The 143,321-nt window shown below is 40.9% G+C and overlaps 4 protein-coding genes across 6 annotated transcripts; all 4 read left to right on the plus strand.

The window, feature by feature from the left end:
* The first annotated feature begins 681 nt into the window (after positions 1-681).
* Positions 682-18,316, plus strand: LAPTM4A (lysosomal protein transmembrane 4 alpha). The gene is made up of 7 exons (XM_059132574.1): positions 682-967; positions 9,540-9,660; positions 13,260-13,336; positions 13,443-13,565; positions 15,999-16,094; positions 16,628-16,726; positions 17,688-18,316. Exons 1-7 carry the CDS (start codon positions 857-859, stop codon positions 17,760-17,762), a joined length of 702 nt encoding a protein of 233 aa, XP_058988557.1. The 5' UTR covers positions 682-856; the 3' UTR covers positions 17,763-18,316.
* A 10,840-nt stretch (positions 18,317-29,156) lies between these two features.
* MATN3 (matrilin 3) lies at positions 29,157-50,948 on the plus strand. The gene is made up of 8 exons (XM_059132575.1): positions 29,157-29,428; positions 34,479-35,045; positions 37,948-38,073; positions 38,831-38,956; positions 40,268-40,393; positions 43,927-44,052; positions 47,650-47,758; positions 50,000-50,948. Exons 1-8 carry the CDS (start codon positions 29,245-29,247, stop codon positions 50,055-50,057), a joined length of 1,422 nt encoding a protein of 473 aa, XP_058988558.1. The 5' UTR covers positions 29,157-29,244; the 3' UTR covers positions 50,058-50,948.
* Positions 50,949-52,886: 1,938 nt separating this feature from the next.
* On the plus strand, positions 52,887-116,218 carry WDR35 (WD repeat domain 35). Of its 3 annotated transcripts, none has more exons than XM_059132579.1 (28): positions 52,887-53,047; positions 53,732-53,849; positions 55,462-55,533; positions 57,152-57,244; positions 58,740-58,868; positions 60,869-61,002; positions 61,879-62,044; positions 62,337-62,482; positions 66,436-66,561; positions 69,543-69,728; positions 74,410-74,442; positions 74,799-74,859; positions 90,322-90,466; positions 93,324-93,393; positions 94,432-94,485; positions 96,492-96,601; positions 97,078-97,288; positions 102,382-102,462; positions 104,670-104,806; positions 105,116-105,319; positions 106,258-106,359; positions 106,990-107,122; positions 109,397-109,507; positions 110,606-110,770; positions 111,856-111,996; positions 112,884-113,040; positions 114,653-114,893; positions 115,196-116,218. In XM_059132579.1, exons 1-28 carry the CDS (start codon positions 53,024-53,026, stop codon positions 115,344-115,346), a joined length of 3,501 nt encoding a protein of 1,166 aa, XP_058988562.1. In that variant the 5' UTR covers positions 52,887-53,023; the 3' UTR covers positions 115,347-116,218. The 3 variants fall into 3 exon arrangements, with proteins under 3 accessions (XP_058988562.1, XP_058988560.1, XP_058988561.1); XM_059132577.1 differs by having other exon boundaries at positions 52,888-53,047; positions 106,213-106,359; XM_059132578.1 differs by lacking the exon at positions 74,410-74,442 and having other exon boundaries at positions 52,888-53,047; positions 106,213-106,359.
* A 7,418-nt stretch (positions 116,219-123,636) lies between these two features.
* Positions 123,637-129,046, plus strand: TTC32 (tetratricopeptide repeat domain 32). The gene is made up of 3 exons (XM_059132580.1): positions 123,637-124,023; positions 127,957-128,123; positions 128,865-129,046. The coding sequence occupies exons 1-3, from the start codon at positions 123,872-123,874 to the stop codon at positions 128,990-128,992; spliced, it is 447 nt and encodes a 148-aa protein (XP_058988563.1). The 5' UTR covers positions 123,637-123,871; the 3' UTR covers positions 128,993-129,046.
* Positions 129,047-143,321: the final 14,275 nt, after the last annotated feature.

Here is a 143,321-nt window from a genome sequence, read left to right on the forward strand (position 1 = left end):
TAAAACTCACTCTTACCGGTATAAACCCAGCAACTAAGCAGTTCTTCCACTTTATTTTGCTTTTCTTTTCCTCAATCCTCTTGCCTCCTAGTTGCCTGAGTTAGGTGGTATTTCTTTGCTCCCACCAAGAAGCCTTCAAAGTGAGGGAGTAGCGTTAAACTAAACCTAATTCCTCGGACCAGCCCCCAACCTCCACTCTCCGGCGAGGAAGGCCCCCAGCCGGGATTAGCCCCGCCCCTTTCTACTGGCACCGCCCCCGGTCCGCCAAATAATCGAGCTGCGCGCAAAGGTCACGTGAGCGGTCTCGGTCCCGTGACGCCTGCGAGGCAGTACGTGGCCCACATCACTCAACAAATCCGTTCGTGCCCGTTTCTACCACCAACCCATCTCGTCTATTCCTCTACCAATTAAATGCCTCTTTTCTTGCCGCTCTCGTCCTAGGGATGGTAAACTACCAGGTTACCCCGAACCTTTTTAGGCCTTCGAGCCAGCCCCTGCCCTCACATAAGAGGCGGGGATCGTTTAGCCCTGAGGCGAGTCGCGCTTCTGATTGGGCGTGACGTTTTGTCAATCTCCAAGTTTTTCCAATCAGGGGCCGAGTTCACCCAGCTTTCCTCTCTTCCATTGGCCTGTGCGCGAGGAGGGTGGAGGAAGAGGGGTAAACCGAGGTCGCGCGAGAGCGCCGCTCGGCACTCAGTGCGCAGGTGCGAAGGAGCTGGCTGGGGCCCGGGCCGGGGGCGGGCTTGAAGACGCGTCGTTTGGTGTTGGAAACTGTGGCACAGCTATCTGGGTTCGACCTTTGGGCGGAGAGCGTTTGTCAGGGGCCCATCCGAGAACGAAGCTTGTGAGATTCCCGATGGTGTCCATGACTTTCAAACGGAGCCGCAGCGACCGGTTCTACAGCACCCGGTGCTGCGGCTGTTGCCATGTCCGCACCGGGACGATCATTCTGGGGACCTGGTACATGGTAAGGGCGGGCGGGGCTGGAGGGTTGGGGCTCAGGGGAATGCGCATGAGCGGGAGGTGGGGGAGCCGGGTCTGAAAGGAAGGGAGTGTTTATCGGGAGGGGTGGGACTGAAAACGGGGTGTTGGGTGGGGCGAGAAGGCATAAGGGAGTCTCTTTTTAGGGTGCTGTAACTTCGAGAGAAGGGACTGCGGCCGGGAATCGGAGTGGGGGTGGGTGGGGCTGGGGAGGTTGTTCCTTAGCTCCAGTTAGAGGAGAAGATCGGAGTGGGGAGAAGCAGAGGCTCTGTGGGCGGGCGGGGGAGGGGATGGAGAGTAGGGGGTAGGTGGGAGGGATGAGGATACTGGAATTTGGTGGGGAGTTCTGGAAACTACCTGATTTCGGTCCTCTTTGTACTGATCACGGGATCAGAACACTCTTCCACCTATGCTCCCTGGAATTTTTTTCTTTTCCCCGTACCAAACAATTAGAAATGGACCTTGAGAAGTGCAGCCTGGTTTCGACGTTGTCTTGCCTGGAAGGAAATCGAAAGATCCAGCTGTAACGCAGTTGTCTGTGCTTCCTGGTCTTGACTTGTTCCGTGGTGTTTGTGATGGAGGCAGAAACGTCTCTGTTGTAAATCTGGAGATTCTCCTTGGAGGCAGTGCCTTTTGCCAGGATTTACGCTCGATCTGCCTTTTCCTGGTGCAACTAACTCCTGCCCATTAGACGCTTTTTATTCCGTTCTTTAAGAGACCTTTATTGAATGAAGCCTTCTCTGTTCTGGCCACATACACTAGCATTTCCTGGGTTCCAAGATCTATGTAATTCTATGTCATGACCAAATGGACAGTGTTATTGGTTGCGTTTTTGAGATTTCTTACACCATCTCCAGTTTCCCTACACTTTGAAGCTAATTTGTGACTGGTGGGATAGCTTTAGGCTATAATGACTTCACTGAAGCTTTGACAAACTTCTCATACTATTGACTTCATTGTCTGCTTTCACAGTGACTTTGCTGTTTTTGTAGGGGTTTTTTGCTGTTTTGTTTTGGCATGAAGGATTGTGTCATTAATGGTAGTGTGTGGTTTCTGTTAACTTCTGTGAACTAGAAAAAAAGAAGGAAAGGCTTTATCACATTCTTTTTGCGTTTCTCCGTTATCATTACTTCCCTACCCAGTGCCTTGAAGTCATTACCATTTGAACAAACATTTGATGAGAATAAACTTAAGCAGATACTGTTTCCTGGCTGACCCCCAGGGGACTACTTCCGACCAGGGGATTATTTCTGACCACTCTGTTTTGTTTTATAGTTTTGATTTATTGTTCTATATTCTTTGTTTTACATTAAAAACAACAAAACTTGGGGCGCCTGAGTGGCTCAGTGGGTTAAAGCCTCTGCCTTCAGCTCAGGTCATGATCTCAGGGTCCTGGGATTGAGCCCCACATCAGGCTCTCTGCTCAGCAGGAGCGTGCTTCCTCCTCTCTCTCTGTCTGCCTGCCTCTCTGCCTACTTGTGATCTCTGTCAAATAAATAAATAAAATCTTAAAAAAAAAAAAACCAAAAAACAAAACTTGAATGTGTAGGCTTATTTGCTTGTTTCTAGGTTTAATAGCTCTTAGTTTATATTAATAAATTTAATATTCAGAAGCATCATCTTATTGGTATAATTGCATCAGATTTCTCCTCAAAAATTCCCTTTTTAATATTTTAACTGATTTGTAATATTGGACATTAAGCAGTTAATGGCAGTAACAGCATTGTATTTCTAACTTCGGTTTCTCTCCATTTTGCTCAGGATTTGGGTCCTTAGTTTCTTTTGTTAGTCCTTAGTTTTGCCTTCCATTCCCATAGATGAATCATTCAAATCTTTAGGGTCCTCAGTCCTCTTCCTCAACCACCCCTACCTCATCTGTAGAAGATGACCTCCCTCCTACTGAACTGAGAAATTGTGTCCACCAGCTGGGACTCTTGCCTGCAAACCTAATCTTCCTGTTTCTTCTCAGATTCTTCTTTCCATTCACAGAACAAAGGATTTCTAACTCCTCCTCAAGAAGGAAATAACCACTATCCCAATTTCAACCATCTGAATATAATTGGCTGTATTTCTTCCCAGTTTTTTCTAGGCAGATTTTTTTTTTTCTTAATGCTGTGGGCTCAGCTCATAAAAATGGAAAGGAATAGCAGGGAAAAATACGAATTATATACAGCAAAACCCAAAATGCGGGAGAAAAACTTCAGTAAGGGCATTTATTCTCCACTGGAAGCACTTGATGTGAAAACGTTTTACACCTCCCCCTTTTTCCTTGCTTTAGTTTTCACAGTTTTAGTAGGAGGCCGTTCTTCTGTTGCATAGAGTTTGGGGTTAGCAGAACATTGTAAGCTTCTAAAATCAGTCTGTCCCTACATAAGGAATTTACTGATATTTGCAGTGTAAAAGTCTTTAGTGGACATATAAAAAGAATGAATTACAGGGATCATTTGTTATCTTTTATATTTCTATTAACCTGCCACACAAAGGATCTCAGATGTTCTTGTCTTGAAAATATCTGCCGTTAAGATACAGTATTAGAGCGATTTTTGGAGCACATACACAAAAATGAAACTTAGGAGAAGGTGATCGTAACATCAGATTCTAATTGGATGAAGGACTGGGAAAAAGCCATTGGTTTTGCTGGTGACTTTAAAAAGTGTGGCTTCAGTACCACAGCAATATAAAAAAAACAATTTCGGCTGATTGGGAAGGCATGTAACCTTTCAGAGAACAAGACCACCTACACAAAAAGTGTAGTATAATACCTCTAAACAAAGAGGACTTTTCCAAACAGTGTATTTTGTTGCTGGAAGCTTCTTTATAAGACAGAAGTAATAAGAGCTTGAGTGAGATAGAATGCCACTTCCTCCTCCATTACCTTGTCAAGGATCCTTGCTTCCTCGGTTTCAGGTAGGAGGATATTTATGATCCTCTTTTTTTTTTTTTTTTTTTTAAGATTTTATTTATTTATTTGACAGAGATCACAAGTAGGCAGAGAGGCAGAGAGAGAGAGAGAGGGGAGGAAGCTGGCTCCCCGCCGAGCAGAGACCCCGACATGGGGCTTGATCCCAGGACTCCGGGACCACGACCGGAACTGATGGCAGAGGTTTCAACCCACTTAGCCACCCAGGCACCCCACTCTTTTTTTTTTTTTTTTTAAAGATTTTTATTTATTTATTTGAGAGAGAGAGAGATCACAAGTAGCCAGAGAGAGAGGGGAAGCAGGCTCCCCGCCGAGCAGAGCGCCCCATGTGGGACTCAGTCCCAGGGCACTGAGATCATGACCTGAGCCAAAGGCAGAGGCTTAAACCACTGAGCCACCCAGGCACCTCTCTGCTGTTTGAAACCTGGGTTGAGGGGGGCAGCCCTCCCTCCTGCTGGGCCCAAGACACTGTATCAGTGAAGGTATCTGATACAGTGTCGCTGCTTTCCGGCAGCTGGTCTAGTGTTAAGGCCATTCTAACACTGGACACGGTGAACTAAAATATTCTGTGATATTAAGTAGTGCAGCCAGTTTTATGCACCAGAGAGGTACCAGCCCGGAAGTGTTAGCTTTGGCATTTCAGATTGGAAAGAGCATAATCCCTGGTTAAGGAATACAACATTTCAGAATGAACTCTAGTGTAAATGCTGGCTTTCCTCAAATTGTTTTCTCTGTTGTTCAGCCAAATGATTTTAGGCAAGTTTGTTACGTAGTATAAGTTCAGATGTTCATTGAGTAATTGAAAGTAGGCTTATAAGTGGGCTGTAGGACTGTCCTCCTTGGTTGATGTCCTGTTACAAGAATACATTGTGAACATTTGTAATAATTTTAGGTCTTGAAAAGACTTAATATATGGCTATTTTTTCATGAATGTCTCAGACATAGTCTGAAGTTTATAACTGGGAGAGAAGTGAAGACAGCTCTTCTCAAGCTTGGTTCCTTACCTCCCTTGTTCCTGTTACTGTAAATAAGAGTAAAGCCGGTTTATATTTCAAAGTTAGTATTTTTCCTCAAACACACTTTTTTGTGCCTCAGTAGTTTCGCATGTACTATCTCTTCTTCCTCCCCCCCCAAGTCATTTTTAAAATTTTTTTTTGTTAAAGATTTTATTTGAGAGAATGAGAGAGAGGGAGAGAGAGCATGAGAAGGTGGGGGGGATGGGTCAGAGGGAGAAGCAGACTCCCTGCTGAGCACGGAGCCCTATCCTGGATTTGATCCCAGAACTCCAGGATCCTGACCTGAGCCAAAGGCCGTTGCTTAACCAACTGAGCTACCCAGGCGCCCGCCCCCTCAAGTCACTTTTTAAAAAATTTTATTAAAGATCATGGCATATATAAAGAACAGTGAGATAGTATTAACATCTCCCATTTCCTCATCACCTAACTGTGACTGCTAACAACAGTTTGCCAATTCTGTTTAATTTTTTAGTGGTTAGCTCAGATGTTCTGTTGAAGCTTTTCTTGTTTCCCAGCTGGAGAGATTGGATTTCCTCACTGTATACCTGGAAAAGTTTTACATACCACTTGTATGAGCTTATTAAATAGTACTTATTACACAATTACTATTTTATTTTTCTCCCCCCACAAGATGTTCTCCTTGAGGGAAAAGGATGATAGATCTTACTCTATAAAATGTGTATAGTAGCTAGCTTGTTAATTAGAACATGTGAAGTATTCATTAGACTTTTGTAAGATAATAATTGTCTCCTTCCCAGAGTAGTAGGAATAACTAATTTGAAACTACACCTACCAGTAAACAACAGGAGGTTTATATGTGTGTGAAACATTTAACAATTTATAGAGATCGCCTTTTTGATCTTTATCTGCTGAAAATGCTTCAGTGACTAGCAGTAAAGATTCTTCCTGCCTGTGAGACCCTTATCAGGATGCCCTGAAGCACGTACGTTGTTTTAATTACAGTCTCAGCAGATACTGGGCTGTGGCAAAACATACTGTGGGAACTTAAAGAATAATGATTTAAAACAAAAACCAGCTCCTGGGGAATCTTCTGGGATGGGTGTGGCAGTGAGATGAGAAAGCAAAGAGGAATTCCTTTCTGGAGGCGGAGTACTTCCTGGGTCTGATAACTGTTCCTTTGTGACAAGTAAAATCTAGGCAACTGGTTTTTGTAATTGTTTACTTATACAAGGTGTATGGGAGGCTTGCAAAAATAATGCAAATCAAATAATTTGACCCAGTTTAACAGGACTGCTTCCACATTGAATGGTATGTCCATAGCCCATGCCATTGACATATTTGCTGTGTTCTGTATCTCGGTATTATGAGGTTTAGAAGTTAATCATTATTTTAATTACATTGTTGTTTTCTTTCCTGAATAAATAAAAGGAAAAAAAAATCAACTGGGAATAAAGATTCTGAAGTTGTACAGAATGCTATTTGCAGAGAAATAAATCTTTTATCAGGAATTTTACATTGTAAGACCATAAAATTGATTTTTTGAAAAATGCTCTGTGGAACTTAGAAATAGCGACTGTGATCAAAAGTAGGTAGCACAGGGCCTAAATACGAGCACAGGATGGGTGCTCAGTTTCAGATCACAAGGAGGATTTTCCAGGCTAATGCTTTAAAATGTAAGTTGAAGTTCTAATGATTATAGTGATCTAATGGTATATAATTAACTCAGTGAAGATTCAAATTGTGTGAGCTTATAAAGAAGTAACACTGCAGTTTATTTTATCATTTCTTGGTCTTTTTGATTAGAGCTGTGATTTCATACTCAGGGTTGTGACAGTGAAATGAAGTTTGAATTGTCACTAATACTACAAGAAGATAATAGTGGATGAATCTGTGGCTTATCCATGTAAGAGAAAATAGATTTTGTAAGTCCTACATGCAATTAAAGTATTTAGGAGTTGGATTTTCCTTTCCTAAATATTTTATTTATGGAATTTATATTTAGGAAGGGAAAATTAAACTCAAATATTTTCGGTTGTGTCATTTCCTTCATTTAGTCATTGAGTTTGTGTTTTTCTTGAAATGAGAATTTTTTTTTCTGTACTGTGCAGAGCTTTTTAACTATAACCATATTATTGTTAGCACAGAATAATTTGCTGAATTGATTTCACACTGATTTTCATATACAGAATCTATAAGGTTTCAGTAGATATATCTAATTGCTCAGTAACTAATTCACCTAGTTGGATGAACTCCTGTTCATACACCACATGGTAGCCAAAACCCATCGCAATGAATTTGGAAAAAATCAGCCTTCAACCAGGGAGCCTCCTTGCAGTTTTGATTGTCCTTGGTAAGACCTTTCAGGAATTGAAGGATAAAGTACCTTGCTTTTGAGCATTTACTGAACATAATTTATTTGGACAATAAAGTTTATGAACATTTTATAACTTTCTAGTTTCTTTTGGAGAGACCTCGAAACAGGAGTTGCTTAGGAAAATGGGTATAAGTGATCATGTGGCGCTCCAAAGCAGGTTGTCTTAAAAAGGACCAGGTTTGTATCCTAGCTCTGTCCTCTACTGTCTCAGTGAATTTATCACAAGTTATTTTCACTTGCTGAAACTTCGTTTTCTTACCTGCAAATGGGCTTTAGTAGAGGTTGTGAAGAATGAGTGAAGTGATACATGTGACTATCTATGCCTGCTGTACTGCTGTATAGTATATCCTCAGTAAATGTCAGTTGATTCTGAGTTCAATATTGCGACACTGGATAGATCTCCTAATCTTATTGAATGATAGACATTGGGTTGCTTGTCCTAGAGAATGTAAAGTGCCTTCAACTGAGAAACTGTTATTTCCCATTCAGGACAACAGAAGAGAGCTGCGTAACAGAGTTTGTTTAAAGCACTGTTGATGATAAGGCTCTAATGTTCTTCAAAGTCTCATATTCAGATTTCACAACGGGAAGAGGATGGGTTTGTGGACTTCGAGTCAGGGAAGCCCAACTGCAGTCCGCAGTGGTTTTCTGTATTGGACCATTAACGGTACTGTTTTTGAGCACCTCGGGGTCAGGGTGCCTCCTGGGATACTGCCCCGATTCACTGACCTCTAGAGGCATAAATAATTTCTTCTTTAAATAGAGTTAGACCATGGTAGATTGGGAAAATTCACCAGATACTATGATGGAATTTCAGCAAGAAGCTTGACAAAAACTCAAGATGTTTCTCTGAAAGTGGTAAAGAATTTTATTCAGAAATTGCTAGTTAATGCGAAGAGGACAGCCTCTGGCCCCTCCTGTGCTTGGCCCTCTTCTCTTTTACTAGTGACTGAGATGGAGATACTGATACACACTGATCATATTTTGAAATGCTGGAAGCTAAGAGATAGGAAATCTGTAGGGTGTCCAAATCTAGGTCCGGAACCTCTTGACAGGCAAGAACACAGTACAGTGGAATTCACTGCAAATGTATAAGGGCTTATGCTTGGGCCTCTGAATCTACCTGTACAGGTTCCAGTGGTAGCTTAGCAGGATCAAGTGTGAAAAGGAATTAAGGGTTTGGGGGGGGTTAACTCTCATGACGTTCAACAAATTGATGGAGCCAGTGAGATTTCAGGCTGTGCTAGTTGAAATTTGTTAACTTCGGCTGTAGGAACTGAGATCTCTGTGCTCTGACCAGCTGATCTTACCTCATTTTCGTGGCATGTCCAACAAACTGGTGCATGTGTGCAGGAGAGCAGAAAGGAGGTAGTGAGGTAGCTGGACAGTGCTTAAACCATTGGAGAAATGCTTGAAATACCTGAATGTTTATTCCAGCAAAGATTGTTTGGAGTCCTGCATCAGCTCCCCTTAAGTATTAGGGGAGCATGTTGTTTTAAAGGATAGAATTAAGGCCAGTAGGTGAAAGTGAAAATGACCTAGTTAAAATCTCAGAAAGGTTTTTAAGCATTTGAGTCAGGCCTAAGAGGAAATTAGTTTTCTCTAGTTAGATAGGACGCACTGTAGAGGAGTGTGAGGGTTATCTGATGGATCACTGTTTACTTAACTGATGGGTATTATATTTATCTGATGGATAAGGATGTTGGGTGAACTGTAGTTTCTTCCAGACTGAAAATTCTGAGACTGGTGTGTGAATAAATACATGACTGAATACGAACAGTTTGTAATGATTCCTTTTAAATGTTTTGCCATTTTGTTTTGCTGTTTATTAATACAGGTTCAGTGAAGACATTTATTCTCTGAAATATTTAAGTTTATACTTTAAGATAAATACTTATTTTTAGAGTGATATTGCATATTTTATCTGTAGGTAGTCTACTATTTTTCTTTTCTTTTCTTTCTTTTTTTTTTTTTTTTTAAAGATTTTATTCATTCATTTGAGAGAGACTGAGCACAAGCAGGGGGGAGAGGCAGAGGGAGAGGGAGAAGCAGGCTCCCCACTGAGCTGGGAGCCCGAGGTGGGGCTGGGATCCCAGGATATGGAGATCATAGCCTGAGCCAAAGGCATATGCTTAGCCATTTGAGCCACCCAGGTGCACCAGTCCGCTACTATTTTCTTTCTTTGTTACTGCAACTAGAACAGTTTAAACATGGGAAGGCATCTAAAGATTGTGGTGAAGACTGTTCCCTGATTAATAATATAATTGATAATATCTTATCTTTCCAGGTGATAAACCTATTGATGGCAATTTTGCTGACTGTGGAAGTAACTCATCCAAACTCAATGCCAGCTGTCAACATTCAGTATGAAGTCATTGGCAATTACTATTCATCTGAGAGAATGGCTGGTACGTTTTTAGTTGAAAACATCTCCTGCTAATTACATACACACACAAAAGTATTTAGAGGATGGATTAAATTGTATTTAAGTTATTCTGCTTGCTGAGGCATAACAGTATTTTTTGTGGGGTTTTCAAAGATACTCAGTGAGAATTATAATTGAGCACTTCTGGCCAGAAAATGTTACGGACTACTAGAAGATTTTTTGAGAAATATACATTGTATACCTTGATTCTTGTCAGTGCTGTGGACGTATGAAGAAATTACAAAAAGACTTGTAAGCCTTTAAGGTCAGCTGGCAAGTATAGTAGAAAATGGGAACAAATAGGCTTACAGGAAAATAGGAAATACGAATTATTGGAAAATTTGCTGATTATCTTTTGCTCGGGGTCACAATTCTAAATAATATTTCAATCATTTGGATGAAGGAAGACAGTGTTGAAGTTAAAAATAGAAGATGTTCGTGGAAATTACCTTTTTAAACATTTTAATTCTGTGATAGCATTTTCATTGTTTATCTTTCTCTGAAATACACATGCAGAAAAATTCTAGTTAAGATTTTATATTGGGTGCCTGAGTGGCTCAGCAGCTTGGGGTTTGATCCCAGGGTCCTGGGATTGAGTACTGCCTTTGGCTTCCTGCTCAGCAAGGAGTCTGCTGCTGCTTCTGCCCCCCCCCCCCCCCCCCCCCCGCTCATGATCTCTCTCTCTCTCTCTCAAATACTAAAAAATAAAAAAGATTTCATATAATAAATGTTAGAAATTTAATATTTGAACAGAAAATTTTGCTTCAAGCTTTTCAGTGCAAAGTTTTTCATGTTTAAAATTTCACTTCAGAAAAATTTTCTGAGTACTCATGTCTGTAATGTTACAGGATCCAAGTTATATTTTTAGGTTTATTGGTTTTTATTATAAATTCTTGATTTTCATTACATTTGTGATCCTCTCGGATAAATGTATCAAGTTGTTTTTAAAACAAATTTGGTGGTTAATTCACTCACTGTCCAGAGGGCTAACTGCTGTTTCTAGGATTCAGGTAGAGTTTTGTGGCCATCTGTTGACATTGTAGTATGAAAACACTAAAATTTGTTCACACTGTTTAAATGCTATTTTAACGAGTCTTCTGATTGTCTCTTCAGATACATAATCCTTTACTTCTGTTGTTAAATGTCATAAAAGAGGTACTGAGTACTTACTAGAAACATCCTTCCTGGCATTTGTTTTTTCTTCCTGAGTTAGTCTATTTCTATTTAAAAACCAAAATAACTGGGGCACCTGAGAGGCTCATTGGGTTGTGCCTCTGCCTTTGGCTTAGGTCATGATCTGATCTCAGGGTGCTGGGATCAAGCCTCACATTGGCCTCTCTGCTCAGCAGGGAGCCTGCCTTCCCCTCTCTCTTTGCCTGCCTCTCTGCCTCCTTATATCTCTGTCTGTTAAATACATAAATAAAATCTTTTAAAAAACCCCAAAATAACAACAATGTATAAAATGTTAGTTTTTAATGGCTGTTATTTTGTACTTTAGGCTGTAAAATTACGCACAACCTGCTATTATCAACATTTTTTCCAGCATGCAGTGTCAGTGTGTGTTTCTCTTAAAATCAAGGTGTAGAAAAAGATTCATGGCTATTGACATTTTTGGAGGTCTGTACAACCGACCGCCTTGGCTTGAGCTGCCGGGATGGGGTCACAGGTTTCCTGCATGTTGTGTGAGTGCTGTGCCTGCTGTAGAGAGAATCAGACACATTCGTTATTGTACTGGTGTTGATTACGGTTCTGCCAGAGCCTCTATTCTTGACAGTATAAAAATGCGTAATACTTAGTCATACGGTAGTTTGTGTCTCTTTGGAAGTGGAAAGTTGACTTTCCCATGACCCAGTGTTATAATGGCAAGTTAAGTTCTGATCATTGGCCTGCCAGCTGATTTTATTTTTATTTTCATTTTTATTTATTTGAGAGAGAGACAGTGAGCACGAGAGGGAGGTCAGAGGGAGAAGCAGTCTGCCCGTGGAGCTGGGAGCCCGATGCGGGGCTTGATCCCGGGACTCCTGAGCTGAAGGCAGTTGCTTAACCAACTGAGCCACCCAGGAGCCCCTGTTTTTATTTTCAAGATGATTCTTTTTAAGAGAGGAAGAGAGAGAGAGCATGCATTGCACAAGCTGAGAGAGCGGCGGAGGGAGAAGGAGAAGCATACTCACTGCCAAGCAGGGCGCCGGTGCAGGGCCTTATCCCGTGACCCTGAGATCATACCCAATCCAAAGGCTGACACTTAACCTCCTGAGCCACCCAGATGCCCTGACCTGCTGGCTGATTTTAAATAAAAAGGTTCATGGTTAGTTATTTTTAATCAGCTGAACAGTATGGGATGAGATGCTTCTGCAACATACGCAATCTGTTTTTCAAATAAGAATTTAACTTCATATTCACGTTGTTATTGGGTGAACACTTGACGGCCCCCTGGAGGAGCTTCTTAAATGTGGTGGTGGCTGGAAACTTGAGGTTCATATCTGGGTCCTTAGCCCTCATATTTTGTTTGCTTTATTGAGCGGAGCGTCTCTTGTTCTCAGTATCTTACATGTATTTTTCGCCTGTCCTCCCATTTCTCCCCTATTTTGCTATAGGGCATCTGGAGGATACTCTGTATCCTCTTAGAAAAATGTGAAGAGGGCTGTTCTTAACCTAATTTAGTGCCGGGTATCAGTGATGCTTGTACTACTGACAAGGGACAAGGTGATCTATGACAGTTATCTAATAGTGGGAATATTCAGCAGTTACTCAGTTATCCATCATTATTAGTACCCTTCTGGTTCTTAATCTCTATCCAGAGGCAAAGAATTAACTTCAGATCTGTGCTAAGAAACTCAGGTCGTGTGTGACTTGGTATTGTTGAGCTTACTCTGGTGGTTTGTGAGGCAGTTAATGAACTTGGATAATGCGGAGGAAGCAGACAACTTGAGAGGGAGGTGGGGAACAAAGAAAAGGCCTGTAAAGTAGTAGAGAAATCATGAGGAGGAAATGAGAAGCAGCGAGTTCACATGTTGGGATGGGGGAGAGGAGGTTAATGGAGAACCTTGAATTTTTGATTGTGCATTTTCTCTGGGGCCGGAGGTGGCAGGTGTAATGCTCTGTATTTAATACATGTGTGTCTTTCAAGCAAGTACCAACCTTTCCCTCCTGTGGAACCCTGCTTAGCTCACAAGGCCCAGCTTGTGTCATTTCTTTGTATTATTTTCCTGATTCCCCAGGGAAAGCCAATTGTTCCTGGTGTAGCACTTGCCACTTTGGATTTTAATTCTCAATTCGCATGCCTTCAGACTCTTAGACCCTGGGCAGAAATCTGTCTCCTTAGCTGAGTGGTGGATGATAAGAGTCAGTGAGTTATAGCCAATTTAATAAACAGGAAAAACAAAGTCATGAATTCTTCAAGCATCATTACTTAATGCCGAGACATTTTTTTTCTTAACATGCCTTGGTCTTAAATATTTTCATAGCTCATCCTAAAAATACTAATTTTTTAAGCTAGCTTTAAAACGTTATTTTGTCATGAAGAGTCTTGTTCTTTTTGTTATGTAAGTAGCTTAATTAGATTTTCTGTTTCTGTTTTCTTAGATAATGCCTGTGTTCTTTTTGCCGTCTCTGTTCTTATGTTTATAATCAGTTCAATGCTGGTATATGGAGCAATTTCTGTAAGTATCCTATATTTTTGACTTCTAGAGTTTGACCTTTACTGAGTAGTACTTAATAATTTCATATTTGTGTTGTGATGTTGTGGTTGTTCTCTTTTGTCTTCAGTATCAAGTGGGTTGGCTGATTCCATTCTTCTGTTACCGGCTTTTTGACTTCGTTCTCAGTTGCCTGGTTGCTATCAGTTCTCTTACTTACTTGCCAAGAATCAAGGAGTATCTGGATCAATTAGTAAGTGTGTATGCTAGTCTAGTGTTTTTTCTTTAAGTAAAATACTTAAATAGAAATTTTGAGTTCCCTTTAGGTACTATTCTTATTTTAATTGCCCTACTTTTAAAAACTGCTTTAAAATAATTACTACTATTCTTAATTACCATGTTGAAACCAGTAAGATACAGGTAGAATACCCTCTTACTATACCATTTGGATATTGCAGCATTAAAAGTCTCTAAAGACGGATGTCATGGAGTCTAAGGAGTAGGTCAACTTCAGTTTTGAGTATACTGGTATCATAATTTGGCTCTAGAGGTTTCTCGCTCTGTTCAGAGGTGGAGCAGTCCCGTGAACCCCTTAGTAAGCTGAAGTGTTGTAAATGTTTTCTCAGACCCCCCAGATACTCTTCTCAGTCTGCTCCGATATCCGAGGGCACGCCTTGCTAACAGAGGCACAGAGTAAATTGAGGTAAAGCACAGATGCCCACCGACAAAGTTCACTGCTCCGGCGGCTGGATGCTGAGATGCTGGGTGGAGCTCTCGCTGCCTGGAGTCCAGATAAATGAAAGTTCTTGTCAAAAGTGCTGTGTTGTATGAATTTTCTCCCTGCTTCCAGATTTCCTGCCTAGTCCATTTTGCATACCACCAAATTTATCATTCATTCATTAGATGTTTATGTTAATGTATGAGGCACTTTGCTGCATTCTTGGGATACATCGGTAGAACCAGTGAAGGAATTGGAAAATTGGCAGTTACTGCATTAAAACAGTGGTAAAAGGCTGTGAAGGAGAAGGGTGAGCTGCGTGAGTGGGTGTCACAGGGTGTCAGACGTGGGCTGGGAAGCCAGACTTGAATTGCACTCATGAGTCTGAGTGGGAATGAAGACAGGGAAGATACAGAAGCAGATGTTCCAGGTCACAGAGACCCCTCGAGGTGGGAAGGAACATTCTGTGTGTAGTCAGCGGACTATAAGGTGACCATGGTGATCGTGACCATGGTGATCGTGACCATGGTGGCTGGCACATAGATTAAGGGGGGGAAGCAAAGCAGCATGTGATGAACTGGAGAGAAGCAGCTGGGGACAGGGCCTAGTGTCCTGGTTGGCCATGGTCAGAAGGTTCCTCATTCTAGATCTCTCTTGCCATGTCTGACTAAAAAATTGGAAACCACCTGAATGAAAGCCGTTGCATTCCCCCATGAGCTAGTCCCATTTAGTTTTTGTCTCTTTATAAATGAAGTCTTAAAGCAGAGTTTTGTCCCAAGGAGACATTTAGCTAGGGTTTGGAGTTGGTGTGTGGGTACTTTGTTATTTTTTTGGTCCTTTGGGATTTTTGCATGCTGCTTTTTTATAAAAATTATTTGGGCCTTTGTGTTGACATTTCCATTAAAAAATGTGTTTTCAAAAATTAGATGAGCTTTAACGGAGAACATAGATTGAATTTATTTTACTATTCTTTTACAGACCCCAATGGTTTCTCCTTCTGTTATAGTTATTTGGTCTCTCAGACTGGCAAGTTCCTTCTCTGTTGGCCGGCTTTTAAATCTTTAATTATTATTTCATAATGCCCTTCTGAAACCCAGCTCACTGACTTGTATGTACACAATAAATGCTAAGTAACTATTTGAGTAAATGAAGTTGACCCTTCACAGTAGAGTGCATTATGTCTGCAGTGAATCACAGAAGTCTGCGTGCTTTTGTAACCGGCGGCATGCCTTCTTTTTGCCCCTTTCTGAGGAGTATTGAGACTGATGATTGGCTTTTAGAAAAATTAATTTCCCGAGGTAGGATTAAATGACCCCATGAAACTTAGGTAAGTCTTAGCACCTCCTGACCTGGTGACTCGGACTAATCTGTAGTTGTATACAGGAGATAGTGCATTTCCAAAGGCCAGAAAGATGTAGAATAGTGAGAAGTAAAGAGAAGATGAGCTCAGTATGCTGGACAGCAGTATTCAGATGTGGGTGGCATTTCAGTGGCGTGCATTAGTGAGGATGACGCTTAAAGGTACCACGAGTTAAGTTCTGTTCTTAAGTTTTTATTGGAAGTCAGTTCTGACTTTGGTGCCTTTTCTTTGTATTTCTAAGATGCTCTCTAGGCTCTGGTGAAGTGCAAGTTGTGTGTATGTGTTTAATTAATAAACTTCATGGTTTAGAGCAGTTTTAGGTTATTGGCAAAACTGAATGGAAAGTGCCCGCCTCCCACTCCCCCACTGTCCACATCCTAAACCATAGTGGTCCATCTGTCACAAGTGATGGGCCTGCACGGACATGTCATCATCACCCAGAGCTCATAGCTTACTCGAGGGTTTACTTGTGCTGTACATTGTGTAGGTTTGGGCAAGTGTGTAGTGACGTAAAGTAGTCACTGTGGTGTCAAACAATAGTTTCACTGCCCTAAAAATCCTTTCCAGTCTGCTTGTTCACCTCTCCTCTCCCCGGCTTTGTTTTATAGCCTGATTTTCCCTACAAAGATGACCTCCTGGCATTGGACTCCAGCTGCCTTCTCTTCATTGTTCTTGTGTTCTTCGCCTTATTCATCATTTTTAAGGTGAGTTGCTGACTAAATGTTTGGGCAGCCAGTTAGACTGAGACACTGTCTAAGCCTTTTCGTTGCCTTTTCTCCTTAGAGTTCACAGTTAGGGGACAGTGTTGACTCTGACATAGTAGTAAAGGTAGCATCTGAGGGATGTCCTCCCTTTTGTTTCCAGAGTGTTTGGAAATGCCAGGATCCTTCCTAGTGTAAGGCACATCATGTTTTTGGAAGTAGTTCATGATTTCATTAAAAATCTATTAAAATTCCAAAGGTTCAGAGATGGAATTTCTTTTGCAGCACAGTGGTTACCAGACCTGAAGTAAAACCCCCGTTCTGGTTTGTCTAGAAAATCCTATCAGTGAAACTTGTAATAGTTAAGTGTGAGCAGGTCGGGAAAAGGCCTGGCCTGTGCTAGGTTCAGATGGATGTCTGTTCCCTTCTCCACGGAGCATGCGTCGGGGGGAAAGCATACGTCAGCTTACTAACTTTTTAGAGCAGGTGGTCTGTTGAGTTTCTAGCAGATGGAAATTTTGTTTGCATTATTTCAGGCATATCTAATCAACTGCGTTTGGAACTGCTACAAGTATATCAACAACAGAAACCTGCCAGAGATCGCCGTGTACCCTGCCTTTGAAGCACCTCCGCAGGTGAGTGACCTTTTAGTATAGTCCGTCTTACAGTATAGTCAGTAGCCATTATTGATGATTCTCAGAGCCTAGATCTTGACTTGCTCTTCAGTGCCATAGGTATGGTTTCGGGCATGGAGAGCTTTCATCTGCAGGACTGAGCATTTCCCTTTGCAAACCTGGGTGCGTGGGGGAGGGGCCGCCTGCGCTGCTCATTCCATTTCATTCCCTGGAGTCTCCCGGAGGGTTGCATTTTGCAGGGGAGATAAGACAGGAGGCAGCCCTGTGAGCCGTGCCAGGCTCGTGGCTTCTGGAACTTCTGAGGATGGGGTACCATCGTCTGCAGCTTGTGTTGCTTTCAGAAAACATCCCCACGGTTGGAAGGGGAAGCTGATTTTTCTGTGGGGAGATGAATGTCATGGGTTCTGTGAGTCTGTGGGGAGGCCTACTTCTAGGGGCTCTTTAGTTGCTGCTGTATTAGCTCTTCCTGGTTTTCAACATGTAGAATGTATGTGGCGAGTGTAGGGCCAGCTTGTCACACTTGGAGTCACTTGGCTGGAATGCCCCTCCTACACAGATGTGGCCTTTACCCCGGAAGAAGTGGTAGAAGCGCCTGATCCAGATTATGGTTGATGAAGTCCAGGATCCAGCATCTTACCAGAGGCTTCCTTTCCTGTAGTTTCGAAGCCCCTGAAGCACTGGTACTTTGTCAGTCACACTGTGGTACCAAAGGACCCTGCCTTTCCTGTCAAGGTGTCCTGGTAGCCTCAGGGTGTGTTCAGAAGCAAAATTCGGCCTCTCTCCCCTCCATCCCTCTGTCTTTAGCGGTCTTGGATCAGATGCTCACCTCCAGTTACCAGTCCTCTCTACGCTCAGGAACTTTTTAGCTCACAAATTCTTCAGCTAAAATCTGAAAGCTGAATTATTCCATGTAGGATTGTAAAGGCGCTTTAAGTCCAATATAATTTTTTTCTCTCTTCAGTATGTTTTGCCAACCTATGAAATGGCCGTGAAGATGCCTGAGAAAGAGCCACCGCCTCCTTACATACCTGCCTGAAGAAATTCTGCCTTTGTCAATAAACCCTATACCAGCTTTTTGTCTTGTTTATTTTACAGAATGCTGCAATACAGGGCTCTTCAAACTTGTTTGATATAAAATACATTTTCCTTTGTTTAAGCATTTATTTTCAAACACTAACAAGCCTTTTGGACATCTATTCAAAGTCTTTTTTTTTTTTGTTTTGTTAAGTCTATACATTTTAATAGTATTTGGAGACAATCTAGGTTAAGCAAGAGCAAAGTGCCATTGTTTGCCTTTAATGGGGGGGTGGGGAGGGGGTATTCTCTACACATTCTCTTTTTTAACTTTGCACTTTCTTTATATAATAGTTTGCATTTTGGCTCTTTGCTGCCCTGGATACTTTCAGGAAGAATGACTTAAGTATTCAGGGTGAATGAGTTGGTTATAAGATCTGAAGTTCTCAGCTATGAGAACAGGAACAATACATAACATTTTAACTTTTGACTGTGGAAGATGACGGTTGCATGTTTCTAATTTGTATGTGTTTTCCATCTTTGTGATAAGATGCTTTAATAAATCTCTTAAATATTTACTGTTGTCATTTTTTAAAAAGTCCATTATCCTCTGTTAGATAGAATTTAACATTTTCCATTACAATAAACTCAGACTGTCACGGTCTTCTGGTACTTTGAGAATATAATGCAGGCTTAACTAGAAAGCATTTATTTAGTCCAGTTACTCAAATATTATTTAAAGTTATGGTGAAGATATTACTTGCATCACAGGCCAGAAATTATTAATGGTTTGTTAGAAAAATTATATGATAAGGTTAGCAAGCTGTGTTTTTATGTAGAATCATTTAATATTTAGTTAACGAGTTCGTCAAGAATAATTCAGTAGGGGCACCTGGGTGGCTCAGTCATTTAAGCACCTGCCTTCAGCTCAGGTCATGATCCGGGCTTCCTGAGATGGAGCCCTTCATGGGGCTCAGTGGGGAGTCTGCTTCTCCCTCTCCCTGCTGCTCCTCCTGTTTGTGCGCTCTGTCAGTTGAACAAATATCTTAAAGAATTCAGTAATTAAAGAATAATTTAAAAATGCCTCAGGTTAGCTTCATAGAGGAGCCAAAGAGAAAGCAAGCCAACTGCGACTTACAGACCGCACAACTAAAACATTTCTCCTAAAAATACTCCAGCCTGCATCTTGTTAAGAGTGTAGCAATAGTGGCCTCACACACATCGACCATATAGACACATGAACGTATTTGACACATTCTTTAAGGGTTAATGACATTGTTTGACGCAAGGTCACTTTTACAAACACCTGCCACCACCAAAACAAAGAGTAAACTTTATATTTAGGAGGTACAGTTTTGTCTGGGAGTAGACCCATTTTTGGGTAGTATAAGATATTTTACTGGGCTTATGATTTTAGGACATTTGAAAATTAAGGATGATTTTTCTGGGCTAGGTCTCAACTTCATTTCTTTATAAAGAAATCTTGGAGGTCCATGAAGTTTCCTTAGTTACTGTTGGTTTATTTGAGTTCTCTGATGATATTAACCAAACTCTTCCTAGCTTTTTAGTAGTGGTGGGATTACATCCAAATATGAATACATCAGGACCCTGATTTGGTGGGGGCACCTTTTAGGACCGGGGTAGGCGTGGCTTTTGCCTGCAATCCATGGCCGAACCCAGTGGGCCCAGCTGGGTATCGTTCCTCCTGGAGGAGAAGTGGTGGGCCTTCATGACCTTTAATCACGACTTCATTTGAAACCGGTTTATCTTCTGGAAAATGACACAGGCCGTAGACTTTATGAAGAACAGTCCCAATGTGTTAAACCTAATCATTTTCCCTAAGGCAGGGGAAAAACTTGCACGATTGTTAAGGGGTCATGTTCCCAGTAAAGGGAAATTTGTTGTCATGTAACAGTTAAATATCCTCAATATGCCAAAATTGTTTGCCTTAAAAAGAATTTTTTTTTCTTCAGCTAGTTTTGGAGAAAAAATGTTAGTAGATTAGTCTATCTGACTCTGAAATTCAGGTGGAGACAACACAAAGATAAACGTTTAGATGTTTGGTCTTTTTATTTTCATTTTTTTTTTAAGGTTTTATTTATTTAACAGAGAGAAATCACAAATAGGCAGAGAAGCAGGCAGAGGGTGGGGGTGGGGGTCAGATCATGACCTGAGCGGAATGCAGAGGCTTAACCCACTGAGCCACCCAGGCGCCCCTTGTTTGTTTGTTTGTTTGTTTTAAATAATTATTTTTATTAACATATAATATACTATTTGCCCCAAGGGTACAGGTCTGTGAATCATCAGTCTTACACATCTCACAGCACTCACCATTATCACATACCCTCCCCAGTGCCCATAACCCAACCAACCTCTCCCTTTCAGCAACCCTCAGTTTGTTTTATGAGATTAAGAGTCTCTTACGGGTTTATCTCCCTCATGATGCCATCTTGTTTCAGTTTTTGGTTTTGTTTTTTAAAATAGGAAGCAACTCCAGCTTTAGCAAGGAGATCATAAATCTCACTGTTCTGACTTCTGAGGTTGGCACTGCCTCTGAAATTCCCATAAAAAAGTCTCATGAGATCCTGATGGCTTCCTAAATCACAAAGTTCTGTTAGGCTTGCTTGCTGGTTTTTTTGTTTTGTTTTGTTTTGTTTTGTTTTAAGATTTATTAGTCAACAGACAAGAGTGCAAGCTGGGGGAGAGGCAAAGGGAGAAGGGCAGAGAGAATCCCAAGCAGACTCCCCGCTCAGTGCAGAGCCCAGTGTGGGACTTCATCTCAGGACCCTGAGATCATAACCTGAGCTGAAATCAAGAGCCAGATGCTCAACTAAGCCACCCAGGTACCCCGCTGTTACACTTTCTAACCTGTTTCTGCTTTTATCATCCAACATCGTTGCCTGTGCAACCTCTTGGTTTTCACAACTTTTCACTGAGCTTTGCCATTCTTTGTCATCTGTTCAGTTTCCTTTTGTAGCTTTTTCATCTCCATCTGCTTTTGTCCACTCTGTGCTCCGGTTTTGGCCTTCTTGCTTCACTTTCTCAACATTTACTTATATGAATGTGGCTAGCTATAAAAGCTCCATAAAGTTCCAGGTGTTTCTGAGGCCTATCAAACAAAACTTGAGCCCTGTGAAGCCCTTGTTTCCAGAATTGAGCTCTCCGGAGCATGCCTTTTCTCTGGCATCATTAGCACATTTGATGTGATAGAAAAAGGATGATCTTAGGGATTATCTGATTGGGTTCAGAATCCAGTTCACACTCTAATCCTGGGCAAAAGCTTAACCCGTATTTATATTTTGAGCCTGTACTTTGTTCCAAGTGCAAGAGACATAGTGATGGGCAAAACAGTAAAAAACAAAACAAAACAAAAACCCACAAAGTTACCCGGTCTCCTCTTAGTGGGGAGAGACAGATGATTTAAAACAACATAGTGAATTAGTAATAGCGCTATGGGGAAAAGGAAACAAGAAAGGGGGATGGGTGGATAAAATTTCAAAAGATGTCAGGAAAGGCCGCTCTTGGAATAGGTGACATGTGAGTGAAACCTGAAGGAGGAAGGTGGTCTTGGGCAGAAGGACCTGCAGGAGTGCACTTGGTGTGTTCAAAGAATAGCCAGCTTGAATGAGGGGAGTGGAAAGGAGAGCCAAGGGCAGTGGGCCATGAACTTGGGGAGGCATTGGGTTGGCCACTGTAGGTCATTATGATGATTGTCTCAGTAGAAGGGAAACCTACTGGAGAATTCCAAACAGATGAGTCTTAAAAGGACTCGAATAACTTCTCTGAATCTGTTTTCTCATGTAGAGAAAGACCGCTAACTCACAGAACTGTAAATAATAAATGATATAATTCATGGGCAAAATCTAGAGCAGTGCCTAGCACATACAAAAAATCAGTAGGTTTTATAAAGCAGTTGTATAGAGGATTTGTTAGATACTGGATTCAGACAAGCTTGGTTTTAAACTTGAGTTCTGCCACGGATTTGCTGTGAGTCTGGGCAACTTTATTAACCTCCGTGAGCTTTAGTGAACACCATATGACTTCCTAAGAGAAGGCAGTGTGTACAGTGCTTAGCACAACTGCAGACTGACAGCTTGTCCTCAAAGAATACATCTACATATGTTGTTGGGAGATTTTAAAATATTACTTAAAAAGTTTTGGCAAATTAAGTAAACTCTTTTAAATTGGCCTTTTTTCCCTTTTCTTATTTAGCAAATGGGCTACCAAGGAATTTGAAGAATGATTTGTTGAGTCGGCCTGCTTCCTTTCCTCTCCTTCTGGCACCTGGGACATCCCTCCATTACAGCTCATGTGTTGTTGTGTCTGTGTCTCTGTTAGTGAACAACTTAGAGAGGAGACCTTACTCTTTTTTCCATCTACTACACTTGGCACAGTGGCCCACACAAAGTTGGGAGGGAAAAAAAGGGTGTAAGTGTTTACTGAATGAAAAACTTTGTCTCCACAAACTTTACACAGCTAATAGACTTTTTTTTTTTTTTTTTTTTTTTTTTTTTGCTTATAGACTATTTTCAATATGAATTGGATATGATCTAAATGTTGGGTATACCAGTCTACATTTAAAGGTACTTGCAATACAAAACCAAGAGAATTTCCATTGATAAACTGCACATTTTCTTCTGTTTGGTGATGGACTAATCCCTGTTTTCTAGCCTGTGACTAATTTGTTCACAGTCATCGTGAACTTTATTCTAATTGTTCCGATGTCCCTGGCGGCAGGTAATTTGTACCTTAAGTACAAAAAGCAAATGTGCCCTTTTCAGGACTTTTACTCTCAGAGAAGGAACATGTTTCAAATAAGCCCAAGCCAAGTAATACCTTTGCTTTTCTGAGGTTGCTTTTTGTTCCTATAAAAGTCATGACGTCAGGTATAAGAAGATAAATTAGAAATAAGACATGTGCCAGACAACATGGAATTCAGGCCCATGAGAGAGGCAGTATGGGGAATGAGCATGCAGTCTAGTCAGAAGATGGAAATTTCAGTCCTCACTTCATACTATTAACCCCTCCTGCTGGGGAGTTTAACTCCAGTCTGAGGTTGAGTTTCTGCATTTGCGAAATCATGAAGATGCAAACCCCTTACCCACACACATCTGGGAGTTGTTTTTAGGATCAAGTGAGGTAACAGACATGGGAGAGTTGGCAACTACCAACCACTGTAAATATTATCGCAGGGTGTGTGAGCAAGGAATGGGGAGAGGAGGGACTGGAAAGGGAAAGAGTGTTTGACCTGGAAACCAGAAAAAGACTAATGGTTTCTGGTCTGTTAGAAAGAGGTGTTTACCTGTCATTCAGTGAGGTAGCTTAAAATCTGGACCACGCATCAGGAAACCTGATTAATATTCCTTTGCCCTCCTACCAGTAGAATGACAATAAATAATTCGTTTGCAAATGAATGGCTGACTAGGTTACTTCTTGTGTTGACTTTCTGATAACTTAATTTTCCTTAAACAGTTAATTACCATCTAAAGAGGAGGCTAATTTTTTAAATTACATATATTATCCATTTAGTTACTATTTCGGGTGTTTTTTATTCTTTGTAGATCCACATTTCCACCTGGTATTATTTTTCTTCTGCCAGAGAACTCCGTTTAACTTTCTATTTTTCTTTGTAGTGTGGTTTTGCTACCCATGAATTCCTTTGTATGTCTGACAGTGTCTTTATTTTACCTTTGTTACCAAACGGTTCATCCCTGGGTATAGAATTCTAGGTAGTCAGGGTTTTGTTTATTTGTTTTGTTTCTCTCAGTTTTTATTCAGTACTTTGAAGATACTGCTCCACCATTTTCTCGTACACATTGTTTCAAAGGAGAAATTTTCCATCATCATTAACTTCATTTTTTTTTAACTTTCAGTGATGAAAAGTTTGGCTCTGTCCCTGCACTGCTCTGTCACAACATATTTTAATATATTCCTTGGTTTCTTTTTTTTTTTTTTTTTTTGAGGTATAATGACACAAATATTGTAAGGTTTTGTGCGTGTGTTTCTCGTGCTAGAGGTTCATTGGGTTGATCCGTTTCAAGTTTCAAATGTTTTTCAGCCATTATTTCTTCACATAGTTCTGGCTTCCCCTCCCTCTCCTTCGGGAATTGCATGGAGCCGGAAAGATCAGGATAAGCTTCTGGTAGTGAAGAGATTTGAGATACACTTTGAGGATTTGACAGAACTGGAGATGCGGGTAGAAGGCTTGATAACCTTAATACAAGGGGACCGAGAGCGGAAAAAGGACAGCAAGATTCCTGCCCGTGTGGCTGGGAGAGCGCTAGAAATGCGTGAAAGGGAGTTCGTTACAGGGGAAGATGTGGAGGGGCACTTGGCTGGCTCAGTGGAGCGTGCAAACTCTTCGTCTCAGGGTTGAGCGTCTGAGTTCCTCTTTGGGTGTAGAGATGACTTAAAATATTAGAAAAACAAAAAGAAGAAGAGGAAGATGTTGAGTTCATTCTTGGATATGGTTGAACCTGAGGGGGTTTTGGTCACCTTTGAAGAGCGAGTACAACAGCCAGAGTTACCAGTGTAAGTGTGTTGCCCAGGAGTGCGACTCGGACAAGAGGCTCTGACGGACTAGGGAATTAGCACTAGAGAGGTGGCGGCTGAAACCACACTCAGTGGAATTCCTTATATGATGGTACGCAGGGGCTCAAGAAGGCCTAGACCCCGAGACATTCCACTTCTAGCAAGAAAGAATAATAGTTCATAATCATTCACAAAAGCAGATTCATTGAAGCACAGTTTATCATTAAAAACAAGTAGAAACTAAATGTCCCACAATGGAGAATTGTATCAATGAATAGAATATATGATGGAATACAATATAACCATTAAAAATGATGTATTAGGGGGCGCCTGGGTGGCTCAGTGGGTTAAGCCTCTGCCTTCGGCTCAGGTCATGATCCCAGGGTACTGGGATCGAGCCCCACATCGGGCTCTCCGCTCAGTGGGGAGCCTGCTTCCTCCTCTCTCTCTGCCTGCCTCTCTGTCTGCTTGTGATCTCTCTCTCTCTGTGTCAAATAAATAAATAAAAATTAAAAAAAAAGATGTATTAGAAGACTATAAAAAATGTTCACTATACATTAAGTACAAAAAGCAAGTAATAAGGTCATAATATACAGTGTGATCTCATTTTTAATAGAAATATATGAATATACAAGCAGAGAAAAAGAGATAATACCACATAGCTCATCTTTGGATGGTAGTGTTACAGATGGTCTTTATTTTCTTATTTTTGCTGGTCTACATTTTCTGAACTCCACAGGAAGTTGCATTACTTATACGGTTAAGAAAAAAAAAATCGATTACAATTTTTTAAAAGCTGACCTAGAGAAAATCTTACGGGTTTCTAGACTGTGTGGAATATGGGAAGCAGGGAAACAAGTGTAAAGGAAATAGACAATTCGGGTATAATCAGGATTGCACCCCAGCCCTTCCAACAGGGGAGCTGCCCGAACTCTCTGAGGAAGCCTTTGGATTTGATGATCTGAGTGTTAGTGACTGCTCTTGAGAAGTGTGACGGAGGAGAGAGAGTCGTCCCCGGCCCAAGTTGTCTTCTGACCACACAGGCAGTCCCTCAAAGGCCTTCTGTGTTGGGTGACCACTTCCTTGCAGCTGCCCTTGCATTGGATCCTGCCCCGGGGCCTGTTGTCGAGACCATCAGAACCCAGACATTGCAAATGCCCTCAAGTGTCAGCTGCCTAGAGAGATTGCTGAGTGCAGGTTCCTAGGCCCAGTCCCAAAGCATCTGCATGAGAGTATCTGGGTACCTGCCTTTTAATTCCCGAGTATCAGGCAGCTGCCTTGTAATAAGCCCCCTGAATGATTCTCAGACTCAGGTGGCAGAACCTTGGCATTCAGATCTGTGCAATAGGCAGATCTGGCATGAGGAGTCAGAACTGAATCTGGGAGTTTCTATAAATTAGCACAACTAGGTGTTTTGGTTATGAATCAGTAAGTCCAGGATGTGAGAAAATAGCTCTTGGAATCCAACCGACACCATGGCCTTGCATGTGTCCTGGGAGACTTTTGGAGCTGGGCAGCACCCCACAACCAGGAGGTAAGAGTGGGCATGGCTTTGGGGGGTGACTACCAGCCGGAAGGGGCTTCCACGGACACTTCCTAGTGGGTCTGCGCTGAAGGCTAGTGCAGCTCCTCTATCACGGGACGCCAAGCAGCAGGAACAAAAAACAGTGCACTGAGGCTCTCCCACCTGTGCAGCTGGAAAGCTGTTAGTGGTCAGGATTAAAGGCGCCTAGCTGGATCAGTCTGGGGAACATATGGCTCTTGATCTCGGGGCTGTGGTTTTGAGGCCCACCTTGAGGGTAGCAAGTACTTAAAAATAAATTCTAAAAAAGGAAAGAAAAAAAAAAAGTTGGAATTGCATGGCCCAGAGGGAGGGGTCTCTGAAAAGCCGATCAGGATTCAGAGACCAAAGATTCTTACTGAATCTAGAGAGGAGACCTCAGAGCGCACCCATTCATCCCATTATAAAAGGTGTATAAATAAATTGTGCTAAGTTGTATTATGGTTTGCAGCAATTTGCTGTAAAAGCCTTCTACGCCCCGCCCTCGGACCTGGCTTGCTTCGGCCAATCACATGTGAGTGGTTTTGAGGAAGGCCGCTTCCTTGCAGAAATGGTAAGATCTGTCATGTGGATCTTTCATCTTTCATTTACTTCCTTTGGCACAAGACCACCATGTCTCAGATTGGGTCTTCCCCTTGTCTAGGTTCCAGAATGAAGATGAGGTGGGGAAGAATTGTAGCCACCCTAGGAAGGACACAGAACAGAGCAAGAAATACATTTTTCTTGTTAGGAGCCCCTGAGATTTTAGGATCATTATTACCACAGCCCAACCTAGCCAGAGCTGACCAGTAAAGATGTACTTTTTGTTTGTTTGTTTGTTTGTTTTTAAGAATTATAAAAACAGGGGCGCCTGGGTGGCTCAGTGGGTTAAGCCGCTGCCTTCGGCTCGGGTCATGATCTCAGGGTCCTGGGATCGAGTCCCGCATCAGGCTCTCTGCTCGGCAGGGAGCCTGCTTCCTCCTCTCCTTCTCTCTGCCTGCCTCTCTGCCTACTTGTGATCTCTCTCTGTCAAATAAATAAATAAAATCTTTAAAAAAAAAAAAAAAAGAATTATAAAAACAGGGTCGCCTGGGTGGCTCAGTTGGTTAAGCAGCTACCTTCGGCTCAGGTCATGATCCCAGCGTCCTGGGATCGAGTCTCACATCGGGCTCCTTGCTCGGCAGGGAGCCTGCTTCTCCCTCTGCCTCTGCCTGCCATTCTGTCTGCCTGTGCTCGCTCTCTCCCCCCCCTCTCTCTCTCTGATAAATAAATAAAATCTTTAAAAAAAAAGAATTATAAAAACAAAGTAGTATAATGAATTTTTAGGGAAAACGACCTACAATTATTTCCTTAGCCTAAACAGTTTTACTCTTTACATATGCCTACATGCAAATGTGCTGAAACAGACTATTACACTTTCTGTTGCTTGCCCCCTGGAATTTTCTTCAGAGAAGGAGCCGGATGGTAGAGAAGGACCAACTCCCCACTAGAGGAGGCCAGTGGAAAGGACTGTCTCTTGAGCCAGGGTCCAGCCTAGCGCCATCTGTTGTCAGGCAGTGAAGTGAAACTGAGCAAAGCCATTTCCTCAGCATCCTTGGGGTCTTGGAGAAAGTGATGCCAGGTCATTTCTTTTCTCACAGTCTCTTTGCCTGTTACTGTCCTGCCAAGACAGAGTTAAATTCCAGCCCTGCTCTATGATCTTTCCTTTCCTAAATTTTCAGTCCCACTGCAGACCTGCATGCGTACAGACGCATGCCGTGCAGGCACTAGCTCTGCCCTTCTGGAGCCTGCAGTCTGGTGGGAGGGATATAAACATAAATAAATGGAATATAAATGGAATAATTACAAACTAAGGAAGTCCCCCAAATGAAACACACAGGATTCTATAATAGATCAGAAGGCAGAGACAGTAGGAAAGAATCTATTTAAAACCCAATTTTTAAAACTGCTCACTGGGAAACATTAGTGAACCACAAACTCATGTGCTCGTGATCACATTAAAAACAAATGAAACAGAAAATGGGGGTGAATAGAAGAGCATCAAATGCGGTTAAGTGTTAGTATTGTTTTGTGGGTATATGTGTTACCTATTTATGTAGCTGCTGGCTCATAATGTAAAATGTAGTTGTTATCATGGGTCGTGGTAAAAATAAGCTTGAAAAACTGATTAAGATCTGGCCTCCCGGAAGGCTGCTCTGAGGAAGACATGAAACTGATGACAAGCTCGGTGTCCTCCAGGACACGGAGAAGGCAAGGCTGGCATGGTTGAGGCATGGAGAGCAGGAATACAGGTCTGGATGTTGGTCAGTGCTGCAGAGGGAGGTGGGATGGAATCTCCAGGAGCCTTGTTGGCCCTGAAAAGGAATGTGGACTTTACTGGAAGCAAAGTTGCAAGGAAGTGATTTTTAAGGTTACTGCGTGGAGTGTGGGTTTTAGAGGACTCCCAGTCCGGAAGCAGGGAGACCAGGTTCGATCTGTTGGAACTCGCCTGCGTTGTCAGGTTTTAGGACCCAGCTCAAACCTCACCTGTTTCTAGAAGCCTTCCTGCTTTGCTCAGGAGGAGACAGTCTGTTCCCTGAGACCATTTATGCTTTTCTCCCAGTAGACAGTTCTCCGAGGGTCCCCTCAGGGGCCCCAGCCCGGTTGCTGCCTCCATCCCTCTTCCGGAGAGGACCTGGGGTCTCGGGCGCGCCTTCGAAGCCTCTGTTGGTACAGGCGGGCCTCCCAGCTGCCAGGGGGTTCTCTGGGGAATGTATGTTTGACTTTCTATTCCTGGTAATATAAGTTCAAATGTTTACGGATGTTTGAAGCTGGGATGAAAGCGTTCCTATTCATGCTGCTAGAATCTGTGAGGCTTCTTTCTCTTTTACTGAGAGCCCACAGCAAAACTGGGGTGACTTGGCTGGGGAAAGGAATGCAGTGTGAGGAGCGAGATGAAACCTCGCCGCAGGCACCGCTGCCGGGAGCGGGAAGACAGAGCCCGGGGCCCCCTCGGCTGGGGCCGGGGGTCAGGCCTGCTGGGGCAGCGGGAGAGCGCAGGGCGGGCGGACTGGGCCGCGGGTTCGCAGGCCTGAGCGCAAGTCCCGGGAGAGGCGGAGCGCGGCCAGGAGGCGCCCGGCCTTGCCCACCCAGACGAGACCCGGCGGGGGCCTCCGCGCGCCGGACTTCGGGCACCGCGCCGCCGCCGGCCTGCCCCAGACATTCCGTTTCTGCCGCCGGAATGCGCGGACAGGATCCCGCGGGTCCCGGGCGCGGAGCCCGGCGGCTCCACCCGCGCTCCAGCGGTGGGCGGGGCGCGGGGCGGGGCCACGGGTGGGCGGGGCGCGGGGCGGCGGGACCTTTAAATTGGCCGCCTCGGCGCAGGGCCCAGGCTCTTGGCTGCTGGAGCGAGCGAACCTTCGACGACGACACCTGCAGAAGCGCGGAGCCCGCCATGCCGCGCCACCTCTCGGGACTGCTCCTGCTGCTCTGGCCGCTGCTGCTGCTGCTGCCGCCGACCCCCGCCGCCCCCGGCCCCCTGGCCCGCCCGGGTTTGCGGAGGCTGGGCACGCGGGGCCCAGGGGGCAGTCCCGGGCGCCGCCCTGTCTCTGGCCAGCCCGGCGGGGCCCGAGGCGCAGGTACGCGGGGGGAGTGGGACCCCCGCCTGGGAGGGACGCGAGCGGGCACCGGGGAGGGACAGCCGGCAGGAGGGAGGTGGGGAGGACCGGGCGGGAGGGATGGGTGGCAGGGGAAGCGGGGCATCCAACAGGAGAAGCCCCGTGCAGCCGCCAAGTGTTCCCTGCGTCCCAGCCTGAGCCAGACTGCGGTGCAGGAGAAAGAATCTCCTCCCCGATGAGACCTGTGGGGAGACGGGTCCAGGCAAGGGAGTGGGATGTCCAAAGTCACTCATAGTCGGGACTCGAATTTGGGTCGCCTGAAGCTCAAACTCCAGCCTCTTCCCTCTGCAATTTGGGCCTGGAGGTTGGGGCGGCCGGGGACACAGACGACCTCCCCGCCTCTGTGCCAACCCCTACCTCTGTGCTGCTGAACGAACCCTTCCTGAGATTCTGCCTTTAGTGTCTGGAAATCACTTCACCTATAGCCCCAGATCAGGGTGACCCTCCCTCTCCTGGATACACCCTTCAAGCTGTCTCAGTCCAGTCTAGGATGTGGACCAGAATTTGGACTGGAATTCACACCAGGGAGTGGGGGTGGGAAGCCAAAAAGGAGACCAGAGGGGGCAGCTGGATGGCCAACGACCTCTCTTGTAACCATCCTGGTCTCCACGTCTTCTGCCGCTGACCACGTGTTCTGCTTGAACTGACTGGGTCCCAGTCCCAACCTGTACTCTCTTAGATCCTCAAACACCCAAGACACTGAGTCTTTGGCAAACAATTTTCCATTGCCCTTTTGGTCAGTAGTTAGTTCCGGGGGCAGAGGTTCCTAGAGTAGCAGAGCTGGAAGACCACCCGTCACAATCCCTGAAAGCATGTAAATTGAGGCTTACCAAATGACCCAGCAAATCTGTCAGGGCTCAGAACAGAACTCAGGGCTCCAAAATCCCACACAAGGATCTTTCTGCAGCTATATCCTACCAAGCTCTTAAAATGGGTTTACATAAAATTTTATCTTCATTACGAAAATGTCCAGTTTCAGTCTTGCTGAAGAGGAGAGGCTGCACCAAACCATTTTCTGGGTCTCCAGTCTCATTCATGCCTCAGGTTGATTTGCTTTGTCTATCCCCTTCTGCATCTTTCTGGATAATGTTGAGAAAGAGTACAAAGGTTTCCTTCCTGTGTCAGGCCCAAGGGGCTGGATTTGAAATGGTGAAAGCATTGTCTTTGAGCCAGGGAGTACCAGGATTCACAAGGGTTAAATTTAGGGGGTAGCCTGCTTTGCTCCGGGCTGGGGTGGTGGTGCCTTTCTTCTAAAAGGTAACCTTGCCTCTGGTCTTGACCCATCTCCCTTGGGGATGAGACTGGGAGAGGGAGGAGGGATTCCTTAAGGGGTGTTCGAGTTCCCCCGCATTACTTGGATCCAAGCTGATCTTGAATGATAATCCTTCAATAAACATTACGTTTCACCCTTTCCCAAACGCCCTCCCTTTTCTGCAACCAGAAATGGCTATGCTTTCCTATAGGCTTTTATTTCTAGCAGAACTATAAAAAAATCAGCATAATTTTAAGTTTGGAAATCTTTAAGGAAGTTTAGATTCTCACTTTCTTGCTTTCTGAGAATCAAAGCGCTGCTTTCTAGTATAGGGGAGTGAGATTCCAAAACAGTGACGTTGCAGAGGGAGTCCAAATCAAGAAGTAAGCAGATGCTCAAGGAATTTCCCGTCATCTGAGTTGAGCCCCTGTATTAGTTTTCTATTGCTGCAGTAACAAATTACCACAAACTCAGTGACTTAAAAATAATACACATATATTATCTAAGAGTGCTATAGACCAGAAGTCCAACACTAGTCTCAGATGTCTAAAATTGTGTCAGTAGGGCTGTGTTCCTTTGGGAAGGATCTAGGGGAAACTATCTTTGCCTAGTTCAGCATGAAGAGGTTACCTTCACTCCTTGACTCATGGCTTTTTCCCCATTTTCAAAGTCACTGAAAGAAGTTTGGGTCCTTCTCACATCTCATCACGGTGATCTCCTCTCCTGCCTCTCTCTTTTTTTACTTTTAGGGGCCTCTGTAATTAAAATTTAGGACCCACCCCTAAAATTCAGGATAAAATCCCCATCTCAGGGTCATTAACTTAATCCATCTGCCAAGTCTTCTCCTCCTCCTCCTCCTTCTTCTTGCCATGTAGAGTAACATACGTCCAGGTTCCAGGAATTAGGAGATGGATATTTTGGGGGGCAAGGGAGCTTTATTCTGCCCATGACACCCCCTGTAGCCTCCATAAAGGATTCCATGTGAGAAGGAAGGAATCATGCACATATACTGTAAGAACATAACCTTGACATGAGTCAGGACAAGATTTGGGTATTTGGGTTGTCAAATCTAGGTCTCATATCGACACGTATTTTTCCTTTTATTCTAATTATGTACAAGTACCTACATCCATGTCCAGGAAGGATTTTCAATAGGATTCTTCTTCCTTGCTCCTGATACATGGTAATCAAGGGATGAAATGAGATTTGGGAGGGTTTTTTTTTTTTTTTTTTTAAGATTTAATTCCTTTTGACTTAACTAAATACATGACATATAGCATACTTCAGGGCAGTAGCTCAAAATCAACAAGCAGGATGTTTACTAGGTACATGATATAATGTTGATTTTGTGTATCTGTGTGTGTGTGTGTGGTGGAAAATATGATTTCAGAGAGAGGCAGCCATTCAGTGAAAAGCCCCTTTAGGTTGGGAGTCAGGAAACCTGGAGTCCTATCCATGACCTGCTGTTTTCTGGCTCACCCACCTTCCAAACCTCAGGCTTCTCACCTGTAAAATGGGTATAAAAGCAACTTCTGCACCTCTGACTTCACAGGATTGTTTCTTTTGTGCCCTAAGATCTCTATAACATTATTGAAAGTAAAGTATGATTTATTTTCTTAATTGAATACGTCCAGGAAGCAGGATAAAACCAGAGGATAGTTTTCTGTTTTTAGAAGAAAACTCTCTAGAGGCATCATTCCTGTTCCAGATAGGGCTTTTTTGGTCACAAACTGTCTCGTGTAGGAGTTTGTTTTGAAACCATCTTTTTCCCTTAGTCACCGAGTAAATTGCCTTCTTACACTAGTGTTACCTTCCAGCCCCCTGTCAGGAAAAGAAAGAACCCTGGTTGATGCTTCATGCCCAAGCATCAGTTACATTTCCATTTAGGACTTGGTGTGTATGACGAGTTGTGTGTGCGTGTGTGTGTAGAGGAGGAAGAATGACTTGAAAAAGATGTTTAGTAACTGGCTTTCCTCTCTTTTGGACTTGATTTTGGTGGCTAGGAGAGAGAGTTTAGGACAAGATTGGGGGAAAAGGAAGAAAGAACAAATGAAAATGAAGATGTGTGTGATTTTTTTTTTTTTTTAAAGATTTTATTTAGGGGCATCTGGGTGGCTCAGTTGGTTAAGCATCTGCCGTTGGCTCAGGTCATGATCCTGGGGTCCTAGGATGGAGCCTCATGTTGGGCCCCCTGCTCAGTGGGGAGTCTGCTTTTCCTCCTTCTGCCCCTCCCCCTTGCTCACACTCTTGCTCTTTCCCTCTGAAATAAATCAGTAAAATCTTAAAAAAAATTTTTTTATTTTTCTTTGAGTGTGAGAGAGAGGGCGTGAGCTGGGAGTAGGGACAGAGGGAGAGGGAAAAATCAGGCTCCACCCAGCAGGGAGCCTGATGCAGAGCTCCATCCCAGGACCCCAGGATCATGAAGGTAGACCCTTAACCGACTGAGTCACCCAGGTGCTCCAAAGATGTGTGGTGGTGTTACAAGGAGCTTGTTTTTTTTTTTTTTTTTTTTTTTTTTTTTTTTTTTTTTAAGATTCACTTATTTATTTTAGAGAGAGAGAGAGAAAGAAAGAGAGGGAGGGACAGAGGGAAAGGGAGAGAGAATCTCAAGCAGACTATGCGGTGGGCAGGGAGCCAGCATGGGGCTTGATCTTACCCCTGATACCATAAACTGAGCCGAAACCAAGAGTCAGAGCCTAACCTACAGCGCCTTCCAGGGGTCCTGATGCTTGGAACTTTAGAGGAGGAAAGATACAAGCTTCTTTGCTTTTGTAGCCCTGGGGCTAAAACATGGTAGGTCCCCCAAAAGAATTTGGTGAATGAAAAAATGAAAGGGGTGACTACAAGAGTTTGGTGGGGGCAGAGGGGAGACACAAGTGGACATCTCTGCTCCTGAAAACCAGACACGCAGAATTGGAAGCACAACCGACATGGATCAGATTGTCATTCCTCTTTTCACGGTTAAGTATCTCAGGCTCACGGGGCCCCAGAGTTCACTAAACCTGATGAATGATGGGAAGGAGGGGGCACTTAGGGCTACTCTGGGGGCAGTTTTTGTCTCATTGGTGGGGGAGTAGAAGAAGGAAGCTTCCAGAAAAGCACCAGTGTGTTTGCCTTGAAGTCTGCCATTGCTTGAGGTGTATGAGGATTGGACAGGGCAGCGAGGCTATTCAAGGCCACTGTCCCATTGTGCCATGGCTGAGGTGCCCAAGAAAGGTCTGGAAACCATTCATTCCTGGGAGGCCAGCAGAACCTTGGGAGCAATGCTGAAGCAGAGGAATGAGGTTCTAGGGGGAAGTTTGGGGTTCAGCCAGCCTTAGCCAGCCTATTGGAGAAACTTCTCCCCTCTGTGTGAATCCTCATTAGGGAATTTGAAGGACCTTGGTGCTTTTAGCATCTTTTTTTTTTTTTTTTTTTTAAGATTTATTTATTTATTTGACAGAGATCACAAGTAGACAGAGAGGCAAGCAGAGAGAGGAGAGGAGGAAGCAGGCTCCCCGCTGAGCAGAGAGCCCGATGCGGGCCTCGATCCCAGGATCCTGGGATCATGACCTGAGCCAAAGGCAGAGGCTTTAACCTACTGAGCCACCCAGGCACCTGGTGCTTTTAGCATCTTAAGGGAGGATGATGGTCTTGGCGAAAGGTAGCAGACAGTAGGGCCTCCAACCGCAGGGCTCTTCGGGTATGAGGACCGCCCCATTTCCGGCTGGGATGACGTCATTGCTCAGCTGTACCCGTCCTCCACACCCTTCTTCGCAGGTGTTTGCAGGAGCAGGCCCTTGGATTTGGTGTTCATCATCGATAGTTCCCGCAGTGTGCGGCCCCTGGAGTTCACCAAGGTGAAGACCTTTGTCTCCCAGATAATTGACACTCTGGACATTGGGGCGGCAGATACACGGGTGGCAGTGGTGAACTATGCTAGCACCGTGAAGATTGAGTTCCATCTCCAGACCCACTCAGATAAACAGTCCTTGAAACAGGCTGTGGCCCGGATCACACCCCTGTCTACAGGCACCATGTCCGGCCTGGCTATCCAGACAGCAATGGATGAGGCCTTCACGGTGGAGTCAGGAGCTCGGGGGCCCACTTCCAACATCCCTAAGGTGGCCATCATCGTGACAGATGGGAGGCCCCAGGACCAGGTGAATGAGGTGGCGGCTCGGGCCCGGGCATCTGGTATTGAGCTCTACGCCGTGGGCGTGGACCGGGCAGACATGGAGTCCCTCAAGATGATTGCCAGCGAGCCCCTGGACGAGCACGTTTTCTATGTGGAGACCTACGGGGTCATTGAGAAACTCTCCTCTAGATTCCAGGAAACCTTTTGCGGTAAGTCTTGCTCCCAACTAGAATATTCAGATATTGTGTCTCCCAAGAAAGAGATTTATTCTTTTTTTTTTTTTTTTTAATTTTTTTGGTAGAAACTTTATGGAAAACTAAAATATAAGCAGTGCTTTTCTTCAGTTTTTTACCAGCTTAAACACACCTTGTTGGTTTAGGAATATAGAGTTGCTTTATATATAACTTGGTTTGCTCATAAAAATCTTCGTGTTTGCATTAGAAATGTGAAGGTCTAGAAATATCCAGGATAAATGATCCTGCTGTTCCCTGATGGGGTCAGAAAAAAATACAAATAAAAAAACTCAAGACTCCTCTTTTCTCCCCTCTGCCCACAACTCCATCTTCTCCCGATATTTTCTTTAGCTTTACCACCTCCGGCTTTAACAGAACTCTGCCTGTTTTCCTGCCGAAGACGGCGAGCAGCATCTGTCCGCCCGTGGAAGGATCCTCCGGCTTTCCGGCGTAACTGGCAGTTAGGGTTTTGCTTATTTTCTGCATCCTCTAGTTTTCAGATTCTGTTCTTCCTCTGATTATTCTTTGTGGAGGGACAGGATTAGGAGCGGGGGTTGGGGGAAGGGTTGAGATTTCAGTTCACTTGGGAGATAGCGAGAAGCAGATTTTTTAAAAAAATCTTGGATTTTTTGTTACAGTCCTTTCTTTTTTCCTTTAGGATGCAGTTTGAATATGAGCATGCTAATTTTTTTTGTAAGATTTTATTTATTTATTTGAGAGAGAATGAGTGAGAGAGAGCACGAGAGAGGAGAAGGTATACAAGAGGGAGAAGCAGACTCCCCAAGGAGCTGGGAGCCCGATGCGGGACTTGATCCTCAAAGTCCGGGATCACGACCTGAGCCTAAGGCAGTCGCTCAACCAACTGAGCCACCCAGGCGCCTGAGCATGCTAATTTAATTGGAATTTTTAGCACGAATCAGTCAAATCCATGAATATGAATCCAGTTAAGGCGGGGCTTTAATCTTAGCGACTGATCAGAATTATGAATGTGTGAGACGCATACTTTATTTTTAGGTTTGTTTTTTCTTTTTAAAAAAGATTTTATTTATTTATTTGAGAGAGAGAGAGAGAGCGAGTGAGCACAAGCAGTGGGGAGGAGCAGAGGGAGAAGCAGACTCCCTGCTAGGCAGAGAGCCTGATGTAGAACTCGATCCCAGGACCCTGGATCATGACCTGAGCTGAAGGCAGACACTTAACTGACTGAGCCACCCAGGCACCCAAGTTCCTTTTTTCCTTTGTATCCATCTATGTTTTGTCTTTGTATCTACCCATATTCATGCTTTATTATTACTATTATTTTTTATTTATCATTTAGAGATACAGTCTTTCAAAGCCTTCTGTGGAATTACCCAAACAGGTGTGGGCAAATTTCTAGTTCAGGTGAATTTTAAAATGTAGATACCTACACTGTGTAACCTATGCCGCATCTCTTTACTTGATATGCATTAATTAATCTGATGCACTGATGATGCATGGATAAAATATTCCCTCCATATTATTAAGCAGTAGTCTGGAGATGGTGACGAGACATGAATTAGTAATTACAGTTGCAAATTTCAAGGAGGCTTTATATTGAAATTAATGTGGAACTCAGCAATCACCCCAGTTTGTCAGGAAATGGGAGATGAAGTCTTGGTCTAGAGCCAAGTTTGGCCTCAACTCGGCCAGACCTGGCTGGTGGCCCTTCGTCTTTCCTGTCCCAGGATACTGGGCCTTCACAAGCTGTTCTTGGCATTCCTTGGTTTCTCAAAAGAACATGGCTTTCTTTCTCCCAGGAAAACCCCCTGTGCTTGTGGGTGAGAGCTTTTCCATAAAGACGCTGGTCTGTGGCAGAGTTGGGTCTCAAAGCTAGCACCTGGGGTTGGGCTTGAAGGCCATAAAGTAGCAAGTGGTGAGTGGCAATCTTTTCCTTCTGGTACAAAAGAACTGCTTGTTCTGGGGAAAAAACGTCCTCTCTATGAAAAGGGACTGAGGGGTAGCTTGTTGTAGTCAACGGGTTGGAAAGATCATTCCATGAAAAGGCTCTTCTTGGGAAAATATTAACCTTGACCTGTTGCCAAAGCAGTCGAGGCTGGGTTACCTGCCCAGGGGTGCCAGCCTCCTCCAACAGGCCTCCTGGGTTTTCTCAGAAATGACTAAATTCATTGATTCTTCTTTCAAAACATGTTACTAGGAAAAAAAAAATCCAACGAGATACAAACACCTTCAGGAGTGAAAAGGTGAGGCTGCGGCTTCGCTGACGTAATCTTCCTTTTCTTTTTACCTGCTTGCATGGAGCTTGTGAGTCCACGCTCCTTGCAGATACTTGAGGCCCTGAAGTTTCACACCTGTATGTTTAGGCTCCCACACCCCTGCTGCTCATTCGGAAGGCGGTTACCTGCCTTGCCCTCCACTGTTTGCATGTTCAAGTACGTACTGCCGCCCCACTGAGTTCCAGGCAGAGGGACATGCCTGTGTGTGAATTCGTTTTGACAGACACTGTAGAGCCCTTGGAAAGCAGATTCTGGCTCCAGCAGGACAATGATCTCATAGATTTTCCAGAAGTGCACTGAAGTAAATTCTTTTTCCTGGGCTAGGTGGAGACATTGAATAAAACATCAAGTTGTGTGACCACGTGAGTGTTTGCCTTCGGCTCCAAATTCAGAATTTCCTTTCTCTTTAAGAAAGCTGAAACAAAATCTGTAATTTTAAATTAGCAGCATCATTCATGTAAGAGTGGTGCTTCCAAGAAGCCAGAGGCAGAAGACAGAGGGCCAGTTTTTTATGATGAGCTCTCATTGAAAAGGAACCAGAGGGTGATGTCTTTTTGGCAGGGAAGGAAGTATCTGGAACATTTTTTATGTGTTGATACTGATGATTGTCTACTTCCGGTGGGCAGCTCTGGACCCGTGTTTGCTTGGCACACACCAGTGCCAGCATGTGTGTGTCAGTGATGGGGAAGGCAAGCACCACTGTGAGTGCAGCCAAGGCTACTCCTTGAACGCCGATCAGAAGACATGTTCAGGTGAGGCCTGCTTCGGGGAGCTTGCCTGACTGGGGCTCAGCTAGACACCTGCCCTCCAGGTTTGGGACTGGCCTTATGCTTTTCTCTTAACTGCCTTTTGGTTGGTTCATGGTTGCTTATCAATGTTTTTCCTCTAAAATTGTTGGAGAAAAGTGAGGTAATACATGAATCAGCATCTTTATAGTACTTATAATTAGTTTTCAAGAAAAGGGTTAGTAGGGAAATGGGTTAGTCAGGAAGGGAGCCAGAACTCTCAGTCTTTTTGAGGATTTTGGAACTATTCCTGGATTTTACTTAATTAAGTACAAGCTGCTCCTTTGTCTCTGAGACCAGAGCTGCTTGCTGAATTTAGACACAGAAGAAAGTTTAGAGAGGTTCTTACTCATCTGGTATATGACTACTCACATAAAGTAAGTAAAGATGGGATCTAGGTCCATTTTTTTTTTTAAATCCTCAAAAAAAGTCTTGAGAGGAAGGAAACTTAGAGATCATTTAATTCAACCTACTCATTTTATAGATGATGAACTTGAGACCCAGGGAAGGAAGATGACTTACCCATGTCATGGGGTCTGTGAGTGAAAGAGCCAGCACAGAAATCAGTTCCCAACCTCCTGTCCTGTGGCCTTTCTGTTGCGCTAGGCCACCTCCCATTTTAATACCTGTATGTGTGTGTGTGTGTGTGTACCTGTGGTGGTGACCTGTAATTAATTTACCACGTTTTCCTGTGTTTCCATTTGTCCTGATGGTCTTTTGGCAGCTATCGATAAGTGTGCTCTGAACACTCACGGTTGTGAACACATCTGTGTGAACGACAGAACTGGCTCTTACCACTGTGAGTGCTACGAAGGTTACACCCTGAACCAAGACAGGAAGACTTGTTCGGGTAAGTGGAGGGGGGCTTTCTTTTTGCTACCTCCCCGTCTGCATTCCCCCCCCAGCTGGTGTTGAAGGGGTAAGGCACACTGACCCGGCACTTGGTTGGTTTTTCTCTCTTGGGCATTGTAGCCAGCCCTGGCAGTGCTTTCCAAATGCTAAACACAGTGTAGTAAGTTAAAATCGAAGAATGCTCCACAAGACACTTATTAACTACAACGGTATAAACAGTTCCTTCCTAGTAGAGAGACCTGGCAGACACCCCTTCAACCAGGTGACCAGAGGGAACCCCACTAGTCGTGACCTACAGTGACATCATGCCTCTCCTCACACGATGTCCTGAGGGCACAGTAGCGCTTCTGTTGTCTTCTTTAAATATTTAGCCTCAGGAGGAAACTTCAAACAAACCCAAACTGAGAGATATTCTACAAAGTAATTTTCCAGTGATTTTCAAAGCTGTCAAGGTCATGAAAGGCAAAGATGGAGGAAGTGTCCCAGAGAAGAAAGGACTAAGGACATGTTACAGTGAAGTACAATGTGGACCCTGGATTGGGTCCTGGACCGGAAAAAGGGCGTTAGTGCTAGAACAAATGGCAACATTTTACTAAGATCTGTGGATTAGTTAATAGCGTTGTGTTAGCGCTAATTTCCTGGTTTTGATAATTGTGCTATGGTTATATGGGACGTTAACGCTCAGGAAAATAAGGAGAAGTACAGAACTTTCTGTGCTGTTTCTGGAACTCTTCCGTATGCCTGCAGTGATTTCAAAATGAAAAGTTTAAAGACAAAAAAAATTACCACGTCCATGTATAAGAAAAGTGCATTGAGTGACAGTTTGGGTCCTGAGTTCTGATGCTGCTCTGAGTCGGCTGGTCTCCTCTAGATTCAGCTTCTTCACTTAGAACAGGGAGGGCTGAATTACAGTTCCTTCCCACTCAAATTTGGCGTCTTTCTGAATCTAGTGGAATTAGCCACACAATCGTTGGTACACCCCTGATGCAGTGTAAATACAATAAACCTAAGAGGAATGCTTTAGGAATTATTTATTTATTTAGTATTTATGAGATACTTAGGTCCTAAAAACTCAGTCTGGATGATTTTGAAAAAGCAGCTGGGAAAAAGGAAGAATAAGGACTGTGTGTAGGATTTCGCTAAACACCGCTAACTTCTGGTATCAGCCCATAGTTCGGATGGCTGTGGAAGGTTTCCAATAGGTTTGCCTCTTATATATTTCTAGCCACAGGTAAGAAGATTTCTATATATGGGTAATAAAAGACTTTTCCACTTTTAATTGCTTTTCTCCTGGAATTTTCTTTGGTAGCTCAAGACCAATGTGCCTTTGGTACACATGGCTGCCAGCACATTTGTGTAAATGACAGAGATCGGTCCCATCACTGTGAATGCTACGAGGGTTATACTCTGAATGCTGACAACAAAACGTGTTCAGGTAAGGTCCACTCAACAAATTCTTTCCCAGCTGGCTCTATCTATGGCAGTGAAACCAACTTGCAATGGACACAGCAAGAGACTCTTAAAGATACTTGATGAATCAGACTCTACACCTTCTATCCTGCTTATAGACCAAGGCACGCATTGCTCAGACGGCAGTGAGCTCACTTGATTTTGCAAATATATCTCACTTCAGAAATGGGTAGGGCGTGAGGGATATGAGAAAAGCTAACTGAATGTAGGATCCGTATCCAGGAAAATGTTATAGCTCTGTACACTGGGGACTTGTGAAGCAAATGGGAACTTCAGAGGAAGTCAGTTGAAAACAGTAACTATTTGGTGTGATAGGCTGAACTGATCTTTTTCCAATTAAAACTTGCCCTGGAACTTTTCTGTAGCGTTAATCTTAAAGCTGGATCGTTTTAGTAAAGGAGACTTTGTCAATGACTGAATTAGACCCACACAGATCTTCCAGTAAATGTGAAGTCAGTTGTTCCCTGACGGTTTCTAGATGATCAGTCTTCTGTGAGTCTGAGCCTTATGTCTTGGCAAATCCTCATTAATTTGATTTAAATTCACTGGCAGAGCAGGGTGACATTTATAATGTAAAAACACTTCTGAGAGAAATTCCTGCCTCTCAAGGCTGTGTTTAATTTTGGCCATTTTATTAGATTTTTATGTATATGCTCCTGTCCCTTGAGGAGAGATATTATGTGACCTTTTCGAGAGAGACTAAGGGAAATGGCACATGACCAATGCCCTTAAAAAAAAAAAAAGAATTTAAAGAGGACTGAGCACCTATTTTGCTCCCAGGACTGTGCAAAGCCCTGTGGGGATGTAAAGAAGCACATTTTCTGCCCCTGGGCAATTTATAGGCTGGGTGCAAAGAGAACCAACACCTTGGGGAAGCAGACTAGGCAGGGAGAGGGATGGACAGTAACGTAGGGCTGTGGAAGCCCGGGAGGCAGGCTGTCTGGGGAAGGGTGCAGACCATGTGGGCAGCAGGTGGGCCTCGAGGGTGGTGGAGGTTTAGACAGAGGACTGCAGAGCTGGATGGCCAAGGGGAATGGCTTGTGTTGGTTTGCTCCGGGGGTAGGACCAAGTCAGTTGGGGTGGAGAGGCCACATGGCTGCGCTTCTCAAATTGGTTACAGGTACCCCACTTGGTAGCTTAAGCAGCCAGGGTCATCGAAGACCTTGAAAAAGGACACTAAAATTTACATTTAAACTAACAGATATTGGAGCACCTGGGTGGCTCAGTCATTGGGGGTCTGCCTTCGGCTCAGGTCATGATCCCAGGGTCCTGGGATTGAGCCCCACATTGGCTCCCTGCTCAGCAGGAAAGCCTGCCTCTCCCTCTCCCACTGCCCCTGCTTGTGTTCCCTCTCTACCCCTGTGTCTCTCTCTGTCAAATACATAAATAAAATCTTAAAAAAAAAAACCCTAACAAATATTATGGAATAAATGGAACATTTTATTAAAAAAAAAATCCAAGATAATGTTTAGTTACGGCACACTATTCCAGGCCATGCTCCGAGGTCACAGTACCCCATTTCTTCAGTGCCTACTGGATGCCATACATGGTTCTAGGCAGCTCAGTCACACCTTTATTATTGCTCATAGCCCCTGTATGAGGAAGCTGAGGCCCAGACAGGTTAAGTAACTTGCCCATGGTCACACAACTAGTGAGTCACAGAGCGAGGATTGGAACCTCGGCACTTGCTCTGGGGTTACGCATGAGATCGCATGCCAAGCTATCATGTTTTGTGGCTGTACAGTACAGGGCAAGACTAGATGGTGGAAAGTTAAAGGGTTAGGAAGAAATATATCTATGGAGTCCAGTGCAGAGCAGTGTTTATACATTTTAAAGTAATAACAGCTACTGTTCTGAACTGGGGTACATAACATGGGTCACATCCCCACTAGTGGCCTGTTTTTCCCCCTGCTGGGCAGTACCACAAGGCTTGTAGATTAAATATGGAGCCCTAGAGCAGGGCCGGGGGTGGAGGCATGGCCGTTGTTATCTATAGGGCAGCTTTAGGCTGGGATGAAGGGAAGAGTGAAACAGTCTACTGTTCTGCCTTTTTTTTTTTTTTTAAATTTTAGAGAGAGAGTGAGCGAGCATGCACCTGTGCAGGGACAGGGACAGAGGGGGAGGGAGAGGAAGAGAGGGAGAATCTCAAGCAGACTCCGCGCTGAGTGCAGAGCCCCCTGCAGGGCTGGATCCCATGACCCTGAGAGCATGACTTGAGCCAAAACCAACAGTTGACACTCAACCCACTAAGCCACTGAGGCACCCCCGACTATCCGGCATTGTGCTGGAAAAGTCTGGAGTAATGAAGGGGACTATCAGTGTTAGAGTTAAAAAGATACTCTACAATACACTATGGAGAGACTTGCCTTTCACTCAAAGCTCTTTCATAGGCAATAGTGGAAGTTTCCCAAGTGTGGAGGGACAAGCAAACAAGCAAACAAACTTGGTTGGTCCCTGGAATGACAGAGGAAGAACTTGTGTCTCCCGGGAAGAATTTCTGGGTTTATTAAACTCCTTTAGTTTAAACAGACCTGCTGTTTTCACTTATCCTGGGCCCCTCTAAATGTGGAATGAGCTGAGCATGGCACTTTTTTTTTTTTTTTTAAAGATTTTATTTATTTATATGACAGAGATCACAAGTAGACAGAGAGGCAGGCAGAGAGAGAGGGGGAAGCAGGTTCCCCGCTGAGCAGAGAGCCTGATGCAGGGATGGATCCCTGGACCCTGAGATCATGACCTGAGCTGAAGGCAGAGGCTTAACCCACTGAGCCACCCAGGCGCCCCCGAGCATAGCCCTCTGCTCTCCACTCAGATTTGGGCCAGCCGTCTTCCTCCTTGTGATAGATTTCTGGGACAGATAATAAGTGCTCCACTCTCCAAACCGACACCTCCCCTCACTGTCATCACTGTTGTCACTACCTCTGTGTGCATGGGTGTGCCGGCTGGAGTCTTCTGTCCTGCTTTGCACCCTTTCAAGGGCAGCCCTTAGCCCGCACAACACCCCCTTTATGTGCAGCGTCTGAGTTAGCTCCCTGTGCCAGTGGGTCCCTAATGCATTGTTTCTGGTGATGGTGAAGATGGTCCCTGTGTGGCTAGAGATGTGGGAGGCACTTGGAAGCATCCAGAGAGGACGAAGGTTAAGTTCCAGAATGTAATCAGGACTCGGGCCAGCCCCAGCACTGCGGGCAGTTAGAGGAGAGGAGGCACCCCCTGTACCTGCGAGAACTGAGAAGGCAAGCGGGGAGGAGTCCAAGGTGGGAGCGCAGGGATGTGAGGCGGCGGAAGGGACGGCGGGGCGTTCTCCTGGCAGGTGGGCGCGCTGTCGCCGGCCGCGCTGTCGCCGGCCGCGCTGTCGCCGGCCGCGCTGTCGCCGGCCGCGGACGGCTTCATTCTCAGCCCCTGCTGTGACTGCGCCGGGGCTTTTCTCTGCCAGAAAGCTGGGTCTCCTTCCGCGCTGTGACCTGGGACTATTTTCTCTCCTGCCCCGCGCCCGGCTAGTTCGCAGCGAGTGTGCTGGGGGCTCGCACGGCTGCCAGCACCTGTGCGTGGACGACGGGCCCGCGGCCTATCACTGCGATTGTTTCCCCGGCTACACCCTGAACGAAGACCGGAGGACGTGCGCAGGTACGGACTGTCCCTGCCACCTGTTGGGTTTGCGAGGCTCGTCTTCTAGGAGGCAGCTTTCCTGTCTAAGGCCGGAGCGCCGTCCCGAGGGGTCCGAGGCCCCCGGAGGCTCCCAGCTGTCTTCCCAATGAAGCAGGTGGCGCCGCCAGCCGTTCTAACCCCTAGGATTCCTTCCTCTTCCTTTCTGATTACAGTCTCTTCCTAAGTGGGATTGTCGTTGCAGTGATGGTAAGATACACCTGACGGCCGATTTCCCGCTTTCACCGTTTCGAAGCCTCTAGTTCGGTCCCACTCCCCATCCGCAGAACTTTATCATCCCAGCCTGGAGCTCTGCCCCCATCCCCTTCTTTCCCCGCCCCGGGGTCCCCTCTCCTTTTCACCCTGTCACTCCCTTTGCCCCGGGGCTCCCTGCTTCCAGGTCCTGGGCTCCACCGTGTGCACACCTGGCTATGCTAGGAACGCGCCCTGCCCGTGTCCCCCCTTCGCTGGGACCCCCTTCCCTCACCACTACCGCTTGCCAAAATCCAAGAACCACATCCTTGCCAATATTTGGTTTTGTTGGATTAAATTTTTGCCATTCTAGAGGAGGCAAAAAAAGTGTTTCCCTACGGTCTTTATTTTTTCATTTCCTGGCTACTTCCTGTATTTATTAGTCATTGGAGCTTTTTTTTTTTTTTTTTTTTTTTAAATTGGGAAATGCTACCTATGCCCTTACTTTTCTCTTGGGTTTATTATATTTTTCTTACTGATACAATGGAACCCTGTGCATTTCCGGATATAAATTCTTTGTTGTTTTATGTGTGGCAAATATCTTCTAGTGCTTCTATTTTTACTTAAATGATGTCTCTGCAACAGTATTCATGGTATTTTAGTTCTTAAGTTGTGTGGTAGCTTTATGAGTGTTTATTTTTATTATGCTTCATCACTTGCCTAAGTGTTCTCTAAATTGTTTTGTTTGAAACAAATACTACACAGTTGTGTTGGTATGTTTGTTTCTATAACTAAAGAACATGAATTAATTGAATTAATTAAATTGAATGAATGAATGAATTCAATGAACATAATTAATTGAACAGGTCTAGTTCAATTTTACCCCCTCTACCAGAGCTTCCCTTTTCCTTCTGATGAGCTCAGTCCTCTTTCAGCCCAGGACACCTTGTGCTGGAGTGACTTGTTCCTTCAACTGTTCCATCAACCCTTCGGTCAGCAGAGCCCCTACAATTTTCTGGGCACTGGGTGTATAATCGTGAACAGAACATGTATGGTCTTTGGTAACAGTCTAAGGGGGAAAGACAAGGAAAGAGCTATTTATAAAGAAGAGCTGTGAGAAAAGAACAGGGTCCTGAGCCCATGAGGGTTGGGGGACCTCCTTCAGGTTGGGAGGGGCTCTCTGAGGAAGTAACACCTGAGACCTGAGGATCAGCGGTATTTAGGTTGGAATTGGGGAGCTGGAGGAAGAAGGGAGAGCGATGCCAAGGGCTGCCTGGCGACTTTAGGGGGAGCAGAGGGAATGGGAGAGGAGAGGAGGGGGGAGGGGGCAGAGGGAGGGACCCGCCTGGTTGCCAGCGCCTGTGGCAACCACCACCAGCCAGGGAAGTGTGGTGTCGCTTTGAAGAGGGACACAGGGGCTGAGTCATGCTGATCTTCTGGGGCAAGAGCAAGGAGTTTATATTTTGTTTTATAGAAGATGGGAAGTCACCGGAGAGTTTTGAGGAATGGGGCGACATGATTCTGTTTACATTTTCACAAGTCCCCCTGGCTGCTGTGTGGGTCTGAGGGGCTGATGAGCTGGGCTGGGGTGGAGGGTGGCAGTCGGTATGGGGGGGCAGTCGGAGACTGTTGCAGTGGTCCCAGGGTGGGTGAGGAGGGGGACAGTGGTGAGGAAAGCAGGCTGATTCCAGACACCTTCCGGAGGCAGAATGAACAGGATTTGGTGATAAAACAGATGTGGGGAACAGGCCGGGAGACGAATGAGGATGTCTTTCCTATTTCAGACTTGGTCAGAGTTTGAGGCGTGTGTGTTTATGCTCCCTGAGACAGTAACCTCCAACCCCTGGGGGCGGTCGATGTTGTCTATATTTCTCGCATCTTCCATAGCACCTGACAGTTACTAGTAGATATTTCTTCACTTGAAGTGAAGTATGGAACCTCTTCTTGGGGAGGGTGAGGATAGTAGGGAAGAGCTTGCTTTTAGGACTTGAATGTATCAGGGTACTAATATCTAGGCTACCCTATCTAGGGGTTCAATCCTCAGAGAACTCAGTCTTGGGGCATTTTTCTTCTCTTGGAAGATGGGGATTCCAGCCGCATTTATGTTGGATTACGTCCTGACCGCATTGGCCTAACCACTCACATCTTTGCTCAGCAAGCATTCATGGAGCTGCTCTTCTAGATCTAGTACTCTTTCAAGTCTTGAGGAAGGAACTGGGGACATACAAATGTTTTGTAGTTTGTAGTGTACAAGTCTTGCACATCATTTGTTAATTTTAATCCTAAATTTTTATTCTTTTTGATGGTATTGTGAATGGGTTCATCTCCCAACTTACAACTGTGCCACATCCCAATTTTAAAATTTTCTGTGAGTGTTTTAATTAGACTACCCCACTGAGCCATTGTCCTCACAGAACTTACAGTTTATCAGGCAAGAAGCACTGGAAAAGCATCATGAGTGTCAATTATATGCTCTGTACAGGGATGATGGGGATGTACTTAATTTCAGTAGATACTTTCTGGCTTACCGAATGACTGACTGATTTGGGCTGGCTGTCCCAAAAGACAACAGGATTTGGTCAGGTAGATAGATTTTATTTGATCAAATGAATTTATGGTCATCTTTGTTCTATATCCTATCTTTGTAGAATGTGGGAGAAAACATAGGAGCAAAAGACCGTTCTCTGTCCTCAGATGACAATGGAAGATTATACATGGGAAGTTACTCATTTCTGTTAGGCAACTTTAGGCGCTATGATAGTAGGGAGAGCTGCCTCACTGCATTTTAGAAAGAACTAGGAGTTAGCATTATCATTCTCCCAGGTTCTTTGCTTAACTGCTGATACAAACCTAATTTTTACTTCCAGAGTATTTATGGGTAAGAATTAGAACTCTCCATTCAGACCATTCAATAGAATAATAGTCTGTATAAGAAATCAGGAATTATCTACTTTTAATTCTTGAAATATTTTGGCCAAAGAGAGAATTCTTTTCCTTATTTTCATTTCTTAATAGGGACACAGTACCATAATAAGATTAATTACCTTAGGTCTGCATTCTTGGCTCCCCCCTATGTCAACTTTTTAAAAATTTACTTTGTATCACAGAAAGTTTCCAACACTCACAGAAGTAGAGAGAATATAAGGAACTCTCACATAGTCAATACCTAGGATTGATGACTGTAAATGTTTCCCAATATCTAATTCAGTTCCTTCTGTGACATTAATATTTCAGAGTGTTTCCTCCTCTTTCTGTGTGCTCTTATATCCTCTTACCTCCTTGAAAATGCATTTAGTTAAGTCTTAAAAATGGAAGGACTGAATTACAGATTTCCTGATTTCTACGGTTTCTGATTAGCTATAACATTTTGTGTACTGTCGTCATCAGCCATTGAAGAAGCTCGAAGACTCGTCTCTACAGAAGATGCTTGTGGGTGCGAAGCCACCCTGGCCTTCCAGGAGAGGGTCAGCTCATATCTGCAGAGACTGAATGCCAAACATATCCTTTCTGGAAAGGTTTCTGCTTTAAGCCACCCTAGGTAGTACAACTGAGCCAAACATTTTAGGACATTCCGGAGGATAAGGGCCCTATTCATTACGTTTTAAGATGCGCAAAAGCAATACAGTGTTTATTTTTTAAGTTCTTTTAAAATGTTTTAATAGACTGTTTTGCCCATTCAACATTTACATGCTAAAAGCTGCCTATTTCTTTCTCTAGTGCTTTTTCCATAGCAGCTTATGCTGTGTTATTAACAGGTGGAGCTCTTATGCTATGATTCCTTCATATGGGCTTTCTTAGTTCAGAATCTGTAGATGTACAGGAGGTAGCTGATTAGTGAGGAGATGGCTCAGACGACACATACTTTACATAGGCTAGCCAGTTGGTCAAAAGCAGATTTCAAAATGTAGCACAGTCCCATCCAAGAAACTTTCAAAATCAGTTCTTTTTTTTTTTTTTTTTTAAAGATTATTTATTTATTTATTTGACAGAGAGAGCACAAGTAGGCAGAGAGGCAGGGAGAGGGAGAGGCAGACTCCCCATTGAGCCTTGAGCTGGATGTGGGACTTGATCCCAGGACCTTAGAATCATGACCTGAGCCGAAGGCAGCCGCTTAACCGACTGAGCCACCCAGGCACCCCCAAAATCAGTTCTTTAACTAAAGGGGTAATTCAGGAAGAGTACTTTTTCTTAGCTCAAGTTAACAACACTGTCTCTAGGTATCTTAGAGGCGTGGTGTTCAAATTGTGATAGGGGTAAGGGGGGGAGCACAGAAAGTTTTACAAAAATCCATTTTCAAATCCTTAAATTGGCCTAACAAAAATGCTCCAGGGGGTCAGCCGACATTCTCTGTTCCCATCTCTCACTTTGCATTGTCATTCTTCTAACTCTACAAAAGGAAGGCACACTTTATCTAACCTGAGTCTGGTAGGGTGAATTTCTTGGAAGGGTAAAATCTCCGGAAAGCCAAACAAAGGGATAGTTCAACTGTTTTTTCATCAAGATTTCATGAACTCCCCCAATTTCTTTCACTAAAAGACTTTTTTTTTTTTTTTAAGATTTTATTTATTTATTTGACAGAGAAAGATCACAGTAGACAGAGAGGCAGGCAGAGAGAGAGAGAGGGAAGCAGGCTGCCCGCCGAGCAGAGAGCCCGATGCGGGACTCGATCCCAGGACCCTGAGATCATGACCTGAGCCGAAGGCAGCGGCTTAACCCACTGAGCCCCCCAGGTGCGAAATTTTGCCTTTTATTTTTAGTAATTTTATGTCAAAACTTATAATTTATTTGTTTGATCAATTATGTGCTCATAATAGTTGTAATGATAATTGAACCCAGATGATTAAAATAACTGGGGACCTTATGGTCAAAGAATATTAATTTAAAGGTAGTTTCAATATAAATGTATATATGCTTGTTGTTTGTATAAATTTACCTCAGAGAAGACTCAGGGATCAAGAAAAGATTTTCAACATTCAAAGTAGAATAAAATTCTGTGGAGAAAGTGGAAAGGAAATACAAATTCCTTTATTTTTAAATATTTGATTTTTAAAGATGGATAGTAGGTGTCCATTTGTATGGTGTTTATATATGGGGTACATTTGAAAGATTAATTTAGATTTTATTTTATTTTTTAGTTAAATAAAAAAAAGATTTATTTATTTCAGAGCGAGGAAGGGTGCGGGGAGGGATAGCATGAGTGGTGGGGAGGGAAGAGGAAAATGGAGAGGGGAAGCAGCCTCCCTGCTGAGTGCAGAGCCCAACACAGCGCTTGATCTCAGGGCCCATGCCATCATGACCCAAGCGGAAACAGAGTCAGGTGCTTAACCAACTGAGCCACCCAGGTGTCCCTAGATTTTATCTTAAAAAACCCTCAATATTTACGATATGGCAGAAATGGCATATTTTGTAACAAAATCTTACGATGAAAATTTTCAAATAATTTAAATATGCACAGATATCTCTTATTTGTCAAAATTACTTTAGGGGACAAGAGCAAAAATGTTTGAAGACAGATGCTCTGTATCATCATCTCTGAAGACCACTGCTTTATAACATGCTCTCTAAAGAATAGAATTCCTGAGTTTTAGATTAAGGATTTGATGAGAAAATAATTTCACTTTTTCTTTATTTACTATAGAATGTAATTATTTTCTTTTATCTTGTATTGAAGTGTTTGAAAGTGTGTTTATGTTTTCTGATGTCTAAAAATAAAAGGCGTTGGCCTTAACAACTAGCCACTCGATGATATTTTGGGCAAGTTGCAAGCAGATGCATATGGACAAATACATCGTTGAATTACTCAGATTTTTCACCTGGATATACGGAGAGCTTGATCTATTTAATATTTTTGCATACTTCAATGTTTCTGCTAATAATTTGCCATTGCAAATGCTTTAATATTACTGGATAAGTAGTATGAGGATCTTCTGGAGAATCAGTAGGACATAAATGTTCACATCCTTAAGAGCAAACTTTAGTGTCTCTAAGCTATGACTGTGAAATGATTCATAGGGAATAGAATGAAAAGTTTGGTATTTCTTTCTTTACCAATTGAGCCATTTAATTTTTAAATGTTTATATTAGTAAGATAACCATTCTTAAAATGGGAACTTTTGATCTATTTTCTCTTGATAGTATTTGTAGTATAAACCAGTTTTATTATTGAGAGTGTAAATTATACAAGTATTTACACATAAAAAAAGTTCATATAATTGAGGTAAATATAATTTAGAACTGTTTCTTTAATGCTTTGATTTTTGCTCACTTTTTGCTGGAATATCACTGAAGCTGTGATCAGGGGATTATAACACACATATCAAGATCAAGTGAACACTACATGAAATATTGTAAGAAACACATAACTAAAGACTTTAGTTTTGAATTAAGTGTTATAACTTCTTACCAAGTTTTGGTAAAAAATCCTACATTATCTTTACAGTTTCACTTTAGGATCCAATCAAGAAAATTATATACTTATAAATATTGATCTAACAAGTTAACAACAAACCCAATGTCGCCATTTTAAACTTTAAGCTTAACTTTTCTTCACTTACATATTTAGTATATGTATTTTATTTTTCCGCTTGAAAGCTTATAGCTCTTAGGAGAAAACCGTCCTTTAAATTGTGACTACTCATTTTTTCTGTTTGTATTCTCTTTAGTATAATAAAAAGTTACCATCTTTATATATTATTGTCATGACTTTTTTTGGTGACCCATATCAATTTCATCTATTAACATATTTCCTTAAACTGAACTAACAAGTATTGAATATATGACGATTTCTGGTCAAAGGACTCAATGTTGTAACTCTTCCTATAATTTATCTCATACTTTTAAGGTTAAAAATGTAAGTTCAGGTTAAATAGGCTTTTATCAAGAATGTTATGGGAGGGGGAATAAAACAAAATTATCTAAATTTGAATAAAATAATGAAGTATAAAAATATAAGCACTTGAAATGTAAATACAACTTACAAATGTAAACCTAAAATCAGTAAAAAATCTAAAGAGAACCTTCAAAGGGAAGAAACAAAAAATAAATATATCAAGGCAGTGTATATTATATGAAACATACACTGTCATTTCTCACCATTTTTGAAAGTTGACTTGAAGCAGTATTATTTTCCAAACTTCAAGACAGGATCAGAATGTTGTTACATAAGGAATAAATGACAGCTCATGTGCAAGCACTAGGGGAAGGTACTTAAAGAGGTGATTTTTCAAGAGTGTGACCATCTCTAGTTTCATCTCTTATATTTCACCGCTTGATTGGAATCCATGGCTTAGATAATTCTGATGTGTTTCATGAGCCCAGTATAGGGAGCTCATTGTGCACCGGTGCCAACATATCTTCAGAATCTACAGTCTGACCTTGAAAAAAGATATACATTTAAAAACAAATAAATTATCTGAATGGGATGGCCGTTAAGTTTGGAAGTAATTTCTCAGGCAGACCTGATTTGTACATTTGGCTAGAGAGGGTAGGAACATCACAGGACATATAAAATGGCCTCTGATGCACAAAGCACATTGGCTTGCTTAGATGCAGGTACCATAGTAAAGACATTTCCCTATCAAAGGAAAATCTAATTTTAGCTGAGGTTTAGATTTGATGGGAAAGGCACTGGGACCATTGTCAATTCTTGAGTGAGTGTGCTGGGTGAGGCAACAGACTCACTTCAAAGATCTGAACATTATTTGCCTGAAATGGGGAAAGACTAAGTGGGGGAATTAGCAGCTGCTGCTGCTTAAAGTACGAGAGAGCCTATGCAATTCAACAGCAGGAGCCGCAGAATATGGTAAAAGGGAAAATCAGATATAAATTAAAAGATAAGTGAGACTAAAATAATTTTCGTGGGAGTTTCTGCCCTGTGCCCAAACTGCGGTGCTTTGCAACTCTCCAACCATTCAAAAAGGACAAGGGAGAACTGAAGAATTAAGGTAGGAAAAGAAGAAAATAGAACACAGTCGACCTCAGGCGAGAACATACCAAACACCAAACTTAATGATTCAAAAATGGAAGGCTATGCCCCAATGGCAATTATATGCCGCAAAGGCCCAAAGCTCATGAACCACTGGGCCGCCGTAACAGCTTAAAGAACCTGTTCAAAAAATTCTAAAACAAACAATGAACACAATCTGGCAAAGAGGGTTCTCCAGTCCCCAAAGGCGTAGGGGAGGAATGCGCCTTCATTTGGCAAAAAGCGCCAGTCCACCAAATACTGTAAAATGCATTTCCTTTAAATAATGCTGGGACTCCGGGGCTTACAAAACACCCAGTCATCTTGACCTCATCTGAATGCGCGCCTTTGATCCTGAGTGGATACTGACACCTCAGGCAAGTTCCACGGCAACCCTCGGAGGTATGACCTGTCCTCCGAGCCTATCGAAAGGAGGACCGCTAAGGCGACGAGGCAGGGCGCTGAGGTCACCCACCAGACCGCAAGCGCAGGGCAAAAAGGCCCAGAACCCGAGCGACCAAGCACGACCACGAGCTCAGCCCCGCGTCTGCGGTCCCTCCAATACCCACGACGTCCGCGGGCCCTCCAGCAAACCCGACGTCCGCGCAGGCGCACGACGCCCGGCGGGGCGAGAACGGCGCCGGAAGTGTCCCTCCGCGCCCCGGATGCGACCCGGCGGCTGTGGTTGCCAGGGCGACGGGCGCTCCCAAGAGCTGCTGGTACTCGCAACTGGAGAATTAGAACGGGCTTCCTTGGGCGGGCCTGGACGGCTGGGCTCGTCCTCTCGGAGTTCCCAGAATGTTCTTTTACCTGAGCAAGAAAGTGAGTTTTCCCGCGGGCGCCATCCCCTCCCGTTCGTCCTCGCGTCCCGCGGGCGATTCCCGCATCCCGCCGGCGGAATCCGGCGTCCTGATCCCGCTTCGCCCCCGCGCTTCCCACCTTCCTGCCTCGTCCCCCCTCGGACGGTGCCGAACCGCAGATAATTCTCGGCGGAGCCAGCAGCCCTCTCGCACAGCTCTCCCATTCCTGCCCCGGGCTCGGTCTTTTTTGGGAAGCCAGCAAGGCAGATCGCGGCGTGCTTCTCCACCCTTTCCCTCTATCTATTGCTGATCCAGGTGCCTTAAATTCTTTGGATGGTCATGGGCTGCCGGCCAAGAGAAAAGTCACAACAAAAGGGTAGCCCAAGGGTTGTATGTGGAAAGGGAATATGGACTGATGGTCTGGATTTATACCTCCGTTTCCCTCTTCCTCCCTATAAAACATTCATCAGCTGACTCCCCACTGGGTTCCCGCGGAGTCACTGTCCTCTTGGGTGCACTTTTTTTTCTCTCTTTCGCAAATGGTAGGGCAGCTCAGGGGATCGTGCCATGCCCATTTTCATCACAGCTCACGCTCTGCAAGAAGGACCGTTTTTCTTCTTGGGGGGATTTTCATCACCCTTCATGCGTAAGTCACTAACCAAGCCCTCCGTGAAAAGCTGTGAAAATGGTTGTGGTTGCTTTTCAGATTGCCATTCCCAATAACGTGAAGCTGAAATGTGTATCTTGGAACAAGGACCAAGGTTTCATAGCATGTGGTGGTGAAGATGGATTACTGAAAGTTTTGAAGTTAGAGACACAGACAGGTAAATAAATGAGTGCAAGCCCAAATGTTTGAACTTGCTGGAAAATTGGCTAGTATGATTTGTTCAGTGAGATTTGCTCATGGTATTTGTCAGTATGCAATTCTAATTCTTTTAAAACAAACAAACAAACACCCCCCCCCCCCCCGCCCCCCGCCGCCGCCAACTCCCAAACACTTAGTGGTGTTTTTCGTAGAGTATTTTTGCAGTAAAGTTCAGAGAATATTTGCTGAAGTTCTTGATGGAAAAAGAAAAACAATGAAGAATGAGAGCTAAGTCACTATATTGCCTTGTTCTTGTCTGCTTATTGTGCTCTGTTATTTGGTCTAATAAAAAGCGATGTGAATCTACATTTCAGTAAGGTTGCAAAATCTCACACTTTGTCAGATTATTTGCAGGCTAAATCATCCTCTCTGCTTCTCCTTTCTGCTTCTCAGAAAGAAGCAGAATCATCCTTTCTGCTTCTCAGAGGTGTTAATAATTACTCATCTAGTTTCGAAGAAGAGAAAATGAGACTTTTAAACACATTTTTGTCCATAAGTTTCATGTGATAACAGCTTGCTTTCTCTTTTTTTGGTTCTCTGGAATCATAGCAAACACTTTCACATTTCCTTTACCATCCATAATGTTGCTCTAGAATGGAGAGCTAGACAAGTCCTGGTCGATCGGAGATCTAGATGAGGAGATTGGAATCGGAATCTCAGCTCTGCCATACTGAGGGACTTTCAGCAAGTTGGTGAACATCTTTGGGTTTTAGTTCGGTCTTCTGTAAAATAAAGGGCTGAACTAAATTCCATTTTGGATTCAAAGGTTCTGCACTTCGACCCTGGGGCCTTTGCATCTGCTATTTCTGAGCCCGGACCACTCCCCATTTCCCCCCTCTTTTTCCCCACCTCCCTTGCCGTCGCTAGTTTATTCCTCAGTCTTAGCTTAAATGTCATTTCTTCAGAAAGCCTTCCCTGGTTCTCCCTCCCTCCAATCTGAATTAATTTCCCTCTGTTACTACCTCTTATTATGGCTTTACTTCCTCAATTTGTAATTTTACATATATGCATCTACATTTATGGGGGTGGGTGAGAGTGTGTTTAGTTATCTCTGTCTCCTCAGTAGACAAGCTCTCTGGGGGGACGCCTATAACTATTTCATTTATTAATTTATATTCAGAAGTTTCCACAGTGCATGGCACAATGTAGTCATATAGTGAATGAATGAATGAATAAAAGATTCTGCAAAATCTGGTAAAAACTGATTTCCAAAGTCTTTGGTTTCTGGTCCCTCTTATACTTTAGAGTTTTCAGTCTGTATGTCATAAATATTTCTATTTATGATCTTTTGGGAAGGAATAATTAGTAATAATAATTACCAATATATTTAATATATTGGGTAACCAATTTTTAAAATACATTTTGCTTTATTTTGCCAGAATAATATCTTTACAATATATGTTTCTAGCATGTTTCTAGCATGAGAAAAATAGATCAGAATGAGGCATACTTAAAAAAAAATCTTTTATATATCATCCAGGAGTAGGAACTCCTTTTAAAATAAGCAAGAAATGTCAAAGTCTTATAATCTGTTACTTTTATGTATTTGCTGTAATGTTTTTTTCCCCTAGATGATGCAAAATTGAGGGGTCTTGCTGCCCCTAGTAACCTTTCTATGAATCAGACTCTCGAAGGCCATAGTGGTGAGTCATGTAATTTTTAAAATCATATTCGAATAGTTTTTAGGCATTTAGAAACCATCTACTTGGGATGCCTGGTTGGCTCAGTTGGTTAAGCAGCTGCCTTCGGCTCAGGTCTTGATCCCAGCATCCTGGGATCCAGTCCCACATCGGGTTCCTTGCTCGGCGTGGAGCCTGCTTCTCCCTCTGTCTCTGCCTGCCTCTCTCCCTGTGCTCGCTCTCGCTCCCTCTCTCTCTCTGACAAATAAATAAAATCTTAAAAAAAAAAAGAAACCATCTACTTAATGCAGAAGTGTTATCATTTTTAATAATGGTAATATTTAAAGTAATCATTTCTATTGAGCTATAATTAATTAATTGACCCTAGAGTCCTTCAACAACTTTTACATGATTAAGCAAGATCTTCAGTAAATCTAAAACAGAGTCGGTCTTACTTTATATATTAAAAAATACTGTTATTTGTCTATGGATAGAATATAATCCTTTTTTAGAATCTGACCGCGTGGTTCCGCATTAAAGTAGACTAAAGAGACATGACAACTGAATGTACTCTATGATCCTAGATTGGATCTAGGAATGAGAAGAAGTACCTATAAAGGACATTATTTGGACAGTTGATAAAATTTGAATGTGGACTACGGTTAGATAAATAATATTGTATCAATGTTAAATTCACTAATTTATTATGTGGTTATGAAAGAGAATGTCTTCTTAGGAAATAAACACTAAAGTATTTAGGGATTAAAAAGAAAGCAAAGCAAAAAAACCCTCAGTTGTTCGTATAACCGAGAGGTTTAAGATACGCTCAAAAGTGTCTTGCTGGGGGTAGGGGGAACCGGGTAACAGGGTGATGGGTACTAAGGAGGACGTGTGTTGTGATGCGCACTACGCAACTGACGAATCATTGAGCACTACATCAAAACCTAATGATGTACTATACAGTGGCTAACTGAACATAAAAAAAAGAGTGCGGAATGCCTGGGTGGCTGGTTAAGCGGCTGCCTTCGGCTCAGGTCATGATCCCAGCGTCCCAGTATCGATTCCTACATCGGGCTCCTTGCTCGGCGGGGAGCCTGCTTCTCCCTCTGTCTCTCCCTGCCTCTCTCTCTGCTTGTGCTCGCTGGCTCTCTCTCTCTCTCTGACAAATAAATAAAATCTTTTTTTTTTTTTTTTTTTTAAAGAGTGCATTACAAATAGAATGGAAAACAAGAGGGGGAAAAGAGAAATTAGGGCATATACCAACTACAAATAACCCCTTATCCCCCTAAAAAAAATCCAATGTCCTTTGGGCATTAGTATCCTTGGGAGTCAGTCCAGTTGGGTAAATCTTACTTACATTTGTTTCTGTCATCAGATAAATGGCAGCTATTGCATCTGACCGTAATAGGTGCCTTTGCTGGCCTAAGATAGGAACAAACATGAAAATTAGTATCACACGTTGTGGGAAATGAGTGACAATAGCGACTATATCCTATGAATATTTTTGAGTGATTTATTAAAGAGTGGCTAGTTGCGTAGGAACCATGTTGATTTGAATGTGCTGTTGGTGTTTATTATAAAAATATAAATTTGAAGTTATAGCCTTTTTTAAGTTTCTAAATTGTTTTATAAATTTTTTAAGGTTCCGTTCAAGTTGTAACATGGAACGAACAGTATCAGAAGTTGACAACCAGTGATCAAAATGGGCTTATCATTGTTTGGATGTTATATAAAGGTATGCTAGGAGAGCTTATGGAACTTCCACAGTTTTGAGTCTGGGTTACAGTGTTTGCATGGGGAAACAGCATATTTGAAACAGGTTCCTTTTAACCAGCAGCAGGAATTCATCCCAATCGCACAGGGGTGATATTTCTGGATTTATTGCTGCCTACTTTTCCTTCCAACTTTATTTTTTGTTTGAACCGTGAACTTATACGAGGAAAGTGGACTAGGTGACTGTTGGTTATCTCCAAAATGTACTTAGGCCCTTAGTAGGATAGTTTCTGTTTGAGATAATTTTTCCTCCCCCAGGTTTCCAGTAAGAATTATTCTTTGTGTGGTTAGTGACTAGAGTTAGTCCAGTGGGTGAAAACATTTATTAAGAAGTCAGGAGCAATAATTCATTCTCTTTATTGAGTCATTTAGCTTCCTTTTCTTTCATGGGTACAGATTTTATCTTAGCTCTGATGGCTAGCTCAGGATTTGTACCTTTTGCCTACAAGAGAGAGCAAAAGAAGGATTAATTTAGGTGCATCACTATTACCAGAAAATAATGTGTAATACATGATCTCTGGGGCCTGTAGCCATCATTTTTAAATGAGAAGTCTACCTTAGTTTTTGTGTGTTGTTTTGAAAATATTCAGGGTATGCCATTTAAAAATTCTTAATTAAAAATATACTGTACATGTATTTATTTATGTTTTTCAAAGTTTATGTATGCCCTGTTTTTGTCTATGCAGGGAGTAGAACATGAGAGTACAGGAGATTAGGGTAAACTGTCTTTTTCCAAAGTGGGTATTTTCTGGGCCTCAATCCTGACTCTGATAATGCCCTCCTCGACTAATTATTTCAAATAATGGGATAATTTGGTTAGTAATAGAACCAGAACCCCTAATACCAAAATGGGGTAAAAAGTAAAAGCAAAACAAAATAACCTTATGATTTGCCTCACATTCAGTTGCATTTTGAGACCTGTCACTCTAGCCCTGTGTGCAAGAATTTTTTTTTATCATTCAGCATTAGTGGTGTGAAATCACTGAAGTGATTTGAACTGTTGAAAATGTTTTTTCAAACAGGCTTAGAGTTTTACCTAATGTATTTAATATGCTTATAATTAGTCATTAGAGAGTTTATGCATGCATATACAATTATTGTGGTTATTTTGTTTTTTCCTTGGTTATCATCTAAAGTTTCAGGCTTTGATAAAAATCAATTACTTTGGCCTGTCAAAAGTGAATAAAGTTTTATTTTTTAATGGACAGAAAGGAAGAAAGAAAGAGAAAAGGTGGGCGTTTATTGTGTTTTCTGTAATAATCTTTGAAGCAGTTGTTGGTCAAGGCCTCAGCTAATTTTTTATTTTTTTAAATTTTTTTTGGATTTGAAGGTTTTATAGCTTAACGTCTCAGATTGTAGAAAATTTTGCAGTTATTTATTCCACAGTGTGTTTTATGGAATGTTTTCAACTACGTGCAAGTTTTGACTTGTAATTTTTAAAAAATTTGTGCAAAAAGGCTCTTGGTATGAAGAGATGATCAATAATAGAAATAAATCAGTGGTTCGAAGTATGAGCTGGAACGCCGACGGACAGAAGATCTGCATTGTATATGAAGACGGGGCTGTGATCGTCGGTTCAGTGGATGGTAATGCTTTGTTGTACATAGAACTAAGGTCAAGATTTGGTTGTCTTTAGAGGTTTAATTAATTATTTGTTAGCTTTCTGACAGAAAAATAAACATAAAAAGAGAAAATAGTTGATACACAATTTGATGATGTTCAAGAAACACTTATTTTTTTTTTAAGATTAATTTTTTTAAGTAAACTCTCCACCCAACGTGAGGCTTGACCTTACAACCCTGTGATCAAGAGTCTCAGTCTCTACCAATGGAACCACCTAGGTGCCTCTAAGAAACATTTATTTTTACGTATTCTCAAGTAAAAAATCTATTTTTAAAAAATGTCTTAGAGTAGCATTGAAAAAAGAGTGAATTAATTTTTCAGGATTATTTTAAATATGTCTGCCTAGTTATACTTCATTTTTATACTTGTTAGGCTATTATAAATATGTAGATGTTAGTTACAAAAAGTATATAGGGATGTAACAGTCTTTGGTTATTTTTTAAAAATTGAACCATTGAATATTATTGATATATAACATTAGTCTTAGATGTACAGCATAATGGTATGGTACTTTTATATGTCGTAAAGTCATCATCTGGTCATTTTTTAAGAGACTTGAGCATGTTATGGTTACTTGTGTTTTGTAGCTTTAAAACCTGTGTTTTTCAAATTGTAGTTATTTAGATACCTAAATTTAGATAACTGGGGCTTCTGAGAGTCTGTACCTTCACTTTAATGTGGAGCTCTCTAGAGAAAGAATTTATTTGAAAATGATTTTCATTTTTCCATTTTTTTTTAAAATATTTTATTTATTTGACAGAGAGAGATCACAAGTAGGCAGAGAGGCAGGCAGAGAGAGAGTGAGGAGGAAGCAGGCTCCCTGCCGAGCCGAGAGCCCGGTGCGGGACTCGATCCCAGAACCCCGAGATCATGACCTGAGCCGAAGGCAGCGGCCCAACCCACCGAGCCACCCAGGCGCCCCATTTTTTTTTTTCTAGTGTAACTTCATTTATTCCACAAATGCTTCTGAGAGCTTACAAAGTCACAGCTATAGTTCTAGGCACTAGGTACTAGGTATGACAAAAGAGATTTCAGATCTAGAGCAGGAGAAATGGATATGTAACTAGGCATTACAGTGCCTTGTGTTAAGTGCTGAGACTGGGAAAATACAGCAACATACAGTACAAGTATCTAACCCAGGCTTGGAGGGCTCAGGGAAGGTCCTTTTGTCACTACCTGTGACTACCTGTCACTGTCCTAGAAGGTGATGTGTGCTGAGGCATTAGGCACCAGGAAGGTTGGTTTGTAGAGTGTCGTAGGCCTAAGAAGTTGCATTTGAGAAGGTCCTCTGGGGTGGAACTTAGCCATGTTTAGGATCTTAAAAAAATTTTGAGAGTCAGTATATAGTATATTACTAAAAGGAGAAGAGTTGTGTGTGATGAAATTAGAGACATTAGCAGAAGCCAGATTATGCAGATCATAAGCTATGTGAGGAGTTGGGATTTAAATTTAAGGGTACTGGGGAGCCAAAGAAAGATTTTAAGAATGGGAGCAGGGTGATCGCCTTTGTTCTTTGGAAGCATCTCTGTGACTGCAACATGAAGACTGGAGGGAGGGAAGAAAGATAGGGGGCAGGTGTATCAGTTAGAAATTACTATGGTGATTCAGGTGAGAGGTGGTGGTAGATGGTGGCTGAACCAGGGTAGTGACAAAAAGGCTGGAAATAAGTAGACATATGCAGGAGATACTTAGGAGGTAGAATAGGTGGGGCCTTATTATTGATCATTTTGGGGATGAGGGCATGGAAGTGTCTAGAATAACAGCCATTTGGGGAAACAGCTGCTATTTCAAATATTTAGTAGGGTGTTTGGCACATAATAGGTGCTCAGTAAATATTTATTGACTGCATAAATTGAGCAAATAAATTGAAGTGAAGAATGTGAGTTCTCTTTAGGGAAACAGATTTTTAGGGCAGTTACTGGAGAATCATGACCTTGAACTTATGTTTTATGTTTTATTTTAGGGAATCGCATTTGGGGAAAAGACTTGAAGGGTATACAGTTATGCCATGTAGCATGGTCTGCAGATAGTAAAATCCTACTTTTTGGAATGGCAAATGGAGAAATACACATTTATGATAATCAGGGGAATTTTATAGTAAGTGCATGTATTTTCATATATTCATTAGTTTTGGTTACACCATTTTATGATTATTTTATGTATCATTCATATATGTATATGCATTTATCATGATGGTTTGTGTCATCAAGAAGGTCTTCAATTCAGTATTTTTTTTGCAATCATTTAGATTTCTTAATTAAAAGAATGGGACACTTCAAGGTAAATTAATGCTTTTCATTTGGAATTCTTGGTAACTGGGAAGGACAAGATTTCAGTGTATTGAAGCTGAGGGGTAATGAGTTAAATGAGGTACAGTTTGATCTTTGTGTCTTCTAATAGCAGAAGCCTGAGTTTACCTGAGATACCAATGATATATATGTATTTTTTTCCAATGATATTTTTGTAGCAAACTACTCGAGGCTGTTTGTAAAAAGAATAGAAGACTTCAACAGTAAGGGACAAAAAATCAGGTCCTGGGAAGCAGGCAAAATAGAAGAGACTCACCTAGCATGATCTCAAGAAAAACTCTGGGTTTGTGGGATTTAGCTGTGTTCGATCTCTGATCTTACTTATGGGGCAGTTTTGTTTGTCGTGAAACTGAGGACATTACATAAATCTATTTATTGGTGGAAGTGATAATAGCCAACTTTTCCATGACGCTTCGCTCTTTTTGAGGTACTTTCATATACCTCTTGTCATTTAGTCTCATAAATTTTCTGTGAAATTTTTTTAATCCTCATTTTGCAAGAGGAAAAACTGAAACTCAGTTGAAGTGGTTTGTCCCAGGGTTGATAAATCAGTAAGCCGCTGGCACTTGAAATCAGATTTTTAAATCCCACTTTCAGTGTTCTTTATACAGTACCCTAAGGTGACGGGTTTTAAAAGATGAACTATTAACCTGATTCTTTTTAGATGAAAATGAAACTGAATTGCTTGGTGAACGTCACTGGAGCGATCAGTATTGCCGGGATTCATTGGTACCACGGCACGGAAGGCTACGTGGAGCCGGACTGCCCCTGCCTGGCGATTTGTTTTGACAATGGGCGGTGCCAAATCATGAGGCACGAGAATGACCAAAGTATGGAATTCTTTTCTTTCTTTTTTTCTTTCTTTTTTTTTTTAATGTGGAGAACTTAAAAGTATTTTAAAATTGTTCTGAAGTTTATACAGTTCTATAGGCTAAGTTTACCACAATTATTTTTAACTTTTAAAATTATTTATTTCTTTAATATTATTTTTTAATTTTTTATTTTTAATTAATTAATTATTTAATATTACTTTAAAAATTATTATCACAGTTGTTCTGAAGATTATACAGTTCTGTAGGCTAAGTTTACCACAATTACATCATTTTTTTTCTTTCTGAGTAGATCCTGTTTTAATCGACACCGGCATGTATGTGGTGAGTATCCAGTGGAACCACATCGGCAGCGTGTTGGCTGTGGCCGGCTCCCAGAAGGTCGTCACTCAGGATAAAGATGTAAACACCGTGCAGTTTTACACTCCATTTGGTGAGGTAGATGTCTTTTTCCTTTCCTGTGTAGTGAGTAAGGCAGGGGAAAAAAAAATGGAGGTTGTGGTGTAAGCTTGCCGTATTTTTGAAAAGGGTCTTTTTGAGTAAAAATGATAGAATATCATGCATCTTGTCTTTGAATAATATCCTCACTTGTAAATCTTGATAGTTAAATGTTATCAAATATACTCTGTCATTTAGAAAATGAGCTGTTTCACCTAAGAAATCGCTGTGCAGTACTTATTTAGAATATTTTTTCTGTGATCTCAATGTGCATCTTTTTTCCTAGCTGGTTTTTCAGTTGTTTTTAATATAATTTCATTGTTTCGGGTTAATATTTTGGATTTTTAATGTGATTTCTAATAGATGTTAAACATACCTATCTGTCTCTTTCTCCTTCAGATTTTTTTTTTTTAAGATTTTATTTATTTATTTGAGAGAGAGCATGCAAGTTAGTGGAGTGGCAGAGGGAGAGGGAGAGAATTCCAAGCAGACTCCTTTGAGTACAGAGCCCGATGCAGGGCTTGATCCCTGGACCCTTGAGATCATGACCTGAGCCAAAATTACCAGTTAGACACTTAACCAACTGAACCACCCAGGCACCCCTCCCTCCTTCAGACTTCCAGCAGTTTTAATTTGTTGATAAAGAGCCAGCTATTTTAAGAAAATTTATCTTAATAACTTATCTTAAGTGATGCTGCAAAAATAAAAGGATTATTTTCATAAATGCATGTGTTATCCTTCTCAGTAGTAGTAGTACATTTTTTAAAGATTTTATTTATTTATTTATTTATTTATTTATTTGAGAGAGAATGTGCATGGCAGAAAAGGTGGGGCAAAAGGGGAGTTAGGCACAGGCTGACTCTGTGCTGACTCCAGAGCCCAAAGCAGGGTTCTCTCTCAGGACGATTATACCATGACCTGAGCCAAAACCAGTTGCTTTCCCTACTGAGCCACCCAGGGGCACCTAATGAATTTAATTTTTAAGGAGAATTTTATTGAAGAACTACTAGAAAATATCAAATAGGAGAATTAATATACTGTGAATTCTAAAGAATTTGGAAAGTGAGAACTTACTACTAAGCTTAAGTAACTTTTTACCTATTTTATTTTCTGTTTCTCGACTCTTATTTAGTTCCTATTGGTTTTTATAAATTCACCACAGACTTCATTAATATGTGTTATTGCTACACAAAAACCTTCCCCAGTTGTTTTAATATTTTAAAATACATTTTAGTAATTTCTGTGAGAGTAAGAACTGGTATCAGCTCATGCTTTTGAATCAATATCTCAAAATATCCAGTAGAATGTGATGTAGAGAATAGATTGTATATTGCCAGCTAATTATATTTCTGGTAGCTGTTAAAACCTAAGAGAAAACAGGAGTATAGTTCTCAAGGTTCCTAACTATTAAAAATCTGAATTCGTTCTTAATTCATGCTCTTTATTGGTTATTTTTGTCAGCCATTGGCTTATTTATCATTATATTATTTTGTCTGCTTATTTTTGTTAGTTCGTTCTTTTTTTAAAACAGAAAAACATGGATTCTAAGGCCTATTTGTTTTATCTTGCAAAACAGTGTGTTATGTGTCAAATCAAAACTGTAGGTTGGTTTGGCATGGTTGTAATTAAAAGTATCTAGTATAGTTCCTTAGGATGTATTAGTCACTTAATATATACATATATTTTTGAATGAGTGAATATATAGGGGGCTTATTTTGGATCTATGTTATTAACATAGGAGAAGTAACTTGGAAGGAAGTTATTATCTAAAGATTTAAACTTAAGGAAATCTCAGGGAAGAATTTGCTTTTGATTCTGAAGGCCTGAGTCTTCTGGTTTTTATATTGTGGTCTTAGCCAGGGAAGGGGGTGACAGAGCATGTGATTGGTTGTCAGGCTGGCCTGGCTTTGGTTGTGAATTCCATTTCCACAGTGTTGTCTCACTTGGAGAACTTATTTCACCTCTGAGACTCAGTTTACTTATGTTCTGAAATACAGGTTAACCTCATGGCACTGTTGTAATAATTACAGGAGGTAACGATGAGAAAATGCCTACCCCAGTGCTTAGTGAGTTCTTACTGCAAGTTGGTTTTCTCTCCCTGTGCTGCCATCACCTGGCTGGCCTTACTCTCCTCCCAGTGAGGCTCATCACTACCACCAGTGCTGCTGGGAGAGCCTGCTCGCTCCTTTTGGTTTCATGCAGGCAGCAGGACAGATAGAGTGGACCCTCCTAGGTTAAAACATTTTTACCCCCATCGGTTTCCCTGGCAAAATGGAGTTTAATACATTAAACCCTACTTCAGAGCATATCTGCTTAAGAACAAGGGATACCAGTGTGATTTATTAAAATTCTTGGGTCTGTCAAAAAAGCATAGATTTACAATATTTTCTTTTCATGGCCACATTAAAATGTCTTTGTATTAATTTATTCATTTGTTAATTTAGCCATAAAAGTGGGCTATTATTTTAAATTAAAAACTGTGAGTTGGTTTGATATCATAATTAAAAGTATCTAGCATGTCTTTACATATGAAGATATTAATTTGAATGTATGATACATTTATTTACTTAATAGATATTTATTGTGTACCTGTTTGTCAAGCAGTCCATTAAGGGATAGGGACATAAATGTGAATATGAGGTATGAATATAAGTTAGTGCTCTCTGGTAGCTCGCTTTCTGACTTTTCTGGACCTGTAGAAGGAAGGAGAAGGCAGGAAACAATATTAAAGTTGCATTTTTGAGGTTGGAAACCATGTTCCAGGAGGACAAGGGCGAGTAAGGCTGGGAGGGCGTGGGGAGAGGAAAGGAAGATTTCAGACAGAAGGGATATTATCCAGGTCAAAGGTTTGGAGGGACAGTAGCTCTGTCATGAGGGAGAACACAGGAATCGTGGCTAAATAGTGAGGTACTGAGCCAAAGAGTATAGTTTTGAGCCAGATGAGAAGAGCATTGTATACTCTGCTAAAGAGTGTGATGGTGGGAAGCTATTGATTTTAAAAATTATTAAACATTTGTTTTGAAGCAGGATAAGATATGATTGGATTTGTGTTCCAGAAAGGTAATTTTGACAATAGAATGACTATTGAATTTGGGATGGTAGAGGCTGGGAATGAGAAAAGAGATAAAAGGTGAAGATTGCAGTTAGACCATTACCATAGTTCATTCAGGAAAGGAGGAAGATGGGAGCGAAAGCAATAGGAATTGGTGACTGATTGGCTATGGAGCAGGAAAGAGAAAGAGGCCAGACTTAAAGCCTGCATTTACTGCCACAGGGGCGCCCGGGTGTCTGTCTGCCTTAAGTTCAGGTCATGATCCCAGGGTCCTGGGGTTGAGCCCCTATCGGGGTCCTGCTCAGTGGCAGCCTGCTTCTCCCTCTCCCACTTCCCCTTCCTGAATTCCCTCTTTTGCTGTCTCTCTCTCTCTCTGTCATAAATAAATAAAATCTTTAAAAAAAAAAAGATTGCATTTACTACCACAATAATTCATTCATTCTGAGGGCACAATTTTTTAAAAAAGATTTTCTTTTAAAGTAATCTCTACATCCAACATGGGGCTCGAACCCACAGCCACCCACTGAACCAGCCAGGTGACCCCAAGAAGCAAAACTTTTTACAACTCCAGAATCGGAATGTATCTTATAATCAAAGGTATCCTATTTTAATTAGCAATGTGTTTTATTCTTTCCTGAGTTGTACATTAATATGCATATTTAGGCTCTAGCATCTTAGACTTGATGAAATTTAATACTGAATTCTTTCGCTTTTGTTTGTAAATTTCTCCTATCATAAGTATGCTTTTCATTATAAAAATTCAAGGAAAATGATTTTAAAGTGAGTAGTAACCTTTCACAAAATAATTTTTTTAACACCTTTAATTCCTATGAAGTAATTGGTGGTAATTTATATTTTATTTAATTGTGATACTTTAGATTAAACATAATTATTGTTTCAGCATTTAGGCACTTTGAAAGTTCCTGGAAAGCAGATGTCTGCACTATCTTGGGAAGGAGGAGGACTGAAAATTGCACTAGCTGTTGATTCGTTTATATATTTTGCAAACATTCGACCTGATTATAAGGTGAGTATTGTGAGCAGTTGTTAAAAAAAAGAGCTTTCTTAGTAAAGAATTTTGTTACAGCTCTAAGTATAACGTATGTTTCTTGCATGTGTTTGCAGCCACTTTATTTTAGACACCAGAGGAAAGGAGACGTTTTTAGTGTAAAGACTTTAGAACCTGAAAACTTTCCTAGAATACTATACATAATTAATATAATACTCCTGATAGTCAGGGTCTCAGCAGGAAACAGATGGCACACTCAAAGGAATAATTGAAGAGAGATTGATGGAGGGTTTATTACAGACGTTCGGGCATGGCTGATGGCTTCAGTAAGGGATGACAATGCAGGCATCCGGGCGTTAGCAACAGTGGGCAAGATAAGAAAGTATTGTTCCTGGAACCCACTAGAGCTGTGGCTATGCAAGAGGAATTATCCTGCAGGAGCACAGCCTCTGCCGGCTGACTGGGTAGAAACACTTTTGGGGAGGAAATACTTCAGTCCATCTCTCTACCTTCTATTGGCTGGACCCAACTGGAAACTGGAAGGCAACGTAGCCTGAGTGTTGCAGTTCATAGAAATCAGTTTCCAGGGAACAGCAGGATAGAGAAGATCAGAGAGAGGGAATGGATCAGGAGGGGGAAAATGAGAATAAATAGCATAATTCTAATCAATATTTAAAAAAAATATTTTACTTATTTATTTATTTCTGAGACCGAGAGAAACAGGGAGGTGGGCAAGGGAGAAGCAGGCTCCCCACTGCGCAGGGAGCCGGATGTGGGGCTCTCAATCCCAGGACCCGGTCATCCTGACCTGAGCCGAAGGCAGATGCTTAATGGACTGAGCCACCCCGGTGCCCCAATACTAATCAATATCTTATCTTATATTTAACACTTGACCCCAAACAAATTTGGAAGTATGAGGTTAATCAATCTGGTAAACTACTAAGAATATTTGTTATGGAAAACCTGCTTCATTTTTAAAAGGCAAACCACTCTGGAGAACTGTCTGATTTTAGGACAAGGGGAGGGGATTTTTCCCTTCCCTTTAGGGAGGGGAAAAATCCAGGATGAACCTGGAGTCTCTGATAGTGCCAGAGAGTAAGGACGTGCTCAAAACAGCAGGATGGGGCATATCAAAGAGACCAAGAGCCAACCTGGAAGAGCTCCCAACGGCCAAAACCGGAACACCCTGAGCAACAAAATAAATTATGTAACTTTGGATTGTAACCAAATTATAAAACCAAATTATAAAATAAATGTCCATGAGCAAGAGCTGATCTAAAATAAATTATTTAAATAAATAGAGGAGACAGAAGTATTTGAATTACTTAGATACTACCCCCTCCAGTCCCCTGCTTCCTTAACGTGAACGTGAGTTGCATTTAATGACTCACTCCTGAAGAGCAGGCTATGGAAAGGGGAAAAAAGAAAGTCACTTAGGAGGGACCTAGCGGACACCACCTTGTCTAGGCGATCAAGGCTAGCATTATCAAGCGATGTCACATGGATCTCATGTACCCCCGATGTGGCAGATGAGAAGAGCTCTTCGCTTCTATGATGATCTTGCTTAGAACTGAAAATTCCACTCTAAACAGGAGAAAAACATCAGACAAACCCGAACTGAAGGACATTCTGCAGAATACCTGACCAGTACTCCTTAAAACCGTCTTGGTCATTAAAAAGAAGGAAAGACTGAGAAAGCATCACAGCCCAGGGGAGTCTAAGGAGATCTGACACTACATATACTGCATCCCAAATAGGACTCTGGGACAGAAAAAGGACATTAAGAAAAAAACTAATGAATTTCCAATAAAGTGTGAAGTTTAGTTAATAGGACTGGATCAGTGTTGGTTTCTTAGTTGCAACAAATGTACCACAGTAGTGTAAGATGTTAACAATAGGGAAAGGAGTATAGGGAACTCTGTATTATCCTTGTAACTTCAAAAAAGTTTTTTTTTAGACTGAGAGCATGCGCAAGTAGCGGGGGGCACATAAGGAGAGGGAGAGAGAGAATCTTAAGCACGCTCTACACTCAGTGCAGAGCCTGACCCGGGGTTTGATCTCATAACCCTGAGATCATGACCTGAGCTGAAATCCAGAGACAGACACTTAACCAACTGAGCCACGCAGGAGTCCCTTATCCTTGTAACTTCTGTATAGATCTAAAATTATTTTAAAGTAAAAAGTTTATTTGAAAAAATAAACATGGTATAAAAAGTAAGTATGCCTTAGTTTTGACTAGTAAACACAGTCATAATAATATCAATTCTGGATGCTGATTTATTAAAAATTAGGTATGAATATATTGGGAGAGTTAGCCAAGAGAAAGAAGTTCCATTATGTTCTGTAAGTTCCACCATCAAACGTGTATGATATGGAGATAAATAACAAAACAGTCAAGGTTCAGAGTTGTAAATGACTACCCCTGGGAGGAAATTAGTCGGCGGGGTCTGCATTTTATTTTTGTTTTAAATTAACTACATAGAATTATTTGACTTTAAACTATGTGCACATGTTACTCTGGTGAAAACAAATGTAGAAAGTGTGGATGGGGAAAAAAAAAAAGCAAAGCATCTGTTTTTGAATTTTGGCTTGGGGACCCAGAATTTAAACTTTTGATTGGGATCATTCTTCCCTGTTGTCCCCCATGCAGCTGTTAATGACTATTGAAAAATCGGAAATTTTCGCCACTGAAGCTTAAATCTTACAAATGAAAATAAGGAAAGTTAAAATAAATTTATTTTTGTAGTGCATTCTTTGTTTGATAGCTATATTACTCTTAGATCATTGTTGTTGTTGTTGTTATTTTACTGAGAAAAGGTATTAAGATGAATGTTCAGTCCTTCTATCTTCTATTCCTGAAGAAGATATTTGGTCAGCATCAAAAACCCACGTACTTACAATATATAATACGATTTTTCTTTAACAGTGTTAAATGTCCTTTTTCTCTTTCTCTCCCTCTCTTCTTCCCTCCTGTTCTTTGTTCCTTCCTTTCTTCCTAGTGGGGTTATTGCTCAAACACTGTCGTTTATGCTTATACCAGACCTGATCGTCCAGAGTATTGTGTTATCTTTTGGGATACGAAAAACAATGAGAAATATGTTAAATATGTGAAGAGTCTCATTTCGATTACTACTTGTGGAGATTTCTGCATTTTGGCTACAAAAGCTGATGAAAACCATCCTCAGGTGGGTGTTCGATTCTATGTTAAAGCTAAGATAGGTTGACCTCTACTTTTTCCAGCATAGTCTCTGTACTGGTAGGTACAGCAGAGTGTTGGGTCTACTGGCCGTGTCTGTCTAGACCTCTGTTTTGGAAAAATTATGTGGCTCCATTGGTTCTCTGTCCCATGTTTTTTTCCCCCTCCAGTCAGCAAATCCATTAGCATTTCATATCGACCACTTCAGTACGGAAGCTTTTTTCTTTTAAGATATATTTCAAGTGCCATAATCCTTTTCCAAGTTAAAATTCCACAAGAAAAAATGAATATCCAGATGTCTAGTATAAATGCTCAAGAAATTATGTAACGATGGCCATTATAACATTTTGGGTAGCTTTGACATTGAGAAATATACTTTTATTTGGAATTATAGTGCTTTCAAAATCAGTGTCTCAGTGTAAAATAAATAATGTAAATAATGCCTTTTTAAAAAGTATGCTAACAATTCAGATATTTGCAGAAGCATATAAATTTTTTTAAAAAGGGTTACCATTGTCTCTGGCTGGGTTATAAATTATTTTATCCCATTAAAAAGTATAGAGTTTTTAGTTTAAGGAGGCCATTTGAACAGCCACCTTTGGCTCTGTTCTCTCCTGCAACTCACAAAACAACAATAGCGGTATTTTTTAAAAAGTCATAAGCCCATAGGGACCAGAAAGGGAGAGGAAATGGCAACATAGTTTTGGAGGTTAAAGAGTAGGTGGATTAGTGGTAATGACCTTAGCAGACCTAAGAAAGCTGAATCCTAAGTCATCAATGGAGAAAGCGAAGAAGTAACTGGTTTTCATCCCAGAATCCTGAAGAGACACAGGACAGGACTTAATAGTACCTGGTAGGAGAAAGAAACAAATGGAAAAACAATTTGGAAGTACTAGAGATTATGCAAGAAGAAGAGAGAGAAAAAAAAGAAGGCATATAAAGAATCCTGTCTGAGGAATCTGAGCCGTTCAAGAGAAAAGACCTCTTAAAGTTACTCCTATGGGGAGTCCCCAAGGAAAGATCCCTGCCCCATCACCTTACTGTGAAGACCAGACTCCTGGGGCTCACTCATAAACAAATAGATTCCAAACAGCTTTTCAGTGTCTTTCTCTTAAATCGAAGCAGATAGACAAGGACTATCGGACATTTGAGAAAATCATCTCATTGAACAGACACAAAGAAATAAACACAAGGAGGAAAGGATTGGGAGGAAGCAGAGACTCTGCAGGGAGAAGAACAAGGCCGAAGAGTCATTTCAGATTATCTTCCTGGAGTTAAGAGATGCGACATCCATAAAAAGGAAGGAACTCACCACACACACACAAAAAAACAAAAAAAGGGAAGGGACGCTATAGAAAAGGAGGTTTTTGGATATTACAAATATGATAAGAGCAATGAAAAATTTGGCAGAAGAGTTCGAAGATAAAATGAAGGAAAACTCCTATAAAGTGGAACAAAAAGACAAAGAAATTGAAAACATGAGGGAATAGATAGCGAAGTCAGAGGACCGGAGCTGGAAGTTCGGTGAACAGGCAAAGTGGAGGAGAGTGATTCTGAAGAAAATATCCAAGAAAATTTCCCTTGAGTTTCTAGATTGAAAGTGCCTTGCTCAGTGAATGAAAATATTTCCACATCAAAGCACATTGTTGTGAAATTTCAGAAGACTGGGGGTAGAAAGATCCTTCATAAGCTTTCAGAAAGGGGAGCCTGGGTGGCTCAGTGAGCCTTCGGCTCAGGTCATGATCTCAGGGTCTTGGGATCGAGTCCCACATCAGGCTCTCTGCTCAGCAGGGAGCCTGCTTCCCTTCTTCTCTCTCTGCCCATCTCTGCCTACTTGTGATCTCTGTCTAATAAATAAATACATATCTTTAAAAAAAAAAAAGCTTTCAGAAAAACAGATTTCACAGGGTCAGATGTCATCATGGCATTCAACTTGTCAATAGTGATACTTTGGAGAATTGCTTTTGAAATTTTGAGGGAAAATGATTTCCCATCTTGAATTCTGTATGTTAAGCAAACTATAAATTACAATGAAGGTGGGAGGCAGATTGTCCTTCTGGTGTGAAGGTTTTGAACGAGATGATGTCGCCCGTGCTTGTCTCTCTGCTCATCAAGCTCGGCCACTACTCTGCCTATTTCTTGGAGTTGCCCGTGGAGCCAAGTTCCAGTTACCTGAAACCTTGGGCAGAAGAGGAAAAGAGGAGAGCGGCTGAGGAGAAAAAGAAACAGGATGAACAGAAATGGATTGAGAGAGAACTGGCAGAAGCCCAAGATGACAGCATACTAAAGTGAGCCTGCCGTTCTGTGGAATGGTGTGGATGAATAAAGCTTTCTGTGTTGTGTGAAAAAAATAAAATAAAATAAAGGTAGGCAAAAGACATTTTTAGATGTACAAGGTCACCAGAAATTTACCTTCCAAGCTTTCTTAGTTACTTTAGGATACGGCCAATCAGAATGAGGACTAGACCAAGAAAGAGGAAGAAATTGGTAACCTGAGAGCCATGGTCTTCGAAGAGTGGTACGAGCTGACAGAGTGTGGCACGCCTGCGGTGTCGTCAGATGACCGCGTGTCCCATGGTTCCAGAGGAAGCTCAAGATGAAATTAATAGAACACTTAATGTGGTTGAACCCTTAAGAGGGAACTTAAGTTAGTAATCAATACAGAGAACGTAGCAAAGAGAAAAAATAAAGACAATTACCAACCGCAGGGAAAAAAAGTAAATGCACTTGAAAGGAGAATAAATCGTGACATACTTACAACTCCGTGATGAATAACACTTATATAGTCAAAATGATGTTTTTTAAATGAATTTTTTAATTAAGTGGGTTTTTAATTAAATAGAGCCTTTTTATTTGGAGTGTAATGACCAAATTAACCCCTGAAATTCTGATCTAACAAAATGGTAGGTGGAAAGCTGGCGGCAAAGGAGTGCGCCCATGTGCTGGGTGCTGGGAAGGTGGCTGAAAGAGAGGTCCATACCTGTCGGTGATAGTGGAAAGTCAGAGAATGTCCCAGGTTGAAACTGAACAAAACAAGACCTGGCATCATAAACACATTACTTAGATTTGTGGAGGTAAATATTAAAAGGATGAGTTAAAGGAGCTGGAAGTTGTTACTTCAGGGAGCAGAAAATGGGAAGTTGGGAGGAACTTCTGTTTTTTAGGAAGAAGTCTTATGGATCTACATCATTCTTTAACCTTGAGCATGTAGATTATATGTGGATTAAAAAATACAAGTTATTTGTAGCACTTTATGGCAGTAAATCAGCTTTTTTAAAGTAGTGGAATAATAAATTATATTTTGATATAATTTTTGTCCTTTAGTTTCTTAAAAAGTTTTTGAAATATTCTTCTATTTTTTCATTCAAATTTTAGTTTTGTTTATTTTTAAAAGATTTTATTTATTTGTTTTTAGAGAGAGAGAGAGAAGCCTGTGTGCCTGCATGTGAATGGGGCAGGGGGGTGGGGGTGGGGGGAGGGGGGAAGCGCAGAGAGAGAAGGAGAGAGTCTCAAGCAGACTCTGTTGCCAGCATGGAGCCTGATGCAGGGCTTGATCTCAGGACCCTGAGATCATGACGTGAGCCGAAATCAAGAGTCAGAGACTCAACTGACTGAGCCACCCAGGTGCCCCTAAATTTTTAACTTGAATCCCAGTATTATTAACACACAATGTTATATTAGTTTCAGGTGTACATTATAGCAATTCAACAGTTCTGCACATGACTCACTGCTCATCTTGACAAGTGTACTCTTAATCTCCTTTACCTATTTCAGCCGCCCCCCCCCCAGCCTGCCTCCATCAGTTTGTTCTCTAGAGTTAAGAGTCTGTTTCTTGGTTTGTTTCTCTCTTCTTTTCTTTGCTCATTAGTTTTGTTTCTTAATTCATATGAGTAAGATCATATGGTCTTTGTCTTAGTCTTTCTCTGACTTATGTCGCTTCGCAACATACTCTGTAGCTTCAAGCACGTTGTTGGAAATGGCAGGATTTCATTCTTTTTCTTAATGGCTGAATAATATTTCATCATATGTATCAATACACAACATCCTCTTTATCCATTCATCTGTTGATGGAAACCTGGGTTGCTTCCATAGTTTAGCTATTGTAAATAAAGCTGCAGTAAGCATAAGAGTGCATTTATCTCTTTGAATTCTTGTTTTTATATTTTTTGGGTAAATACTCAGTTGTGTGAGTCCCCAATCATGGGCTGGTTCTATTTTTAACTTTTGAAGGAACCTCCGTACTGTTTTCGACAGTGGCTCTAATGGTTTGCATTCCCACCAACAGTGCATAAAGATCCATTTAGTTTATATTTATGAAATTAAAGAAGTTTTACTTGAGAAGCTGAAAAATGAAAGAGAAGGACTGTAAATAGTACATAGAGAATTGGTTTATTTGAAATCATTATGCTTTTCAGAAGAACATCTAAGTAAAACAGTATTCTTAGCACAAGATAATAGAAAAGGTAACTAACAGTAAGAAAAATGAAATTATCACTTTAGAATAATATGGTGTAAAGTGTGCATTATCCTTGATTATTTTCCCTAATATTAATTACTGGTAATTGTGTTTGTGCTAACTAGCGGGCATTGTAAATCATTTTTCGCTAGATTGGATTATGTTTTTTTCTGAGTTAACTGATTTTTTCTGAATTTTTTATATTGCTTCAAAGGAGGAGAACGAGATGGGGACATTTGGTGCAACGGTAACAAATTAGTTCTTATGTAGGATGAAAGTGAGTTTTGAGGTTACAGTTGATCAGGAATTTTAGAAGTATAAATAATGAAAAGTAGTGTACTTGCGTTTCTTAGGTGGCCTCTTAAAAAACACAGTGTTCCATTAGTTGGAACTTGTTTTGAACTGATTTGAGGAATCAGCCTTGTTTTAATTTTAATTCATGTTTCTTTATGTTTAATGCTGTAGATTATGTTCTTTGCACTTAACAGTTTTATCAGTTATTTCCCAATTGTGATACTTTAAAGAGATAAGCATGATATTTTAAGCATTGTTTCCTTTATCGTAAAGAAGCAGAAATTCTGATACTCTGTTTTTTGTTCACAGTTTGTGCTAGTTCTTTGTAATTCTATTGGCACACCTTTGGATCCCAAATATATTGATATTGGTAAGTAAATGTTAATGTCTATTCCCTCTTTAATCAAATTTTATTTGTAACACTAATTTAAAAACCTAACAATTGTATTAATTAAAATGCTATTCTCCATAATAAGGATGACAGTTCTTCCTGGTTTGCCAAGTCCAGCACCAGTTTATGCCTATTATCATGGCAAAATTACTAATAATGCTCCACTTCACTATCAGAAGTCTCCTGTTTAATAGAATAAGTTGTAGATTACTGTATCTAAAAGCCACAGTAATCTCATTACCGCTGTACTGCCATCATTTGCTTTCAATGGGAAATATAATTGTATAAGAATTGGTATGCAGCATAATGATTAGCATGTAATAAATTGAGGATTATAGAAAGAATTTTGCTGTTAAACCACTTTTATTATTAATAAACTGCTTGTAAATACCTCTCTTCCATAAAAACACTTTAGCTGCTTGTAAAAGTGCATTTGCTCTTTCCAGATTTTTCTAATGAAATCAGTCTATTAATAGGGACAGCTTTCAAAAATTCCTGACTTTTTGTTTTCAGAAGACATTTGTTACTTTAGATTTACAATTCCCTCTAGCCAACAGCTATGAAAGTCATCATTAAAAAATTGCATGTCTTACTCTTAAGTTTTTTCTTAAAAATCATTACCAAATATTTTGTTGCCATTTCACTGCAACTTCCAAAACTAACATTTTTTAAAAGTGTGATAGTTTATTGGATATGGTATTAGAAAATTTAATAGATTTCAGAAATTGAAAACCAATTGAATTATTTTCTGAATCTGAGAGCTCGTCTTTTTTTTTTTAGTTTTCATATTCAATCTTAATCAAATGTTAGTGTCTGTCCTCTGTATTTTGCTAAACTTTTTGGGTGATACAAGCAAATGTGAGAAATACTGGCTTTAAAGATTTTATGCTCTCTGTTCAGGGTCTTGGTGACTCACTGTTATATAGTGAAACTTTTCAACTTCATGTCTTATGTTCATTGTTACTTAGCTATATGTTTACATATGTGCACACATGTGTATGTTATTGTTCCTTGTTAAAAGTCTTCCCTGAAATTCTTAGATTCTTGTTACATGAATGTCTTCTGTTAGAAACCTAACAGTCTTTAAGATGTGAATTCTGTCACTCTTTAGATTATATGCTTTTTCTTTTGATATCAAATAAGTTCTAACATAGAATAATGATGATACGTTTAGCCACAAAGTAATTTCGATCACAGGTAGTCTTTTTTTTTTTTTTTTTATAAAGCCAGATGTCAATCCCTCACCTTCATAAAATGGCCAATACTTGAGGGCATGATTATTTGTATTTTTGAGTCTCAAAACTTTTTTTTTTTTTTTTGCCGTCACGCTGGCTGAAATTTTAACAAACAGGTCTTTCATTGGTCTGCAGTAAACCCAGCCAAGGGCTCAACATTTTTGTTTCATACATATCCTGTAAAATTCCTTTTTTTCAGTTTGTATGCCAAATTTTCATGAGGACCAGAGGCTAAAACGAAAAAAGTATGCAACTGATGTTGTTCTGGAAAGTGTAATTTTCCTTGTGCTACCTACTCTTCCTCTGGATAATCTCTTTAGAAACTTTTTAAAAGAACTTCATACTTTATTATAGAAACTTAGTCTATGTGTCTCTTGTTCTATACATAAAGGAGTTAGGTACCCATTTTTCGTGCTCTTCCTTTGCACCCTTAAAATACCTTAGGTGCACTTCTATTGACAGTATTGCTTTTTACTGGGCACTATGATTATCGATTTTCTTGTTTGTCTTCCCCACAAGATTTTGAGCTTCTTAAGGATCTATGTCTTACTCATTTATGTATCTCCTCTACCTAACACTATGCTTACCCATAATAATGTTTATTGAATGTATGGAAAATATTTATTTTCTGTCACGAAAATAGAAAATGATAATTCATTTATTTAGCAATAAATAAATTCAGTGAGTTTCAGGTCCTGTACCAGGGATCTGGAGTTAGAAGACATTGACTATGAAACTTGCTGTAGGATATTTAAATAAATAATGAAATATAGTTACTCCATTGAACACTGGCTTACTGCTTGCTCCCCATCTGTGTGGTCGGTTTTGTGCTGGGTATTGGATAAGTGCATGTTGGTGAGTAAGGACACCAGGGACATCTTTCCTACTTAATTTAATTTGACCTGAATTTTGAAGATGAGTATTTCTTCAGGTGACTTTTTAAGGAGAGAAAACAGCATCTGCAGAGGATTGAAGGCATGGAAAGTGCCTGGAAAGTACCAGGGGCCTGTCCTTTAGCCATTTTGGTGGAACCATATCAGTGGCTTTCTAGTGATGGTCTCTAACACATGCACTGAGTCCTCCATATAATCTAGAAATAGGCAATTTTATGAAAACATGTCAGTGCAGTTTCAGTTTACCAGCTCTTTAAGGGGCTGAGAAATGAATAAGTAGAAAGGTAGGGGAACATTACAGATGTAGACATTTATTTCAGGCCTCAGCATTAAAATATTACAAGCAGGTTTCACTTATATGTGAATTCCTCGATTGTTTTAAGTTATTTTACATCCTTGCTTGCTTAGTAACTACAGCTTCTTAATGTTACAAAGTTCAGTTAATGGAAGCATTATTTTTTTTTTTATTAGTTTCAGAGGTAGAATTTAGAGATTCATCAGTTGCATATAATACCTGGTGTTCATTATGTCAAGTGCCCTCCTTAGTGCCTTCCTTACTGCCCGTCGCCCGGTTATCTCCCACCCACCTCCCCTCCAGCAGCCCTCAGTTTGTTTCCTGGAGTTCATTGTCTCTTATGGTTTGCCTTCCTCTTGGTTTTCATCTTATTTAATTTTTCTTTCCCTTCCCCTGTGTTCGTTTTGTTTCTTAAATTCCACATGAGTGAAATCAGATGGTGTTTGCTTTTCTCTGACTTATCTTGCTTAGTGTAATACCTTCTAGTTCCATTCATTGTTGTTGCAAATGGCAAGATTTCTTTCTTTTTGATGGCTGGATAATGTTCCAGCGTGTGTGTGTGTGTGTGTGTGTGTGCGTGTGTGTGTGATTGTATATATACGTATGTACACACCGCATCTTTTTTATCCATTTATCTGTTGATGGACATCTGGGCTGCCCCTTCAAATCACTATGTTTGCATCCTTTGGATAAATACCTAGTACTGCAATTGCTAGGTCCTAAGTTAGCTCTATTTTTAACTTTCTGAGCAACCTCCATACTGTTTTCCAGAGTGGCTGCACAAGTTTGCATTCCCACCAAGAGTGTAAGAGGGTTCTTCTTTCTCCATATCCTCGCCAATATCTGTTTTTTCTTGACTTGTTAATTTTAGCCCTTCTGACTGGTGTGAGGTGGTATCTCATTGTGGTTTTGATTTGTATTTCCCTAATGCCGAGCAATGTTGAGCGTTTTTTCATGTGTCTGTTGGTCATTTTGACTTCTTTGGAGAAATATCTGTTCATGTCTTCTGCCCATTTCTTGACTGGACTTTTTGTTTTTTTGGGTGTTGAGTTTGATAAGTGCTTTATAGATACTAGCACTATACTTTATGGATACTAGTAGTACTTTATCTGATAAGACATTTGTAAATATCTTCTCCCATTCTATAGGTTGCTTTTAGTTTTGTTGACTGTTTGCTTTGTTGTGCAAAAGTTTTTATTTTGATGTCCCAATAGTTCCTTTTTGCTTTTGTTTCTCTTGCCTTTGGAGACATGTCTAGGAAGGAGTTGCTCTGGCTGATGTCAAAGAGGTGCCTGTGTTCTCCTTAGGATTTTGATGGATTCCTGTCTCACATTTAGGTCTTTCATTCATTTTGAGTTTAATTTTGTGTATGGTTTTAAAAGAGTGGTCCAGTTTCATTCTTCTGCATGTGGCTGTCCAATTCTCCCAACACCATTTGTTGAAGAGATTGTCGTTTTCTTAAAATTTTTTTCCCCAACATTCTAGATATTTGAATTTTTTTTTTCCCAGATGATGAATAGTTGAGAAGGACATGGAGTGCTTTTATCCTGGTTGTGTTCTTTTTCTAAAATGTTCTGTTAAAATTTGGATTCTTTTTCCTGGAGGTTTAGTTCTAGGAAACTAAGAACAAATCCACCTGGATTGGGTAGATCTTTTAATGAAGATCTAGCACAATTTTTGTAGATAGGATTATCTACCCATATGAGTTTGCTGAAATTACTACCTGCTGGTTCAAAAGAATGTATGTTTCAGGTACATTTGTATTTGTTTTTTGTACTGATCCGTGGGTTTGTATGTGATTTTATTATAAAAACCTATGTAGGTAATAAAGGTAAAGACAATAATAGTAACCACATCTAATTCTTATTAACCCTTAATGAGAAGCCGTATGGCATAGTGGTTAAGGACATGGCTCTTGGAGACAGATTAACAGGGCTTGTGTCCCCCCTTCTCCCACTTCCCAGCTGTGTGCTTCAGCAAGTTATGTAATCCCTCCATCTTTCTGTGTCTTCATCTGCTACCTGCAGATAATAATGCCAACCTCATGGAGTAGTTGTGTGAGTGAGAATAGATACTATGGAGTATGTTTGTTATATATTAACATAATTATATATTGTATATAGCTAGCAATTATAATTAGTATATTATAATATATACTGGTATATATATTATATACATATAAAATATTTTATATTATATATAAATATATATAAATAATTTAAATATATTATATATAAATATATATTATATATAAATATTTAAATATATTTATATAGATATAAATATTTAAATATATATTTATATAGATATAAATATGTATTATATATAAATAATATTATATATAAATATTTATATATATTTATATATGAACATATATGAATGTGAATATATATATGAATTATATATATATATATATATATATAAAAAATTCAATCAATACTGGCTTTGAAGTGATTATTAAGCCTTTATTCTATTCCAGGCACTGTACTGTGCTTTATGTTTACTATCTCTTTTAATCTTCAAACAACTGTATAAGCTTGGTATTATCATCTTCAGTTGCAGTGAGTAAACTGAGGTTCAGAGAGAATAAGTGATTTATCTACGGCCACAGAGTTAAGCAAGTACCTGTTGCTTGAATCTCAAAGTCTGACTCTTTCATGGAACCACTAACATTTTACTTTTGAATTAATCAGGCTAACGATTAGTTATTGTGATTATTAAGGATGTATCAAAAAGGAACCGGACTCCTGGGTGGCTCAGAAGGTTAAGTGCCTGCCTTCAGCTCAGGTCATGGTCCCAGGGTCCTGGGATTGAGCCGCATGCGAGCTCCCTGCTCATCGGGAGCCTGCTTCTCCCTCTCCTTCCCACTTGTGCTCTTTCTTGCTATCTCTGTTACTACCTCTCTCAAATAAATAAAAAAATCTTAAAAAAAGAGAAAGGAACATGAATATAATTTAGTTGTAGGTAAACAGTGGATAGAGGAATAATTTTATATACTTAAGAAAAATTGTATTAGAAAATAGTTTAAGGGTTTGTGATCTTCTTTCATACCATACTGAGGGCATAATATTTGGCATTAGAGTGTCTGTGGTAGAATTTACTAAACATTTAACAAATGTGTTAGGATTTAGTGGAGAGCGGGGGTCAGAGAAAGCTGAGCAAAGCCTGGGCCTGGCGTGCAAGTTCATCCCACTCCACAATCCCCAGGTCTTTGCTACCCTTCTCCAGAACTGCTTTTCAACCCCTTGTCCCCTGTAGGAAAGGCTTCTGGCTCCCTCTAGAGTTCAACAATAGTATCTGTTTTGAATAGAAAAATCTCGACAATTATAATGAAAACAATTTTTTTTTAGTATGATTCAACTATACTGAATTACTTAGCATGTAAAAATTCTTGAATTTGAAACTCAAAGTTGGTAATTTACTCAATTAAGATTTTACCATTAGCTGGTTTCTAATTCTTTGTCCACTTTCTAAGTCTCTTACTGCCTTAAATATCTACTTGGACTGTGGCAAGAGTTCCAGAAATGGTAGCTATTAACACCAGTCCTTTATTCTGGCCATATGAATACTTTGCTTAGTATTTAATAAAACATAAGTTTTACCCTATTCTAATCATTCATGAGTTTAGAAAATAGATATGAAACTGATCTTTATGAAGGATTTTTTTGTTGTTGTTTTAATATATTTTGTGTGTGCAAGCTTAGTTTTATTATGGTGTTTAGTTTGTTTTGTGACCATGGGCAAGTTATTTTACTTATTTATTCCTCCATTTTTAAGTTTTTAAGATAGTCTTCGTAAGACTGTGTCATCAAAGGGCACGCAGTAGGGGGCGCCTGTGTGGCTTAGTGGGTTAGGCCTTTGCTTTCAGCTCAGGTCATAATATCAGGGTCCTGGGATCCAGCCCTATATCAGGCTCTTTGCTCAGCAGGGAGCCTGCTCCGGCGCCCCCTCCCCTTCTTCTCTGCTTATGTAATCTCTCTCTGTCAAATAAATAAAATCTTTTGGAAAAAAAAAAAAGGGTACACAGTAGGAGCTTAATTAAATGTTTTTTAAGAAACAGAACAGAAAGGGGCGCCTGGGTGGTTCAGTTGGTTAAGTGTCTGCCTTCAGCTCAGGTCATGATCCCAGGGTCCTGGGCTCAAGCCCCGTTTAGGGCTCTTTGCTCAGTGGTGAGCCTGCTTCTCCCACTCCCTCTGCCTTCCATGCTCCCTGCTTGTGTGCACTCGCTCTCTCTGTCAAATAAATAAATAAAATTTTAAAAGAAAAACAGAACAGATGAAAAAAAGTTATATGTTTAGGAGAATATTTTTCAAAATTAGGAAGGGACTTCAGAGAATTTTCTTTTCTAAATTAATGAGGAAATTTAAGACGTGAGATCAGAGGGAAGGATACAGGCCCAAACCAAGCAGTAATAGTAGTGGGGACAGGAGGAGGGAGTGGGATTTGATTTCTCTTTTGATCAGTTAATGGACATTTGGGCTATTTCTACCTTTTGGCTATTCAAAACAATGCTGTTCTGAACATTTATGTGTGAGCTTTTGTGTGGACATGTGTTTTCATTTCTCTTGGTTATGTACCTAGGAGTGGACTTGTTGGGGCATGTGGTAATAACTCTGTATTTAACATTTGGAAAAATTGCCAAACTATTTTTGAAAATGGATGCACCACTTTATTTTCCTACCATTTCTGTACATTCTTGGCAATACTCATTAATGTCTAGCCTTTTGATTCTAGCTATTAAAACAGGAGAGTAGTATCTCATTGTGGTTTTGATTTGCGTTTGCTTGATGGCTAGTGCTGTTGAACATCTTTTCCTTTGCTTGCTGGCTGTTTGTATATCTTCATTGGAGAAATGTCTGTTCAGATTTTTTGCCCATTTTAAAAAATTATTACTGTTTTTATTTATTTTTTTATTAACGTAGAATGTGTTATTTGTTGCAGGGGTACAGGTCTGTGACTCATCAGTCTTACCCAATTCACTGCACTCACCATAGCACATACCTTCCCCAATGTCCATCACCCAGCCACCCCACCCCTCCCACATACCTCCCTTCTGGCATCCCTCAGTTTATTTCCTGAGATTAAGAGTCTCTTATGGTTTGTCTCCCTCTCTGGTTTCGTCTTGTTTCATTTTTCCCTCCCTTCCCCTATCATCCTCTGTCTTGTTTCTTAAATTCTTCATATCAGTGAGATCGTATGATAATTGTCTTTCTCTGATTGACTTATTTCCCTTAGGATAATACCCTCTAGTTCCATCCATGTCATTGCAAATGGCAAATTTTTTGATGGCTGCATAATATTCCATTGTATATATACTACATTTTCTTTACCCATTCATCTGTGGTTGGACATCTAGGCTCTATAGTTTGGCTATTGTGGACACTGCTGCTATAAACGTTCGGGTGCATGTGCCCCTTTGGATCACTACATTTGTATCTTTAGGGTAAACAGCCAGTAGTGTGATTGCTGGGTCATAGGGTAGCTCTATTTTCACCTTTTTGAGGAACCTCCATGCTGTTTTCCAGTGTGGCTGCACCAGCTTGCATTCCCACCAACAGTGTAGGAGGGTTCCCCTTTCTCCGCATCCTTGCCAGCATCTGTCCTTTCCTGACTTGTCAATTTTAGCCATTCTGACTGGTGTGAGGTGGTATCTCATTGTAGTTTTGATTTGTATTTTCCTGATGCCCAGTGATGTTGAGCACTTCTTCATTTGGAAGTCTTCTTAGAGAGAGTCTTCATTTGGATGTCGTCTTAGAGAAATGTCTGTTCATGTCTTCGGCCCATTTTTTTTTTTTTTTTAAAGATAACTGTGTTTTTTTGTTTGTTTTGTTTTTGTTTTTAAAGATTTTATTTATTTATTTGACAGACAAATCACAAGTAGGCAGAGAGGCAGGCATAGAGAGAAGAGGAAGCAGGCTCCCCATGGAGCCGAGAACCTGATGCGGGGCTTGATCCCAGGACCCTGGGATTTGAGCCGAGGGCAGAGGTTTTAATCCACTGAGCCACCCTTTGGCCCAGGCGCCCCTTTGGCCCATTTCTTGATTGAATTCTTTGTTCTTTGGATGTTGAGTTTGATAAGTTCTTTATAGATTTTGGATATTAGCTCTTTATCTGAAATGTGATTTGCAAATATCTTTTCCCATTCTGTCAGTTGTCTTTTGGTTTTGTTGACTGTTTGCTTTGCTGTGCAAAAGCTTTTTATCTTGATGAAGTCCCAATAGTTCATTTTTGTCCTTGCTTCCCTTGCCATTTTGTCCTTCATTTTGTCTTTGCTTCCTTTGCCTTTGGTGATGTTTCTAGGAAGAAGTTGCTGTGGCTGAGGTCGAAAAGATTGCTGCCTGTGTTCTCCTCAAGGATTTTGATGGATTCCTGTCTCACATTGAGGTCTTTCACCCATTTTGAGTCTATTTTTGTGTGTGGTGTAAGGAAATGGTCCAGTTTTATTCTTCTGCATGTGGCTGTCCAATTTTCCCAACACCATTTGTTGAAGAGACTATCTTTTCTCCATTGGACTTTTCTTTCCTGCTTTGTTGAAGAAACTTAGTTGACCATAGATTTGAGAGTCCATTTATGGGCTCTCTGTTCTGTTCCATTGATCTATGTCTCTTGTTTTTGTGCCAGTACTATATTGTTTTGATGATTACAGCTTTGTAGAGCTTGAGGTCTGGAATTGTGATGCCGCCAGCTTTGGTTTTCTTTTTCAACATACCTTTGGCTATTCAGGGTCTTTTCTGGTTCCATATAAATTTTAGGATTATTTGTCCCATTTCTTTGAAAAAAGTTGATGGTATTTTGATAGGGATTGCATTAAATGTGTAGATTGCTCTAGGTAGCATAGATATTTTCACAATATTTGTTGTTCCAATCCATGAGCATGGAATGTTTTTCCGTTTCTTTGTGTTTTCCTCAATTTCTTTCATGAATGCTTTATAGTTTTCTGAGTACAGATTCTTTGCCTCTTTGGTTAGATTTATTCCTAGGTATCTTATGGTTTTGGGTGCAACTGTAAATGGGATCGACTCCTTAATTTCTCTTTCTTCTGTCTTGTTGTTGGTGTATAGAAGTATAACTGATTTCTGTGCATTGATTTTATATGCTGACACTTTACTGAATTCCTGTATGAGTTCTAGTAGTTTTAGAGTGCAGTCTTTTGGGTTTTCCACAGAAAGTATCATATCATTTGCAAAGAGTGAGTTCTTTGCCTTCTTGACTTCTTTGCCTTGCTGATTTAGATGCCTTTTATTTCTTTTTGTTGTCTGATTGCTGAGGCTACTATTTCTAGTACTATGTTGAATAGCAGTGGTGATAGTGGACATCCCTGCCATGTTCCTGACCTTAGGGGAAGAGCTCTCAGTTTTTCCCCATTGAAAATGATATTCACTGTGGGTTTTTCATAGATTGCCTTTATGATACTGAGATATGTACCCTCTGTCCCTACACTGTGATCAAGAAAGTTTTGATCAAGAAAGGATGCTGTACTTTGTCAATTGCTTTTTCAGCATCTGTTGAGAGTATCATATGGTTCTTGTTCTTTCTTTTGTTAATGTATTATATCACACTGATTTGTGGATGTTGAACCAGCCTTGCAACCCAGGAATACATCCCACTTGGTCATAGTGAATAATCCTTTCAGTGTACTCTTGGATCCTATTGGCTAGTATTTTGGTAAGAGTTTTTGCATCCATGTTCATCAGGGGTATTGATCTGTAATTCTCCTTTTTGATGGGGTCTTTTTCTGGTTTCAGCCTCATAATATGAGTTTGGAAGTTTTCCTTCCATTTCTATTTTTTATAACAGTTTCAGGAGAATAGGTATTAATTCTTCTTTCAATGTTTGGTAGAATTTATCTGGGAAACCATCTGGGCCTGGGCTCTTGTTTGTTGGGAGATTTTTGATTACTGCTTCAAATTCCTTATTGGTTATGGGTCTGTCAGATTTTCTATTTCTTCCTGGTTCAGTTTTGGTAGTTTATAGTCTCTAGGAATGCATCCATTTCTTCCAGATGTCTAATTTGCTAGCGTATAGTTGCTCATAATATGTTCTTATAATTGTTTGTATTTCTTGGGTGTTGGTTGTGATTTCTCCTCTTTCAGTCATGATTTTATTAATTTGGGTCCTTTCTCTTTCCTTTTTGGTAAGTCTGGCCAGGGGTTTATCAATATTTTTTTTCTTAAGATTTTATTTATTTATTTGACAGAGATCACAAGTAGGCAGAGAGGCAGGCAGAGAGAGAGAGAGAGAGAGGAGAGGAAGCAGGCTCCCTGCTGAGCAGAGAGCCTGATGTGGGGCTCCATCCCAGGACCCTGGGACCATGAACTGAGCCAAAGGCAGAGGCTTTAACCCACTGAGCCACCCAGGCACCGTTACTAATTCTTTCAAAGAACCAGCTCCTGGTTTCGTTGACCTGTTCTTTTGTTCTTTTGGTTTCTATTTCATTGATTTCTGCTTTTATCTTTATTATTTCTCTTCTTCTGCTGGGTTTAGGCTTTATTTGCTGTTTTTTCTCCAGCTCTTTTAGGTAGGGTTAGGTTGCATATTTGAGACCTTTCTTGTTTCTTGAGAAAGGCTTGTATTCCTATATACTTTTCTCTTAGGAGCGGCTTTGATGCATCCCAAAGATTTTTGAAAAGTTGTGTTTTCATTTTCATTTGTTCCCATGAATTTTTAAAATTCTTCTTTAATTTCCTGATTGACCCATTCATTCTTGGTAAGATGCTCTTTAGCCTCCATGTATTTGAGTTCTTTCCAACTTTCCTCTTGTGGTTGAGTTCTAGTTTCAAAACTTTGTGGTCTGAAGATATGCAGGAATGATCCCAGTCTTTTGGTACTGGTTGAAACCTGATTTGTGACCCAGGATGTGATCTATTCTGGAGATTGTTCCATGTGCATTAGAGAGGAATGTGTATTCTGTTGCTTTGGGGTGGAATGTTCTGAATATATCTGTGATATCCATCTAGTCCAGTTTGTCATTTGAAACCTTTATTTCCTTGTTGATCTTTTGCTGAGATGGTCTGTACACTTCATGGGGGGGGTGTTAAAGTCCCCTACTATTATTGTATTATTGTCAATGTGTTTCTTTGATTTTGTTATTAATTGGCTTATATAATTGGTTGCTCCCATGTTAGGGGCATAGACATTTAAAACCGTTAGATCTTCTTGTTGTACAGACCCTTTAAGTATGATATATTGCCCTTCCTCATCTCTTATTATAGTCTTTGGCTTACAATCTAATTTATCTGATACAGGGATTGCCACCCCATCTTTCTTTGGATGTCCATTAGCATGGTAAATTGTTTTCCACCCCCTCACCTTAAATCTGGAAGTGTCTTTGGGTCTAAAATGAGTCTCTTGCAAATAGCATATTAATGGGTCTTGTTTTTTTAATCCATTCTGATACCCTTTGTCTTTTGATTGGGCATTTAGCCCATTTACACTCAGGCTAACTACTGAACGATAAGAATTTATTGTCATTATATTACCTATAAGGTAACTGTTACTGTGTATTGTCTCTGTTCCTTTTTGGCCTATGTTACTTTTAGGCTCTCTCTTTGCTTAGAGGACCCCTTTAAATATTTCCTATAGAGATGGTTTGGTGTTTGCGAATTCTTTCAGTATTTGTTTGTCCTGGAAGCTTTTTATCTCTCCTTCTATTTTCAATGACAGCCTAGCTGAGTATAGTATTCTTGGCTGCATATTTTTCTCATTTCGTGCTCTGACTATGTCATCCCAGTTCTTTCTGGTCTGCCAGTTCTCTGTGGACAGATCTGCTGTCAGTCTAATATTTCTACTGTTTTAAGTTACAGACTTCTTGTCTCCAGCTGCTTTCAAGATTTTCTCTTTGTCTTTGAGACTTGTTAGGCTCACAATTAGATGATGGGGTGTTGACCTATTTTTATAGTTTTTGAGGGGGGTTCTCTGTGCCTCCGGGATTTTGATGCCTTTTTCCTTCCCCAAATTAAGGGGAATTTGGTCCAATATACCTTCTGTTCCCCCACCCCTTTTCTGGGATCCCAATTACTCTTCTTTTTTTTTAACATAAAATTTATTATTAGCCCCAGGGGTACAGGTCTGTGAATTGCCAGGTTTACACTTCATAGCACTCACCATAGCACATACTTTCCCCAATGTCCATAAAGGGATCCCAGTTATTCTAATACTGTTTCATCTTACAGTATCACTTATCTCTTGAATTCTCCCCTTGTGATCCAATAGTTGTTTATCTCTGTTTTTCTCAGGTTCTTTATTCTCCATCATTTGGTCTTCTATATCCCTAGTTCTCTCTTCTGCCTCATTTGTCCTAGCAATAAGAGCCTCCATTTTTTATTGTACCTCATTACTAGCTTTTTTGATTTCAACTTGGTGAGATTTTAGTTCTTTTATTTCTCCAGAAAGGGATTCTCTAGTATCTTCTATGCGTTTTTCAAGCCCAGCTAGCATTTTTATAATCATCATTCTGAACTCTAGTTCAGACATCTTATTTATGTCCCAATTGATTAAGTCCCTAGCAGTTGGTACTGCCTCTTGTTCTTTTTTTTGAGGTGAGTTTTTCCACTTTGTCATTTTGTCCAGAGAAGAATAGGTAAATGAGAGAACAAAATTCTAAAAGGGCAACAACAACCCCAGAAAAATATACACTAAACAAATCGAAGAGACTCAAAACCAGGGGGAAAAGAAAGGAAGAAAAAAATGTATGATCAGGCTGGTGAAAAGAACAGAGCCCCATACTTGATTTGGGGTATATTTTGATCTGTTAGAAGAAACTGCCTCCTAAAATTTTAAAGAAAGAAAAACATATATATATATATATATATATATATATATATATATATATATTCACACACGCACGCGCACACACACACACACACAAGGGTAAACACAATGAATGGATGGAATGTGACTGTGAAGATGAAAATTAAAAGATTCTAAAAAAGAAATTGACAAGAAGTTGGTTCAAAAAAGAAAGGAAAAAACATCTAAAAAAAAGAGAGAGAGAATATCATCAGGCAGGAGACTAGCACAATGCCATACACTAGATTTAGGGTATCTTTTGGTCTGTTAGAAGAAACTGTATCCCAAAATTTTAAAGAAAGAGAAACATATATATACAAAAAATGAGATTAAGTACAATGAAGGGATAGAATATGAGTATAAAAATGAAAATTAAGATTTCAAAAAAGGTGTTAAGATGGTTAAAATAGGTAAGACGATAAATTAAAAAAAAATTAAAAAGAAAAAAATAAAGAAAATTTTAAAAATTTAACTTTGGAAGACTGAAGTGTCAGGGGAAAAAAGCCATGAATTCTCTGTGCTCTATGTCCCTAGCGTGGGAGTTTTGATGTTCTCATTGATCAGTAATCTTGGTCTTGGCTAGATGTTCTTGCTGATCTTCTGGGGGAGGGGCCCATTGCCATGATTCTCAAATGTCTGCCTGAGGCTAATTGTACCACTCTAGTCAGTGCCATGCTAAGTAATCTGCTTTGGAGGAGGGTAATGAGGATGGTGGCCTCCCAATATCCGGCCTGTAGGAGCTGAGAGCTCAGGGCCCACTCCTCAGTGTGCTTTCAGAGAAAAGCAGTCAATCCCTCCCATCTCCCTGGTCTCTGGCCACACTTGTGCTCACTTGGGCTATGACCGAGTGTTTTTATCTCTGGCGCACGGCCCTGTTTGGAGTGTCCAAACCCAGCAGATTCCTGCAGTGCGCTCCCGCACTGTTCTTCCTGGTGGAGGAAAGGAGGGGTCTCTCCAGATCTGCCACTTGTGGGGTCCCTGTTCAAAGAGCAGTGGCCTATGCCTTGGATCATGGTTTATGGCAATCCGTAGCTGAGAGCCCACCCCTTGGCTTCGTCTTTGCAGCCCGCTTTCCTGCTCCAATACCGGGGAGCTCTATCACACTCAGACGCCCCCAGTCTTTCTGTGACCTCCAAGGGTCCTGAGATCACACTGTCCCAGCGAGGACTCCACCCCCCGCTTAGCCACTGGAGTGATGTCCCTCCACAGAGCAGACTTCTAAAAGTGCTGATTTCATGCTCCGCTGCTCTCTCACTTGCCTGGAGCCAGCTAATGGAAGCTTCTTCCCCCGGCGGTCTAACTTCTGGAATATCCCCTCAGATTCACTTCTCTGCACTTCCTGCTTTCCAGAAAGTGTCGCTTTTCTTCATAGAATTGCTGCTATCCTTTTCTTTGATCTCCTGTTGAGTTTGTAGGTGTTCAGAGTAGTTTGATAACTATCTAGCTGAATTCCTGGGATCAGACAAAATTAGGTCTTCTCCTCTGCCATTTTGCTCCTTTTTTTTTTTTTTTTTTTGCCCATTTTTAAATCGGGCTATTTATCTTTTTATTATTGAATTGTAAGTGCTCTTTACATAGTCTAGAAACAATTTCTTATCACAAACACGATTTATACATATTTTCTTCTGTGGGTTATCTTTTCACTTTTTTGATGGTGTCCTTTGAAGCACAAATGTTGGGGTGCTTAGGTGGCTCAGTTAAGCATCTGCCTTCTGCTCAGGTCATGATCTCAGGGCTCTGGAATTGAGCCCCCTGTTGGGTTTCCTTCTCAGCAGGGACCCTGCTTCTCCCTTTCCCATTGCTCATGCTTTCTCTTACTATCTTTCTCTGTCTCAAATAAATAAAATCTTGAAAAAAAGTCTTTTGAAGCACAAATGTTTTTAATTTGATGAAGTCCAGTTTATCTCCTTTTTGATTCATTGCTTGTGCTTTTAGTGTCATGTCTAAGGAACTCTTGTCTTATCCACCATCACAAAGATTATTTCTAATTTTTTTGTCTCCTCGGACTTCTGTAGTTTTAGCTCTTACATTTAGATCTTTGATCCATTTTGATGTAATGTTTTTGTATAGTTCTACAAGCCTTTGATTCTTTTTTGATTTCAGAGACTGTGTGTGAGGTATATTGTCTGACATGTGGGGTTGAACGCAGTGCTCACTCAATTCTTTTGTAGCACAAACATTCTGTGTGTCTATGTAACTAACTTAATTGTCTTAATGCTCTTTTTAATAGTACCATTATTTGTTGCAATGACCAAAACCCATGTGATAGCAGCTTCGAAAGAAGCATTTTATACCTGGCAGTATCGTGTGGCAAAGAAGCTCACAGCATTGGAAATTAATCAGATCACACGGTCTCGAAAAGAAGGGAGAGAAAGGTATATCTTTTGATGCATGGTTTTTAGTAGCTCAACCATATCACATTTAAATCAGACATAGTTAATTATAAATTGTCATGCTTGAGAACTGTAAATTGTTTTGGTTACTAAAAATAATATTTTTCCATTAATTTCAAAACCTTTCAAATTATTTGTTTAAATATCAAAATAAATGAGAGGTAGCGTGGTGTAATAAAAGATAGCCCTTGGAGATGAAGAGTGGAAATCTGTGTTTTTATAAGGAAATAGCTATTCTCACTCATTTACTCTTACCATATTAGGATAAACCATAAATATGATTATTCAGTTGAAAATCTAACCAAAGCTTCATTCTTATGGGTTAGTTGTATGGGTCTTTCCAGAAGGGTGGGGATGATTCTAGTATCAATCTCCATAAAAAGGCAGGTTCTTAGGGAGGAAGTCTTCAGGTGGGGCGAAGTGGTCACTTGGCTTCTTTCTCTTGCCCTTGATTCGAGGGGGGCTGGGGTTAAGTGATAGAGGGGGCTCTACCACATGGAGAAGTTAGGAGCTAGGATGGGGGGAATTCCCTTTAGTAAGTTTCAAGGTGCAGATCCATTTACTGTGTTTTGTCAGTTATATTGTCTCTGTTGGTGATACTTTTTTTGGCCTTTTGTTATTACCGTAAGCCTTTAAATAAAGCATTTTGTTGACTGTTCTAAGCTAATAATTCTTAATCAGGGCATAGGCCTGTGATGGTGGGAGTGGGCAGTAGGGGTCATGTCAGATCATCTTCCCTCACACATGCTTGAGATCTTAATGCCATCTTCCCTTCCCTTTAAGACTCACTCTTGTACTAAGATCAGAGAAATGTCCCTAGTAAATATTTTAGATACATGAATTCATGTGGAAGCAAAACAAACAAACTAAAAAAACCCCAAACAAAACAAAATAAAAAAAAAAGTTGAGGGACACCTGGGTGGCTCAGTTGGTTATGTGTCTGACTCTTGATTATGGCTTAGGTCATGATCTTAGGGTTGGGAGATTGAGGCCCTGTGTCTGGCTCTGTGTTGGGCATGGAGCCAGTTAAATTCTCTCTCTGTCTCCCACCCCCCCGCCTTCCCAACTTCTCCCTCTCTAAACAAAACATAACAAAACTCCCAGAATAGTTGAAAAACACTATATCTTGCTTTCTCAGTAGTTCTGAAAGTCTATCTAGAAAGAATCTTTGGCCTCTTTCCAGGAGAGCATGTGACAGTGGTAGCAATAATAAGTAAAAGAGCCACAGTCTGCTGGGAGGTCTTAGGATAAAGTTGGAACTGAAAAGTCTAGCCTCTTCATAGAGTAAGTAGAGTAAGTTCCTCTGAGAGCCAGCGAAAGATATTCTGGTTTTAAGATGGCAGCATCTCCCTTTCTTTCTATCTGAGACACACTTACAAGTTCTAGTGATTGGGCAGGTTCTCTCTGGGCCTCAATTTTCTCATCTGTGAAATATGGTGGATGATGGTAGTAAGAAAAGAATACTTCTAATATGCTAGACACTACAGTAAGCCTAGTCAGTACTCTTATTAATCCTGTGTCAGAGAGGAAACTAAGACACAGGAGCTTAAATTATTTGCCAAAGGTCACCAGCTGATAAGTAGAAATGGGACATAGATCTGGTTGATCTGGTTGATCTGGCTTGATCTGGCTCTGAAACACTCAGATTGGCCTTTCTTGTAGTACTCTACTTGTTTTAAGAGATGGAAGGTGGTCACATGATCTCCTGGGAGACCTCCTATTCTGACCTTTGACTTTTATTTTGTGATAACTAAGTAGAAGTAGTAGCTGCATATACTTAATAGCAATGTATTACAATGCAGAATCCTGGCACCTCTAAATTTATTTTCTTTTTTAAAATATGTTTTCTTTTTGCATTTAATACATTTCTATTTAACATTTGATCTCATTATACTGACAAAAGTATAATCACGATTTCAATTTAACAGTGATAAAATTTCATGATATTTTAAAGAGAGAAAATGGCTTAATTTTGTTGTGCCTATATTCCATCTATGATTTCTTGATCAGGCTCTGTTCATATGTGCTTTACAAACATCATTTTATTTATGCCTCTTAAAAAACCCTGCAAAGGTTGCCCTTATTCTCCACATGGAGAAATTGAGGCTTAGAGGCTTGTCCAGGGCCTCATAGCTACTCTGTGATGTATCTTCCCTATTCGCCATCATTCGTTTTAATATTTTCCCAGCAAACATAGAGCACCTGACAGTGTGTCACACTGTGCTAGGCACATAGTCTTTGCCTCCTCAGCTGGTGGGGGAGACAAGTAAAGTGGAGATGCTATGGTGTGAATAGTATTATATTGAAGGTATTGAAGGTATCAGATGGGGAAAGTCCAAAAGTAGTTCATCCTCACAACACAGGGAACATAAGAATGATTCTTTATTTCAGAACAAAAATTCCATTAATTAGAGCTTCCCAAATACTTTTAAGCTTTACCTTTATTAAGCACATTGACAGAAGGGAAATTATAGAGAAATGACAGAGAAACTTAGTGTATTGAAGTTATTTCTGAGTGATGTTCATTTGCAGAGTAAGGTAAAATAATCTGTTGGGGCTTAATAAAGTGCATTGGAAATATGTGATTCAATGTCCAAATAAGTTTTTGGCATAACTTTCAGGAACATATCATTTGCATAACTAGTAAACACCTGGCAGGTAGTTTTTACCTTTATGGGATCTAGCTGTGTCAAGAACTCTTTAAAATAATCAGGACATTTAGGTTACGTAGTAGTATTCATTGGTGTCATCCAGTCCTTTAATTGTTCTAGAGATTGTGAAATGGCATAACCTGTACTTAGACCATCTTTGAAATGATCACCTTTTTTTTTTCCCCCAGAATTTATCATGTTGATGATACTCCTTCTGGATCAGTGGATGGGGTGCTTGATTATAGTAAAGCAATTCAGGTAGGCAATTGCAGCAAATGTCAGTATCTGTAAGTTTTGAAATACTGTAATTTTATTTTGACATCTGACAAATAATTATTTTTTTACTGAATAGCATGTTATTCTAGTAATTCTTTAAAAAATGTCTATTCTGAAAAGCTTTTATCTCAGTCTCCTTTTTTCCCCTCGATTTTTAAAACCATTTTTGAAATAATAATAGGCTCTCGGGGAGGTTGCACAGATACAGCACGTAGAACCTTTTTACCCCGCTTCCCTCAGGGGTAACATCTTCTATAACTGGGATAATATCAAAGACAGGAAATTGCTATTGGTAATGACACTCTTCACTGGACTGCCACCCGATTCCTTGTTTCAGTTTCACTAGTTTTGACATGTACATGTATGCGTGCAGTTTTATGTAATCTCACCATCGGGCACGGACTTGCCTCATGCTAGTTCTCCATTTTTGCACTTGCTCTCCACCCTGTCCCTGCCCCGCGACAACCATGAATCGGTTTCTGTCTCTGGTTTTGTCACTCTGAGAATTTTTCAAATGAAGAGAATCATATAACGTGTAACCTTTTGAAATTGACTTTTTCGCACTAAGCATATAAGCCCTTGGGATCCATCCAGGCTGTTGAAGTACTGTGCCACTACTTCCCCTTCCTCATTCTGGCACGAGCTGTCTGTCCTTCCACCATCTGTCCTTTTATGTCTGAGCTCAGGGTTTTGCCTCCCTGTGCTTTTCTGTGTATGTGAGATGTTCCTTCCTGTTGCGCTCGTAATTCCCGAGCACATCTCTACTTGTGTCATACTGTACTGTAATAAGGTGTCGGGCTCGCTGTCTTCCCCAGGAGGCTTTTGAGGAATCCCTGAAGGGAAAGATTTTATCTGAGTGTCTCCAGTGCTTAGTTCAGTGTCTAGCACATAGTAGGTGCTCATTAAGTAAATCTTAAGTCAATAAATATATTGGAGAATTTTTCTAGGCGAATTGCCTACTACTTCATGTCAGGTTAGTCATTCAATAAATATTTGTTACAGAATAACGATTTATTTTAGGGTACCCGGGATCCGATTTGTGCCATAACTGCATCTGATAAGACACTGATTGTGGTAAGTTTGAAGCAAACTGATTTTATGAATAATAATTGTTTAAATTATAAATATAGATTCCAGTAATATGTTTCGGATTTGAATATCATCTTGTGGGCACCTGGCTTACTAAGTCCAACATGAGAAGTAAGAAAGTTTTAAAGATTGCTTCACAAATTGTTAAGCATTTGCAAAAATAGCTGTCTTTAAAATTGGCCCGCTGGGGAGAGTTTGACACTGGGTTGAAGGAGCCACACAAGGGTTGGCGGGTGCGGGATGGATTGGACCGTGGTAGCAGGTCTTCGAAAGCTCCCTCTTCTCTGTGGCCTTCTGTTTTGTGTTAGAGAAGGGTTTTGGCTCAGCTACTTTCATAAAACGTAAAATGAAGAGGTAGTGTGTTTGCTAACCAGTAAAGTGAAGAAGTCTAGGGCAAAGTTTTCAAATAAAATCACTGTTACAGTGTCTTTTCTTGAGCTCTAACATTTGAAAATATTAATTTTAGAACTAAATGTTTTCTTTACTTTAGTAATGCTGGTGGAGCCCTTGAATTTGAATTATGTAATCAGAGCCTTAATAGTGTGTATTTAGTTACATTCTTTAGCCATTAGATAATTTTGTGGGGGACAAAGTCCTAAGAAGGTAGTATTTGTTTTTCCTCATCAGGGTTTTTATAGCAGTTTGTCTTACAGAGCCTTTTCTTTTCTTTTTAGATTTTTTTGTTGTATGGCAGGTTTTGTTGTTATTGTTGTGTTAGTTGTGTTTCTGACATTTGCAGAAATAAATAACACGCAACTCAAACTATTTATCACAAAAACTGACATAATTCCTAAATGACAGAGTCTACCTAAAGAAACGTACTCAGATAGTTTAATACCAGCCAGAAGTTTAATGGAGAAAATATCTTCTGCACTTTAAACTTCTTTTTGCCATTGAAATGGAGAAGGTTTTAGAACGATTACTTTTTCAAACCTTTGAAACAGGACCCCTTTTTTCAAAAACAAAATTTCATTCTCCAATATGGTAAACCTTCTGAAACCCATACTGCCCTTCTGTACATTAAAAAATATCCCCCTCCCCGTTCCAGGCTTTCTGGTTGGCCCCTCTTGAGAATCATGCTGCAAGAACAATGCCACTCTGATTAAAATGGGGAGTGGGAAAGATTGGCCGAGTGGGGCCCTCTGCTTTGTCCTGTTGTCATGGCCAGAGGCACAGAAGGGTTTGAAAACCACAGTTCTCTCTTGATTGTTACACCAACTGTTGATCTGTTAAGGCTTGCACAGAGTTGCTTAGTAATTTATACTGTTTTATTTATTTTAGATTTTATTTATTTATTTGCAATAGAGAAAGAGCATGAACCAGGGGATGGTGGAGAGGGAGAAGCAAACTTCCCACTGGGAACCCAACACGGGGCTCGATCCCAGGATCCTGGAATCATGACCTGAACCGAAGGCAGACATTAAACCAATTGAGCCTCCCAGGCGGCCTTATATTTTATTTTTAGACCCATTTAAATTAGTACTCATTGTATCATTGCATTCTGACCATCTCCCTTTGCCACTAACTAGTATCAGATAAGTGGCTATAGATGAAAAATACAGACAATTTCAATAACAGCTGTTTCATATAGTGATCTTATATGATTTTATATGAAATTTAATTCAATAAGTGCTTTGTATTTTAGCTTTTCATGTACCCTGCATATTAACCTAGACAACAAATGTAAACAACCCTTGTTATTTCTTCCTTGTGATATAAGTATTTATGTATTATGGAACAGCTAGATTTCTGACTTCTTTTTTGAATGCTACATGAAAAAAAGATCACCTTCAGCCACTTTGAAAGGGTTTTGATTAAATTAGAAGATACATATGTAATCAGTAATGTGATTTAACGTCAGAATTGGGAATTAGTTATGACAGCATCACTTTGGTTTTGGAAACAAATGTATGAACATATAGAGAGACCTGTATTTGTAATTTAATTTCATTATGTAAATATGCTTTAATAATCAAAAATAATTTCCATAGGGTCGTGAATCTGGCACCATTCAGAGATATAGTCTTCCCAATGTTGGTTTAATTCAAAAATATTCCCTCAATTGTCGAGCCTACCAGTTATCCTTAAACTGCAACTCTAGGTAAGTCTGAAAATTCTCCTCATGTAGTTGTTGGGTTTAGAAGTTATCAACTAGGATTGTTGGATTTATATAAAAATACAAAGATGTGTGTTTGTTTTAAACTTGTCTTACAGTTCATGTGATTTTACTATACTATATTTATATTTCAATAGTTGTATTATACTTTGTTTAGATCTTTTTCTTTAATTGGGCAAAATATAGAAATCCTGACGTAATACTTTAAATTGTTTGCATGTCAGTTGCTTTGATTCCCTTGGATATTTTTTCCTCACAAGGAAGCAAAATGAAGAGTAGTCCAAGTCTTCTATTAAATTTGTAAGAATTTGTTTAAAGCCAGTTATTTCTTTAAGCCATTTCTGCCTTCTTCCCAGATTCAGATGAACTGATTTTGCAGAACAGTAATGGGTCATTATATTTGTGATTTCTGATCATCATTTTACAATTTTGTTTCCCTTCTCCAATGCCATTACTTGTAGTCGTCTGGCTATCATAGACATCTCAGGCATTCTCACTTTCTTTGACTTGGATGCTCGGGTAACAGACAGCACGGGACAGCAAGTCATTGGCGAGTTGTTAAAATTGGAGCGGAAAGATGTCTGGGATATGAAGTGGGCCAAAGACAATCCGGATTTGTTTGCAATGATGGAGAAGACAAGAATGTATGTTTTCAGAAACTTGGATCCTGAGGTAAACACAAGAAAGGAGCGTTAGCAGTACATAAATAATAAGCCAGATACCGAAACCGATTTCCCTTTTGTTTCCTTAAGAGGTTTGTTGGTGTTGGTTGCATGAATTTCTGAAAATATATAGAAACATCTCTGTGGAGTTGTAACGTGTTTGGTCTTAAGTGGGAATAATACTGATTCTTTAAATAGTCTCTGCTTTCTCTGAAAGGCACTTCCTAAGCATTTATCTGTTCTTTTTGAAAGATGGAGCCATGGGTCTCTAATATATAGTCTTTATTTTTTCTTTGTCAGAGTTCAGGAAGAAAAGAAAATCAGTAGTAACATTTACCAAAATTGCTTAAAACAACCTAACCAAGGAAATGTGGTTTTGAAATGTCTTTGTGCTTTTCTTCTCTTTTGCCTCTCTGTCCGCCTGCACTTGTGCTGCGTTGGTCTTATTTATATTCATAACCGCTCTCTCAACCATGAATCCTGGCCTTTTTCACCCTGATAATTTTATGAATATGCAAGTGTGCAGTGATTAAACTGCCCTGTCTGGAGTATCAGGAAGCCCCTTGCTCACTAATTTTTAAGTTATTTTTGGATTTTCTACTTGCAGCTCACATCGGCTCATTTTTAAGCTTGGAATTTTCCTGTCACTTGGTCTGCTCTGCATCGCTGTTCGCATTCGTGTTTAGGAAATTCAGAATAATTTGCATGGTAGCCTAATCAAAGCATCATTGAAATAAACCTTTTATGTAATTTTTGAATAATTAATGGATTTTCAGTTTGAAATTTTCTCTATGCTTGCTATACCCAATGGAAGTAAATAATAAGAGATAAGTTGATAAATGCTCTATGTCATTAATTGATGTGTGGATTTACAGTTAGATTTTTGGAAAGAAATTGCATGCTTGGGCCCCTGAGGTGCCAAAGATCTTCTAGGGTAATTTATTTAGTGGTAACCTATTTGTCCCTTTAATATCCTAAATTATTTTCACATTTCCCCATTTTGGCTCTACTCACGATCTTTGGGTTGTGAAATGACCTGATATAAATCACTCCCAAAGGCTTTGTTAAAGCTTTTAGGAGCCTTAAGGATCTTTGTAATTTTAGTCCCTGAGTATGGTTTAAAGGAAAGGCATTCGGGGCTGCTGCATTTAACCTGTAAGCAGGGGCTTCTGTCAGGGTCCAAGGGAAATTTGATGCTTGCCACAAAACAAGTGTGAAAATTTGACATGTAACCACAGGATTACCCTGAGGAAGGGAGAGGAATACGTTTTGAATGTGGGGGTCCTTTTTCTGTTGTGGGCCCCGTGTGTACTAAGTCAGAAATCATATGCCCGGACAAGTAGAGTGTTAGGCCTGGCTTTCACAATGTGTGTGTAGCACACATGCTGAGTCTAGCACCAGGGGAAAAGATATCTTGGCCTCGTGCAAAGTGATTCTTAGTTTTAACTGATCGGCTTTTTTTTTTCTTTTTCTTTTTGAGTTTGTTTTCTGGCTTGGCGAATAGTTCAGTTTCTGTTGGATTTAGAGCTAGATGCATTTCTCTCAACCTTACCATTGACTGGATTTCTTTATAAATCCTGCTGTTCTTTCATTCATGAGGACACTGGCTGGCTGTGATGCCTGCTTGGTTAGTTACTGTGCTGTTCATTCCGGTAGCTGCTTATTGACTGATCACGTAAGGACACACTTTTCAAAACCGAATTTACTGGGGCTGTTTTAGGGCATCATATTCTTTTGTTATTCAGGAGGTAGGCTATCATTTGACAGATAATAGTTAATGTGTTTTTATCCATTTGAGTGTTATTATGAATTCTAGATTCATACTTTTAAGTTGTAGAGTTTTCTTTTATATGCCAAAAAAAAAAGGTGCCATTTGTATGTGAAGTTGTAATTCACTGATAAAGCACATTTTCTTTGAGAATTTGGAAATGAGTATTTGATGTTGATATTCCCTGCTCGATCATTTTTATCTCCAGTGATCCTCTCAAGGTACTAATTCAGCTTTTTAGTCTTTTTCTTGAATCTTCCCTCTCACTGATGCTATTTCATATTCATATTCCTTTCATTTCTCATATTTTTGTCATTCACCCTCTCATTTTTATACATTTCTTTACCAAGCAAGGGGTTTCCAAACTTTTGTATGTATACCTTCATATGTGCATAATTATTTATTTGGAAATTATATACATGATCTACTATTTAATACAAGTAAATTATGAATCACATCCCTGAAATAGAAATTTTAAAAGACTGAGAAAAAAAATAACAGGAAGTAAACTTTATTTTAAAATGTCATGGTGTTAGGGTTCATGCTACCTTTAGCTAGTTTCTCAAGCATAATGTACACTTTAATAGAGTGTGGAATTATTAACTTAGTGTAGGTCTCATGTTTTATAGTCTTGTTGATAATTTTCACTTTTTAACCAACTTTTTGTCAGACCTGATTAGACTGTCATTGTTTTCACTTTGTAATGTGGCTAACCCTGGAATCTGGGCGAGGGGCGAGGGAGGTGACTGTTCTGCCTTGTCTTGTTTGCTGGTCCTTGCATTATGGGTAGCCTGCTAATCCCCAGATTCTTTGTGGGAGGATTTTTAAACCACATGTCCAATTTATGAGGGTTACTTAAAAATGAGAAACTATAATCCCTAAATCCACTTAGCTAGGTATATACAAACTTCAGTATGTCACAATGTGCTAGGATTGAGGGAATTAGCACTTGTAGGGTACCTGTTATATTTTACATGTTATGAGACCTTCTGACTTACGTACTGAATAAGAGGACATAATATAGTATAGATTAGTGAAGCTTTAAATACTTTCTTGATAAAAATAAATTTCTTGCACACTGCCTAGGGGTATATCCTGCTTTTGTAAGTCACTGGTCTAAAACTTCATATTTAGTTGAAATGTGGGTGGATTATCTAGTGAATTTTGGAAAATAAAGAGAATTAGTTGAGATCAAGCAGAAGTTGACTTTTTAAAAAAGATTTTATGTATTTATTTATTTGAGAGAGACAGAGCACAAGTAGGCAGAGCAGCAAGTGGAGGGAGAGGGAGAAGCAGGCTTTCTGCTGAGCAGGGAGCCCAACATGAGCCTAAGATCATGACCTGAACCAAAGGCAGCTGCTTAACTGACTGAGCCATCCAGGCACCCCAGAAGACTTTTTAAAAATCTGAATTACACAAATATTTGCAGATTTGCTTACATGCCAATAGACTATTTTGGAAACTCTTAATTTTTTTATTTCTCCTCCTTCCTGTATTTTCTTCCTTTCTCTTTATTTTTGGTATAACTTTTTATCCACATATCATCTTTTATGACTTTATTTTTTGGCTACCTTGCTTTGTTTTTTCATATAGCCAAATATAAAACAATTTTGTAGGTATATTTGGATACATATGTAGTATCAAAATAATCCAGGTATGCAAAAGGCCTTTATAATTTACAAGAAATATGTTATTATATTCTTTTTTAAAAAAGATTTTATTTATTTATTTGAGAGAGAGAGAGAGAGAGAATGGCAGTGAGAGAGCATGAGAGGGGGAAAGTCAGAAGGAGAAGCAGACTGCCTGCTGAGCAGGGAGCCTAATGCAGGACTTGATTCCAGGACTCTGGGATCACGATCTGAGCTGAAGGTAGTCGCTTGACTAATTGAGCCACTCAGGTGCCCATATTCTTTCATTTGAATTAAATTTTGTTCTGATTCTCTCTGTGTGTTCATTGCTCATAAATTATTTGCCTTTACATAGTACAATTTTTTTCAGAAATAAAGGTTTTTTGTAAAAATTTCTCATGTAATCAACAATTTTTACTTTCTTTCTTTCTTTTTTTTTTTTTTTTTTGAGAGAGTGAGCACAAGCAGGGAAAAGGGTTAGAGGGAGAGGGAAAAGCAGTTGTCCATTGAGCAGGGAGCCTGATGTGGGGCTCAACCCCAGGACCCTGAGATCATGACGAAAGCGTATGCCTAACTGATTGAATCACCCAGGCGCCCTAACAATTTTTTACTTTTTAAAAGAAAATAATCACTTTAAGACTCAAGAAACACATATAGTATGTATGCAAGAGCCTTATTTTTAAACTTTGACATACTAAAACTAAATTCGATTCCATTTTTAACTGTAATTTCCATTTTTTTAGTATCTTCCTATCATAATTTTTGTAGTTTCTACATTTAAAGAACTAAGTTTCAGAGTTATAAATTCAATATGTTATTTTCTTTGGATTTTGCTTAATTTCTGTTTCAGGATATAGATATATACATACATTTTTTAAAAAATTGCATTCTGGTATTACTTCCATTACTAGATATTATCTTATCCTTTCTTGGAGGTAGTAAGTATATTGAGAGTTTATTTCTTTTTGTTTACCTAATATTTATACCTACTTTTTCTATAGAGATTTAGGGTAGCTACTTTACATTGTAATATGCATTTACTACACTTTTTTTCTATAAGCCTGTATAACAGTAGAATAAGAGACTTGTGTAACAGACTTGTATATTTACATATTGGCAAATTAAATCTTTTTATATAGAAAATCTATCAGGAATGCTCTCTGACTAATGTTACAGAGGATGGACTTTTCCGTATAGTACAAGATTTCTTTGATATATGTGCTTACATACAAATATAGTGTTTGTCAGTTTTATTAAGAATTAAATTTAATGTTGCATTGCATGAATAGTAATTATCTCATGGTATCGGGCACTTCTGGATTGAGAAAAATTGGACTGATATTAGCTGCTATTAGGGAATTAATATTGATTACATAAGGTATAATAATAGTAATGTGGCCATGTAAAGAGCATTTTTTTTTAAACATCTTTATCTTTCAGAGATATGTACTGAAATATTTAGGGGTGAAAATATCATGATGTCTATAAATTTACTTGATTTACTTTAAAATACTTCAGCCAAAAAATTAACTGAAGCATATTTAGCAGATTGTTAATAATTATTTAGATGATGGGCATATGGGTGTTAATGACATTCTTTCTACTTTTCTGTTGGTTTGAAAACATTGGTAATAAAATATAACATCATATATTAAACGAAGGAAAATTTTGTACAATTTAACATAACATTTGTTTTTATCTTTAAAGGAGCCCATTCAGACTTCTGGATATATTTGTAACTTTGAGGATTTAGAAATTAAATCTGTTCTTTTGGATGAGATAATGAAGGTAATTATTAAAAAGCAACAGTGTTTCTGTTGCTAGCTTGGCTGGGATTTCCTTTTTCACCAGACAGTGTAGTGTCCCTGTCAGGAATGTGGATTGAGCCTCCTCTGTCAGTTGCTCCACTTTTAGACAGGTTCCTTCACCTTTCTGAGCTTCATTTTCCTTTCTTGATTACAAGCCTCATTTTTTTTTTTTTTTTGCCTCTATAAAATGTGAAAATACTAATACCTGTCTTCCAGGATTGTTATTGTATAAGGTAATGTGTAAAAAGCACTCACCACAGTGCTAGGATCATGAGCTCAAAAAGTGGTAGCTAGTTGTTGTTGTCCTTGTTTCTATATTATTAGCAGAGGAACTGAAGAAATATTGAAAATTTTGATAATTTAGTGTTTTGTAGTTCTAGGATACTTCCATAGCTTTGTGTTTGCAGGGCCACTATCCTATTTTTTTTCAGGCTTTATAAAATAATCCATTTCTGATTCCAGATACCCTTTTGAACATCTACTTTGGCCTTCACTGACCATCTTTTGAGAATTTCTTTCTCTAAAACTCTAAAAGAGTTTTACCTTCATTTTGTGCAAAGCATTTCCTTTGCATTATGCAAAAGGCACTTACTACCATGCTTCGTAGATATTACATAGACCTCACTTTTAGCTGAAGAAGGCTCTTAGTGGGTAAAATGATTTGCCAAAAGTTCATCTGTTCATTGACTCAGGAAATGCTTACTGGCAGTCTGCACGATGCAGTTCCTGGCCTCAAGTAGAGGGACTGGGAGATAGACAAGAAACTCAGCAACCAGACAAGGCATGGGGGTGCTGTAGTCTCTTTGGCAGTTGTATCCCTTCGGAGGTCTGCAGCGAGAGAGCCCTGGGTCAGTTCTGAGTCAGACTGATGTGAGTAGCACAGTCGGGTGTTGTCCTAAATGTTTGATGTGTGTTATCTCTTCTAATCCTCACAACTCCAAGGAAGTAAGTTTGATTATTATCTTCATTTGTTTGATGAAGAATTTGAGGCTTGGAGAGATAGACTAATTTGCCAGTGACACCCAGTTAGCAGTAGACAGAGACATGATTTGACTCCAAGTCGTCTGGCTTCAAAGCTGGTGTGTGTAATTGGTAGCACTGGCAGAGATGGGGAAGGGGAGCGGTCATGGGGGAGGTTGGCCCCGGTTGGAAGAGGCCTTGTGTGCCTTCTGTGGAATTTGGACTACATCCTGGAGTCACTGGGGGCGTAAAACAGGAGAGTGACATGATTGGGTTTCTATTTGGGGAAGATGGCCTTGGCTTCCTGGGTGGGCACGGGAGGAGGGGGCACACTGTAACACGTTTTAGAAATACTTGTCACATAGCCAGTGAGCAGTGGCATTGGGATTTAAGCTTAGGTCTGTTTGAATCCAAACCTCATGCTCTTTTCATACTGCTTTCTTTCTGTCTTGTGCCAGGGAGTTCCCGGAGAACTTATTAGCTTCTGAATGCAATAGTTTAGTTGCAGGGTGAGGAGGGGCACACGCAGCTCAGTTCTGGGAACCATTGAGGCGCATGTTTCACTTTTTCTTTTCTTGGAATATGTAGGATATTGGTGAGTTCATTATAACCGTTTGCCCACTAGCTAGCTCTTTCCTGCAAGGCTGGCCTTCAAAAAAATTTTTTTTGGAGGGGCCAGCTTGCAAAATTAAGAAAAGGAAAGAGGTGAGGAAAACGAACCCTTTTTCTTTTATTTGTTTATCTGCTGCCCAGCAGCACAGGGAGCAACAGTTTCATTGCTCCTGGCAAGGAAAGAGTAGATTCATGAGTGAGGAGAGGGGGCTGTGGGTAGAGGCCCTGGCACATGTGTTTTCTGCTCTGATGGAAACCACAGGACTCTGGGCGAGAAGAGGATCGTGGTTCCTGGGACCATGACATTTAAGCGAGGGAAACGAGGCTGCATAATTATAAGACACCCCTTCTTCCACCACGGCCTTTTCCCCATGGGCAGCCTCATAGCTGCAGGAGGAACTTCACTTGTGGGTTGTGGGTGTTTTCCAGACAACTTGAAAGACCCACACACTGGAATAGCTTTTCTTCCCATTGTGGTTTACAAGGTGGTGCAGTTTGTGTGTGTGTGTGTGTGTGTGTGTGTGTGTGTGTGTGTGTCTGTTTTATTTTAAAAAAAAGAAACACATGCTCTAAAGGCAGCCATTTGACTGAATTTCTTCTCATGTTTACTTTTAGAATCCCGAACATCCAAACAAGGATTATATAATTAACTTTGAGATCCGGTCCTTGCGAGATAGTCGAGCATTGATCGAGAAGGTTGGAATTGAAGATGCATCTCAATTCATAGAGGACAATCCACACCCCCGACTTTGGTATTTAAAAATAAAAAATCTTCCCAAATGACTGGTGTATGCTTTTAAAGTCTCAGCTCGATTGTCCCCCTCTTGTAGTAGCCTTCATGGGGGCAGACGCCCATTCCTGCTTTTCTGTTTAAAATATAGAAATTCACTTCAGATGTGGAAGTACTCAAAATGAGCATAATATTAAGTGAAACATGTATAAATGTGTTCGTCGCTTCCCACTGTGTTTGACGGGAAGCAATAGGGATAGTAATTGAATTTAGTTCAAGACCTGTTTATCGGTAATTGTAATAAGCTTCTCTGTTTCTTTTTGTAATGAAGGCGCCTACTGGCTGAAGCAGCTCTTCAGAAACTGGATTTGCACACTGCAGAGCAAGCATTTGTGCGCTGCAAAGATTACCAGGGCATCAAGTTTGTGAAGCGTCTGGGCAACCTGCAGAGTGAGTCCATGAAGCAGGCAGAAGTTGCTGCCTACTTCGGCAGGTTTGAAGAGGCGGAAAGAATGTATCTTGATATGGACAGAAGGTAAGTCAGGAAGGTACAGGCTCCCTGAATGCTTCGGCATTCATGATCTTCTTGTGCAAATGAGGAAGGTACCGTAGACTAAATGTATCATACCATTTCTTTGGAAAATAATTTCAGTTTGGATGACTGGCTGGAGATTCCACAAGCCCCACATTAATTTACATTTTGTAATTTGGAGGCCGTTTTCTTTTCTATTTTTACATACATTAATGACTGACCATGGATTTTTTTCATTTGGTAGGAAAAACACAAGTAGGTTTTCATTTGGTAGGAAAACATAAGACTACATTGACTGGGGGCTTTTATCCTTTATTACGCAGCCCAATAGTTGGGTTTTCTTTTTTCGTTTAGGCCTTTATTTCAGTTTCTGTCAAGGAGTCAAGTTTGTCAAGGAGCATGAAATAAAAATGAATGGTACTTAGGGATTGGTTTTTATTCCTATGTTTATTTTAGACTTACATAAGATAACGTCTGAATTTCATTTCAGCTGTAAACATTACGTCTAATGTTTATTAATATTATTTGTACTTCCAGGAGATACCTAATACATCACAAGCCCTGAAAAGAAAGATAAAACCAAATGTGTTTATAAGTGTGGTTTTTAAATAAGCCTCATTATGTCTATGAGATTGATGAAAAGAAATGATTAGTATTTAAATCATTATTTGGCTAGGAAATTGGAATTCTAAGAAAATACAAGGCAGGAAATCATGTTCTTTACCCTATTTCGGGTTTCCCCCATTGCTTCTTTCCTGGTTAAGTTTCTAAAGTGTTTGGCAACGTACATTGTCTGTCAGTTCACTGCTGTGTATTCTTGTTCCTTGGAATTGAACCTGGACATGGTGAGCAGTTGTTAAATTATTTGTCAAATGAACAGATGTTGTCATTTGTAGAGATCTTGCTATTGGCCTTCGGCTGAAATTGGGGGATTGGTTTAGAGTACTGCAGCTCCTGAAAACTGGATCTGGTGATGCTGATGACACTCTCCTAGAACAAGCCCACAACGCCATCGGAGACTACTTTGCTGATCGACAAAAATGGTGGGTAACCTATGGGGACCACCTTCTCTATTCAGGCGGCACTTAATATGGTAGCTGCCCGGGTAATTCCTTGTGATGCTGGGGATATCGAAGGCCGCCCTCCCAGATCCTAAAATTCAAACAGCTTTGGATCCACACTGAGGAGCTAGAAATCCTTTGCAGTTTTCATACTCAAAAAATGTGTGCCTAGCTTCAGGCTGCCTTCTACTATTTAAGACCACAGTGTGCATTTCAGAGACATTATATGATTTACTTCTGAAAAAGGTATAAAAAATATTTTATATTTGGTTGTTTTATTGTAGATTGTTTTCAGCTATCATTGACTTTGATTCTGAAGTTTTCATTTTAATCAATATGCTTATTTATTTACGTCAGTGTTTGGAACCTGTATATCAGATTACAGCAGTATTTCTTAAGAATATCCAAAGGATGTTGCAGCTAAAATATGCTTCACAGTCGTTAGACTTTTTTCCCCTGCACTTTATATGCTTCAAAGACATACAGTAACTGAAAGTGGTCACTAGAGTAATACTAGTAATTCTAATGAAGGAACATTTTTGGTGAAGATGCTTATTTACCAGGAGATTCACATTAATTTTAAAAGTTTTTGCTTTTTAAAATTTTCTGTAGGTTGAATGCTGTACAATATTACGTACAAGGCCGGAACCAGGAACGTCTAGCTGAATGTTATTATATGTTGGAAGATTATGAAGGATTGGAGAATCTTGCCAGTTCACTTCCAGAAAACCACAAGTTGCTTCCAGTAGGTATTACAAATTGTAGTTTTTAGAGTTGTTAGGTTATTTTATAAGGTTTTTATGTTACAGTCAGGAAACATCCCCTGCCACAAAGAAAATTTAAAATGAATCTATAATCTTATAGTTTCTTAGATGTGGAATGATATTTTTAATTGTTTGAATAATATGTCAGTATTATAGAATGCTTGAAAATGGAGGGAAAATTAGTCATATTTCCACAATTTAACATGTCCACAATATTCTCTAGTCTTACCAGTTTTATAAAATTGCTTTTAAAGTTAACTGAACAATGGAGGGCATGTATTACATGGAGCACTGGGTGTGGTGCATAGACAATTAATTCTGGAACACTGAAAAGAAATAAAATTTTTAAAATAAGTAAAGTTAGCTGAACACATGAAATATTTCCAGCAAAAATGATTTCTTGTCAGATATTTGCTTCAAAATGATCTGAGCTGTGTATGTATATATTTGAAATTTGCTATAACAAAAGTTTAAAAAGATAGCTTGACTTTTATTAGGTTATATTAACAATAAAGTATTTAATGTTAAAAGAAACAAAAGGCAGAGTTTTGTGGAACTTTGTTTCAAATGTTCTTTTTAAGCGTCTTAATTGCTGAATGGTGTTAATGAGTTTATATTTTATTTGTTTTAGCTAAAATGTAAATTACTGAGTTGTAAAATACCTGTAGAGTTAGCCTCTCTCAGCTACAGGGTCTAGACATATGTCGGTTGTGAGTTCTAACTCAAAAATTTTGTCAATTAATAGATGAGTGAGTAGTAGAAATATGATAATTTGGTTTTCTCTATTGTGAATCAGAGCAGTTATCCCTGTAATAATGGCATTTTCAGGTACCTTTTTTCTCAGTCCTGTGCTTTCTTGAGTAGGAGAGAAACTGAAATTACTTAAAACCCTGGGTATTAGGACAGTGTATCCTACATAAATGTCATCAGTTAGGTGTGTCTGATGATGCAAAGAAGAATGTTGCTATAGAATATCCAGAAAAGTATTCTTATTGAGTAAATACTAAGTAATTATAGCTATAGATAATAATTAAATAATTAAAATGATTAAAAAGTTTTAGTAGTGCAAATTTTAAAATCACGTTTTTGGAGGAGCTTTTTAATAATATGGTAAAATATGGTATAATTTTTTTTTAGTATTGTAAACTTTAAATCAAGTTTTTGGAGGAGCTTTTTAATAATATGGTAAAATGTACATACTATTTAAGTGGGGAATTCAGGGTGCAGAACTATATATAAGATGGTCATGATGCTTAGAGCAGCTCACACATACATACAGTTTTATAGGACAAAGATGTTAGGAGATAACATCAGACTATTGAGATAGATTTCCTATGGGTAGTAAGATTATGAGTAACTTTACATTTTTGTACTTTCTTTTTTTTTTTTTTTACTGTGAGAATGTGTAACTTTATAACCAGAAAAATACAAATATTATTTTTAAAAAGATAATTGGATCCAAAATGTACTTTTATGATTTTCCCCATATAATTTTTTTTTTTTTTTTAGATTTTATTTGTTTATTTGACAGAGATCACAAGTAGGCAGAGAGAGAGGCTCAGGCTCCCTGCTGAGCAGATGTGGGGCTTGATCCCAGGACCTAGGGATCATGATGTCAGTTGAAGGCAGAGGCTTTAATTTAACCCACTGAGCCACCCAGGCGCCCACCCCAAATACTTTAGAAATGAGAGTAGGGAGAGAAAAGCTCTGAGTAAGTAGATATTCAGAAAGAAAAAGAAAATTGATTTTCTGAAAGTGGAGTGTAAGCCAGATGGTTATGGTCGGCTTTTGTTGTGGTCTCCCTCCTCACCACTGCCTTGCAAGGGAGCTCTGTTTTGGATCTAGCTTCCTGAACTAATGAATGGCCGGCTTGTCTGGGGTGTTTCTTTGGAGAGGTATGTGAAAGTGCTGTGAATGTGAGATTTCCCTGCTCTAAATGTGTTTTTCACACAGTGGTATGGAGTTTGTTCCAGAACCTGACATTTCTGTAAAGTTGCTACTATACTGGGAGAAGGAAAGAGTGCGGTAAGCTCAGGACCTGGTTAAAATTCAAATCTGCGGCGTGAGCCAGCGAAACACTGGTTTTTTTAGCATCCTTTCTGGTTTGTAGCCTCTGTCCCTGTGTATGTTTCAACGAAAATGACTGTAACCACCAGTCAATTTAATACTCATATGTCCCTGTGGAGTTTTGTAAATGAAAATATAAGCGATTTCCTTGGTCTATGAAATCTGAGAGTAATGTTCTGTCCTTACAGGAAATAGCACAGATGTTTGTGAGGGTTGGAATGTGTGAACAAGCAGTGACTGCATTTTTGAAGTGTAATCAGCCAAAGGCAGCGGTAGATACCTGTGTACATCTCAACCAAGTAAGGAACTGAAAACTGAAGTCCCTGTTCATCTTCTGAGGCTGTTGCCAGTGTGGGTTGAGGTGAATTTTGTGAAAGGAGCTAGATTCACTCTTACTTTGCTGAGGACCTAGAAAATGTTGGAGTTTGCACTTACCTCTTGAAGTGCTACCATTAAGGGTGACCTGCTCATAACTAACTCAATATGGGGACAAACCCTATGCTGCTAGTCTGGCAAGTTCTTGTCTGGAAGTAATTTCATAATCTGTATTTTATTAGGGTTTTGTTTCCAAAGAAGGACTAGTTGATGGTCATTGCAAGAGGAAGGAATTGGGTTACCTTATCAATATTTATTTTGGCAAATCTATTTTCCTGTCTCTTTTTAGAAAACATATATTTGGTATTTTTAAGAGATGGAATTTAACTAAAAGTGCAGAATTGTGGAAATTGCTGAATATCAGTGTATACTTTTAAGTATTGAAGTATTTTATAAAGCTCCATTTACTTTTTAAAAATAACTTTTAAATGTTAAATCTGATAGAAGATTTTCTTAACCTGATTACCTGTCTTGTTTTACTGTAAGCAAATGTAGTTTTACTTACTCCTTCTTGGTGCAAAACTGAATTATAATATTATGATTATAAACTTCGAAGTTTTCCTTTTTCGATGTATTTCCTATGTAAATCAAAATCTTATATCATTTACTCATTTTGACACACATTTAACTTATAGAATCTATAGTTGCTCTGATTTTACTGACTTTTTTTTTTTAAGATTTTATTTATTTGACACAGAGAGAGAAATCACAAGTAGGCAGAGAGGCAGGCAGAGAGAGGGGAGAAAGCAGGTTGCCTGCAGAGCAGAGCGCCCGACGTGGGGCTCGATGCCAGGACCCTGGGGTCATGACCTGAGCTGAAGGCAGAGGCTTTAACCCACTGAGCCACCCAGGTGCCCCTAGTTGCTCTGATTTTAATTAAACTTATTAAAAAAATAGCAGTTTTAAAAAATTTTTGATGTAGTATTATTAATTACTGCAAACTTAAAGCTTTATTATATGAACTTGATGACATCTGTGACTGTTATGTTTGGGTAACTGAATGGTATATTTTTCCCCTCTAGTGGAACAAAGCTGTTGAACTAGCTAAAAATCATAGTATGAAAGAAATTGGATCCCTGTTAGCGAGGTATGCATCTCATTTATTGGAAAAGAATAAAACTCTTGATGCCATAGAACTCTATCGGAAAGCCAATTACTTTTATGATGCTGCTAAACTGATGTTTAAGGTAATATAATAATCTTGGTAAGTCTGTGATATGTTCTAGTTACCAATGTTTTCTTGTGTATTAAAGAAAACATTTTCCATTTTCTTTGAAAACAAATACTTGTGATAGCAAAATCCCTCTGGTTTTATTACTGCTATATCTATGTGTTATCTTAGTGTTGTTACCTTTTACTAAAAAATCTGTTTATTAGTGTTAGCACCTTATTGGTACCTAAACAATTGAATATTAATCCTGAAGTTAACAAAGAGTTACAGAATTTTCAAGGACCATAAAGTATAAATTCCCTTAACCAGGAATTAAATCCTGTTGATAATAGAATTTTGAGTCCTTTTAAATGTACACATTTTAAAGACATTACATTTTTTCATAATATGCATTTGGAGGGAAGATGACTAGTACATGGTAATGTATGCAAAATTTACATTGTGTTCTATTTTTTCCCCTTTGAGTTAATGAAAAAGGGAAGGGAAAACTGAAGTTTTCTAAATAAATCTTCATTTCAGAAGGCTGTACCATGTTAAAGTCCTGTTATTTCAGTATACTTGGAACATCACTTATAAAATCTCATGGAAAATGCTTACCCCTTCCATGAAAACTTTCTTCATTGTGACTTAAGAGCATTTGTAATTTTCTGAGATTGTTATATGAGTCGTAACTCCATGGCCAAATGCTAAGGAAAAAATGGAGTCCTTAATAAGCTAAAGAGAAGAATGTGGGTTTTAAAATATTTATCATAGGGGCGCCTGGGTGGCTCAGTGGGTTAAGCCGCTGCCTTCGGCTCAGGTCATGATCTCAGGGTCCTGGGATCGAGTCCCGCATCGGGCTCTCTGCTCAGCAGGGAGCCTGCTTCCTTCTCTCTCTCTCTGCCTGCCTCTCAATGTACTTGTAATTTCTCTCTGTCAAATAAATAAATAAAATCTTTAAAAAAAATAAATAAAATAAAATAAAATATTTATCATAAATGGGTGGTACTTATGTTCCATCCCACTGGTTTTCTCTTTTTATTAAAGATCAAATTTCAGAAATGATTATACAAATATAAGTTGATTAAGGAATGTCTTCCCATATTCTTTAAATGTTTAAAGATTGCAGATGAAGAGGCAAAGAAAAGAACCAAACCGTTACGTGTCAAGAAGTTGTATGTCCTATCAGCTTTACTCATAGAACAATACCATGAACAAATGAAAAATGCCCAAAGAGGAAAAGTTAAAGGAAAGAGCTCAGAGGTAAGGTAGAATGCCACAGAACATGAAATCACCTCATGTGTTTAAGGGAAAAAAACAACAACAATCAATCAAACTTCTCTTTATGGACAGGCCATTTAATTTGCTTGTCTGCATTTATTTTCCTAAATGGGAGGAGAAAAAGGAATGACTGACTTGGAATTAATACTCAATTTAGAAATTTCCACTTAGGAGTACTGAAAATGTTTTCTGCAAGACTAATCTGTAGCCTTTGCTTTCTAACCAGTGAGTTTTAGAAACTTTCCTAGAATATGTGTATTATTTTAGGTATAATGAATCTCTTATTAAATTAAAGTTTATACTCCATTCCGTTTTCAAATTTGACCACATCATGGGTCATGGTGTATTGTGTGTTGGATCACCACGAGGTACACTTTTACTATCTTACAGTTTTGTCAGCTACACCTGAGTAAAGCTGAAAGAAAAATTTTTTTAAATATATGTTTTTAAGATCTTATGTATTTATTTGTCAGAGAGAGAGAGAGAGAGAGAGAGAGCGCGCACGCAAGCACAGGCAGGCAGAGTGGCAGCAGAGGCAGAGGGAGAAGGCAGAGAGAGGAGCAGGCTCCCTGCCGAGCAAGGAGCCCAATATGGGACTCGATCCCAGGACTCTGGGATCATGACCTGAGCTGAAGGCAGCCGCTTAACCAACTGAGCCATCCAGGCGTCCCAAGCTGAAAGAAATTTTTGATGATACTGGCTTAAAAAAGATGAATTCTAATGGGGAAGTTAAATCTGTAATGATAGTTTTATAGTGATAAAATCTGCTTACTTGGGTATTTTAATGTATAACCATTTCAGAAGCTGTCTTTATTGGAATGACAGTCATGGTTGTGCTGACAGAAAATGTGGGTCTGCTTGACTCATAGGCCACTTCTGCTTTGGCTGGTTTGCTGGAAGAGGAAGTTCTGTCTACAACTAGTCGTTTCACAGATAATGCTTGGAGAGGGGCCGAGGCTTACCACTTCTATATACTTGCCCAGAGGCAGCTCTACGAGGGATATGTTGACACTGCACTGAAGACAGGTGGGCATATGACCGAAGGTAGAGAATATGTGTAAAAATGATCACTTGAATATGAAGGGCCAGCTCCTTCAGTTTGCCCATATGTTAATTTCAATAACACTTTTATCTATGGGTTTATTTTCGTGTTTGAAATTCGCTATCTGTAATTTGTTTTGAAGCACTTTAAATTTTTTTTAATACATAAAAAGTAATAATTATGGTTCACATTAAAATCAGGAGTTTGAGATAAGCAAAAAAACTGTCTGTAGCGTTCACTATTCTATTCATTTAAAGTTAAACACGTAATAGCTCAGTCCATATGCTTTTGAACATATATCTAGTTTTTGTTTGTTTTGCTTTTTAAATAATATTAGGAGTATAACAGGCCATACTTTTATGTCCTTTTTGAAAAACATTGATATATTCTAAGATATTTCCATATTAATAGCTTTCCATAGTATTTGCTTTTTTTTAATTAAAATGACACTGATGTAAAAAAAAATGATATGTAACAATTTAAGTCAAAACAGAAAAAAATACAAAGAAAAAGGTAAAATAATCTAATAACTTGTAAAATAATCTTCTAACTTTGACAAAATGATTGCTAACATTTAGATGAACTTCCTTTTAGACATTTCTTCATGCCTACAAAATTGTAGATAGTTTTCCTTAAAATAATATTATTCATGTTGTTCAGGAGCTTGCTTTATACCCTGTGGTATATGTTGCAGTCATGTTTCCATGTTGACAAACAGAGATCTGTGTTATCATTTGTATTAGCAAGGGGACTGTAAAGCTTTTTTAAATTGGTTATTATACACAGGAACCATTTTTGTTTTTGTATATTTATAACTGACCTTCACTTAATTTTAACTAATTGCTATGTGGTATAACTTATGCAGTTATATTTAAAATGGTTGTATTTTATATAACTTATGCACAATTTCTAGACTTATAAGGAGAATTAGAACTTTAGCTTGAGAGTTTTCACCTACTGGATGAAGAAATCCATATACATTCTATTAATTCTGCAATATATTTTAAAGAAAGATTGTATCTCTAGCATAGAAAAGGTGAAAATGAGATATGGCAGCTGTCAAAATAAATTTTCTGAACTGACAACTTAATAGGCTCATTGTCACTTCCTTTTTTCTCAATGTTCTGTTGTTTTGGTAAGATAAGCAAAAAAAAAAATCTGTTCAAAGACATGCAAAGAAAAAACATGATTTCATGGTGCTTTGCTTTTTTACCAAAAGGAAACATGATATTATCTTGAAAATTATGACTAACAGTATAATATTAATTTACTTTTTCTGGAAGGCCAGAAATTGACAACAATTTTTATTTTTTTGTCTGCGTGTGTACTTTAACCAGTACAGCATGTGAGTCATTTGATGGTGTTGAGTTTTGTGGCACCTGAGCTGTTGGCTAGCGTTACAGAACTATGAGATCACATAACTTAGTTCCTTCTACCAGTCCTTGCTAGTCCTTTGAACGCCCGCCATTGCTTTTTTTTTTTTTCCGTAAAAGTTCATGTAGGTTAAACTAACACAGCTTAACATAGATTCTTTTTCCATGCATGATCATGATAGTATGATTACTTTCCAAAATCTAAATTGTCCTCTTTTATTAGCCCTTCACCTGAGAGACTATGAAGACATCATCCCCGCCGTTGAGATCTACTCTCTGTTGGCGCTCTGCGCTTGTGCCAGTAGAGCTTTTGGTACTTGTTCAAAAGCTTTTATTAAACTGGAATCTTTAGAGACCCTCAGTTCAGAGCAAAAACAGCAATATGAAGATCTTGCTTTAGAAATCTTCACGAAGCATACTCCAAAAGATAATAGAAAATCTGAATTGGACAGCCTTCTTGAAGGGTAGGCTGATTGTAATTAACGTGTATCATTCATCCAATTAGAAGTTGGCATTTCTGTAAGTTTAATAGTGTGATATAATACTATAAGCACTGAATTTTGAAGTAATTTTCTTAAGATTATACCCTATGTTATTTAGTCTTCTAAGTATATTAATGCTTTATTTTCTCATCGTAAGAAAAGTTTTTAATTGAAACTTGCCTGGAGATGTTTTTTTCATTCCTAAATTTTTTAAGTGTAATAAGTAGTTTAAGTAATTAGAAGTTTTAAAGTATAATTCATCATTTTTCTCCTTGTTTTTACAGAGGGGAAGGGAAACTGCCAACCTGTGTTGCCACGGGAAGCCCAATCACCGAGTACCAATTCTGGATGTGCAGCGTGTGCAAGCACTGTGTGCTGGCACAGGAAATAAGTAACTACAACTTCTGTCCCTTATGCCATAGTTCAGTGGGATAAAGAAATGACAGATTCCTCTGTCTGTAAAATACATGTAGCATATATCCATAGCTGTGACGGTATATATAATGATGGGTTTTCATACATTTTATATGAAAACCAGCATCATTATTTCATAGTTGTGTTGTTACACAAAATCATATGTATACATAATACATACACATATATATATCATACAGATGTTATATATACATAACATAATTTTGTGTAAATATACTGCTATGAAATAATGATGCTGATTTTCATATAAAACATATGGAAATCAGTCTTATTTCCTATCTGTCTGTTATGATTACATGATAACTATGAAAATATTCCAAATAAGAAGTTTTTATCACCGTTTCAGGCTTACTGACTCATCAGAAACCTTGGTAGGGTTAGGTGATGAGAAAGCGGGAGTGGGGCAAAGTTGAATGTAGGGAATTGACATAATCTGTATTAGAAGGTTAAACAATTGTAATATTAAAATGATCTCTATTGTTAGCTGTGTTTCATTAAATAAGTATCAAATGTCTTCTATATTTTATTTTCAGAAGTGAGAAGGCACTTTAAGCTATTTTTTTTATGATTTCGATTGTTTCTAATAGCCTATTTTTTTGTATAGCCTTTCCTTTTTTATCTACCCTTTTGGCCTCATCTGAGAGATGGCATTTAACGTGACTCTGTATTGTGCAGAAAACTTGGCTCTTTTTATAATGATAAAATTTATACAACAACATCCATTTTGTAGTTACAGTTTTAGTTGAAATATTGTCTCTAAGCAGGGCCCTTTCTTTAAACAACTCTAGGGTGTGGGGAATGATTCTTTCTGGCTCATGTGTCTGTTATGACTTATCATCATTAATTAAAAAAGAAAAATTGGTAACCAGCAATGATCTGTTTATGTAACTAACAGCCTTCTCTATTTATTTCTCATGAACTTCGTCCTTTCATTTTTGCGGCTGCAGGCTAAGCTCGAGCTCTGTGTCATCACCATTATTTGCTCAAGTTTGGCTGATGCTTAGTAGAGGTAATGAGTAAAAATATGCTGCATTGCTATTGCAGCTGTGATACGTAGGTTAGTCACCTCTCTCAAAGTGCTATGTGTTAGGTGCTTTAAAGACAAATTAAGCCCGTTGCAGATTGAGAATAGTGAGTTCAGAGAAGAGGTTTAGAGCCTAGATGAGCTTTTGGCAGTGAACTCATATGCCTAAATAAAACGAGAGGACCAGAAGTCTTAGAAGTCTCTGTCTGTGTTCAAGGGCCTTGTGGGAAGTTACCATAATGCAATGTTAGCCTCCAAATATACTACGAAGCAAGCCATTCCAGAAGTCATGGAGCAGAAGAGGGTACAGACCAATGGAGATGCTTTAAATAACATGGTTTATTGAATCAATTTGAAGTGCACGGTGATGGACAAGGAGAAAGTGACTGGGCAGATTAACACTGGTGTTAGGGTAAGGTGTCAGTGGGGTAGAAAGATTATATTACCTGAATCCTGAGTTATGTTCTGTTCTTGTGTCCCGACTCCCATTCTGCCCAGTCAGCTCCCCGCCACCCCCCTGCCCTGCCCAATAGTATGGTTATAAAGAGGAGTGGAGCTGAGGTTTGATCCACGTGATCCAGTCATATGGAATGTGCCTGAAGCTAGTGATGGACACTTGCTCTATAGAAGAGGCCATGGGGCAAGTATACCAGGTCACAGCCGCAGGTTGCCAGTCTGCTGAGCGGTCATGGATTTGATTGGATTGTATTTCTTGGGCAGAGGACTGGCCAGAGTAAGTGTCACCAATGGCTAATTATATCAAGATCTCACACATATCGAACGCTTTATAGGTCTTTTGCATATTAGTGTGTCATGAATAGTATGTTGGTTGCCTTTATATTTTCAGTGCCTCTTTAAAAATTTTTTTTTTTTTACTTTTTTTTTTTTTTTTAATTTGTTTGACAGAGAGATCATAGGTAGGCAGAGAGGCAGGCAGAGAGGAGGAAGCAAGCTCCCTGCTGAGCAGAGAGCCCAATGCGGGGCTTGATCCCAGGACCCCGTGATCATCACCTGAGCTGAAGGCAGAGGCTCAACCCACTGAGCCACCCAGGTGCCCCTTCAGTGCCTCTTTAATATGAGGTATGGTCATACATTCATAGTCTACTTACTTTGTCTAACACACCCCATAAATTACCTACTTATTAAGTTTAGCACAGTTTCATCTAACTGATTTGTTTTCTTCTATGACTAGTACAGGATATTCTTCCAGATTAGAAAATCACATACTAGGGGCGCCTGGGTGGCTCAGTGAGTTAAAGCCTCTGCCTTCGGCTCAGGTCATGATCCCGGGGTCCTGGGATCGAGCCCCGCATCGGGCTCTCTGCTCAGCAGGGAGCCTGCTTCCTCCTCTCTCTCTGCCTGCCTCTCTGCCTACTTGTGATCTCTGTCTGTCGAATAAAAAAATTTAAAAAAATCTTAAAAAAAAAAAAAGAAAATCACATACTAACAAAAGGATCAACCCTAGGGAATATATCTCCTGTTGAATGTAATTACATCTTTTTTTTTTTAAGATGCATTTATTTATTTGAGACAGAGAGGGAGGGAGCATGGGTGGGAGGGACAGAGGGAGAGGAAGAGAGAGTCTTTCTTTTTTAAATTATTTTTATTAACATATAATGTAGTATTTGCCCCAGGGATACAGGTCTGTGAATCATCAGGCTTATACATTTCACACCACTCACCATAGCCCATACCCTCCCCAATGTCCATAACCCCACCCCCCTATTCCCTATTCCCCCACCCCTAGCAATGCTCAGTTTGTTTAGTGAGATTAAGAGTCTCTTATGGTCTGTTTCCCTCCCAATCTCATCTTGTTTCATTTTTCCCTTCCCTACCCCTCCCCCACAACTCCCCCACCCTGCCTCTCAAATTCCTCATATCAGAGAGATCATATGATAATTGTCTTTTTCTGGTTGACTTATTTCACTCAGCATAATACCCTCTAGTTCCATCCATGTCGTTGCAAATGGCAAGATTTCATTTCTTTCTTTTTTTAAAGATTTTATTTATTTGACATCGAGATCACAAGTAGGCAGAGAGGCAGGCAGAGATAGAGGAGGAAGCAGGCTCCCTGCTGAGCAGAGAGCCCGATGCGGGGCTTGACCTGAGCCGAAGGCAGAGGCTTTAACCCACTGAGCCACCTAGGTGCCCCAAGATTTCATTTCTTTTGATGGCTGCATAGTATTCCTGTGTGTGTGTGTGTGTGTGTGTGTGTGTGTGTGTGTGTGTATCACATCTTCTTTATCCATTCGTCTTTTGATGGACATCTAGGTTCTTTCCATAGTTTGGCTATTGTGGACATTGCTGCTATAAACATTTGGGTGCACATGCCCCTTTGGATCACTATGTTAGTATCTTTAGGGTAAATACCCAGTAGTGCCATTGCTGGGTCATAGGGTAGCTCTATTTTCAACTTTTTGAGGAATCTCCATGTTGTTTTCCAGAGTGGCTGCACCAGCTTGCAGTCCTACCAACAGTGGAGGAGGGTTCCCCTTTCTCTGCATCCTTGCCAGCATCTGTCCTTTCCTGACTTGTTAATTTTAGCCATTCTGACTGGCGTGAGGTGGTATTTCATTGTGGTTTTGATTTGTATTTCCCTGAAGCTGAGTGATGTGGAGCACTTTTTCATGTGTCTGTTGGCCATTTGGATGTCTTCTTTGTAGAAATGTCTGTTCATATCTTCTGCCCATTTCTTGATTGGGTTCTTTGTTCTTTGGGTGTTGAGTTTGTTAAGTTCTTTATAGATTTTGGATACTAGCCCTTTATCTGATATGTCATTTGCGAATATCTAGGAGAGAGTCTTTTTTTTTTTTTTTTTTTTTTTTTTTAAAAGATTTTATTTATTTATTTGACAGAGAGAGATCACAAGTAGGCAGAGGCAGGCAAAGAAAGAGAGAGGAGGAAGCAGGCTCCCTGCTGAGCAGAGAGCCCGATGCGGGACTCGATCCCAGGACCCTGAGATCATGACCTGAGCCGAAGGCAGTGGCTTAACCCACTGAGCCACCCAGGTGCCCCTCTAGGAGAGAGTCTTAAGCAGACTCCACACTGAGTACAAAGCCCTTCATGGGACTTGATCTCATGACCCCGAGATCGTGATCTGAGTGGAAACTAAGAGTTACATGCTCACTGGACTGTGCCCCTTACTTACATCTTTCTATAAACTTTCTCTTTTCAGGATAAAACTATTCTCTGCTTCATCAGTGGAAGAGAAAATCTTAAGGATGTAGGGTGAAGGATTCCTTCATGCAGAAGGACTGCATGTTCAGAGTTCTGATTCTTAGTCCATGGTCTAATTCCTGATACATCTTTCTCTTTTTCCTTTCCCATCCCAGGAATCAGCTGAGCACTTGGTTAGATTGTCTTTCCTCTAGACCTTACTGTACTTGTTGATTACATTCCCAGTTGCTCCAATTCCAAAATCAGCTGTTGGCTCCTCAGGCCTTTCCTAACATATTTTTGGGAACTCTCTTTTGGAGACTTCTCATTTGCCACGAATTCCATGTTGCTTGAACCCTAGAATTTTTCTTCCAACAAATTATTTTAGATAGATTCTGAGTTGCTGTCACTACCTCTTGTTCAGTTTAATTCAGAAACCACAGTCCCTGAAAACAACTGTTAAACTTTGTATACCTAATTATCATATATGTAGATGTATGTGTACAGACATATCTTTTATATTATTGTGACAGCTTATGCCTGTTTGGTATTTATACCTCTGGAAGTTTTAGTGATCTGCCGTAATATCTTGGGGACTTTTGTCTTGCTTAAAAATAGTACCAGGGAAAGACCTCTAGTATGAGTTGACCTAATTCAGTTTGTTCAGCATGAAGGAAATTTCAGGATAACCCACCAACAAACTCTGTCCTGATGAAAGGAGCAAACAGAAGTAAAATTGTCTGTATGTAACAAATAGTTGGGGAGAAGTTGGGCAAAATGAAGCATATATTGAAGACATACAATGAAGCAGTTATATTGTTTCTCTTCCTGTAAGAAGCATGTCTGACTCCATTTAAGTAATGCCGAGTTGTTCTTTATCACAAAACTTGGCCTGAATTATGTGAAATTTCAAAACAGAATTATATTACATTTCAGAGTTTCAGAATACTTTGATAGGTCAAAGTATTGAGATGATGGGACTGATAAAGTTTGTAGTGATAAGCAGTGTGTTTATCAAGCAACCAAATAACATTGTTGACCTATCATGCACAAATGCTGATTTTATTACTTTTTTTTTTTTTTCTAAAATACATTTTGAAATGATCTTTTTGTATTCTAAAAGCTGAGATTTTAGGTTTTGTGTGGCATTCAGTAAAAAAAAAAAATAAGTATTGAAGGAAAAATGACTTGTATTTATTCTGTTTCCTTTATCTATAACTTAAGGATAACATGGTATTTGTTTTGTTTTGATTTAAATGTTCTGGTGGGGGTTGGTTAGGAAAGTGTTGGGCTTCAGAGTGGACAGGGGAGAAAGAGACAAGGAGGTCCAGTAGATGTATAATGTCATATTTTGCTACCAAACAGAAAAAACAACTTAGAAAGGTAATCGGTAAATGTCAGATAACTGGAGATTGCAGTGAATTACTCTAGAAGTCATACAGAGTTCTCATTTAGAAATGGGGAGAAATTATTTTAGCAGACTTGTAAGAGAACATGGGAAGTACTTATCTGATAATGTTGTAGCTCCAAAATATTGCTACTGAGCTTCTAAAATGAAAATGACAATATTATGTTGCCCCCTACTGTCTATTCTTATGATTATTCTCAAGTTATTTTTAAAGAAATTATTTTTTGAAAATAAACATTTTTAGTTATTTTTTTTATTTTTATTTATTTATTTTTAAGATTTTATTTATTTATTTGACAGAGAGATTACAAGTAGGCAGAGAGGCAGGCAGAGAGAGAGAGGAGGAAGCAGGCTCGCTGCTGAGCAGAGAGCCTGATGTGGGACTCGATCCCAGGACCCTGAGATCATGACCTGAGCCAAGGCAGCAGCTTAACCCACTGAGCCACCCAGGCGCCCGAAAATAAACATTTTTAAAGAAAACATATATCCAACTACAAAAATACATAAAGAGCTTTCATGAGTGATGAGAAGTGAAAATGGCCTTAATAACCTCTTTAAAATTAAAGGCATTTATTTATGTTTTAGTTGAATTTAGGATAGGGAAAAAACAGGTCTAATTAAATTGCTGTACTGCAAGTTTTCTTCATGACATTAAAAGACTTGGAGTTGGGGCGCCTGGGTGGCTCAGTGAATTAAAGCCTCTGCCTTCGGCTCAGGTCATGATCCCAGGGTTCTAGGATCCAGCCCCGCATCAGGCTCTCTGCTCAGCGGGGAGCCTGCTTCCTCCTCTCTCTCTGCCTGCTTCTCTGCCTACTTGTGATCTCTGTCTGTCAAATAAATAAATAAAATTAAAAAAAAAGACTTGGAGTTAATTTTTTATTTACTCATTTCTTATTTGGCATAGCTTAAATTTCTAGTTGGTAAAATCTAGAGAAAAATGGGATACCACTCACACATCCTGTCATAGCTAAAATTAAAATTACTAAGTAGTGAAAAGAATAGGGAACAACTGAAACCCTTATACACTGCTGGTGCAAATGCAAAGTAGTATACCCATTATGAAAAAAGTTGAGTTTTAGTTCTCTATATATTCTGGGGGAAAAAATGTATGTACATGTGTGTGTTTGTGTATTTTTTCCCCACTGCCTTAGTCAACAAGAGAGAAGCTTTTCTGAGGCCATGGGGCTCAGGCAAGTGGTGGCCCTATAGGAGAAGGAGGAGCCCAAGAAGGGACTTTATTTGACTTTGTTCTCAGAGCGTGGGTGGTTGGTGTCCCCGCACTTTTTGTAGCAGCTGACAGAATGAGGTTGCAGGCAAACGTAGCACTTCCAGCAGACTTGTCTTGTTGCAGCTGTAATTTCTGGGTGAGCTGGCAAAGGGGAGGCTTGTTGATGCCACTTCCCAGGCAAAGCACAACCTGCTGGTGGAGTCTGTGAAGATGGATGATAGGGAGGGACAGCAGCTGAGCCTGGCCCCAGCTCTCTGGTAGGCCTACGGTAGGCTCTCCACTGTCCTCTAGACCAGAGCTTCTCAAGTGTGACAGAGACACTGTGTCGGAATCCTTTGTGTGTCTTAGCAATAGGTGGACACACCAGCCCAGCATCTTTCACATTTCCCATATCAGACTCATGATTTTTTATGTTTTCTCCCATTCTCTGGGTTGTCTCTGTTTTTAGTCTTAATGGCACAAAAGTTTTAAATTTTCATGAAGTCCCATTTGTTTATGTTTTCTGTGTTTGGGGTCATATCCAAGGAGTTGCCAAATACAGTGTTACAAAGCTGTTGCCTTATATTTTCTTCTAAGAATTTTGTATTTCAGCTCTTACATTTAGGTTTTTTATCTATTTGGAGTTAAGTTTTTGATAGGATATTTCCATCCAACTTCATTCTTTTTCATGGGGTTATCTAGTTTTTCCAGCAACACTTAATTGAAAAGATGTCTTTATGCCGATACCACAGTGTTTTGATTGCTGTGGCTTTGTAGTTAAGTTTCAAAATGAAATGGATTCCTTTCGACTTAATAGTCCCTTTAACTTGAACATGGGATGTCTTTCCATTTATTTATGTGTAATTTTTTTCAGCACTGTTTTGTAGTTTACATTGTACTAGTCTTTCACTTTCTTGGTTAATTCCTAAATATTTTATTTCTTTTTGATGCTATTTTAAGTAGAATTGTTTTGGTAATCTCCTTCTCTGGATTTTTACATAATTACTACTTTAAAATACTGCACTTAATAAATCACTGTCTGGGTTTCCTTTTGGCAATAACGGCCAGGGAATGTAAACTAACATAACAGACCGTCAGCACAAAATATTATTTAATGGATCCCTACACTGTTCCGGAGGACTGAGAAGTGTGCAGTCTAGGCTCTGGGAGCTAATAAACGGTCATCTGATTCGGACAGCTAAGCTGAGGGATTTCTACAGTGTCTCAGAGTCACCCAGCCACCCTCTCCCAGAGGTCTTGCCAAGAGCGGACGCTGGAACCCCGAGGGGCGTTAGAATCTGCGGGCCCCTGAGCCATTCGTAAGAAGCCAAGCTTGCTCTGGCATCGTAAGGCTCCCTCCCCCAACAACTCGCTGTGACAAAGGGCAAGCTCTTCGCAACATCAGTCGACCCACACGGAAACCAGTTTGGGCCCATCAGTCCACTGCTCTCTGGAAAAGGAAGCAGGCGGGACCGGCAGCAATAACGGCCCCGCATTTCAAAAGGGTCGGTCCAGGCTCTCCCCGGCCGCCCGAGTTCCCCGCCCGCGCCGTGAGCTTGATCTCGCGAGATGACGGGTCCTCCGAAGGTACAAACTGCCCCCTTCGCTAAGCGCCGAGGTTTTGCGGTCAAATTAAATTCCGGGAGTGCGGAAGTGGCTCTGTGGTGCCCCGTCTAAACGCCCAGAAGTCAACCCCCCTTTCTACACGGAACGCTAGGCCTCCGGCCGCTATGGATAGGCAGCCAGGGCAACAAAGCCACGCGACGCTGGCACTCGCCCAAGCTCACTTCGAGAAAGGCGACTACGCCGAGGCCGAGGCGCTGTACTCCGCTTTCATTCGCCAGTGCGCCTGTGCAGGCTCCGGGGGAGCGGCGCCCGGCAGGTACCTATCGCGAGAAGTGGGGTCGCGGCGCCTCCGGCACGTGGGTGGCTGGGGATGTCAGGTCCACGGTTCCGCCGCCTGAGCTCCCCCGGGCCGGAGATGCGCGGGGCGGAGCGTTTGTCTTTCCGCGTGCCGCCCCCCACCCCGGGGGTTCTCCTACGTTACTCACTCTGACCCACGACTTAGAGCGGATAGGGCTTTTCCACCTGACATTTAAACGGGCGGGTGTCTGAGACCTGGAGACGCCGAGGTGATTCGCTAGGACCCGGGACCGCTACTCCGGCCGCCACATCACCGCAAGGGTGTTTCGTTTTTCGTGTGTGTGTGTGTGTGTGTGTGTGTGTAGTGGGGGAGGATATCACTCGGCCTAAATATTACCGTTTCATCCCACAGTCATCCATGGATATCTCAAAAAATGCATTTCTCAATATTAAGGATTCTTGCGGAAACAACCACAGTATCATTATTATTACATGATTCCTTACTAAGAAATATGAAGTCAGTGTGGGTTCCTGATTGATTAATAACGTTTTTGTGTGGCTGATGGGTTTTTTAGCAGTTGGTTCCAGTCAGGATGCACACCAAGTCTGTAAGGCTCCCCTTCCTTTTTTCCCCCCCGTGAACTTTGTCGAGGAAGCCAGCCCTGTGTTTTGAGAGTTCCCCGTATTTTGGATTTGCTGAAGTCATCCCCCTGATGTCATTTAATACAGTCCCTTGTCTCCTACACTGCTTGTAAGTTGGTAGTGAACTCCTGAGGTTTGATCCGGTTCAGATCCAGTATTATGGCGATCATATGTTAGGTGGTGCCGTGTACCTCGATGAGAAAGCTGATAATGTCTTTTTGTGATATTAGCGACTTCACCTGCTAATACCTGCTTGTCCAGAGAGCCTTAGGTTTATGCCTGGATGTGTAGCATTTGATGGTCCTCCCAGTTTTGCCTTTGTTTTTGTTGATGGAGTGATGTGGACCAGAAGGAGAAAACAGAGGAGTAGAATGAACAGCTTTTTGACGGTTTTGAATGGTCTGCACCATGACTCTTCTCTCCCTTCAAGGATTTGGTTTTTCTTGACAGCATGCCAGCTTGTATGAGACTTACGATTTTTTTTCCAAAGATTTTTAAAAAAATTATTTGACAGAGAGAGACAGTGAGAGAGCAACACAAACAGGGGAACTGGGAGAGGGAGAAGCAGGCTCCCGGCTGAGCAGGGAGTCTGATGGGGGGCTCAATCCCAGGACCCTGGGATCATGACTTGAGCTGAAGGCGGACACTTAATGACTGAGCCACCCAGAGGCCCCAAGGCACAATTTGCTAAACTCATGGAATTAAACCAGAAAAATAAAATTCCTTTCATGTTTTGATAATACACCAAGGTAACAGAAGAAATTTCTGAACAGGCAGTAAGACAGTAGCACCATCCCCTGAGCCTCCTCCATCCCAAGAAAAGATTAGTAAACATAAAAATGTAGTTTTCCATCATTTCAAGCTCAAAGAGTAACTTAGCTAATAGGTTTCAAAAAGTATTTATCAGCAATAGGTTTACTGACACCATCTAGTCTCCTTTGTACATTTAGCCTAAGAGCACCAATGTGTGTTTATAGTAGATGTAATATCTGCTTCTTACCAATGCAGGAAAGAAAAACCTCCATGGTTTACTAGAAGGTCGCTCAGCATGCCTGAATGAACCTTCTAATTTCCTTATAGTTCTGAAATTCTTCTAGGAACTCATGAATTTAAAATGAATTCTGTCAATTCAGACTTTTTTCCTTAAATAGGTCTTTTAGCTTAAATTTATTTATTTTTTTATTTTTTTAAAGATTTATTTATTTATTTATTTATTTGACAGAGAGAAATCACAAGAAGATGGAGAGGCAGGCAGAGAGAGAGAGAGAGGGAAGCAGGCTCCCTGCCGAGCAGAGAGCCTGATGCGGGACTCGATCCCAGGACCCTGAGATCATGACCTGAACCGAAGGCAGCGGCTTAACCCACTGAGCCACCCAGGTGCCCTTAAATTTATTTTTTAAAATAATGGGTCACTGAACCATTTTGAAGAAGCATTTGCAATTTTTGCATGCCTGAATGGTTTACATTTTCTTTTTATATCCCAAAGTGCAGCCTTAGTCATAAACCTAACTTCCCATTTTTTTTAATAAAGCTTGCAAATGTAAAAAAAAATCCACATTTGTATTAGGAAGTTAAATTCTAGTATGATAAATACTATCATTACAAAAATCTTAATATTATCAAAAACAATTTGGCTTCAGTAGTTAACCCACATCTTTAAAATATGAAGCAGTTTCCACATGAAAAATAGGCTTTTAGAATTTGTTGTAATGAGATCTAATTCTAAACCAAACTTTTTATCATCTCTGAATATAAGAAACTCACAACAAAGTTTTGAAGCTTAAAAATTGACTGTCTGAAACCTTTCTGGAGTCCTGAGGCTGCATTTTTCTTAAAACCCTTTATGGGGCAGCAGTTCACCTAGTATCATAACAGAAAGACTTGAAGGGAGTGTGTCCTCCTGTTCCTCCAGTTTCAAACCTGGTGCTAGTGGTGTCTGGAAGTGGTCTTGCACCCTGTCTCTGTCATAGCTCCTGGAAGCAAGTTTTCGCATGCTGCAGTAGTTTTGTCCATCGCTAGTAAACTTAGACTTGAAGGAGACCCCTGTGCATACCTTTTACGGTAGCAGTGGTTGCCGTGCCTGTCATATCTCAAGGATCTAGATATTAACAGAAGTCTCTTTTGCTGGCACTGACAGCAGTCACAATGTTTTCTGAGGACTGTACTTTGTACTAGGGGGCATAATGAAGAAATGACAGATGAGTGTAGCCTGCACCTGTTCTCTTTGATTCAATTGTGAGAACCATTTAGGAAAAAAAGGGAAACAGAATTGTCTCTGACCCGGAGCAGAGTCCGTTGATGTTCTCTGCATGAATTGTCTGGCCGTGGAGGGGTGACCTGCTGCGCCGGTGGCTGGTCGAAGATCCCTCGCTGGAGACCCTGCCCGCTCACAGCTCCTGGGGAAGCCTCTGGAGCTTTCAGAAGCAGAGTCCCTTCGGCACACAGGATCCCCAGAATGAGCCTGAGCCCCGATGTCCTCCTCACAGGAGACCAGTGTGGCCTTGCTGGGGCGATCGTAGCTAAGATGAGAGGGAGGGAAGCTGCATCCCCTCCTTGGGCAACAGCATGTTGAGTCTTCACTTTTGGTCAGCTTGTATTTCTTTACTGGTGAAACATGATTTAAAATCTCATTTTTGGTGGGATCACTTAAAAATTTGAGAATAACATTGATGATTCATTTTGTGATACATCCATTGCAAACTGGAGCTCTGGGCTGGCTTTACCTCCTGGCTCAGGGCGAATCTGGTTTGTCTTCTTTGCCCTGCTGGCTGGCGTGTGCTTAGAAAATGAACAATTTCTGAATGTTGCATTCTGCAAAACAAGTTGACAATGCACGGGGCTCTGAATATACTATAAAATGAATGTGTTTTTCGGACTGACAGGGTAGTGCTGCCACGCTATAAGGTAGGTAAATGGATTAAACAAGAATTGATTCCTCTGCCTCTTTTTTTTTTTTTTTAAGATTTTATTTATTTGACAGACAGAGATCACAAGTAGGCAGAGAGACAGACGGAGAGGGGAGAAGCAGGCTCCCCGTTGAGCAGAGAGCCCGATGCAGGACCCTGGGGCTCTATCCTAGGACCCTGGGATCATGACCCGAGCTGAAGAAGAGGCTTTAACCCACTGAGCCACCCAGGCGACCCTGATTCCTCTGCCTCATTTCTTTGCACTTTGTTTCTTCACTTGGTTTTTCCGGTGTAGATACCGCATGTCACAGGCTACGAAGCTGGACAATACCCAAAAGAGAATGAAAGTGGAAATGAGAGGAATTTGGTAACACACGTTTTTAATGTGAACTCTTTGTTTAAAGCAAATGCAGCCCTGAGGATTTGGCTACTGCCTACAACAACAGGGGGCAAATCAAATACTTCAGGGTTGATTTTTATGAAGCCATGGAGGACTACACATCGGCCATACAAGTCCAACCCACTTTCGAAGTTCCGTATTACAACAGAGGGTTGATACTGTATAGGCTGGGTAAGAATTATCTTTTTTCCCTTTTGCCCTTGACTTTATGTTATGAATTAGAGCCCTCAAATGCAAAACTAATGTAGTAGACATCAAGTCTTAATGTCACATAAAATTTGGGTGTAGTGCCTGGAACAGAGGAAGCATTTATTTTAGGCTTCTGGTAGGCTTTACAGTGGAGCATTGGGGTGAGGATTGGACCTGGAGACCGATGGGCCGTTACTTTGTGCCTGTCCATTCCCAACTGTGAAATGAGCTCAGCACGGATGATCACCTGTGAACTTTTCTGAGTTAAAATTTTTACGGGCACACAAGACAATATAAAGTGAAGGGATTTTAGATCCTTAGGTCCTTAGATTAAAGGACTAGATTAAAGGACTGTAGGTACTGTTTCTTTTTAAAGTGTTAAAAGGAATGCCAATTTTCTGTTCCTTAGTGATAGGATTTTGTTGAGATTTTATGACATTTTATGCTATTTCTCTGTTAAATCTCAAGAAATAAACTCAGAGCTAACTTTAAGGGTTCATTTAAAGCTAATTTAAAATTTTAATTTTAATTATTCTGTAAGGTCATGCAAAATTACTTTGATATACACATCCATATATCATTATTAAGAAGAAAAAAAATCCTTTACTAGATATGGTTGAAAGCTCATCAATACAAAAGCACGTGTATGTGAACTTTGTTATGAATAATATATAGAAATACTCAGTTTTATTATTCTTTTTCATTTTTTTGGTTCTGGTACAGGATACTTTGATGATGCTTTGGAAGATTTCAAGAAGGTATTGGACTTAAATCCTGGATTTCAAGATGCTGCTTTGAGCTTAAAACAGACTATTCTAGACAAAGAAGAAAAACAAAGAAGAAATCATTGAAAAAATTTTTGCAAGTTTTAACTTAATTAAAATATTGACTCATGACCCTTATAATACCTGGAATCTCATTCTTTATGATGTAAAGTAGGTGTTGAGTAATTACTATTTTTTTTTTTTTGGTGACAAGCTATTTTGATATATATTTAAGATGAAGAGATTCATGCCTTAGCACTGAAAGTTAAATAATATATTTAAAGTAGTTAATTTCAGCTTGACCAACTGTTGAATAACTGCTTTTTGTAAAGTATAAATAAATAATATCAATGCATAGTTGTATATGATTATAGTAAAATATTTAAAGAAATGTGTGACATTTTCTTCATTAATGTTGTATTTTTTATTATTTTCATTCCCAACTTTTTATTTAAAAAATTTGACATCTGGACTGAGCCACCCAGGTGCCCCTTCTCTTGGCTTCTATTCGCTTTTCCTTACTCTTGACTGGGGTCGGATCTAAAATGAAAAGACCTGGGTGCCTGGGTGGCTCAGTGGTTAAGCCGCTGCCTTCGGCTCAGGTCATGATCTCAGGGTCCTGGGATCGAGTCCTGCATCGGGCTCTCTGCTCAGCAGGGAGCCTGCTTCCCTCTCTCTCTCTCTCTGCCTGCCTCTCTGTCTACTGTGATATCTCTCTGTCAAATAAATAAATAAAGTCTTTAAAAAAAAAAAATAAAATAAAATGAAAAGACCAAAAACCAAAAAAACAAAAAACCAAAAACAAAAACCAAAACTCCATAAAAGAATTTATTTAGTTTCTCGAATTCAATGATTCTTCATCCTTTGTCAGAAAAAAAAAAATAAATCACTGAAGGTCAGATTCAGTACTTGCTAATTAGAACCCAGATGCTTATTTTTCTCTTGTCTTATTACTGGAAATAACTGAAGGACAATATATTTTTATCTCTTGATCAAAACTTTAGGTGTTACACAGATTCTAAATTTCTGATTTACTAAATAACAGCTTTGTTATGTGCCTTCAAGATATTCTTTTATGTGTGCTGTTGCTCCGATTTCTCCTATTTTAGCATTTCTACTAAAAATATACCCAAACGGTGTCATCTTCCAGCCTTTCTCTCCCCGAAAACAAGAGAGAAAATTGTGGTTTGTTACAAAGTAAGGTAAGAGAGTAAATGGATAGAAGTTACTTCTGAGCTTAGAGAATTACTTTTACACCAACTGAAAACCTGGAGCTATTTATGCTTTTTTTTCCCCTGAAATCCAGAACTGAATGAAGCCAACGGATTTACTTTCTGATAGCAAACTACAGTCGGCTGGTGGAACAGGAAACTCTTTCCCAGTCAGCTTTTAGTTATTACTGGTTTTGCCCTCTCCTGGATCTTCTCTCTGTTTTCTGTCTTCCACTGACTTCTCTAACCTCCCCTCACTCACTACATAGTCTTGCCCCCCCCCACTCCCATCATTTAGCTGGTCTGAAAGTCTTTTTCAGTGGGTGTGGTGGAAGCCAGTCTACCTTCAGGGCAAATTAATTTGGCATTTGCATGGATCTTTGTAACCTCTCTGCCAAACCTAATTCCCCCTTAAAACTTTAACTCAGTTTCCTAAACCTCTTTCTTGCCTAACAAACTTAATTTGTCCCTAAAAATGTTTCTAAGGGAAAAACCATTACGTGAAAAAAAAAATGGCCATTTTTTATTTAATTCTTTTAAAAAAAGATTGTATTTATTTAGTTGACAGAAAGACAGTGTGTGCATAAGCAGGGGTAGCGACAGGCAGAGGGAGAGGCAGAGCAGGGGGCCGGATGCCGGGCTGAAACTAGGACCCTGGGATCAGGACCTGAGCCGAAAGCAGATGTTTAACTGACCGAGCCACCCAGGCGTCTCAAAATCCGTTAATTTTAATGGAAAAAATTTATGAATTCCATTGTAGCCCAAGATACCCAAATACTTTTCACAGTTAGAAAAATATATTAATTGAGCAATTAAGACAAGTATAAGTAAGTACTAGCAATTTGAAATTACATAAGTACATTTACAGTAATTTCATCAGGTACACCATTACAATGGCATGAATGCTTACTACACTCATTTTTTTTTCTTTCTGTACAATTTTTTAAAGGACTTAAGTGAGATATAATTTGCACAGCATACAGTTCACACTTAAAGTGTACAGTTCAATGTTTTTTAAGTGCATTCAGTTTCTCTACTGCTTTTAAAACCAATTTTTCAAGGTTTTTGGGTCTCTTGCAAACTGCACTTGCTGAAGTTATAACAGAAAAACACTTTTGGGGGATGCCTGGGTGGCTCAGTGGGTTAAGCCTCTGCCTTCGGCTCAGATCATGACCCCAGCTGGGGTCCTGGGATTGCCCACATCTGGCTCTCTGCTCAGCAGGGAGCCTGCTTCCTCCTCTCTCTCTGCCTGCTTCTCTGCCTACTTGTGATCTCTGTCTGTCAAATAAATAAATAAAATCTTGAAAAAAAAAAAAAAAGAAAAGAAAAAAGAACACTTTTGGGCAAATGAAGGGCTACACATTACAGAGTCCTTCACAATACCAAAGAGCTTACAGACACAACAGATGCAGCGTCCCAAAGGATCCTCTCATCCCCCTAAGTAGCACAACACCAACTGTGCTGGGGAAATGGGAGGGTATGCCTCGTCTGAGTCTAAGACACGGAACTTTCATTATTTTAGCACATTTTAATTACTGTATTTGAGTGAACAGGTTGCTATTTACAAAAACTGTTGAATAACATGTGGTATAACTTATCAAAATCCTAGTGAAAAGTGAACTGAATGATCACTACACGAACTAAGTGTGTTACTGTGATAGCTTCCAGGTAAATTCACGTTTTGGTATTTTCTGTATTTCTCGAAAATGTGGCAAATTATGGGAAAGTGATTCCAGTTTACACGGCATTTGGTCAGAGAGATTTGTTAAATTTCACATCTAACATTAGGGGACTTAAAAAAAAAAACACTGTTATGTTCTTTTCAAAAAAGGAAAGAAGAGAAATACTTTTTTTTTTTTTGAGATGCAAAGCCATTGGTAAGATTTAAAAACATAGTTTATATCTCTTCAAATCACAAAGAGATAAAAGGACACATCCATATAGTAAAAGACAAATGAGAAACACCCACAAGGGAAGCCCCAAAAGCAGAAATTATGAGCTGTGAGTGTACATTAACGCAGTGAGGGAAGAACTCAGCAGGACGCTCTCAGGCTCGTGTCTGTCAGCATCTCATCTCACATGCAATAATGCAGGGAAAGTCTTATTTTTCATAGAGGATGAAGCCGAGGCTAAGAAATGCAGTAACTTGCCCAAAGTCATGTTCCAAAATCCATGAAAACATTCGAAACTGTAGTTAGTTATCAGTTGATTTTTCTTGTTGGCATCAACTCAAAGCAGACATGAGAACTGTTTTTTTCCCCCTTTGATCCTGGTACAAAATTTAAATTGCCTGTGAGTTGTTTTAGCATCCATCAAGGTGAGTAGCAAAACAATATTAAAATTAGCTTTTACCGTGGAACATTATTGCAATTCTAAACTTGCTTGTTGGTAATTTTCCTTCCTGATTGAAAACAGACACAGAAGATGGTGAAAAGCAGATTAATATTAAGAGCAAACTCCATTTGGAAAATGGAAACCCTCAGCTGCCAATATGTAAATTTGTATCTTATGTTAAGAAAAAGTATCCAACATCTATAAGCAAGGCAAAAGGAAGATTGCATATCCTTTCAATATGCTGAGCGCAGCCTAATAAACCCACCCAGGGACTATTAAATTCTCAGAGATTACATGTAATTTACAGATTTTTGTCCAGAGAACATGCAACTGATTTATTTCTGGTAGAAATGGTATCATGGTTTTATCACCCTGGAGGACATTAACTAGTTATGATTCTAGCTTAACCTAGTGACTTAATTCCCCAATTAGTCATTGACTGTAAATACTCAGTTCCTTAAATGCTCTTTGACCATCCGGCTGGTTCTCTCATTCATGAGTTGAATAGATACTTGTCATGTGTTCGTTCTGTTTTCTTAGAAGAGTCATGCTTACTTTTAAACAGTTTATATTTGGACACTTCTATTGAGAAAACAAAACCAACTTTAATAGACTTTGCCATTATATGGTGTTTTATTTCTCACAGGACTAAGAGAAAAGAGGGACTGGAATTTTCTACGGCCTGTTTATTTGAAATTTCAACGATTCTTGTTTAGATTATGAGAAGTTTAATTGAGCTCTGACTGGTGCAGAGTATGGGGAAGACCTTAACCTTAAATTGCAACCCATGTAAGTACTCCTTTGAAAAGTAGGCAAAAGGGCAGAGAATGTAGAAAACAAAATTCCCCCCACCCCCCACCCTCCACCCCCAGGCACTTTCCCTTTCTCACGTGGCAAAAGGGGCAAAAGGAACCACTTGAAGTTGTATCTATCCTTCCAGACCTTTCTCGATCAATGGACAAGTACACAGACACATGTGTGCATGGCCATGCACAGATTAATGGCACACGTATCATTATGCAGTCATTTAAATGACTGCTGATCTGGAACATTCTTCTCAGTAAGAACATAGCAATTGGCCTCATTCTGCTTGGACCCATGATTTAAAAAAAAATACATTAAGAATGCTTGCCAATTTTCTGATACAAAATTAATAAGGTATACAGTAATAAAATTTAAAAATTAAAACCATACAGGAGGGCTAAGTGGAGACTAAGACCCCCGACTCCTCCAGAAGTAACCGCTTTAACCAGAACAACTGCAAACGAAGTGTCAAACCGCTCACTTTCCTGCTCCCACCGCTCACATCTTTAAAACCTCAGTTTGAGTTCTTTTCAGCACCTTCGTAGATCGGTGCCCTCTAGGCAATTTTGGCCAGTTTGTACCAGGAATACGTCTGACTGTATCCTCTTGGCAGCATGTCTTCCTGAACCCATTTCCACGTTTTTAGAGTGCTCTCTTTAAGATTGGAGTTAACGACGGTGCAGCCTGAGCCTGTCCCAGACGGGGCTCTCGGGGCTCCCCACTCTGCTCTCTGTGACCACCCCAGGCCCACAGGACCCCTTGCTCCCCCCCACCCCCAACCTTTTCTTTTTGCAGGTCTCCCAACCGGTCTGCCTGGGCTCTCACCCCGGAGTGGCTTGTCCGTCTGAGTAAGCGGCAATTTCCCTAAAGGCCTTTGTGCAGCTGCTCCCTCCTGCCCCTCATTCAACCTCAGGCCCTGTCCCCAGACGGTGGGGCCCTCTTCTGACTGCCCTGCGGAGACAGTAAATCCCCATCACACACCTCACCTCACCTTTTCTCTGTCTACCCATTCTACGTGTTTATTCCTTTTGTCTCCCTGTCTTCTCCCACCGGGAGGTGGGCTACCCCCTGGGTAGGGACCTTCCCCTGCTTTGCTCATGCTCCATCATCAGCGCCTCGCACGGAGCCCGGGACACAGAGGGGCCTCAGATATGGTGAGTGGATTAATGAGTTCATTATCAAATCTGCTTATTAAGTTGCTATTATGATCTTACAGATTCATTGCTGGCCAAAAGGTGTGGGGTGGACAAGTGTTTGATCCCTTGTTTTTCAGTTAATCTTTAAAAGGGCCTGATTTTTAGTTGTTTTTATTTTAAACAGCTCACTGTTCTAGTTTTAGAGGAAGAAATTCCTCTAGAAGACAAGGTTGATTCAGCAAGGACTTTATGTTTTAATAGGGCTTTATAACAGGTACCTGTTACGGGTTGAATTGTGTCTCCCAAAAGATATGTTGGAGGTCTTAACCATCAGTATCTCTGAATGGGATGCTGTTGGGGAAGGGGACTGCTGTGATGTTAAGTAATTGAGGTGAGATCATATGGGGGTGGGGTACGGCCATTAATCCAATGTGACCGATGTCCTTATAAGAAGGGAATTTGGACTCAGACACAGGGGAGAAGGCCATGTGCATATGGAAGTAGCCACAAGGCAGAACCAGCTGGAGCCAGCAGGAGCTGGAGGAGGGCAAGGAAAGATCCTGTCCTGGAGCCTCCAGAGGGAGCACAGCCCCGCGGACACCTCGAGGTCAGACTTCCCAGAACAGGGAGAGAATGCGTTTCTGTTGCAGGCAGCTCCACAGTCTGTGGTGCTTTATGGCGGCCCTGGGAAACTGAGTCAGCACCTAATGTTAGTTCAATTTCTAAATGACAGGCATCTTACACATACGCCTCCTTGCACCCACAAATGCCACTCTGTGCAAGGAGGCGTAAACATTTGGTGACAATGAGCCTATCAACTACAGATGTCCGAGGAGGGGAGTGGAGGAGGGGCCCTCATTTCGCTTTCTCCTGACTGAATCAGGAGAGGGGCTCGTGACCAGGGACCCTACAAAACATGCAGGTTGGCCCTGGCTGTCCGCTGAGAAGTTCACAGCCACCCTGTGTGCCTTCAAGACGCTCAGCTCTTGGAGGACAGAGGCTCCTCTGGCTTGAGACTGGAAAGACAAGTGGGAGTCCCTGAGGCAGCCAAGCGACAAGCCAAGCGAGACGCCATCCGAGCTGGCTGAGTGGCAGGCCTGGGAACTGTCACCGGGGCTCGCAGAACAATCATTTCCGTTGCGAAGACCGGCTGCCAGTAGACTGCCTGGGACTGGAGCAGCCTCTTGAATGGGGAGTGCTCTGCTCAGTGTTCTCTCCCAGAACACCCTCTTTCCCTCATTTATTCAAGTTTTGCCCGTTCTTGAAGCTTCAGCAACTACCGTGAACCCTTCTCTGTCAATATCAGCCCAGACTCAAGTCCTTGTTCTCCAGGGTTTCAGTACGGTCTAGATGGAGCACCTTTGCCACTGAGTGTGGTCCGCAGACCTGTAGCATTGGCATCAGCTGGATGTATCTCGGAGTGTGTTCTTGGAGTGTGTTTCACCGGCCCCTGGAAGACGCCGGTGCACACTGAGGCCTGGGGACCCCTTGTCTACATCATTCAGCTCAGCATCTGATTAGGCTCTTCCGTTTCCTGCCCTCACACGGAGCTGGGGACCCCGAGGACAGGAACCGCATTTAGATGTGTCTTTCTGGCACTTGGCCCAGGTGCAAGCCCAGGTGCCTGAAAGCCAGGGGTGTCTGATCCGGCGCTCTGCCCCCATCTGTTCTATTCATTCTATTTGAGCAAAGGAGGAAGGAAGAGGAGGACAGGCCAGATGCTGGGAGCCTTCCCGCAGCTCCCCGACTCTCCCAAGGACTGGAGCTTCCCGGGGAGGGTGGGTGGTATGTTTCCTCTCTCAAACTGGAGATCACATTGGTACCGTGGAGTTTGGCATGATGGGTAACACGGAGTTATCACGTCGGGGCCTGCCTCGATCCAGGATTCTGTCTGCAATAGTTTTATGTGGGGTTTCCTCCCTGGAAAAAGTCATCACTATTGAGCAAATCAAGCAATGCTGGCTCACTGTTCCTTTTTTTCTGGATCAATAGGTCCTTCGTCTGGGCAAGTAGCAGTGGCTAGCTCTGTTGGCTCATGGTACCCGTGAGAAGGATTTTCAGACATGACTAATGTATAGCCTCCTCAGGCTTCCTACTCACGGGCTCTCAGAAAACACTGCCGTGCTCTGTCCTCATCAATTACCACCGCAGCCAGCGGCCTGGGGAGCGGCCTGCCCTCGCCTCAAGTGCTCTTCCTCCTCTGTCTGCTCGCGCTCACAGTTCTAGACATAATTCCTTTTGAATTGCTTAATGGGCATATAATTTTAATCAGAGTCATATGACACTTGAGCTGCAAGGAACTTGAGAAATCATCTCCTTGATTTGTATTTATGTATCATTTGCTTATTGAAAAGACTTTTTTTGTCAAGTTCTAGGTTTACGACACAAGAGGAAGGTGCAGGGACCGTCGTACACTTTCTACCCTCCGACGCGCGCGTAGCCTCCTTCATGACCAACATCACTCCCCAGCGTGGTGGTTTTGTTTGTTTGTTTGTTTTTCAGACCAAGCATGAACCTACATGGACAACATTCTCATCACCCAATGTTCATAGCTGACTGTAGGTCACTCTTCGTAGGGCACATTCTGTGGGTCTGGACAAATGCCCGAGGACATAGGTCCATCATGGTACCACACCGAGCATTCTCACTGTCCTACAAATCCCCTGCGTTCTGCCTTTTCTTTCCCTGCTCCGTCCCCGGTACCCTTCATGTTATGGGTAGACGAAGACACGCAAAGGTCGTGCAGATGGTTAAGAATAGAACTGGAGTCCATCTGAGCTCTCCCTTTAAGAATAGCAGTGGCTTCTAGTGAGTGGAGCACTTTGGTCTATACCTGTTTTCACTCATCTTGGCGCCAAGTCAACACCTGCCTCCAGATGGGGCCCCGCAGCCCCAGCCCTGTGGTGAACTGTGCGAGGGGCCAGAAACCTGATGCAGAGAAGTGTTAGGTGCACAGACACCCAGATCACTCCCCTAAGTAGCGAGGGTGCCCCAAGGCACAGACAGGTTGTGGGGCTACAGGAAAGGAAGCTGGTACAAAGAACTTTAGGAGGGTAGAGGAGAAGGGGAATGTAGACCCAGTGGTGTTTCCACCCGTGTAGACACAGGTGATAGTTTAACCTGCGATCATGGGAAGGGGAACGGTAAGTTCACGTGAAACTAGAAGTGCAAGAGGAGGAGGTCTACTGGGATGAGGGTCAAGGACTAGTTAGAGAAACTTCCAATGACACAAGGGCCTGTCATCTTCCATGTGTTCTCACATAGGTCTCATGATATCTCTTACACATTGACAGAATTTCTATTTTACCGAAAGGAAGAGTCCTGACTTAACTTAGACTTCAATTAGCCTATAATGAGGCTGGAGACCAAGTTCATAGAAAGTTCCAGATTCTTCTTTTCCTTGTACCTAAGCTGCTCTGGGGTGACCAGATTGTCCTGGTCTGCCCAGGACTTTCTTGATTTTGAGACTGGAAGTCCAGCGCCCTTGGAACCCTCTCAGTCTGGGGCAACACTAGCTCCTCCCTCTTTTTGCGCCCCAGGGGACAGACCATCTTGATGGGAGCCCCCCTTGCTCCCGAAGGGCCTGAGTCAGGCCTGCTTGGCTCAGCGGACTGGTGCCATCGCCAGAGCAGGCGGCCGGCTCCCTGATTCTCTGGCGCGGTGGGACGGAGACCGCAGCCTCAGGCTGCAAGCAGCCGGCCAGCTCCTATCCCGCTGCGTTTGATCACTAACAGGAGGGAGGCGACGCCCAGACTGAGAGGTTGACAAATAGGAAAAGAAGTGACTCAGTCACTGGGCAAACCAATTCCTGCTATTTCCACCTTGGGGCAGATTTAGGTGCAAGGATCAAAACTCACTCAGATTCAACTCAAGTCAAAACTTTATTTTATTTTTTTTTTTAAAGATTTTATTTATTTATTTGAGAGCAAGACAGTGAGAGAGAACATGAGAGGCAAGAAGGTCAGAGGGAGAAGCAGACTCCCCATGGAGCTGGGAGCCCGATGCGGGACTCGATCCCGGGACTCCAGGACCGTGACCTGAGCTGAAAGCAGTTGCTCAGCCAACTGAGCCACCCAGGCGCCCAAAACTTTATTTTAAGGATATAAGTTTCTCACATGGAGGGTTGCTGGAGGGGAGGGGGCTTGGACCCCAGGGGGGTGGGCATGAAGGAAGGCACGTGAAGGAATGAGCACTGAGTGTTGTATGCCACTGACGAATCACTAAATTCTACCTCTGAAACTAGCAACACGCTGTACGTTAATTAAATGGAGTTTAAGTAAAGATAAATGTGTTAATTAAATTAATAATAAATGTATCAATTAAATGTATTTTTTTAAAGATTTTATTTATTTATTTGAGAGAGAGAGAGAGACAGAGAGAGCATGAGTGAGGAGAAGGTCAGAGGGAGAAGCAGACTCCCTATGGAGCTGGGAGCCCCATGCGGGACTCGATCCTGGGACTCCAAGATCATGACTTGAGCCGAAGGCAGTCGTCCAACCAACTGAGCCACCCAGGCGTCCCTAATGAAATGTATTAATTAAACAAGAAAGGATACAAGTTTCACGGGGTCCAAGAACAAGCTGCTCAAGCAAGCCTGGGGAGGGGAAGGTGTGGCATGGGCTGCCCGTCTGCCAGCTCTCCCGTCTGCAGCATCCCTGGGTCTTGAGGGGTGCAGGAAATGGCCCTGGGGTTCAAACCAACCAGACAGGCACTTTTAGAGGGGATGTTGGACTTCTTTGGAAGGACTAGATTGGAGGATTTAGCTTAGAGAGAATGGAGTGCTTTTCCAACAACAAAGCCTCAGAACTAGGATACCTCACCAGCCCACGGGGGCACTGCCGCGCTGTGGTCTCAGGTGAGACTCTCGGTGGGGAGGGGACAAGAGAAGCAGAGGCTGCTAGTGGGCTGCTCCCGGGAGAGTGAGCGAAGGTGGGCCAGTGAGGCAGCTGGGTCCTGCACCCCCGGATCAGGGATGTGGCTGCGAAGTGTTGGGGGCGGGGGGGGGCTGCTGCGTAGGTTCAGGGGGTGAAGGAGCAGAGGGAGCGCCTGCTAGTAGCCCCCCCACCTCCAGGGGAGGAGGGCTTAGGGGCCCGGGAGCAAGCCTCCCCTCTCCCTCCAGACAATGTGGCTGCAGCCGTCTTGGGTCAGGGCCAGGATCCACACCACGGGCAGGGCCAGCTGGGCCTTGAGCTCCTCAAGCTTGGAGACTTTCACCTTTCAGGAAAGCTCTGGATGGCTACTTCCTGGCTGAAGCCTTCCTCCCTCTCCTCAGAGCTGCTGCCCCTTCTCTGAGTTCTTCTGCCAGGCCGTTTAGACCCACTATTGGCGACCTTTTGCTTTTTATTCATTTTCATTTTTTATTTAAAAAATTTATTTAAAAATTTTGATTTTATGTTAGTTACCATACAGTGCATCGTTAGTTTTTGATGTAGTGTTCCAAGATTCATTGTTAGTGATTACATGCAAATCCTGTTTTCTTAGGGCCCCTGTAAGAATCTCCTTTACGTAAACCAGTGCTTGCACTTAAACGGTATTCTTCCTTTTCAACGTTCTTGGTGTTTCTAAAACCTTGATAATGACCTTGAGGCCTGAGGTCTTCAGTGGGAAGAAGCCAGCATCTTAAAGCCCTTCTGGCCCAGCAGGGGTCGCAGCGCCCCCCGCCCAACTCACCCTCCCTGGGCCAGGGACATCTGAGCCAGGGCTCTTTATGGCTCAGGCCAAGAGTGCCACCACCCCCCCGACCCCGCCCTTACCATTAACCAACCCATGACGCTCAGCTGAGTTAACAAGATGGACCACCCATTTTTATAGTGAGAAACATCGCCCTCCTGAGACAGTTACATGGGCCAGGAAGCAGAGTGGGGGCCCAGCTGAGGGCTCAGGCCGTGACAGCATCCTCTGGAAGCAAGACAAGTTCCGGAACGGGGCCCCAGGGAGACGCTCTTACCACCTGCCGCAGAGACAGCTTCAGGACCCGGCCAGGACGGGCCCCAGCAACAAGAAGCCCACAGGTTGGGCCTCCGATCACACGCGCAGGAAGCAAGAGCCATGCCGAGGATCATCTCCAGGGCCAGGCTGCATGCTGTGGACTCCCAGAGCTGAGTTAAATAGTGACCCTGGGAGGGAGGGGGTGGTGACAACGGTCACGCGGGCGGCCCTGGCCAACACGGTGAGCAGGGGCACGGCTGGGCTCACAGGTCGTCCCTCACAGGTGGGCAGACTCACGAGAAAGTGGGGACGGGCTGGGGGAGCTGTGTTTCCTGGGCAGCTCTCCCTCCCACTAATGACCTCTAGGCTGCGGTGGGTAACTCGCCCTGTCCCCATGTTCCTTCCTTGCCCACAGGAAAGCAGACGACTTGGCTCTGGTCCTTCAGCTCATTTTATAAAACAAATGCTAAGGCAACAAACTTGGAGGGCCTCTGGTACAGAGCACTGAGAGCAAGACCTCCGAAACAGCACCTCACACTTGGGGCAGTGGGGGCCGTGTGCTTGGTGAAGTGTCTTCATACTTGGAAGTGGTTGTCATTTGTGGAGTGACTTACAGGCTGTGTTGGAGAGTTTCAGGGCAGTGGTCACTGCTGTGACGAGGAAGCAGAACGCCAGCCAGGACCATGGTCAGGACTTCCGAGTGCTGCTCTGTGAAGAGGAAAAAGGCAGGGTCTCGGCTGGCCGGGGTCTCAAAGGACACGCTGTCAAAAGTTCCCATCTTCGATCTTGACCATCTGGCCAGCAGGCACAGTGCCCCTCCTAGTCACTGAACCCAGGCTAAATGGTCAAGTCCATTTTCCTGGCCCAAGTTCAAGGTGGATGTGGGCTGGGGGTGTCACTGAGGCAGGAAGACTTGAGATTTCGGTCTCTCTTCCAGGACTTCCTTCTTCTAGAAGGATAACCAGACTTGTTTAACATCCCATAAAACGCCTGCAAATTAGCATAGCCAGACACTAGACAAGCTTGATGGGTGAGAGCCAGGTGGTTTTTTGCCAAAGAACCTTCAGAATTCACCCAGATCTGCCTGCAAGGCCTCTTCAAGCAAGAGTTCCTTGGACTGACAGAACAAAATGGCCCTGGCCAGATGCAGCCTTGATGCAGGGTGCTGTTCAGACAGCTCTGCAAGAAGGGTAGTTCAGAGTCTGGTTGGGACTGGAGGCCGCTCTCAGAAGGCTGGGCTCTTCTGGGAGGCTGGAGGGGAGTGGTGGAGATGTTCATGGGCAGGAATGTGAGCAGAGCTTCCCGGTGTCACCACTGTACCCCGTGGGGTTCAGGTGTAGCCAGACACAGGTGAGACGGTGTAGACACATGCGAGGACAGAAGTGGGGAAGGGGGAGATTCCTAACAGGAGGTCCACCTACTGGACGGTTTACCAACAGTTCTAGAGTTTTCCATAACTGTAATGAGGTTCAAGTCCCCATTTTGCAAAAGGAGGTGATGAGGTTAAAAAAGGAGCTGTTACTGGCGCAGTTCACACAGGTAGTAACTGGCCAAGCAGGAGAGCTCCTAGAGGTCCGACTTAGGCCAGGCCGCCTCCCACACTTAGTGCCAGTTACGAGTTACCTACCTCCTGTTGGACTTGAGCTCTGGACATTGATGCCAAATCTCCAAGCAGTACTGGTGAGCCAGATCTCTTCCAAAAAACCTAGAAAATACTCTGGGCCTGGGGCTCCCCAGGGACTTTATAAACTCCGTGTTCCCAAACTGTCCATATACCCGGAAGTCTAGATTCTTGCTTGAACCTTTGTGGTTTTCCCAGAGTACCCCTCTTTGGGTTCAGATGCGATGGATTTCACCACCAGGCTCCTGACCAAGGAGTGGTACAGGATTCTCTCACTCTGGGAGACAGAGAGTAACCTCCAACAGGTTACTCTCTGCAGCCGTCAGGAAGAATTTGGAGACAAGGTGGGAAGCACTCTGGAGAAACCTTGTGACCATCAGCACCAGCCTTCGGTCCATCCTGCCCCTTCTTACACTCAGGGAGGTCTGCATAGGGCTGGAGGCAACTGCTTGGAAGTCAGGGGAAGATCCTGACTGAGAAACAGCATGGGATGAATGGATTAGTCTTTCCAGTGTCCCTTTCCCTAATCAGGTGAGGCTCCCTTTAGATGGGGTGGTGGGAGCCATAGGGCTAAGCTCAGGGATTCAACCAACCTTCTTCCAGAGAGTGGCCATCTTACCTCTAGTCTGTCAGGGTCTCTCATGACTGTGGGCCATCCCTTCCCAGCAAGGGCGTCTTTCTCACAGACGACTTCATTTTCATATACAAAGTAAATAACCCACGATATTAGGGGATTCTGAGAACATGGGACTGAGAAGGAATGCCACCGAAGCCGTTTTAAGAACTGGCAGGAGCAGGTGGTCCTTGCCTTCCCCTCACAGAGGTACCACAGGAGTGACATTAAACTGGAAGAATGCTTGGGTTCTGCTAGACTCTCTTGGTTCGCAGGCGTGGTTCTTCAGAGGGCCTTGCCTGCCAATAGAAGGGTCAGTGGCCATCAGAGTGGAGATGGCCACCCTCCTTTTGGGGAAGCACACAAGAAGACCACCATGGTTCCACAGCCATTCCTGCTCCCCGAGCAGGCCTGTCCCCCACTTCACCTGGGACTTTGTAGACGGGATCTGCACTGAGCCTCTGTGCTGCTCTGTGATAGGATTGGCTCCCGACCTGAGGTCTTGTCCCAGGTGACCTCAGGCATACTGATTTACATTGTATCCTAAGGCCCTCGAGCAGGTGGTGACAAATATGGTACTTGACTCATTTCCACACACATTTTAGGAGTTGAATGCCAAGGCTGAATGCTACTGGAGGCAAAGATCATGGCCCTACCTTCAAGGAGATCCATATGGAAGGAAAAATAAGGATAAACAGTTAAGGACAACCAACCAACCAACCAACCAACCAACCAACCAACCAAGGTAGCATATGGTTGCGACTCTGTG

The sequence above is a fragment of the Mustela lutreola genome, chromosome 9 (assembly GCF_030435805.1).
Source record: "Mustela lutreola isolate mMusLut2 chromosome 9, mMusLut2.pri, whole genome shotgun sequence".
NCBI classification, from domain to species: Eukaryota; Metazoa; Chordata; class Mammalia; order Carnivora; family Mustelidae; genus Mustela; species Mustela lutreola.

Bases quoted from the DNA above. Each gene is read 5' to 3' on its own strand.
- LAPTM4A (XM_059132574.1), top strand. From the start codon at position 857: ATGGTGTCCATGACTTTCAAACGGAGCCGCAGCGACCGGTTCTACAGC. The intron at 968-9,539 runs GTAAGGGCGGGC...TTATCTTTCCAG, and splicing joins TTCTGGGGACCTGGTACATG to GTGATAAACCTATTGATGGC. The intron at 13,337-13,442 runs GTAAGTATCCTA...TTTTGTCTTCAG, and splicing joins TGGTATATGGAGCAATTTCT to TATCAAGTGGGTTGGCTGAT.
- MATN3 (XM_059132575.1), top strand. From the start codon at position 29,245: ATGCCGCGCCACCTCTCGGGACTGCTCCTGCTGCTCTGGCCGCTGCTG. The intron at 40,394-43,926 runs GTAAGGTCCACT...GCGCCCGGCTAG, and splicing joins TGACAACAAAACGTGTTCAG to TTCGCAGCGAGTGTGCTGGG. The intron at 44,053-47,649 runs GTACGGACTGTC...TGTCGTCATCAG, and splicing joins AGACCGGAGGACGTGCGCAG to CCATTGAAGAAGCTCGAAGA.
- WDR35 (XM_059132577.1), top strand. From the start codon at position 53,024: ATGTTCTTTTACCTGAGCAAGAAA. The intron at 53,850-55,461 runs GTAAATAAATGA...TTTTTCCCCTAG, and splicing joins GAAGTTAGAGACACAGACAG to ATGATGCAAAATTGAGGGGT. The intron at 58,869-60,868 runs GTAATGCTTTGT...GTTTTATTTTAG, and splicing joins GATCGTCGGTTCAGTGGATG to GGAATCGCATTTGGGGAAAA.
- TTC32 (XM_059132580.1), top strand. From the start codon at position 123,872: ATGGATAGGCAGCCAGGGCAACAAAGCCACGCGACGCTGGCACTCGCC. The intron at 124,024-127,956 runs GTACCTATCGCG...CTTTGTTTAAAG, and splicing joins GGGGGAGCGGCGCCCGGCAG to CAAATGCAGCCCTGAGGATT. The intron at 128,124-128,864 runs GTAAGAATTATC...GTTCTGGTACAG, and splicing joins GTTGATACTGTATAGGCTGG to GATACTTTGATGATGCTTTG.